General features: G+C 42.8%; 3 protein-coding genes across 3 annotated transcripts in view; 1 reads left to right on the top strand and 2 right to left on the bottom strand.

The window, feature by feature from the left end:
• LOC132894886 (lipoxygenase homology domain-containing protein 1-like) overlaps positions 1 to 13,364 on the bottom strand; it is a 157,856-nt gene extending 144,492 nt beyond the window's left edge. Inside the window, exons 1-7 of the mRNA XM_060935019.1 lie at positions 12,596 to 13,364; positions 8,802 to 8,916; positions 8,234 to 8,245; positions 5,321 to 5,401; positions 5,053 to 5,237; positions 2,832 to 2,930; positions 2,489 to 2,640 (exon numbers count right to left, since the gene is read on the bottom strand). Coding sequence (XP_060791002.1) covers positions 2,489 to 2,640; positions 2,832 to 2,930; positions 5,053 to 5,237; positions 5,321 to 5,401; positions 8,234 to 8,245; positions 8,802 to 8,916; positions 12,596 to 13,364 — 1,413 coding nt within the window. The remainder of the gene's footprint in view (positions 1 to 2,488; positions 2,641 to 2,831; positions 2,931 to 5,052; positions 5,238 to 5,320; positions 5,402 to 8,233; positions 8,246 to 8,801; positions 8,917 to 12,595) is intronic.
• Positions 13,365 to 25,347: 11,983 nt separating this feature from the next.
• On the bottom strand, positions 25,348 to 78,363 carry st8sia5 (ST8 alpha-N-acetyl-neuraminide alpha-2,8-sialyltransferase 5). The gene is made up of 8 exons (XM_060935686.1): positions 77,929 to 78,363; positions 49,964 to 50,074; positions 47,223 to 47,315; positions 46,832 to 46,918; positions 46,586 to 46,730; positions 46,163 to 46,275; positions 29,902 to 29,994; positions 25,348 to 28,144 (listed from the first exon to the last, which is right to left on the bottom strand). The coding sequence occupies exons 1-8, from the start codon at positions 78,057 to 78,059 to the stop codon at positions 27,676 to 27,678; spliced, it is 1,242 nt and encodes a 413-aa protein (XP_060791669.1). The 5' UTR covers positions 78,060 to 78,363; the 3' UTR covers positions 25,348 to 27,675.
• Positions 78,364 to 93,345: 14,982 nt separating this feature from the next.
• LOC132895796 (E3 SUMO-protein ligase ZBED1-like) lies at positions 93,346 to 98,725 on the top strand. Its single transcript, XM_060936626.1, has 3 exons — positions 93,346 to 94,195; positions 97,525 to 98,144; positions 98,315 to 98,725. Exons 1-3 carry the CDS (start codon positions 93,346 to 93,348, stop codon positions 98,723 to 98,725), a joined length of 1,881 nt encoding a protein of 626 aa, XP_060792609.1.
• The last annotated feature ends 45,454 nt before the right edge of the window (positions 98,726 to 144,179 follow it).

Genomic DNA, 144,179 nt, shown 5'->3' with positions numbered 1-144,179 from the left:
AAACTGCTCATACTTCACACGCAAATCACTCATTGGGCTTCTGACATGTTACCCAATTTCTGTGATATTTCGCCACTGGGGGCGCTATTTTTGGGCAAAAATTCCAATCTTTCCTCAAATTTGGTCAAACTTCACGGCCACCCTCTTACTACCTCCCATGTCATGTATACCACGTTTTGGAAATTTTCGTCCATGGGGGGCGCTGTTTTCGGCCGACGCTATTGCTCCAAAACGGGTTTTTGGTAAATAATTCCATAATGCTTTTCCTTCACACCACTACCTTGTGATAGTACGTTGCTGTTGTAGACACCTATTTTTCCAACTCATAATCGCTCATGTACAGCATAGCGCCACCTACTGACATGGGAAAAACCAAAAAATTTATTCTTCAAAAATCTATACCTCATCTTCTATTTACTCAATTGTCATCAAACTGCATACGCAAACTCTTCATAGCTCCCCTGACGTCTACGCCAAATTTTGTGCACTTTCGCCCCTGGGGGTGCTGGTTATGGCAAAAATGATATTGCAGCTTCTGATTTGTCAAACTTGCCAAGCAAACTCTTTACAAGACCCTTTTTGGGGCGCTTGCCATGGTCGACAACGCACGAACTTTGGCTCCTTTTTCTTAGACTGTCACCGCTACTGAGAACCAGAAGCCCAGATCCAGGCGGGCCTCAGGGCCTCTATAGCGCCCCCTAACTCGTTGTGATTTTGGCCTCCCGCGTTAAGGTGCCTGGTTGCCATGTTGTTTGTAGTACTGGCATGCCATTTGGTACGCATATGTATCTCACTAAGCCGGACAAAAATGTAATGCCAATGCATTAGCCACGCCCAACAGGAAGTGAGGTAATTTCACTTTTGTGCGAAGTGCATGGCCACGAATACGGCGCAACTCCTCCTAGACCGTTCATAGGCATGTCACCAAAATTGATACACATCATCTACAGAGATGGCTGACAAAAGTTACTATATAGGTTTCACGTAGCATAAACCGTTCCGAAGTTATACGTCAATCAATTTTCAATGCAACATTTTACATGCTTAAAAATTCATAACAAATCTTCTACTTGCTCAAAACTGCTCATACTTCACACGCAGATCACTCATTGGGCTTCTGACATGTTACCCACTTTCTGTGATATTTCGCCACTGGGGGCGCTATTTTTGGGCAAAAACTCCAATCTTTCCTCAAATTTGGTCACACTTCCCGGCCACCCTCTTACTACCTCCCATGTCATGTATACCACCTTTTGGGAATTTTTGTCCATGGGGGGCGCTGTTTTTGGCCGACGCAATTGCTCCATAACGGGCTTTTGGTAAATAATTCCATAATGCTTTTCCTTCACACCACTACCTTGTGATAGTGCGTTGCTTTTGTAGACACTTATTTCTCCAACTCATAATCGCTCATGTACAGCATAGCGCCACCTACTGACATGGGAAAAACCAAAACATTTATTCTTCAAAAATCAATATCTCATCTTCTATTTACTCAATTGTCATCAAACTTCATACGCAAACTCTTCATAGCTCACCTGACATGTACGCCAAATTTTGTGCACTTTCGCCCCTGGGGGTGCTGGTTATTGCAGAAATGATATTGCAGCTTCCGATTTGTCAACCTTGGCAAGCAAACTCTTTACAGGACCCTTATTGGGGCGCTATTATTATTAGGGCCCGAGCACCGTTCAGTGCGAGACCCTATCGTTGCCATGTGTCCAATTCTGTGCTTTGTCGCCCTTGCGGGAGTAATGTCTCTTGCCGAAGAAGCTGTGGAAGGTATTTCGCGGGGACGCATGCCCCCGCCCCCCTTGGCCGCTGGCGCGAGGGCCCGTCGAGGCCGCTTGCGGCTTTAATTCTTCTTCTTCTTCTTTTGTTTGTTCCCATTAGGAGTCGCCACAGCAGATAATGTCCCTCCATCTCCTCCTGTCCAATGTATCTTTTTCTGTAGCACCAACTGTCATCATGTCCTCCTTCACCACATCCATAAAGCTCATCTTTGGTTTTCCTCTTTTCCTTCTACCTGGCAACTCCATCTCCAGCATTCTTTTCCCAATATACCCTGGATCTCTCCTCTGTACATGTCCAAACCACCTCACTCTCACCACTCTCACTTTGTCTCCAAGAGGTCCTACACGTACTGTCCCTATAATATTCTCATTTCTAATCCTGTCCAACTTTGTCACTCCCAGTGAAACTCTCAACATCTTCAGCTCTGCTACCTCTAGTTCAGCCTCCTGTATTTTGTTAGTGCTACTGTCTCCAAACCATACAACATGGCTGATATTTGATCGTTTAAAAAGAAATTGATGTTGATCTTGAACTCAAGTCTATGAATGCAGACATAGGTTAACTGCATTATATGTATACGTGTATTTGGATCTGCATGAAGTATGTAAGAATAATCATATGAACACGTGTGTGTGTGTGTGTGTGTGTGTGTGTGTGTGTGTGTGTGTGTGTGTGTGTGTGTGTGTGTGTGTACCTTATCACAGCCCCAGCCTGCTGAGGAGCCCTTGTTGTTGTGCCCAATGGTGATTTTTGTCAGTCTACCCAGGTTTGGGTTCTCAATGGTAAATTTATCCTCATTCCCCCTCTCAAAAGTATCCTTCCCTTCGCTCACAAGCTTCCTCTCCCCTGCACATGTACACACGTGAAAAGACATCATTCAGAAAAATACTTTGTCACAAAAAAATCTGGAAGCAAAAAAACAAGTGCATTATGTAGCTACCCATACCTAAAAGCATAAATAGGCAAATAATTGCGCATCATGTGTTTGTATACACACACACACACACACACACACACACACACACACACACACATACCAGTATCTCCATGCTCTCCGAAGATTGTCAGATAAACGTCTGCATCCGTTCCACTACCTTTGACATCCATTGTAAATACACTGACAATGTACTTGTTCTCTACAAGTTAGGAACACAAATGCACGCGCACACACACACGCATGCACACAGTCAGTGCTGTGTATTGAAGATGTTCAGGTTTCCCCCTCCCCCATACCTGACATAAAATGTTCAAGAGATGTTCAAGGGATAATTTTATCAATTATCAATGGTTGATAAGATAGTTGATAAAATTATCCCTTGAACATCTCTACATCTTGATTCCCATTAAATACAAGGATCTAGCATTCATACTTTCATATTTCCAGAACAACCACTTATCCTGTCTCCTCTCTCTGATGAGGGGTGATGGAGAGCACACAAAGCATTTCTGTAAGTTTATGTGAGTCTTTGCCATTACATTAAAGGCATTTAGCAGACACTCTTATCCAGAACAACATCCCCAGCAGACATACCTGAGCTGCCCAGGGAGCAGTTAGGGGTTAGGTGCCTTGCTCAAGGGCACTTCAGTTCATTCCTGCTAGTCCAGGGAATTGAACCAGTGACCTTTTTGGTTCCAAAGCTGCTTCTCTAACCACGAGGCCATGGCTTCCCCAAATGCTGTAAATGGATCTATGTATGTGTAATATATCCAATCTGGGATTACATAGATCTTAATTTGCCAACCTTCTAACCTCGTCATCTGAAGGCATTTCCCTCTGTAGTAGTCATTAAAGGCAGACTGTCTTTCAGATTTTTCAAGTTTAGGTCATAAAAAGAATTTTCCCTGACACCCAATTATTTTTGTTTAGTGGACCCAAAGCTACTGAATTTGAATCATAGACTTCCAATTTTATTACGTTTTTTGTTTTTTTAAATAGAACAATTAATGAATTTAGGGCCACGTGGCCCTTAATTCTCCGCTACTTTTTCTTGCTTCACTGTGACCCAATTCAAGATACTACATCATGCATCACATGGTGGGCATTCCCTATTCGCACAAGGCATTATGGGGTACAAATTTGATACAGGAGAGAAAAATGAAGGACGCGAATGAAATGTGAAAGACCGACTACAGTAACAGAAAGCAAGAAGAAAAGATGTTATATTGTGAAGAAAAGGAAACACAGGGCCAAACTAATAAATATCGGCGGTCAGTGAGCACCTCCGTGTGATCAGCTGTTCATTTAGTGACAGAATGATGTAACTGTCAGTGCACGGTCAAGGTGAGCCTGTAGATGGCAGTAAAGCAACACTGGATGCCAGCTGCTGTAAAACGAAGAAGAAGAAGAAGGTAAACCTGCGCATGCACACACCGGACTTCCTCTGTCTGCTTGACTGTGCGAAGCGAGCGATTTCATGCACATTATTTTCTCGGGGAATCCCCTCAATTTAATAACTTCCCAGCCATAGAATGGCCTGGTTTTTTGTTTGTTTTGTTTTTTGTTTGTTTGGGGGGGTTGGGGGGAGGGGGGTTGAGATATTGCAGAAATAAACATATATCACAATGACCAAATTTCAGAGGGAACTAAATTTCACCAATTTTAAGAAACCAAAAGGCCATATAGCTTTAATTGTATAGTACTGTGTGGCAGCGGGGGCGTGGCCAAGCATCGGTCTGAGGGCAGAGTCAGGGAAGGTAAGTGGCACCTGATGGGGATTAACCTGTGTTTGTGTGTCTTCCCCAGTGACCGCGCCCTTTAAAAGGAGAGGAGAGCAGAGAAAGGGAGCTCTCCCCAACCAGAACACTTGTGTGTGTGTGTGTGTGTGTGTGCGCGCGCGCGCGCGCGTGGCTGGGAAGTGATAAAAGGTTGAAAAGCTAGCAATAAATAGTTCATTGAGAACTCAGTTCTGGCCTGCCGTGCTTCTGTGCTCCACCCACCTGGTCCAATACTACATACTGCTTTGCCTTTTTTCTTAGTTTCTTTATGCCTTGTTTCTTGTTCTGTCACGGCTAGGTTCTGCCTTCACTAATGCCTTTCCAGTGCCTGATTCATGTCTAGAAAGTCTTTGTATGCTGTAGCATTCAGATTTCTCTTCACTGGAACTAAAGGATCTTGGCAAGGTTGGGCTCTTGTAGGAGAACTATGTATAATTTCAGAAAATTATATTAGTTTATGATAGGAATTAAATCAAAACAGTGAATGCTAGTGCCCTCAGTCTTTAGGACCTGAATGGTACTATACCACTGAATGTATCTTACGTTTAGGGATGTTCATAGGATTAAGGCTACCCAGGAGGTATCTCACTGTAAGTCCATCCCCCATATCCCGGGCCAACCAACGGTTGCAGGCAAAGAACAGGCGAAGGTGCGGCCTGTTCATGTCCAACAATGTGACTCGATCCAGATACCACCTAGCACTCATTCCTGTGTTGTCATGCTCAATTCTGAAAGATAGGAAATGCATCATAGAACACGATGTGCTATACAGTGTGTGTGTGTGTGTGTGTGTGTGTGTGTATATATATACCTGAGTTTTTTTATGGGCCCGACATTGTGTGTTTTAATCCGGAACACATCCGATTTGTTCTTTTCGAAAGCCACCCTGCTCCTGTGATGTAAATTGAGCAATGAATTAGGTAGATGAAAAAAGAGAGAGGGAGAGAGAGAGCACTTTGTGGTGTCTTGCATTTGGTTCTTGCAAAATCATCTCTCTTATTTAAAAAATCAAGTTCATGAATAATTACAAACATATCTTAATTTTTTAACAAATTAAAAGAATATTGTAGTGTCCTTCAACCTAAAGTTTATTTACCACATCTGTAGCATATTGGTGATTATCATGTACAAGAAATCCCTTTGGCTCAAAACTCACTTGTAACTGAGATCTAAAGCAGTTGCTGAAAATTACCATGTAACTAACACAAACACAAAATAAATAAATAAATAAATAAATATTTAAAAATCTAATCTTGAGCCTGTCCGGTTTTGGTGAGTCTGAGCCCATGATAGCCTCAGATCCCGGTTCTTGGCTGACAGGAGTATTATCCAATGTGGTCTTCTGCTATTGTAGCTCATCCACCTCAAGGTTTGATATTTTGTGAATGCTGAGATGCTTTTCTGCTCACCATGGTTATAAAGAGTGATTATGTGAGTTGCTATATCCTTCTTGGTAGCTCAGAACAATTTGGTCATTTTCCTCTGACTTATTTTACCAACAAGGCATTTCCACCCACAGAACTGTCACTCACTCAATGAAAAATTTAAAACTAATATTAAAACTACAACTATCCAATAAAGCCATTACTAGGAAAGGGGAAAGTGTTAAATGAATGAACTAGAAGGGCACTCAGTAGAGTGCATACCTCCGCTAAGCCACATATTTGGATTTGCATCAAAATCTAATAAACTGTTCCTTGGCCCACCTTTCCTCACAATTTTATCAAAATCAGTTCGCTACATTTTGAGTTATGTTGAAAGCAGACAAACAAACTAACGGAGGTGAAAACATAACCTCTTCCAACAAAGTTGGTAGAGGTAATGAATGAATGAGGGGAGGAAGGAATCTATTATGATGAGGCAGATATGGGAGAGTGTGTTAGCAAAGGTAAGAAGTTTTTATGAACTTTTCTGCAACCAAGACTGAAGCAGTACAGTTAAAAGTAAAGGCGTTTTGTGTTGGTATTACATAATTTCTTCTCCTGAAAAAGTTCATAAAGGGAGTCTACAAAAGATATATTTCACATAAACATTTATGTTTTGAGTAAACAGGTTATTTTCTATGCTATTCTCAGTACAGGGAAATCTGTTAACATGTTTGTCTGTGGTAATCACCTATACACTTCAGATGTAGGATATTAGGTTGCAAAACACTTTAATCAAGTCACACACATTGCAGCTCCCAAAAGAATGATCGGTTAAATTGCTCACAGCTCTCCTCACGCGCACATACTAAAATTCACATTCATTATGATAATCACACTCAACATCCAACACTGGCAAACCTCATGAGCAAACTTTGGAAATGATGCAATTTAGGCAGTTGGAGAAGTTCTGCTAAATTTCATCTTCATTCCAAAATGTTGCATTTTGACCATCAGATTCAGGCCAATCAAAGTCCAGGAAAAAAGCCAAGCTGATATACACCATCCTTTTTACCCACAGTCTAATTTAATCTAAAGTATTTTATTAGTCATTATGCAACATAAGTGAAATTGTCATCTTAGCAAAGAAACACTCTCAGATTAATCAATATTTGCTTAATTTCCTGATTTATTGATTAATGCATGGAGAGTTTTATGAGTCTGGTTATAGCATGCACATAAATTCTACACACATAAAAAAAGTACATGTAGAAAATGTATCACACATGCAGACTGAGTTAGCGTTTCTTTTTCCTTTTCTTTTTTTTTGAGATTGGAAGTAGATTCATATAACCGTCCTATCCCATTGGCTAAGAATAAGATTAGGATGTCATTTGATCTACTTCTCCTTCTTATTACTGATAAGTATACACCGATCAGCCATAACATTAAAACCACTGACGGGTGAAATGAACAATATTATCTCATTACAGTGGCACCTGTCAGTGGGTGCGATATATTAGGCAGCAAGTGAACAGTCAGTTCTTGAAGTTTATGTGTTGGAAGCAGGAAAAATGGGCAAGCACAAGGATCTGAGCGACTTTGGTAAGAGTTGAATTGTGATGGTTAGACGACTGGGTCTGAGCATCTCCAAAATGATACATCTTGTGAGGTGTTCCTGGTATGCAGTGGTTAGTACCTCCCAAAAGTGATCCAAGGAAGTACAACCGGTGAACCGGCAACAAAGTCATGGGTGCCTAAGCCTCACTGACATCCATGGGGCAGCCATGGCCTAAAGGTTAGGGAAGCAGCCTTGGGCCCAAAGGCCACTAGTTTGATTCCATAGACCAGCAAGAAAATCCACAGCTGAAGTGCCCTTGAGCAAGGCACCTAATCCCCAACTGCTCCCCAGGCACTGTGTGTATGTGCTCATTGTATGTTGCTCTGGATAAGATGTAATGTAATGGGGGAGCAAAGGGTAGCCAGTCTTATGGAGTCCATGTCTCCAAGGGCTAAAGTTGCTTTGGTGACACAAGGGGGACTTGTGCAATATTAGGCAGGTGGTTTTAATATTAAGCAGGTAGTTTTGGCTGATCAGGGTATATTGTAATGCTGTATAGAAGAGAGTCAATTTGTTAGTTTATTATGACAGAATAGTTAACTTGGTTTTAATACTGTACTCTATGATGCCGTTTGTATTTTGTGTGAAAGGGTATGAAGTGTGTCTGTCTGTGTGTATGTATGAATGGGATGGGAAGTCATGGAAAAAGCACCCAGAATGCTCTTATATACAAATACATAATCAAAGAACAATGCACCGCCACACAAGTAATTGAGTGGCCTTTTTAATAAGGCAATACCTCCTTTCAGTGCTGAGAAAACAGAAAGAAAGGCAGAATTAAACAATTAATCATCATTCCCACTCTAATTTTTTTAGCAAAACTAAATTCTAGTGGAATTTATACATTTGTCTGGATTGGAAACACAGGGCTTTCTAGTCCAGCCCTTGCTGATGCCTAAAACACGAAAGCAGTGATTACCTGTGTACAAAAATACGTAAACTGGTTGGGTTTACACATATTTATCATTTTAACATACTTTGTTAAGGTAATTAACAATAAAAAAAAATGACCATAGCCATTAAACTCCATTCATCTAGGTAGCATTCACCTCAGTTTTTAAATACAAAATCTTTTCATTTTAATGTTTCAAGTCACCCTATTTCACATAGAAAATACAATCTTCTGTATAACTAACTGGATTTTAAATTGTCTGATGCTTTCTGAGTTTCTAAATGTGAAAAATCAGGCTTACTCTGGCTTATTCAATATTAAAATAGAAAATACATGTCATGTATAATACCTTAAAACATAAACAGTTAATTCATGAACGATGAACTCCAAATCGTCAACAGGTTAGTGAACTCACTTGCTGGCAAGGAGAACCTTTGGTGTAACACCATATTCTCCGTACAAGGTGACAAAAACATTAGCGTCGGTGCCTGCTGCTTTCACATCACCTGTTACTGTCACCACTTCATACACTATAAAAAGGAGAGAGAAAACCATCAAGAGTGAAAGTCAGTTTAGTTTGCCTTTGACTAAATACTGAATGTTTTCCAACACTGAATGATCATGAACACTGTCAGCTCTTCATTTTTCCTTGCCTGACCTGCTATAACTACCTAGTTTTAGCATTTTGTCTCTGCCCCATTACGAAGTAGTTTTACATGGGATGGAAACCTGACTGCTCCAAAGATGACTGATAACCACCTTTCTACTAGAAGCCACACGTATTAGCTATAATACAGCTTTCACATCGTTGGCTGGTATTATTTAAATCAGACTTTATCTAACAATTTCTGATCAAAGTGACTGAGTATTAAAATATGACATATATTGTTTTCTTACTTTGTAATAATTCCTCAACAATTTCAGTATTTACCCGAGAAATTCCACCTCCACAGCTAAACCCATGTCAACATAAATTGTTCATTCAATTTCTTTCAGGCAGATTCTGCACAGGGCGGCACGGTGGTGTAGTGGTTAGCGCTGTCGCCTCACAGCAAGAAGGTCCTGGGTTCGAGCCCCGGGTCCGGCGAGGGCCTTTCTGTGTGGAGTTTGCATGTTCTCCCCGTGTCCGCGTGGGTTTCCTCCGGGTGCTCCGGTTTCCCCCACAGTCCAAAGACATGCAGGTTAGGTTAACTGGTGACTCTAAATTGACCGTAGGTGTGAATGTGGGTGTGAATCGTTGTCTGTGTGTGAATCGCCTGTGATGACCTGGCGACTTGTCCAGGGTGTACCCCGCCTTTCGCCCGTAGTCAGCTGGGATAGGCTCCAGCTTGCCTGCGACCCTGTAGAAGGATAAAGTGGCTAGAGATAATGAGATGAGAGAGATTCTGCACAGAAAGTGCTACGTACATTTCAGCATCACATTGAAAAGTGATCTTGTAACACAGTTACCCTGACCAATGTGTGCGCCCTGCTGGATGTAATCCAGAATGGAGCAAGAACATAATCCCTTGAGCCCTTCAGTGTTAATCTGTAAGGGCAAAATAGGTGAAAGTAAAAGGCCATAACTTAACTGAGCCAACCAGGCATACGAAAGATCAGTCACCTTTGTGTTATGGTTCTCTCTTAAATACCCCTAAGAGTTGTGGCTTTTCCAAGTAAAAAATGTTTAGAATCAGATCTTTGAGGCTTAAAACCAAAAGGAGTTTATCTCAGACTAGAACTCTTACTATCTTACAAATATTGGCTAAGTATAATACAAGGACAGGTGGTGCAGTGGTTAGCACTGTTGCCTCACAGCAAGAAGGTTATGGGTTTGAGTCCAGTGGCCAACAGGGGCCTTTCTGTGTGGAGTTTGCATGTTCCCCCCACGTCTTCATGGGTTTCCTCCAAAGACATGCAGTTAGGTTAACTGGCTACTCTAAATTGCCCATAGGTGTGAATGTGCAGAAAGGAACTGGCCACCCTACTGCTGCAATTCTGGCCAAGTCAACCAAACATGGTTCACCTCAAGCCCGAATCATGTTTGGCAATGACGACAATGATAATACTAGGATAGGAATGAACAAAAGAAGATGTCTTCATCAACTGCCTCAAGCAACCAGATTTGGACCATATAAACAAATAAATTACAGAAGACCAATTTCTTTCTCCACCCCTTACTTTAACTACTGTTTTTTGTAGGTCATTACCAAAATTTCAACACTTACAATCATAAAAGCTTATGTAAACTTGTTGCACCATTTAACTCTATGATAGTAATGATCACTGTGAGTTTGGTTATCTGTTTTTCATTTATTTAAAATTAAGCAACAGTCGTTTATGTTATTACCAATAGAGACTTGTATTATACTGTGAAAACCAATTTGAGTCATGCAGAAATTATGTCAAGACCACACACCATCAATTACTTTAAAAAGACATTCTACAATCTCAGACAGAAAAGCCACAAATTATTAATCTTATTTTTTGTTCCTCAGGAAATCATATGACCATTCTAATATTCTCACAAGATCATATTTCACCCCGGAATATTCTCATACTCTAGTTCTACACAGATGGTACTTGAAAAGCTCTGGAGGGATGATAAATGGACAGAAATAGCCAGAAGTGTGGGAAATGGAAAAGAAAAAAATGAAAGAATTGTTGATTTGACAGTTGAACAGGATATCTGTTTGAGTCCGAGGGTCTGAATTTCATTCTGGTCTTGTTTCATGTAAGATGTATTTTGCTGGCTAAGTTAGAAAATTTACTGGGTGAGCAATAAACAACAGTTTGGTACAATTTGACTGTTGATTTGAGGTGAGAAAGAACAATTGAGTGAAAAATTTGTGATCAAAAGTATGCAGTAAATTTGGCTTATTTCTTAAGTTGTTTGACTTAGGAGAAATGATGGTCACTATAAATCATCACCACAAGTCATCACCATATAAGTAATCACCACCATAAGTCATCACCACAAGTCATCAAATACAAGACCAACTAGCTTGTATTTGAAACATTCATTCTCCAAAATGGCAAAATAATATGGCTTTAAACTAAGGATCTGCTTTTTTTATTGGTGATATTGTCTCCTAGAAGGTGTCCTTAATTGCCATGCCTGACCAATTTCCTCCTAGAAATGTATGAACATAAGGAGGCTGCATGAATAGACCGACAAGGCATTGTGTTTCAGTCAATAGAGAGGTGGCAGGCTGTTCAAATCCAATAATGGCCATTTGCCAGCTTGCCCCTGTGCCAGTGTGCTTCTACCGTGAAGCAAATAAGGAAATATTAGAGTTTGCCAATCAGAGCAGGCTCCTGGGCACTAACTGGCAGAGGTAGTTTGTGGATAAAGTTTGTTACACCTAAGCATCACACCTCTATGATGGCTTTCCCAAAACTACTGTCACAAATTTGGAGGTTGTCTTTGTATGCTGTAACATTACAATTTCCCTACACTGTAACTAAGAGACCCAAACATGTTCCAGCATGACAATGCCCCTTAAGTGGTCTGCACAGAGCCCTGACTTCAACCCCACTAGACACCTTTGGGATGAACTGGAATAATGCCTGAGCCCCAAGCCTTCTCGTTCTACATCAGTGCCTCACCTGATTAATGTTCTTGTAGTTGAATGAGCAAATGCTCCCCAAAGCAATGCTCCAAAATCTAGTGGAAAGTCTTCCCAGAAGAGTGGAGATTATTATAACAGGAAAAGGGGGACTAAATCTGGAATGGGTTGTTCAACAAGCATATAGGTATGATGGCCATGTGTCTACAAGTCTATAAGTTCTACATGGATATATAGTGTATAAAAATTAATTACAAGTCATCTTATTTCAAGTTTCTTCTCATTATTATCTTAATAATGCACAGCAATAAAATTAGACGCTAATCAAAGATGGCTTATGGGAGCCATGCTTCATCAGGATAGCCCCCATGGAAAATGACAGCCAATCACATAGGGGTTTCCCAGGAAAATGAAAGTTTCAGAAGTCTACAGAAAGTGAGCGACACTTGGAAATATAACTCTAAAACAAAAATGTGAATACTTTGTTCAAATACCTTTTATAAAATTTCATTTCCTTTGTTTTTGCTTTATATTCAAGCAGATGAATTACACCAGAAAAATGCCCTGGGTGATACCAAATGGAATAGTGTGTATTAATAACATTTCTCTACATTTGTAGAGGAAACAAGAAAGATAAATAAAGAACAAAATGTGTTCGTACCTTTTTTCTTATAGTATTCATCTTCATACCCATCTGAGTCTTCAGTGTGATAATTCATAATCTCCTGCTGGTAGAGCTCAGAGTAGTCTAGCTGCTTGTTCTTTTTCTTAGATTTCTTCCCTTTCTTTTCATCATCACTCTCTGAACCCTTCTTCTTCTTTTTATCCTTTTTCTTCTTGTTTTTGTTCTCCTCTTCCTCTTCCGTCTCTTCCTCCTGGACTTCCTCATCCTCCTCAGCCTCCTCCACAGACTTCTTCTTCTTTTTTCCGTCTTTACTCTTCTTTTCCATGTCGTTCTCTTCTTCTTGTTGTTGTTCTTCTCCTTCAGCGCCTGCTATCACCTCACTTTCTACCTCTTTCTTCTTTTTCTTATTCTTCTTCTTTTTCTCTTTTTTCACCTCCTCACCATCTTCCACTGCTGGAGGTTTCTCTTTTTTCTGCTTTTCCTTTTTGACTGGTTCATTATTGTTTTGTTCATCACCATCCTCTTCTCCATCTATTGCTTCAGCATCCTCCTTCACGTTTTCCTCTCCTTTCTTTTTCTTTTTCTTCTTTACCTTCTCATCTGTCCCGCCCTTCTTTTTCTGCACTTTCTCACTCTTGTCCTCCCCCTTGTCTGCTGTGATCTTGGGTCTTTTCCTTCTCTTCTCACTGTCTGGTGCATCTTGGCTGGCAGAGGTCCCACTCTTTCCTTTCACCTTTGGCTCCTTCTCCTCTGTTCTGTCATCACTTTCTTCAGTTTCAGAGCTTTTTTTCACTCTTGCCGGCATCTTTTATTCATCCAGCAGCATGAAGAGTGTTTCCTCGTCTGTTTCAGTGGTGTTGGGTGACGCCGCCTGGCCCCAGGTGCAAAGGTGCAGCTGGAACTGGGCCTCAGTGCGGAGCTTGTTACAGGTCTTGCAGTGTAGTGTGGAGCTCCTGAATAATTACTGGATGGGGAATGGGTCACATGACCTCGTAGCCATCAAATTATTTGCTGTACCTTTAAGACACTCCTCCAACATATCCATATTCATACATTATATGTGGCATTATTCTGTTTTGTCAGCACGGGGACAATAGATTCTTTTTCTCTTCTCCAAATCTCACATACACAGCTTAAGTCTATATTTTCATTATATCTCTATATAAAATGAATAAAATTAGATAATAAGCCTGGCTTTGCATGGCTGATGTAGAGAGCAAAACAAATGCTGAATATCATAATCAGTGTCTGCCTGGTTTTCTGCATCATTTCACCTTTCTATTCTGTGTTTATACTATTCATCTTGTTCATAATTGCAGCCAAAAGCACCTGATATTTCTACATAAACCTGTTACAATTTGGGGGTGAGCTAGTGAAAACTGAGAGGCACAGAGAGAGAGAGAGAAAGAGAGAGAGAGAGAGTGTGTAAGGGGAGGAGAGGGGATGGGCTTCAAAACTTTCATTATTCATTAGGCAAGGATAGCTTTACTCAAACACAAACATACACACACATGTGCACGCACATGCATGTACACACACACACACACACACACACACACACACACACACACACAAATTAGGTAATATGATGACATTAAACATCCTGGCGGCACGGTGGTGCAGTGGTTAGCACTGGCTTGTCTCATAGCAAGAAGGTTCTGGGTTCGAGCCCAGTGGCTGATGGGGACCTTTCTGTGTGGAGTTTGCATGTTGTCTGGGTGGGTTTCCTCTGGGTGCTCTGGTTTCCCCCACAGTCCAAAGACATGCAGGTTAGGTTAATTGGTGGCTCTAAATTGACTGTAGATGTGAATGTGAGTGTGAATGTTTGTTTGTCTCTATGTGTCAGCCCTGTAATGACCTAATGACTTGTCTAGGGTGTACCCCACCTCTCACCCATAGTCAGCTGGGATAGGCTCCAGCTTGCCTGCGACCCTGCACAGGATAAGAGCCATTCCACCGAATCGGTGCCATTTCCGTCCCTAGAAAATGATATGTATAAATGCACATAAAAATGTACTTTAAAATACATTTCCTTATTATGCAGAATGTCCTGCACATTGATCTGATTTCAAATTTAAGATATATAATTGTAAGGATTAATAAAAACTACCTAAAACACTGAAAAATAGCATGTGTTACCTGTCCCCGCACTCTAACTTTATACTTAACTATGAAATATTATGATTAAAATCCTTCAGAAACAGTATTTCTTTTGCACTGTTGTGTGACTCCATATCCTATCCATGGTTTAAATATATTTTTTTTCCATAAGAAATCCACAATATCTTAGGTAAAATACACATTTTAGTCGTGTCCCTGGGTTTTCACTCAGTCCTGTTACCCAAACATATTACCCCATCTGACAAATTTGGAACATTTCATGCTCAACAGGAAGTTACATCAGTTGTGTCTTCTGAAGGCCATGGGAAGACCAAAAGTTAGTTCTCTCATTTACTTTTCTGTATATTTGATGATTTTTTTTTAACTTTGACTGATAAGGTCAATGTCAACATACTGTCCTGTTACTTAAATTATTTCTTAGATGATATTTGTTTCTTTTAAAAATACAGATTTTTGGTAAATCACTAGAATGTGCTAAGTGTGGTCATGCTATTAGCGATGACACCATGTGGCTTAATTCCATGTATTAGCTAATCCTAGGCTAAAAACTCAGTCCTGTTACTTTCAGAGTTTTGGTAACAGGACTGAAAAAAATGCAGCCATCTTTGACTTCCAAAGCTTGTAACGTAGCCTGAGGTTGACCAATACACATTTTGAATAGTTAAATATGTGTGCTATTATAATCAGTGTTGAAAAGATAGTGTGATTTTATTCATTTGCCATATTTTATCTGCTGCTTTTTTATTTATAATTTTTTTAAACTTTGTTACTGGCAACAGGCCTGCCATTGTATATTGTACATAATACGCTGTTTGTTTGTTTTTTGCCCACCCATTTTTGTGATTTTATTCTTTTTGTGATTTTATTTTCTTGCTCTTTTAATGTACCGCTCTTTGCCCTTCTAATTGCCCTTCAGGGATAAATAAAGTTTTGTCTAAGATAAGTCTAAGAAATTAAGTTTAATTTGGGAGTGGTACAACAAGCAAATGGCACCCATTCGGTGGAATGTCCCATAAGTGGCTACAGATAATGGATGGATGTGGCTCGATAGGGCCTACGTGGCAGTGACCCCACACACATAAGTGGGACAAGCTGGAAGAAGTGAGAGTGAGTGAGATTACATTAAATGGCTCAACTCACCCTTCCCAGAATCCAATTCACTGTTTTTGTTGACATATTGGTCACTGCGTTTTGAAAACGTGACTGCTACGCTGCTAGCTCTCTTCGTGTACGTTCACCTAGCCTTTACAAGAAAATTTTCACTCATAAAAAGAACAAAATTTCGAACACAATATGCCTGATATTTTCTTTCCTTCATGGCCACCCATGAGATAGCTGATGCCAGTTTTGGTCCATTACAGTGTAATAACTGTACAAAAATGGACTTGATTGGTTGAATGAATCTAAAATATAACTAATTTGACAAAATATTTTTGTATCACATTAAAATGTATGACCATGGCCAAGGATGTCGCTGTATTATTGTAGATTGTTTTTCAAAAGTAACACAGGAGAATATTGATGGCATTAAAAATGGTGACTCACTACTAAGAGGCTTCTGGGAAGTGTGAGCTGGACCCTTTAAAATGGTAAAACTGTTTGAGACCCCTCACAATTAATGCAAAGGACCTAATGATAGCTAGTTGGCGACTGGAAATGTCTGTCCATTAAAAATAAACAGAAAAAAATAACCTCATGATAATACAAAGAAACACATAGCATCATTGTAATGATGAACTACCTGAGAAGATACATGAAGAAGAATGAGATATACATCTGGGCATGACACACGTGCATATAATCACATAGTCATGCTGCCAACTATTTCACTTCCTGTTGATGTTTATTCTTTCCATGTATCCTTGCAACATCTTACCGGTATATCTTTCCACAATTATTCTCTGTAATTTAAAATTGAGCTGCACATTAAAATTGAGCTAAACACATTATTATTATTATTATTATTATTATTATTATTATTATTATTACCTGAAAGATGTACACCAATGATGTCATGAGGGACCCATCAAGGTCTACCCTGAGATGATAGCCATACTCACACCACTGGCAGCCATGATGTTTACCTTGTAGAACATGAAGAAGATCTATGACGTCACAACTGGAGTGACATAATTTTGGGGAGATTTACATGGAATTGGATGAGGTTTTTTTGTGAGAAAGGACTTCTGTCTAGTTGCCCTACCCCATAGCCCAGACAGATAATTACCTATTCTTGCAGGTCCCTTTATGTTGCCAAAGGTCTCTTGGCAATCTTCCTGATGAGGTTTTGTCTTTCGTTGTCAATTTTGGAGGGTGAATGTTTTGGAAATTCTTTTGTTTCCCTCTCCTGATTGATACCTTTCAGCAATGATATATGTACAACCCCAATTCCAAAAAAAATTGGGCCACTGTGTAAAACATAAATAAAAACAGAATGCAAATATTTGTAAATAATGGAAACCCTATATTTCATTGAAAATAGTACAAAGACAACATATCAAATGTTGAAACTGAAAATTTTTTGTTTTTTGAAAAATATATGCTCATTTTGAATTTGATGTCAGCAACATGTTTCAGAAAAGTTGGGACGGGGCAACAAAAAGCTGAAAAAGTTGTGTAATGCTAAAAAAAATAATTTGGTGAATTGGCAAACGGTCAGTAATATGATTGGATATAAAAAAAAAAGCATCCCAGACAGGCGGAGTCTCTCAGAAGTAAAGACAGGGAGGGGTTCACCGCTCTGTGAAAGACTGCGTGGACAAACAGTGCAAAAATTTAAGAGTAACATTCCTCAATGTAAAATTGCAAAGAAATTGAGGATCACATAATCTATGGTACATAATATCATTAAAAGATTCAGAGAATCTGGAGAAATCTCTGTATGCTAGAGACAAGGCTGAAAACTGACATTGGATGCCTGTGATCTTCAGGCCCTCAAGTGACACTGCATTAAAAGCAGACATGTGTCTGTAGTGGAAATCAGTGTATGGGCTCAGGAACACTTCAGAAAACCATCGTCTGTGAAAACAGTTCATTACTGCATCCACAAATGCAAGTTAAAACCAGATATAAACAATATCCAGAAACACCACCACCTTCTCTAGGCCTGAGCTCTTTTACGATGGACTGAGGTGAAGTGGAAAATTGTCCCGAGGTCTGACGAATCAAAAGTAGAAATTCTTTTTAGAAATCATGGACACCATGTCCTCCAGGCTAAAGAGGAGAGGGACCATCCGGCTTGTTATCAGTGCACAGTTCAAAAGCCAGCATCTGTGATGGTACAAGGATGCATTAGTGCACATGACATGGGTTGCTTGTACATCTGGGAAGGCACCATTAACACTGAATGGTATATACACATTTCAGAGCAATATGCTGCCATCCAGACAAAATCTTTTTCAGGGAAGGTCTTCCTTCTTTCAGCAAGACAATGCCAAACCACTTTCTGCACATATTAAAACTATATGGGTCCATAGTAAAAGAGTCCAGGTGCTAAAGTGGCCTGCCTGCAGTCCAGACCTGTCTCCTATTTAAAACATTTGGCACATTATGAAGTACAAAATATGACAAAGGAGGTCCCGAACTGTTGAGCAACTGAAATTGTATATCAGGCAAGAATAGGACAACATTTCTCTTTCAAAACTACAGCAATTGGTCTCCTCAGTTCCCAAACATTTACAGTGTTGTTAAAAGTAAAGGTGATGCAACACAGTGGTAAACATGCCCCTGTCCCGACTTTTTTGAAATGTGTTGCTGACATCAAATTCAAAATGAACATACATTTTTCAAAAAACAATTACATTTCTGGGCAGCGCAGTGGTGTAGTGGTTAGCGCTGTTGCCTCACAGCAAGAAGGTCCGGGTTCTCCCCATGTCCGCGTGGGTTTCCTCCAGGTGCTCCGGTTTCCCCCACAGTCCAAAGACATGCAGGTTAGGTTAACTGGTGACTCTAAATTGACCGTAGGTGTGAATGTGAGTGTGAATGGTTGTCTGTGTCTATGTGTCAGCCCTGTGATGACCTGGCAACTTGTCTAGAGTGTATCCCGCCTTTCGCCCGTAGTCAGCTGGGATAGGCTCCAGCTTGCCTGCGACCCTGTAGAACAGGATAAAGCGGCTAGAGATAATGAGATGAGATGAATTACATTTCTCAGTTTCAAGATTTGATATGTTGTCTTTGTACTATTTTCAATGAAATACAGGGTTTCCATGATTTGCAAATTATCACAATCTGTTTTTTATTTACAGTTTGCACAGCATCCCAACTTTTTTGGAATTGGGGTTGTATATGTTTTTTAAACTCTTTTCAGGCCATGGCTCCTGGTCCTACAGAAACATATGAGCTTTATTTGTGGTTAAGTGGAATAACTTCATTTGTGACAGGTGCATGATAATTACTTTGGAACTCACTGTGATTGGTTAATTCTAAGCATAGTCACATGCCCCATTATAAAAGCTTGTGTACACTTGAGGTTAATTAGGTTATTCTGAGTTGTCTTTTTTTTTTTTTACAACATTTCTATTTTAATTCACTTGAATTTGTTTGTATGTTATATCACATTAAAGATGGCAAAAAATCAGACATGATTTATCTTTAATTTTTTAACCCCCCCCCCCCCCCCCCCCCCCAAAAAAAACTCCAGTTTTAACAGGGGTGTATTGACTTTTTATATCCACTGTCATTATTAATATAGTTGCTAATGGCATACACATTTGTCAGTCAGAGGAAATTAAGGGTAGCATTGTACAGGTGTATAAATTGGGTAATATTGTGGTGCAGTGGTGAGCACTGTTGCCTCACAGCAAGAAGGTTCTTGGTTCAAGTCCAGCGGCCGGCAGGGAACTTTCTGTGTGGAGTTTGCATGTTGTCTATGTGGCTTTCCTCCAGGAAAGTCAAAGACATGCAGTTAGGTTAACTGGCTACTCTAAATTGTGTATGTGAATGATTGTTTCCCAAGCCCATCTGGCATAAAACTATGCTCCAATAAATATGGCATGTGGATCAATAGGGTCCACATGGCAGTAACCCCACATACATAAGTAGAACAAGCTGGAAAAAGTGAGTGATTGTACAGATGTGTGAATTAGTGAAAGTGATGTGCAGTGCAACATGGTGATGTAGTTTTGTGGCAGCGGGGTGTGGCCAAGCGTCGGGTTGTGAATGAAGGGCGGGGCCAGGGAAGGTGAGTGGCAAAGTTAGTACACCTGTTGTTGATTAATGTTGTGTCTGTGTGTGCTTTGCAGTGAGGATGGAATGTAGAAAAGGAGGGAGAGAGCAATGAGAAGGGATCTCTCCCGACCAGAACATGTGTGTGTGTGTGTGTGTGTGTGAGAGAGAGAGACCACACACATGAGATTAGTAAAGCTGAAAAGCAAAGCACAAAAGTAAAAATAAAGGCTGTGTTAGCATCATTTCCGGCCTGTCGCACTTCAGTATCCCACCCACATCCAGGATTTGCTACAAGCTTACAGTAGGTTGTGGTCACTGAAGTGTTGTAAGTGGTGCTCTGAAAACAGTATGGGTGTTATTTACAATTGGACAACTTTTGACAGCAACCCTGGTCTTGTGAGGCAGTGGAGTATCCATCCCACTCAGGTAGGTGTTGCTCTCATTTCTTGCAGCACAGCTCAAAGGATTGAAATTGTCTGTGTGATTCAGAGATGGGGCTAGGCAGCAGACAAAAAGTCTGTCTCTTCCCTGAGTGTGATGTGACAATGCTAACCACTGCACCACTGTGCCAGCCCTGAGAAAAACATAAGCATACAAAATGTAGAAAAATGTTGTTTGTTCTAGTAATCTGATTAACATAAAATTAGAACATATCAGTTACACAGCCAGCACCTTTGATCTGAAGTTAGGACTACTAAATATTAGATCTCTTCCAAGTGCTTAGTGTAATTGAAATTATATGATAAGGGATTTAATGTACCGTATTTTGTTTAACAGAAACCTTAGACTAGATTAGATGAATGAATGTGTAGCTTTAAATAACACTAGCCCTACCAGATAGAGCTCTGTACTCTATTTACACCTGCCTAGGCTAATTGGCCGAAGAGAAGGCCTCATAATTTCTATAAGGATATTTTAATCTTTTGAGGTACTTTTTAATTAACATAACAGATGCAATGACAAAAATAAAAGTCTACTCAATAATTTCCCCTGATTAGTATTTACAGGCTACCAGGGTGAGTTATGAATTTATACACGGATCTGTAGCTTTTGTAGGGCCACAAAAATATTTTTAACATTCATCAAGGCGACTGTCTCTTTAAAAAAGTCTGGGAGAATCTAGAAATTGATTTAATGGCTTCCGATTAGCCAATTGTCATAATTAGTTCATTTGAAGCACACCTGTTGCTGTAAAAGGCCCTACATTTGGAGACAGTGCCTTTTTTCAAGTTTGGTTGTATAGCGTTTTTAACAATAGATATTTTGCCTTTGATACCATGGGAAAATCCAAGCAACACAGCCAAGACCTCAGAAAACAATTGTGGACTTCCACAAGTCTGGTTCCCCTTTGGAGTAATTTCCAAACAAGTGAAGTTACCACAAACATCTGTACAACCATCCATCTATACATTATCTATACCGCTTATCCATCAGGGTCACAAGGCAAGTTAGAGACAATCCCAGCTGACTTCTGTTGAGAGGTAGGGTGCACCCTGGGCAGGTCACCAGCAGCCCCAAATAGTTGACTGTGGGAGGAAACCTATGCAGGCAACAAACTACACACAGAAAGTCCCCTGTCAGCCATATATAGAGTGTATCCGCCTCTCGACCAGGAGATCGTGAGTTCTACTCGAGGTCGGGCCATACCAAAGACCATCATAAAAATGGTACCTACTACCGTCTGGTAAGGCACACTACAATACAGATGTGAGTGAGGAAGTCAAACTCTCGTGGTTACCAGAGGACTAGCCCCCCAGTGTAACCCTAACTGTATAGGTGAGAGGCCCAGGGCTATCGAAACGGAGATCAGTGCCGCACCCATACACAACTGCTCATATCCAGTGAGTGTGGATAGATAGATAGATAGATAGATAGATAGATAGATAGATAGATAGATAGATAGATAGATAGATAGATAGATAGATAGATAGATAGATAGAATTTCTATCCACACTCACTGGATATGAGCAGTTGTGTGCTCTGATTGGCTACTCTACTACTAGGCTATCAGCTCATATACCATGAGTAGAGAAAAACAAAATGGTGGAACATGTTGTTGAACCAACTGAGGATGAAGTAAAAACTCTACTCTAAAAACAAGACCCTAAAATATTATCATCAAGTATGTAAAGGAAACAGAAACAGCTAAAAGAATATAGTTCCCCCCCCCAATATCTCCTGTTCCACACTCCAGCCCACTCAGTGTCAGTAACGCACCTTTAAGTTGGTTTGCCAACTGCCAAAAAATCCTGAAGAAGAAGAAAACCCCCAAAAATACAAAAAAGCAACAAAATATGGAATAAACATATTTGATGTTAAGAACTATCTTTTTTTTATTTTCAAGAATTAGTTTTATAGCAGGCGGCACGGTGGTGTAGTGGTTAGCACTGTCGCCTCACAGCAAGAAGGTCCTGGGTTTCCAGCCCAGTGGCTAACAAGGGCCTTTCTGTGCGGAGTTTGCATGTTCTCCCCATGTCTGCATGGGTTTGCTCCGGATTCCCCCATAGTCTAAAGACATGTGGCTCTAAATTGACCGTAGGTGTGAATGTGAGTGTGAATGGTTGTTTGTCTCTATTGCCGCTTTTCCACTACAAACGCGGCTGAGTCGGGCTGAGCCGTGCCGTGCTGAGTCGAGCTGAGTGGGGCTGTTGGAGTTGCATTTCAACTACAACCGCACTGAACCGTGCTGGCTGGAAGTGGGTGGACACATTGGGTGGAGTTAGCGAAAGTGGGTGGACGTCACGTGTCGTTAAGCAGCGCAAACAGTGACATCAGTGATCTTTTAAGCGGTAGTCTCACAACCTGGATAGTAAACAATAAACATGGAGGACATGGAGTCGTTAGCGTTGCTGGTCTTGGTGCTGTGGCTTGTTGTCACCGACAACGCCAACAGATACTGGCAAGAGCGTATAGATGAGGCGAGGCGCATAAGGCTTCATAAATTCTCGTAATTCGTAATTATTCTCCTTCCGGGTTTGCGGTGTTTACAGATCCCAGCGCGCTCGCGGGGCGTGTGTGGGCATGTGAGGACACTCCTCCTCACCAATCAGTGCACAGGGGAGTGTCTGCTCACGCCCCCAGCCTCACTCGGCACGGCTTGGCTCGCTTCAGCCCCACTCCAAAACGGTGCGAGTTTTAGGGGCTAAGCGGGGCTGAAACGAGCTGAGTCGTGCTGGTTTTTGGTAGTCGAAACGCGAGCCGTGTCGGGCTGAAGTGAGCTGAAGCGAGCTGAAGTGAGCTGAAAAAGGGTAGTGGAAAAGGGCCATATGTTTCAGCCCTGCGATGACCTGGCGACTTGTCCAGGGTGTACCCCGCCTTTCACTCATAGTCAGCTGAGATAGGCTCCAGCTTGCCTGCGACCCTGTACTGGATAAGCGGCTATAGATAATGGATGGATGGATCATCTGTATTATAGCATTTTTCATCAATTGCTACTGTCATTTTGCTGGTTTGTTTACATTCTAAATGGAAATTATTTTGTTGGACATTTTGTATAAAGTTTTTATTTATCAAATTTGCAAAAAATAAAAATGCTCTGTTTCTCAAAATCCACTGAATGTGGATAGAATAAAACAGTTATTTCACTCAATCTCGTCATGCATGGCATATAGCTATTAGCTCATGTACAACTCGATTTCGTGGAATAACTGTTATATACATATATGTACCGCCTAAAATTGGAGCTGCCAATGAGTGTAAAATGTGTTTGTAAGTAGCATTTATGTTATGGGCAGAGCTGTCAGCCCAGTTAGCTGTATTTGTTATCCTACAGACGCTCGCTGCTGTGTTTATATTCACCATGCGCCTGCATCAGACGTTTAGCACAGTATGTTATAAAGCTTCGCTGTGTGTCATCCTGATATGTCCTTCATGAACAATAATGTAAAGTTTTTGGACACTGTTTACTGAGTGTGTTGTGTTTGTGTTCGGTGCATTGGTTGAACAGTGGTTTAGCATGAGGCTTTGAGTAATGGTGCATGTTTGGCTTACTTGTAGACATCTGCATTATTGGTTGAGCAGAACAAGGTGTGTAACATTCAGAGCATGGTCTGTAAACTTTACTTTGCAAAATTGTGTCTTTGTTTACAACCATATTACATTAATTATTTTTGTTTTGTTTTCTTTAGTTTTTACGGTGCTCGGTGTATGGCGTTTGATGTCTGGTGTTCAATGTTATACTTGTGTTCGAGAGGAATAAAATGCAGATGCACCCATTAGAGACTCTGTTGTTGTTCTTAATGCCAAGGGCTGCTACAGTGTTAGGAAATAATTCCATGTTGTTTTTTAAGAAGCAAACTGAAAATAAGCACTGGATAAAAACCTGTCTATTTTTTGTAAATAAAGATATAAATTTCGTTGTCTGGTGGTCAAGTGTTTATGAGATGTTGCCTTGCACTTACAATTGGGTTTCCTATGGTCGCAAAAGCCAAAAAATAAAAAATTTGACAATGCAAATACTCTCTTAAGTATGGAGCTTCATGCCACATACTTTGCGTGCAGGAGCGCTGCTATAAAGGAAACATTTGAATCCATGGCGAAAGTCACTTTGGAACAAAAAGGTCGCTGGTTTGATTTCTTGGACCAGCAGGAATGGCTGAAGTGCCCTTTCGCAAGACACCTAACTCCCAACTGCCCCCCAAGCTGCTCTGGGAATGTTGTATGTCGCTCTGGATAAGAGCATCTGCTAAATACCATTAATGTAATGTAATGAATCTGTATTATGTGTGAGTGAGTCAGTCTAGCCTGTGCTGATTTACAGCACTAAGAGTCAGAATAAGTGCATAAGCATGCATTATAAAACAATATCTTCCATAAATGAAACATTATAGAATATTTAGAAGCTTGGAATTTACTTCATGAACTTTCAGGATTGGAGCAGTTGGAGTAAGCTGTATTTGTGTGGGTGTTTTATCTACTCCACTCCCTGTACATTGCTGTATAGGCTACATGATAGGCTATACACACCTGTGTAGTGTGTTAAATAATTCATATTTTCTTAAGCAGCATGATACACAAACAATTCAGAGGCCAGATCACCAAATAAAACGCTTGACCTTCTAATCTTTCAATGGGCACATTCCTCCATTTCCACTGAATTGCTCCTGAAGTATCGTGTTTCGTATCGTCAAGATCCATTAACTGTGATAACACCTCTTTATACTTTGGCCAATGTTTTGTTTTTTCCAACTGGGTGGATGGAACTTTGTCACTGTTAGTAATAGTTTTGCTGTATAACTATATAACTAGAACTATATATTTTCCAGTATAACTCAGAGAAATCTGAGCTGTCCGAGGTACTGAAAACAGTCAGAAAACAGTCACATTTGACCTTGGACCTAAAGTAGATTTAGGCTCAAAAACAGAGTGCTAATAATGCACTGGGTTGGGTGGTCAGGCTGGTTCCTAGTCTGGATGGATGGATGGATGGATGGATGGACAGAGACAAAGAACAGAATCGGGAATTCCAAATGAATTTATTTACACATCTGATCGTCAGATCATTACACATCTGAATATTGCACATAATACAGTAAAACCATGTTCAAAAGCTTTCTTCATTTGTATCAGATGTCCCATTCGTCATTTTATTTAATTATTCAAATTCATAAGTGAATGACTTGTAATTCTAGTATGGGGTTAATAATATGTAGAACATGCTAAATAAGATGCTGTGTTTGTGTCTGGTGCTGGAAAGGGACTTCCATGGAGAAATCAGACAATGTTAATCAGATTAACACTGATCAACCTCAGAACATGATCAATTATTCACCATTTCAGTGGAACCTGACACTTGAACCTCTATGTGAGAATAATGAATCAATTATCTTCGTTCTGCATCACAGTGTACATATTTGCCAATGACAAGTGAGCAGAAACACAAAGAAGGTTGCTGTTGCTCTTCACAAAAGGTTCACACCTTCCAGAAAAGATAAACATAAGATGGACAATTTACAAGTAAGCCCATCTCACACAGAGAGACTCATTAAATATTTGTCAAACAGTGCCAGTTCTGAATAATGTGAATTAAATATTTTGAAAGATTTTAAAATGTACAACATTAACCAAAAGAATGCCATTCAGATTGATTGCTCCAAGGACGGAATATGGTGTGACACATAAAGGCACCAAGAACAAACGAGAAAGACAGACAGGCACAAAAAACCCTGCAGAAAAAAGTTGAATTTTTCCCAAAAAGACTAAGAATGGCTGTGATTTATAGGCTTTTTTTTTTTTTACAACTTATAGTTGATTGGTCACGTCTGCCTTATCCATGCATTATCTGTAGCCACTTATCCTGTGCAGGGTTGCAGGCAAGCTGGAGCCTATCCCAGCTGACTATAGGCAAGAGGCGGGGTACACCCTGGACAAGTCACCAGGTCATTGCAGGGCTGACACATAGACAAACAACCATTCACACCTACAGTCAATTTAGAGCCACCAATTAGCCCAACCTGCATGTCTTTGGATTGTGGGGGAAACCGGAGCAAACCCACACAGACAACATGCAAACTCCACACAGAAAGGCCCTCGTCAGCCACCGGGCTCGAACCCAGGACCTTCTTGCTGTGAGGCGGCAGCACTAACCACTACACCACTGTGCTGCCCCGTCTGCCTTATCATTTTTTAATATAATAACTAATCTCTAGTATATTTTAAGACATCACTTGTGTAGTACACTGAAAAATGTCTCTTAAAAAACAATTTTTTTTCCTAAGAGTCCTCACTGCACTGTTTTCATGTATAAGTAACCACAAAAGAACACAGACAAAACACTTGTGTATACAAATCATTCGTCTGGTAGAAATATCGGTTTCTGAAAACCTCAGTTCGTCGTGAGGCTTAAGGTGGTCAAAACAATCTCATAACAGAGTCAAAACATTCTCGTATGACAAATTGTCCATAATTGAGAAAGGGTCATAAAAATGAACAGCTTCATAAATTCTGCATAACAGTTTTAATTAAATGTTTAAAAATACTCAAAATATTTAAGCCAAAATCTATAAAGTGAGATTATATTCCCACAGACTTATACTTGTCTATAAATTATACAGCAGGAATCATGACATTTTTATGTTATTATTCCCATATATAAATGCATTTATAGATATGTGTCTACTCCAAACATTCTGACAGGGCCTTCACTTCAGGACTCTTTTACCTCTGTGTACATACCCCGTTATTTTCAATGTCACTTTGAATGCAGTGGTGCTTGGACAGTTGTTTTTGTTTGTTCTTTTTTTTGGCTTGTTTTGTCTAGATAAGAAAAGTTTTGTCCTGTCTCTATGCAAATCTCTTTGCTGTGTTTAAAACCACGAACTTTATTACAACCAGTCTTTAGAGTTGCAACAATATCTTATGAAAAGAAAAGCGCTTCCATGATTATCAATCATTTGTTCATGACATTAATAAGTAATTTATATTTAAATGATAAATAGTTCTATGGTGTGCATAAGACATATGTAGGCTAATTGAGGTTCCATGGCCCTTTCACAGGATAAAACCACACAAAAAACAACTGCACAAAATACCTTGCACAAAACAAGCACCATGTAGCGACGGCACAGATAAAAGTATATCTTATCTATATCAAAAACATTGCGTGAAAAAAAAATTGTGTTTCAGACAATAAATCTGGCCTGAATTCAATCAACTGGATCAGAAGTCATGTCAATGGACACCACATTAGTACATCTCAAGAATATTGTCTTTCACATGCAAACACACTCAGAAGCTCATTTTGAGTTTCACACCACTGGATTTCAACTGGAAGCTTCTCACTTGAAAAAAAAACGTGGCTGACCAAACGGCAGCTTCAGTGATGAAGCCCATCACCTGCACACCCCTGTATGCACATGCAGGATTCCACGTGCATGCATGTGCAGGAAGTTGAAGATCTCGTGAGGCATGGCATGGAATCCCGGACGTGGTTTGACATTATCATAGTAGTGGTGCGTAATGAATATACCTGCTGGGTTCATAGGGAACGCCCAGAAGCCGTAGAGGTGCACCTCCTGGCACAGTTCAAGTGCCGCTGTGGCCAGCATGAGGCCACTGCTTAAGCGTTTGGCACGGACACCCTGTGCCGCCCAGAAGCGTTGTGCACCCAGGAGGTACTGTGGGTGGAAGAAAAAAACACCACGTGCAGTGGTGCCACCAAAGTCATCAAGCACATACTTGACACGGAAGGACACGTCAGTATTGCGTGTATTATAAAACGCAGGCAGCACCACAGATGCATTCTCATAGCTTGCCAGGACATCATAGAATGGCCGCCGCCACTTCTCCAGTTTCTGGAACCTGTATGTGTATATAGTTTTTTGTGTGAATTGGTTTGTGAACAAAAGAGAAAGCGCAAGAGAGGCAGTATACATGAACAAGTGCATTTGTGTACATACTTTTTGCAAAGCAACACACCTGTTCTTCTGTTAAAGGATTTAAGTGTGCACGAATTAGGGATTCTCCAAGCTTTACCTAAAATCAGTATATATAATTTGTGCATAGTTGGCTTTTATAAGAACTGGAGAATGTAAAAATACCAAATATCTCTGATGAAATAAACTAGTTTGTATTATGAAATATGGTTATATGTTATTTATTTTCAAATATGTTCAAATGTTAAATATCATTAAAATTTGATTAAATAAGTATGACATGATCTTTCCACTGTTCTGTAAATTAAAAAAAAAGATTGTTAGCCAAGTCACATAAAGACACAGTCAGCAATAAAGTCTGATATTTTATGAAAGCTGCTAGTTATGGACTTGTTCAATATGAATTGGAATGTTTCAGGAAGCAGCTACTGTATTTAAGACTGCAGTGTTTTCATTTTTTTTAATGAGAATACAGTACTGTTATTTCACTCAGTACAAAGAAAAGATTTTCAATAGTTTTACTGGCCAACTTAATTGTATTTGGAAATATGAACAAGGTTAAAATTTGATGCCTGCAACATACTCAAAAGTTGGGACAGAGGAATTATTACCATTGTGTTACATCACCTTTCCTTTTATTTACAATTTTTAATCATATGGGTAATGAGGATACTAATTATTGCAGTTTTGCATTTGGAATTTTTGTCCATTCTTGCTTGATACAAGACTTCAGCTGCTCAGCAGTCCATGCTTGCCGTTGTCTGATTCTCCTCTTCATGCTGCATGATACATTCTTAATAGGAGACATTGCTGGACTGGCAGCAGGCCAGTCAAGCATATGCACTCTGTATCTACAAGGCCATGCTGTTGTAGCCCATGCAGAATGAGGCCTGGCATTGTCCTGCTGAAATAAGCATGGACTTCCTGGGAAGAGACATTGCCTTGATAGCAACATATGTCTCTCTAAAATCCAAATATATTCCCCAATATATCGATGCTACCTTCACATGCATGCAACTCACCCATGCCGTGGGCACTGATGCACCCCCATACCATCATGGATGCTGGCTTTTGCACCTTTCTCTGATAACAAACTGGATGGTCGTGTTCACCTTTGGCACTGAGAACTCAACGTCTGGTTTCCTGAAAACAAGATGAAATGTGGACGCATCTGACCACAGCACACATATCCACTGTCTTTCGGTCCATCTGAGATGAGTTCAGGCCCAGAGAAATCGGTGGCATTTCTGCATAGAATTGATGAATAGCTTTCTCCTTGCATAATAGAGTTTCAGGTTGCATTTCTGGATGCAGCATTTAAAACTGGACTGTTTTAAGTGACAACAGTTTTCCGTAGTGCTCCCGAGTCCATGTGGCTATATTTGTCATATTAGCATGACGGTTTCTCAGGCAAAGCCACCACAAACTACAATTAAGTTGGACCATAAAATTATTAAAAATATTTTCTTTGTACTTTTGTCAGTTAAATAAAGGTTCACGTGAATTAACAAATCAGAGGTTTTTGTTTTTATTGCATTTTGGAAAATATTGCAACTTTTCTGGAAATGGGGTTTGTACTATATATGGTTAAAAATCCCCCGTGCATGCACGGATGCATGTGCCCGCACGTGCACACACACGATGCTGTTACAAGGCCTTTGAGACTCCCAACTCCCTACTCACTTCTCTGTGATGATGCTTGGGTTTATGGTCACCAGATCAGTCTTAGTTCCCACATCTGTTGCATACTTCTCAGAAATAGGTGGAATGTTACACCTGAGATGAGAGAAACAGAGAAATAAGAGAAAAATAAGTGGTTACTCCAAGGGAAATGTTCAGTGCTAGCCAGGATTGAGGGCAGTTTATTTTATTGGTAAAGGCAGACACTTTGACAGACAGTAATAGACACTTATTATAAAAAAATACTTGACAATGTGATTTGAAAAGGAAGACACTGACCATTCTTTTGATATTAGTGATAACCAACCTTGATCAATTAAAAAACAATATGATGAAGAGTACAACGATGAAGAGAGGCACTCTAAAATGGTCAAGTAAAACTGTTAACAAAAATGAAAGTCTCTTTAGCTCATAGAGAAGCTCAGACCCATTAGAAGATATAATTAGGCTGATAAAGAGACAATGCCACAATCCACCAAGTCGGGTAATAAACACAGAGAAGGCTGCTTCAATGTGGGAAGTGGTGATACTGAGAGGTGTAGTGCCCCCTGTTTTTAGCACTATTTAACTGCAACTCATTTATGTTGGAGTTTGTGTGGTTGATTTTTAGGGTTTTTAAGGCTACATCCACACGACAACAGCAACGAGATTTTTTTTTTAAATATCGCATCCACATGGGCAACGGATCAGTAAAATATCAGGTACATATGGCAACGCAACGCTTGCTGACAACGATGCAATACACATGCCACACCTCTACATGCGCTGTAAGACGGTCCCATCGGAGACACCAGAATAGAAGAAGTAGACGCATGCGCATAAACCCCTTCTTCTGTAGCATCAGCCACATAAAGTTTTGATTATTAATCAGTAGCGTAAAACGAAAGACGCGGAAAGAGGAATGAATGGGGGTAGATGGAAGCCGGTACGCCAACATTCTGATATCCTCCAGAATTCTTTAATGGTCTGGAATAAATTAAACGCTACACGCTGATGGATTACTTTGTTCTTCTACGCCCTTTTTGAGGAATGTATTGTCGGACTTAAACCAACATCTGAAGAGGTGAGATTGCTCCTTTTTTTTCCCTATTTTTGCTGGCGGGATTGTTTTTGTTTTTAGAAAGCGCACGGGCGGTGCGCGGTTTGGTACTGCTTCCGCAGTGTTTGGACTAAAGACTCTGCCCTAAGGGCTACTCTCTCTCTCTCTCTCTCTCTCTCTCACACACACTTTGCACCATTAAACAATAAATATTCACAGTGAAAATATTTTGTAAGCGCGTTTCATGAACCAAGTTATAGGATTTGTTGACAACTCACATCGAGTTTGTTACACTTCTACCCGGCATGAAGCACTGACAGTCATGTGGTTGTGACGTCATCATAAACAAATCCGTTCTACTCACCCAGACGACTTCGCAACGGCGCCGTTGGCAGATTTTTCCACTCTGGAACCCGTTCTCAAAATATTTCGTTTTGGGGCACCCAAAACGCCGGTGCCGTGTGGACACCAGGTGGAAACGATAAACAATTTTATCAGATTCACCTGAATCCGTTGCCGTGTGGACAGGGCCTAAATCTGTATGAGCCTCCTCAACCCACATCAGTGCCTGACCTCACTGATGCTTTTGTGGCTGAACGGACTAACTAATATATCAGTCCACAGCCATGCTCCAAAATCTAGTGAAAAGCCTTCCCAGAAGAATGGAGGTTATTACAATAGCAAATGGGGGACTAACTCTGGAATGGGATATTCAGAAGGTACATGAGTGCTATGTTCAGGTGTCCACAAACGTATGACCATATCATGCATTTTTTGTCATGATATGACCTGTGTATTGTTTATACAGTAGTTCACTTCATCAGTGGTTTTTATGACATTTACACACCAGGGCTTTACATTAACTTTTTTGCTCACCAGCCACTGTGGCTAGTGGTTTTCCCGAGTCACTAGCCATTCAGCCTTTTCACTAGCCACAATTTTGCTGCCAGGAAATCGCAGTTTTTTCTTCACCATGATATGTTAAAGTTCGGAAGCTCGAGATTTAATTATGAATGGCAGCATATAATGTATCTCTACAGTATCACTCAAGTATTCAGTGCTGTTAAGGTAGCTCCCTATATGAAAACATGCAACCAATTCAGACAAAAATATAAACAGAGTATTCTGTTTATTGAACTCAAATTCAAGCCCCTTACAATATGAAATATCGTATAATATGAAAAATAACATTCAGTACAAATTAACTGATTCTAATATTAAAAGTCCAATTCAAAACATTTATCATTGAAAAACATTTGATGTTTTGATATGCAAGTATTATGTGTATTATCAAGTATTATTATGTATATTATGTATTATCTATTGTGTGTGTGTGTGTGTGTGTGAACATGTGTAGAGAGAGACATTAAATGTCCTCATTACATTCATCATCAGATGAGTCTGAATGGTCCATGAAAAATAGTCTTCGTGACCTGAGGCTTCCAGCAGGCCATAAGTTGATAGCTGGGGCGAGATCAACCTCTTTACAATCGCGTGAACGTTTCTAAACAGCAGCTCCATCCTCTCCAGCTCAGCCGACTTCATGACAGCCAGGGACTGAAAGCAATGCTGTCCTGTAGTGACCAGCCGTCTTCGCCTGTTTTGATGTTATAGTACCGATGTGTGCATTTGACTTTTCGTAGTCCTTTATAGTTTCGAGTTTAAAATTACTGGTGCCTGTCTTTGCCAGACTTTCTACAGTCTTCGCAGTACAGGGTATTTTTGGTTTTGCTATGAACTAGCCAATCTCGCCCGAACTTCCATTTGTCATTGAACTGTCTTATCTTCCTATTAGTGTCTTGTTCATCTCCATGGCCGTAGCCAGCTCTGAGGTCCCCGCGGTCCGGACCTCGGTCATTTTTAAGAGCTAAAAATACATTTGTACGCTAAATATTCAACTGGATAAAAAAAATAAAGAATAACATTAAAACATCTCCGTAAAAAGTGCATTGTTAATTATGTTAAACGCTGATTCTGTCTTCTGTGTCTGTTTCACGCACGCGGCTCTGAGGCCAAGAAAACAAAAGTAAATGAGCGCACGACTCGGCGGAGGAACGCAGTGCAGGAGACACGGGGTTTCCATAGTAACCATCAGCGCACTTTCATGAAGCTATTAAACTGACATTTTCAAAGCAGCGCAGTTGTAGCCTATCTTGTTTGTGATTTTAAAAATAAATCATTCGATAAGCCAAAGCAATAGAGTGGAAAGTTTCAACTTCGTAGTCCTTTATAGTTTCGAGTTTAAAATTACTGGTGCCTGTCTTTGCCAGACTTTCTACAGTCTTCGCAGTACAGGGTATTTTGCCTAAAACATGGTGGTGTATACTGATTTTTTTCCCAGAATTTTTTTTTTTGTGTGTAGGTGTAACAGATGCCAGATTGTTAATGTATCTTAGTTCCATAGGCTACATGGTTAGGGTATCTTTTGTCCTCATTGCTTGGGCCAGATCAAACCATTAAACAAGCTTAAATTATTCTTACTCTTGCCACATACATGATTTTTTTTTTTCAAAACTGATGATATTCAGTTCAAACACCATTAAAAGTAATTTCAGGAATAGATCTCTTGTGTGATGTGTAATTCACCCCTCTCATTTAAATATGTCGAACATTTTTCGTCGCGCGCTTTGCGCATCACTGACTTCGATGATTTTAAAATGCTGCCTCCGGCCCTGTTCATCTCTGCCCCTTTTTTCCTGAGCAGCAGGGTTTGAAACTCCAGCTATAGGCCACCACATAGTGCGCTTGTCAGTCGTCAGCAATTTTGTTGCTCCGTTCATTAACCGCAGGTTACCGTATCACTGATTTTATCTGAGACGTTAAAGTATGTTCTCAACAATTAACAGAATTCAACAGAATAAACCACCCGCCAAAGTGGCTAGTGATACTAAAGTCATTACCCGCCAAAGCCGAATTTTACCTGCATTTGGTGGGTGGGCGGGTGCTAATGTAAAGCCCTGTTACACACGTAGTGCTAATACATACTGTATTGTCATCTCTATTATTGCCTCTTCTGACATTATAACAACTGACATTTAAATGGGGACCAGTCAAAAGTCTGGACACACCTGCTCTTTCAGACGTTTTTTTGTATTCTGACTATTTTCTACATTGAAGATCAATATTTGAAGACATTGAAAGTGTGAAATAAAATATGGAACATGTATGGACTTATGTGGTAAACTAATATATCCATCCATCATCTGTAGCTGCTTATCCTGTTCTGCAGGGTTGCAGGCAAGCTGGAGCCTATCCCAGCTGACAATGGGCAAGAGGCAGGGTACACCCTGTACAAGTTGCCAGGTTATCACAGGGCTGACACAGAGACAAACAACCATTCACACTCACGGTCAATTTAGAGCCACCAATTAGCCTAACTTGCATGTCTTTGGACTGTGGGGGAAACCAGAGCACCTGGAGGAAACCCATGCAGACACAGGGAGAACATGCAAACTCCACGCAGAAAAGCCCTTGCCGGCCGCTGGGCTCGAACCCAGGACCTTCTTGTTGTGAGGCGACAGTGCTAACCACTACACCACGACATCATCAGAGTGAAATATCAGAAAATATGTCGCTTAGATTCCTGATGTATTTTATATGAAAAATGCAAGTATTTCAACATGGGAAGATAAACTTCATATGCTCAAGCTAACTTGTGATGTTCTTTTTATTATATAGACACATTCACAAACAAAATGTATTTAAATTTATCAAAAGAATTCATCGATTTCCTCACGAGTGACATATAAAGGTTTATGTCATGGTTTTGAATCTCCATGTCCCACATGTAGCTTGTATAAAAAATATGAGTGTCAGGGTGCAGGCACTTACAGATGCAAATGCAGGGGAGAGCGGGTGCGTCACAAACTTATAACCAAATCCAAAACAGCAATCTGAAGATGTAGTTAGGGATGGACAAGGGTAGGTCAATTTACAAACAATGTCAAAGGGCAGGTGAGTAATCGTAGTCAGAAATAAATGTAAACGAAGTCAAAAGCACGAAAAGTCAGGCAGAAAGTAAGAAGGCTCAATATGACCAGGCACGGGGACACAAAATGATACTTCATGGTGAGCGTTCGTGAGTGCTGGGCTTATATAGGGAAGTAATTACAGGGAAATGAGAAACAGGTGTACTTCCTAGAATTCCGTAGCTGAGGGGCGCTGTGGTGCTTGGGAAGTGAAGTCTGGAGCAGCCATGTTTGGAGGCTGCTCCAAACTCAGATTTTCAGTGCTATTACTGACAGAGCACCCCACCTCCCCACCCCTCAAGACGCTCACTCTGAGAATGATCTCCTGTCTGGGACGGCCTTTTTTTCTTGGTGCTGACTTGTCTGGGTGTTCAGTGTGGAATTCCTAGGTGAGGAGTGGGTCTAAGATTTCTCGAGCGTTTACCCAGCTGCGTTCCTCTGGGCTGTACCCTTCCCAGTCCACTAAGTACTCTAATTGCCCCTGTCTGCGCCAAGGATTGAGGATTTTGTGTACTTGGTACATTGGGTTTCCTTCTCATTCCAGGGAGGGGGGAAGTTGTCTGATGAATGTGTTAGTGGCTAAAGGGGCCTTCAATGGCAGGTTTCAGGCATGACACATGGAATGTGGGAGCCATTCTGCAGTGAGGTGGGAGTTCCAACTGGTAGAAGACTTCATTAATTTTATGGATTACTTTATACAGACCAATGTATCAGGCTTGGAGCTGATGGCAAGTGTTGGGTTCTCATAGACCCCTAGTGGACACCCACACTCGGTTGCCTGGGGCATACTCAGGAGTCTCCCTTCAATGTTTGTCTGCATATTGTTTGTACTTGCTGTTGACCTGTTCCAGCCTCTGATGGACTTCCTCCCACACCTGCTCACTCCTCTTAAACCAGGAGTCCACTGCCAGGATTTGTATTGGGGGATCGTCCTAGGGGAAGAGGGGTGATTGATACCCTAGGATGCACTGAAACGGTGTCAGCTGTGTGGCAGAGTGTTTTAACCTCCTAAGGCCCAAGCTGTTTTTTTACATGCATTTTTTATTTCTCTTTGCTATTTGGGCTTATTAGAACCTGATTAGAATAAAAACTAAGCATCATCTTTTGATAAGATGTACTTTTAGAGAAAAAGTATGTCCACATATGTGGATTCTTGTTCAGAATTTCCATAAAGTGCTGTCCACGCATGTGACCGCTAAGCCCTAGGAGGTTAAGGAGTTCTGAGCATACTCGGCCCAAGGAAGGAACTGCGCCCAATCCTTCTGATTCCTCATACAGAATATTCTGAGGAAGCACCCGACCTCCTGGTTGGCGCACTCCGCCTGGCCATTGGATTGTGGGTGGTACCCTGAGGTTAAGTTCACGGATACCCCTAATCTGTTCATAAACTTGGCCCATAACTTGGAGATGAACTGAGGATCCCGGTCACTGACAATGTCTTCGGGGATACCATAGTATCGGAAAATATGATTGAACATGAATTCTGCATTTTCAAATGCTGTGGGTAGGCTGGACAGAGGAATGAGCTTGATGGCCTTGGAAAAGCGATCAATGACAACTAGGATGACTGTGTTACCTTGGGATTGGGGTAGGTCAGTGATGAAATCAATGGCTATATGTGACCAGGGCCACTGAGGCACTGGGAGTGGACAGAGCTTCCCGGCAGGTGGGGCCTGTGGCACTTTTCCTTGGGCACAAGTGGAGCAGGATGAAACAAAGTGGTTCATTTCTGAAACCATGTTCTCCCACCAATACTTATTCCGGAGGAGTTGATAGGTTCTGTGACTGCTGGGGTGTCCCGTGGCCAGAGAAGTGTGGGCCTAGGTGATGAGTTGACCTTGAAATCAGGGTAGCATATACCTGAGTCCAGGAGGACAGTTCTCAGGCAGATTAGGCAGTTGTGACTGCAATTTCTCTATCTATGTCCCATGAAATGGCATGCAAGAAGCATTTGGTGATAGGATAGACTTGGGCTCTGAAGTATGTTTGGATGTGGTGTGGATTCTGGAGAGGGCGTCTGCTTTAGTGTCTGGGACCTGGGCAGTAGGAAATTGTGAATCTAAACCTGGTGAAGAAAAGTGTCCATCTGACTTGGCGTGGGTTTAGGTGTTTAGCAGTCTTCAGATATTCGAGATTTTCATGATCAGTGAGAATGACGAATGGATGTATGGCGCCCTCCAGCTAATATCTCCACTCTTCAAGAGCCAGTTTAATTGCTAGGAGTTCTCGATTGCCAGTGTCATAATTCTGCTCAGTTGGGGTGAGTTTCTTTAAATAGAAAGCCACAAGATGTAGCTTGGGCTTATCCCTGAAATGCTGAGACAGCACCCCTCCCACTCCTGTTTCAGAGGCGTCTACCTCTACAGTGAAAAGTTTAATAGGGTTTGGGTGCTGAAGAATGGGAGCTGATGTGAAAGCAGCCTTGAGCTGGTTGAAGGCTTCTTTGGTGGCTGGGTTCCACAGGAGATGTTGTGGCCCCTTCTTAAGCAGGGTAGTGGCGTGGCAATTGTGCTGAACCCATCAATGAAGCAATGATAAAAATTTGCAAACCCCAGGAAGCATTGTAGTTCCTTTACGGTAGTGGGCATGAACCAGGAGATGACCGCAGAGACTTTGCTATGGTCCACGCTTACTCCTTCTGAACTGGTGATGTACCCAAGGAATTAGATCTGGCGAATGTGAAACTCACACTTCTTAGCTTTTACATAGAGATGATTCTCTAATAACTGGGTGAGTACTGACCTGACATGTTCCTGGTGTGAGCCGTCATCAGGGAGTAGATGAGAATATTATCTCTGTAGGCAATGACAAAGCATCCTAGCATGTCTCTGAGGATGTCATTGATCAAACACTGGAAGATGCTGGGAGTGCAAGAAAGTCCATAATTCATAACCAAATATTTGAAGTGCCTGGACATTGTGCTCAAGGCAGTTTTCCATTCATCACCTTCCCAAATTCTGACCAGGTTGTAAGTGCTTTGAAGGTCCAGCCTGGTGAATATTCTAGCTGACCTTAGCCGTTCCAAGGCTGATGGCACCAGTGGAAGTGGATAAGGATATTTGACTGTGATCTGGTTTAAACCTCGGTAGTCAATGCATGGGCAAAGGCCCCCTCCTTTCTTTTCCACAAAGAAAAAGCTGGCTGAAGCTGGAGACATGGATGGTCTAATGTACCCTTGTTGTGGTGCCTTTTGTACATACTCCTACATGGCAGCTTGTTTGGTGATAGACAGAGGATATATGCAGTTGTGAGGTGGAGTCATACCTGGGAGAAGGTCTATGGCACAGTCATAGGTTCGGTGAGGAGGTAGGCCACTAGCCTTACCCTTGCTGAAAACTTCCTTGAGGTCACAATAACAGGGAGGAATGGTGTCAATGTTACCTGGCAGCGGGCTCTCCACAGAGGTGGACAAAAGTTTCAAGCAGTTCTGGAAGCAGGATGGGGACCATTACAGAATTTCTCTGTGTTGCCAGGAGATTAGGGGATCGTGAAGCAGGAGCAACGGGAACCCCAAGATGAGAGCATGCTGAGCTGCATGAGTGACCAAAAAGGTGATGTGTTCTATATGAAGAGCCCCAACCTGGATTTCAAGAGGTGACATTCATGTTGTAATGAGCCTGTAACCCATGGGGCCCCCATCAATGGCCTTAAAGGCGTCACGCAGTGGCAATAAAAGTTGCATTATTCTGCACCAGAATGCTTTCGAGATTCGAAATAAATTGACCGTCGATTTTTCAAAAGCTTCCCACGGTTGTAATCGGTCCTTATTTGATCATGCCCATCACTTGAAATTTTCCGCGTTTGCAGCGCCCCCTCTCGGTCAATGGAACAGCTGCGTGACGTCATACCAGTAACCACTCGGTGCAGTTGCAATGACGGACACACCAGAAAATAGGAGTGATGCTGAGGAAATTAGCTTTGATTTTACCGATACAGAAGAAGAAAATGGCCCACAAGTAGATATTTTGACAGCTGAATGTCCTGGTGGTATCCAGCCTTACAGATTTGAACCTGAGCGCTCATCTTCAGAAGAAAATGAGGACAGTTCTGACGACGACAGAAACGAAGACGAGAATGAAAACCGGCGACTTGAAGACTTGTTTTGGTTGGTTTCTCTGACTAAATCACTACTTGTGTGTATTTTTAAAGACCATTTTCACTTGAATTAGAATGCTGTGTGATTAATCTATGATTTATGTGTAATACTGATAGCTGTAGGGGGTGAAAGTATAGCTAGAAAGATTGAATTCTAGCAACTTGACAGCTTGCGATCTCGCGAAATGCAGTGGGCCTTCTGATACAGTAGACCCCTTGATATTCCAGTTTTCATCATTTTCCTTTTATTGCGGTTGATTTTAACTTGATATTCAGTATGTTATAGGCTGGGAGTATTGAGCTTTGTATTGTATAGTAAACGTACAATCGTCAGTAATAAGTGATAATTATTAGTTAAAGGCAGCTCTGTGGCATAAATCTTTCAATTAATCTTCTGTCATCCATTTGCTAAAATTATGTGCCACATATGTTATCAAGACAACACTTCATGTGACAAAGAAAGATATGACAAATACATAAATGTATGAAAATCATTTTGTACAATTAATGATTGATACATAGAAACACTTAAAACATGTGTGTGGCAGCGGGGGCGTGGTCAAGCGCCGGTCTGTGACAGGAGGGCGGAGCCAGGGAAGGCGAGTGGCAGAAATCACTACACCTGATGGTAATTAACCTGTGTTTTGTGTGTTTTCCCAGTAACCGCGCCCTATTTAAGGAGGCAGAGCTCATCCCGGGACAAAAACACAGTGTTTCGCTGTCAGATTAAAACTGGCGATTATACTGAAAAGTCTGGCAATAAAAAGCCTATTTGCATCTGAAGCGTTGTCCTGCCGTCCTCTGTGCTCCACCCACACTTCAGAGAGCTCTACAGTGGTGCCAAAACCCGGGACAAGGTGGAGCACCAACCTCGCAGCCCCATGGAATCCTCCCCGTTCGCGGACCTGGTCCACGCCCTCGCCACGGCTCAGCAAAGCCAGCACCAGGCGCTCGTCACGCTCCGAAAGGAGCAAGAGCGGCGCTTCGAAGCCCTGGCGCTGGCCCAGCAGGAAGATCGCGAGGCGCTCCGGCATCTCCTCGCGTCGGCGGGGTCCACCAGCGCCCCGGCCGCGGGCCCGTCTCCCCTCACCGTGACCAAGATGGGCCCGCAGGACGACCCCGAGGCGTTTCTCACATTGTTCGAGCAGGTCGCCGAAGCCTCGGGGTGGCCGATGGAGCAGCGCGCGGCGCGCCTCCTCCCCCTCCTGACGGGAGAGGCGCAGCTGGCCGCGCTATAACTCGTAGGCCAGCCGGCGGTCGGCGGGGAGTTATAGCGCGGCCAGCTGCGCCTCTCCCGTCAGGAGGGGGAGGAGGCGCGCCGCGCGCTGCTCCATCGGCCACCCCGAGGCTTCGGCGACCTGCTCGAACAATGTGAGAAACGCCTCGGGGTCGTCCTGCGGGCCCATCTTGGTCACGGTGAGGGGAGACGGGCCCGCGGCCGGGGCGCTGGTGGACCCCGCCGACGCGAGGAGATGCCGGAGCGCCTCGCGATCTTCCTGCTGGGCCAGCGCCAGGGCTTCGAAGCGCCGCTCTTGCTCCTTTCGGAGCGTGACGAGCGCCTGGTGCTGGCTTTGCTGAGCCGTGGCGAGGGCGTGGACCAGGTCCGCGAACGGGGAGGATTCCATGGGGCTGCGAGGTTGGTGCTCCACCTTGTCCCGGGTTTTGGCACCACTGTAGAGCTCTCTGAAGTGTGGGTGGAGCACAGAGGACGGCAGGACAACGCTTCAGATGCAAATAGGCTTTTTATTGCCAGACTTTTCAGTATAACCGCCAGTTTTAATCTGACAGCGAAACACAGTGTTCTTGTCCCGGGATGAGCTCTGCCTCCTTAAATAGGGCGCGGTTACTGGGAAAACACACAAAACACAGGTTAATTACCGTCAGGTGTAGTGATTTCTGCCACTCGCCTTCCCTGGCTCCGCCCTCCTGTCACAGACCGGCGCTTGACCACGCCCCCGCTGCCACAATGTGTTTTTAAAAAAAAAAATTTTTTTTCTATCAATACCTAGCCATGACCTTGAAATCAGATCCATTGATAACAAAAGTCACAAATAGTGTTCAGTGTTCGTTGTTACAGCCAAACACAATACACCGATTAGGCATTTTGTATCACAGAATATTAATACATCATTTCATAGTGTTTTGAGTGTTCAAAACTATCCACAAACTGAATAAATCCACAAAATCCGCAATGTAAACAACTCTGGTAAACGCACGCTATAGAGAAAACACGGTGACAGGCCAGCATCACCCAAGGGAGGTTACTGGTATGACGTCACACACAAGTTGACCTAGTTAACGGCTGGCTGCCTAAATTTGGCTGTGCGCGTCAACTTTAAATGCTTGTAGCGGGCGCATCGTGACACTGAGATCGCGGGAAACAGAGGGGCTTGAATAACCCACCAAACCCGACATTTTGACACATGATATAGCCTGATTGCTGAAATTACCGCACGACGCCTTTAAGGTTCACTGGTCGCTGGAGTTCTTCCATGGGCAGGTTGTACTTCTGAACAATCTCGAGACTCATGAAGTTACCTTCTGCCCCTGAGTCTATGAAGGCAGAGAGAACATGGGTTGAGTCTGGGAGCTTTAAAGTACTGGCATCTTGAGAAAATGCGGAGTGTGGATGAATCTATGACTCACCGGGTTGGGCGGACAGGTTTCCTGGCAGGTGAGATGCACCCTCCTAGGGTTAGATGGGCAAACAGGACACTTGGCTATCAGATGGCTGGATTCACTGCAGTAAGAACACAGCCCTTCACAATGCCTCCTGTCCCTCTCAGAGCGCTGCAAGCGAGCATGGGAGACCACCAATGGAGTCGGTGATGGCAGAGTAGGAGGAAGGGCTGGAGGTGGTTGTAACAATGGTCGATTTTGAAGAAGGTGGTCTAAGCAGATGGCCAGGTCAATGAGGGACTCGAGAGTGAGTTGTTCATCACGGCATGCCAGTTCAGTGAGCACTTTGGGGCACAGACCCTGGAGAAAGGTGGCCTTGAGGGCGAGTTCATTCCAGCCACTTCCGTCTGTCAGCGTGCGAAATTCCAGAGCATATTCAGCTACTCTCCTATCTCCCTGTCTAACGGTGAGCAGTTTCTCACCTACTTTGACACCCTCCGGCTGATGATCAAAAACATGTTTAAACAGTTCAATGAATCAGTCATAGGAGGAGGTGTGTTCACCTCCATGCTCCCAAACAGCACTAGCCCACTGCATTGCCTTGCCTGTGAGGAGACCGAGGAATTGAGCAATCTTCTGCTCCTCTGTAGCTCCAATGAGGGTCATGAAATATAATGAGCATTGAAGAAGAAATCCCTTACAGTCTGAAACTTCCCCAGAGTACTTTTCGGGTTGAGGAACCATCAGGGCTGCACTGGCAGAGGATGAGGGGCATGTCAGGATGGCCTGCGAGACAACAGCCATTAACTGCAACGTTCGGGTGTTAAGTTTGCTTAACATTTGCTGACGTTCTCCTAACAGTCGCCCCTGAGCATTCAGAGCAGTTTGCTTGGCTTCCTCTGCATCCATTGTCGGCGAAGTATCCTGTCAGGGGGCAGGCACTTACAGATGCAAACACAGGGGAGAGCAGGTGCATCACAAACCGATAACCAAATCCAAAACCGCAATCTGAAGATGTAGTCGGGGACAGACAAGGGTTGGTCGATTCACAAACAGAATGTCAAAGGGCAGGCGAGTAATCATCATCAGAAATGAACATAAACGAAGTCAAAAGCACTAGAAGTCAGGCAGAAAGTAAGAAGGCTCGGTATGATCAGGCACGGGGACACAGAACAATACTTCACGGTGAGCGTTTGTGAATGCTGGGCTAATATAGGGAAGTAATTATGGGGAAATGGGAAGCAGGTGTACTTCCTAGGATTTCGGAGATGAGAGGTGCTGTGGTGCTTGAGAACTATAGTCTGGAGTTTGGAGGCTGTGCCGAACTCAGGTTATTCAGTGCTGTTACTGACAACAAATGGTATATTTCCCAGTAAAACAATTGTTTTATTTATATACTGTATATATGCTGCTGGGGCTGTATATATGCAGCTGGGGCTGCAACTGAAAAAGTTGCACTTGTAAACATTTACTAACTGACATACGGTACCAGGCACAGGCAAAGATTTAGGGGGAAAGAGGATGATATGCTTGGAGGCAAGTGAACTGCCTACCCACCAATTACTGAAGCATAGTGTATAATGGTTTCACTTTTACATATACTGATGGTTGCTTTTTTACATTATGTTTTAACGATTGCAGGTTAAATTCATAGGCAAATATAACATCCATCACATCTTTTTTTTACTCTCTGGTATAGAAGATGAGTGTGAAACAGTCTGTTCATGACAGAAAATGCTAAACCTGAGGTAAGCTAAGCACAATGAAAATGTTAAACCAATGTCAGACATGAGCTACTGCAAACTGCAGGTTTAGTTTGGTTTTAAACAGGAAATACTAATACTGTAATGTTAGTGGAACTGAGCACTGTATCACTGTACTTTCATTCATGCACACTTGAGGACTTGCATAAGAGACATTAAAGTGTCATAAGTACAGACCTGGAGGAGGCCCACAGGATTTAGGGCACCATTTGAGATCAGGCCTAGAGCAGAGAACACCATATGAAGGCTAGCCCATATGGTCCAATCCCACAGAAGAGCTACTGTAGCACAAACTGCTGAAAAAGTTAATGCTGGCTAAAACAGAAAGGTGTCAGCATTAACTTTTTCAGCAGTTTGTGCTACAGTAGCTCTTCTGTGGGACTGGACCATACGGGCTAGCCTTCTTGCCCCATGTGAATCAATGAGCCTTCAACATCCATAACCCTGTCGCTGGTTCACTGGTTGTTCTTCCTTGGGCCACTTTTGGTAGGTACTAACCGCTGCATACCACGAACACCCCATAAGATGTGCTATTTTGGAGATGCTCAGACCCAGTCATCTAGCCATCACAATTTGGCCCTTGTCAAAGTCGCTCAGATCTTTACGCTTGCCTATTTTAACTGCTTCCAATAAATCAACTTCAAGAACTGTTCTCTGGCTGCCTAATATATCCCACCCCTTGAAAGGCACCACTGTAACAACATAATCAATGTAATTCACTTTACAAGTCAGTGTTTTTAATTTTATAGTTGGTCGGTATATACACCCATCAGTAATAACATTAAAACCACCTGCCTAATATTGTCTTGGGTTGCATCTGAATATGCATATTTTCATACTATTAGTACACAAAAAACAGTATGTAGGATGCTTGAATACTCAGTAGGCATTTAATAGTAGTCAAATAGTACCCAACTTATCTACTATATTCACTATATGCAAATGTGCCACACTACACTACGATATCCCATAGTATCCATAATTCATAATTCAAAAGAAGTAGAATTCCCCCTGGAAAAATAGAAAGAAGACAGCTGTTTGAAGCAAATCAGCTGTGTTTTTGCAGTGGTGTAATAATAATCGTTTTTTTCTGGGACAGAGACCAAGTAAGGTGGTGGCGGAGTACATCCGAATTGTGTCCTTACTACTCTCTCGTATATTCACAGAACATACTACAGTTCTGGTCGGGTAGTAGGCAATTAATCATCGTTAGTACATACTGAGTATCCGGATGCAGCCTAGGTCCAAAGCAGCTCTGGTCCGTTGAGGCATGGACTCCACAAGACCTTTTTTTTTGTCCAGGACATCCCACAGATGTTCTATCAGCTTGAGATTTGGAAAATTTGGCAGCCTTGTCAAAACCTTGAACTCTTTGTTATGGTCCTCAAACCATTCCTGAACACTTTTTGCAGTGTGTCAGGGCACATTATCCTGCTGAAGAGGCAAATGCCATTTGGGAATACTGTTGCCATGAAGAGGTGTACTTGGTCTGCAACAATGTTTAGGTAATATCCACATGAATGGCAGAGCCCAAGGTTTCCTAGCAGAAATTTGGACAGAGCATCACACCGCAGACTTGCCTTCTTCCCATAGTGCATCCTGCCATGTCTTCCCCAGGTAAGCGACGCACAAACACCCGGCCATCCACATGATCCAAAAGGAAATGTGATTCATCAGACCAGGCCACCTTCTTCCATTGCTCCATGGTCCAGTTCTGAAGCTCACGTGTCCATTGTAGGCACTTGTGGTGGTGGACAAGGGTCAACATAGTCACTCTGACCGGTCTGTCATCTACACAGCTCCATATGCAGCAAGCTGTGATGCACTGCATGTTCTGACACCTTTCTGTCATAGCCAGCATTAACTTTTTGTGCAATTTGTGCTACAGTAGTTCTTCTGTGGGATCAGACCAGAGGGGCTAGCCTTCGTTCTCCATGCAGCAGTGAGCCTTGCATCAGTGCATCAGTGAGCCTTGGGCATCCATGACCCTGTTGCTGTTTCACTGATTGCCCTTTCTTGGACCACATGATAGGTACTAACCACTTCATACCAAGCCCTGCCATTTTGGACATGCTGTGACCCAGTCATCTAAGCATCACAATCTGGCCCTTGTCAAAGTCACTCAGATGCTTATTCTTGCCCATTTTAACTGCTTCCAACACATCAACTATGACAATTGACTATTCTCTTGCTGCCTAATATATCCCAACCCTTGACATGTACAATTGTAATCAATGTTATTCACTTCATCTGTCAGTGGTTTTAATGTTATAGATGATCGGTAGAATGGCCAAAAGGTATTCTGCAATGCATTAGCTTTATGTTTAGCAAGGCAACAAAGCAAAGCAAAAAAAAAAAATATATATATATATATATAAAAGAAGACATGACTTGCTTGAGAAAATGTCAGTCCTCCAGATATTAAAATGACTAAAAGAAATAGAGATCTGGTTTAGAGGGAAAGCCAGTAGGAGTAATATTATTTGTGCCCTTTTTTTTCACCACAATACATGCTAACTATTTTAAACATTCTTTCCAGACATATACAGCTTACCAGCACAATATGACTGATAAAACCAGATAATGACTATAAAGAGAGTGGCTCTAGCTGAAAAAGAGGCACCCTGTACATTCTGTGAGACAGTAATTAATAATGAAAAACACTCTGACAGCTGTAATAAGACACTTGTCATAAAGATGGACACTGACTGCATAGAGACATTTTGGCTGCAGACACCGGAAAAACAGCAAAGAAATAAAGAGGAAAAAAAAAGTCCTACCGGAAGACAAAGTCAGCAGAGTCAATCTCTTTTCCACATTTGCTGTTTTTTATTATTCCTCCATTTCCAATCACGGCGCACTTCTTAAACTGTGATTTGGAGTAAGGCATGTCCTATAAGACAAAAGAGAAAAAAATAGACAGATGCAACTTTTCTGCAAAGTCGTAATCAAGGCATTAGGTCAGTGTGGTGCTGTTGCTAGGTGATGGTTCCCAGGTTGTTGTTAGGTGTGAATAGATGAAGTAGATGCTACGCAACCGGTGCTAGTTTTTCTTCTGTCTGTCTGTCTCTGTTTGTGAGTGAGTGTGTAAGAGTAAGTGCTTATGCACGTGTGTGTGTGTGAGTGACAGAGAGAGAGAGAGAGAGAGAGAGAGAGAGAGAGAGAGAGAGAGAGAGAGAGAGAGAAAGAGAGCATACACCAACCTCCGGAAACATTTTAAATATCTCAGGGCTGATGTGCAAGATGCCACTGGTGTCAACTTCGTAGCGCAGTTTTGTACCAGATGGTGTGTTCCTCTGTGTCGTAAACAAGAAGGAGGGAGCATTACAGCACCGCGACAAAGACATCCTATTGCACAGAGAGCGGAGGGTGGGTTTAGACTAACTGCCAACATATGATACAAATATACACTTCTATAGGAATGAAAGAATGTGTTTGTGTGTACATACTTGAAATTGCTGGTCTCTTCTTTGTTCTGCTCCCATGAACAAGCCTGTAGATTTCTCCATCTTTCAAACAACTCTGATGTCTTCACCCTAACACACACACACACACACACACACACACACACACACACACACACACAGAGTGCTAACGCATCTCACAACAGTTCACCATACATCAGTACACATCAGGCTTTTTTTATATATTTAATATTAGGAAAAGAGAATCATGAGAAGACAAAAAGGATAAGTGAGCACGCTAGTACGGATATAGCAAGTCTATAAATAAACGTCCTTCGCTGACTTCCTCATTCTAATCGAAACATTCTAGAAACACGATTCCCTCCAGAGAGCCCAGGCTGTAGATATCCGGGAATCTGAGTTGTGTGGGACTCACATGGACAGAACTTTGACGTCTGTGATTTCTTGGCGCAGTTCTCTGCAGGTGGTGGTGTTATACAGGAGGGGTCCATTAGAAGTCGCCAGAAACCTGCCAGGATACACACAGTCATACAGCAGCTATACTACACTAAAGCCTGGTCTCAAACACACATACAGTACAAACACACGTACACCTAAAGAGTGTGTGACTCACATGTTGTCAGAGGTCTTACTGTCTGCTGGAGTTCATACCTCAAATGCACACACATGCATTCACACAAACTGCATTCTTTGGTCGGGTGTTGAGGACAGACAAAGTTCAGAGAGGTTCCATTACATCAATGATAAGCAAAGAAACACTGCAGAGACATTAAGGGGTGTGTGTGTGTGTGTATATGTGTGTGTGTGTGTGTGTGTCCACCTTGATTATGAAACAAAAATACAAGAACATCCATAAAACATAAAAGGATTTAAAATGTGGAGAAAAACAGAGCAGCACTTCATGTAAACTGGGCAACTGTCATGATCGAAACCTTTCTCTCTCTCCCTCTATATTTCATGTATACATATAAATCAGCTTACGTATTGGCTGCTTTAGAAGTAATTAACTTGAAATGGACTTCAGCAACACCATACACCACTTACTGTGCTTTAGTCCAGAGCCAAAATGGCAGCAATTTTTATGTCTTTTTGGAGCCAAACTAATGCTGTAAATCTGAGATTTATTTGACGATCTTTAAATAATGGTGCACTTAAAATTCACTTAGAAGAAGAACTCTGGCTATAAGGGGACTCAAACTACTACAGTTGGATTTATCAATATTTTTGTACAATGTTAGCTTTAGGAAATTGAAACTGATTTATGCTTTAGCATCTAAAGCTGTTTTAAATGTCAAGCGATGATCCCAAATCTGCTTATGTTCTAATAAATACTCAGTTAGATTTATTATCCCACTCATGGACCTTGTGAAAAGGTTATCATTAATAGCCTGATCCAAAAATAGCCACTGAATTTGAGCCAAGATGGTGTTCAATCTCAGATGACAGACAAGAGCAATGTAAAATTCATCACACTAGTGTAGGGTTGAAAAAAAAAAAAGTCAATAAAATGCAACACAAAAGAAATGACTTAAACAAAAGGACAATGCTGTAGACTTAAAACAGACTCAAAAACACACAAGAACACAAAAGAACCATTCCATACATCTCTGACTAGAGTGACATTATGAACATCTGACTGTGCTGTAGCCTAGAGAGGTGCACACTAGATAGTTACAAGCATTCTGGATGTGTATACCGAGAACCTTTGAGCAAATGCATGACAGATGTGTGTGCATAGTACAGAATCAAAAGAGACAAAAGAAATATTAAAGCGCGAGCCCAGTCAAAGACAAGATGGCAATGTGGGAAAATTGAGTTTGTGACAATAGCACACATATACACACTCAACACGAGGGTGCGCTGTGTTTGTGACCCACACACTGGTGCAGGCTTGGAGATGAGCAGCCAAGGGCTTATGGGAAACAGAAAAAAACAGGAAGTCAGTACACCAAGGGAACAGAGTGAGCACTCCCAGCTTCAGGGTGGGGGTGATGCAGGCGATGGAGTCAGAAGTCAAAGGTCAAGGGGGGTTCAGACAGCATGCACAAGCAGACCACGGAGTGGAGGGGCGATGAACAAAAGCACCCTCTGAGACCAGATGGACAGGGGACAGACATCATTCCCAAAGAGGGAGAGGAGGGAAGGGGGGAGGACGTTTGGCAAGAAAGAGAGAAACTGATCAGAGATGCCATCATCATCAATGGCCTACCTTCTCTTTTCTTTTTTTTTCTTCTTAATACCAGCTAGGCAGGGCGCGATAACTATGGAGCTCTCTGAGTGCTGAAAATTCTGACGGACGCATCTGTCAACATGCAGACAGGTAGGGGTTAGCCTCATTATTTAGCAAGCGGATTTAACCCTTGTGTCCTTTTCAGGTCAGAATGGCCCGTTTTAATTTATGTTTACTTTTAAATAACATTGAAGTGAAAATATTCAAGATTTTGCAATATCAGAACTGGTGAATTTGTTCAGCTCATTATTTTTAATGGAAAATCATCATCGTATTAGAGAGATCGTGTTCCATTCATTCTGACCTGAGAGTAACGGGTATGAAAAAAAAATCTTCTTTTTAACTCACAATTATTTTATAGAGATTGTTGTTTAGTTCATTCTAACTTCAGAGTAAACAAAAAAGTCCTATTTATATTCCCAACTGCCCTGAGGAAGTGAAAAAAACTACACAGTTTTTGTGTCTATTTCCAATATCGTTGTTTAGTTAAGTGTAGCTAAAAAAAATTTTTTTTAAATAAAGTATTGGATGGTTTAAAATAAATTCAGAGCAGATGGTCGAAATTAATGAATGACCTCTATTGCTAAATAGTGAAAAGAACAGGAGGCTCAAATCTATTATCAGACTTCTGACTTCTCTGTTTCTCTTCCCTCTCACTCTCTCACTCCCTCTCTTTCATCCTTCTGCCTCCACCTTTACCTGGACCATTCCTCGGCAAATTCACACAAATGGAAAATAATTGGTCCCCGGCTTCTGATTGGCTGTGGCATTAGCAAAGTCTGTTAATTGCCTTTGTACGGTTAATGTTAATTCAGTCCAAAACATGCACGGAGCAGCATTCGTGTTCGTTCACTTTCACATGTTTTCTCTCTCTCTCTCTGTCTCTCTCTCTCTGTGGGTTGGGTGATTTCAGTGCTGCATTGTACCTTTTCCTCCCAATTCTGGCAGGTTGCTTCATCCCTCCATCATCAGGGTAACTAACGAGGCCGCTCCAGTTGCCCACCTCCTCTCCTTTGAGGCGGGTAAACTGTTGCGTGCTAGTGAGAGAACGAGGCAGTGCATTTAAGGTTTAAAGGTGCATTTCAAATGAGTGAAACACATTTCAAATTACATCTAGTTACATATGAGGAGATCACAAGTGAACCGACGAACCGGGCAGGGGTGGGCTTCCCGAAAGCCTCTTAAGTCCAAGAGAGTCTTAAATTACCGCTTAAGATCCATCGTCAAGCTAATGTGGTTTTCCCGAACAACATCGTAGCCCAAGTAGTCCTTTAGTTTGCTCGGAATTTACGAGAGACCCGGACAACTCATTCAAAACAAAGAGTGACTCGCTTGCTGCCGAATACACAGAATGCGCATGCGCCTCCGAGGGACTCTCACAGTCAAGGGGGGAAACTGGTGTTGAATCTGCTGCCGGTGTTCAATTATTTTTCTTCTATATTGTAAGTACATCGAGTTAATTATTAAATAAATATACGCAAAACATTATGAATATACTTCAATATGTTATGGAATTATGTATGGTTATCGTAATGTCACACTGATATCGCCACATTTTAATAAAATTTAAATCCATTAGGTGAGTGATTCTCATTTAGTGTCATAAATGAGACACATTTCTGCACCTCTAACATTGTGTGTGTGTGTGTGTGCGTGAGAGAGAGACAGAAAGAGAGAGGTTTTGATCTGTGTATAGTGTGTACCTAAGGAGGTTGAATTGACCTCCTCATATATATCTCATATGAGGTCAATTTATATATAAAGAGGTCAATTCAACCTCCTTAGGTACACACTATACACAGATCAAAACCTCTCTCTTTCTCTCTCTCTCTCGCACACGCACTTATAAGGGAGAACATTGCCCACTTGGCATTGTGAATAACAATTGAAATAATCCTGACTGCATGTTTGGTTAACAGTGAAATGAGTGAACACGGGGAACACATTTACGTAATTATTTAGTTTATTATTTGCTCATTCTTTTGTGTCAACATTTGTACATTTAACTAAAAACACGCTTGGAATACAAAAAATGCCCAAAAACATAAAATAGTTTCATTAATTAATTACCAGGGGCGGCACAGTGGTGTAGTGGTTAGCACTGTCACCTCACAGCAAGAAGGTCCTGGGTTCAAGCCCAGCGGCCGGCGAGGGCCTTTCTGTGTGGAGTTTGCATGTTCTCCCCGTGTCTGTCTGGGTTTCCTCCGGGTGCTCTGGTTTCCCCCACAGTCCAAGGACATGCAGGTTAGGCTAATTGGTGGCTCTAAATTGACCGTAGGTGTGAGTGTGAATGGTTGTTGACATGTGACATTATCGACTGGATTTAGCAACTACTAATGCCTTCAGCAACAACAGTACGATTGCCTTTTGCAACTACTAATTAATGCCTATATCGGGGACACGCATTGCAAAGATGCTCTTCGTCCTGTTGCTCTTTTAGACTCCTTCTTATGAGTGAGTTCGGGAAAACCACGTACAGAGACAACGTTCGTTGCTTAAGAGAGTCTCTCAACTTGCTCTTTAGCTCTAAAGGGGAATGTTATCGGGAAACCTACCCCCGTGTGTTAACCAGAAATCACACCAGTTTTTAAGATTTTTCCTCTTGGTGCCTTTCATTTGTGAAATTGAATAGTGGAAAATAAATCTCAGTAAAGATACCTTCATCAGTGAATCATCAGTGAACTATCAAATTAACTGACAATAAACATGAGTTAACCATTGTAATACTGTAGCTTTCTCACACTGAGAAAAATGTATGTACAAAAACTGTCTCAGAAAAAAGGTACCGTAATTGGTCAAATAACATAAAATAGTTTCATTAATTAATTACCAGGGGGCGGCACGGTGGTGTAGTGGTTAGCACTGTAATTCTGAAACAAATATCTGGCATAATATCAAACAATTTAGGGTTGGTTTTTTTTAATAATTAGTACATAAGCAATAAAACAACTGGCATACAAAGAACACATTAATCTTGATATATCACTGTTTAACAGCGTTCAGCCAATACATCTGACACCTTGGCAAGAACTTCACACATCACTGTCTCAGAATAAATTGCCCTAAATTAATCCTTTTATCTAAAAGTAAAAATTATTTTTGGCATGTGTGAGCAAAAGTAGGACGCCTGAAATCAAATTATGGTGTCAAATGAAGATATACATATGTAAGGCTAATGAAACCGCACTCAATATTGAAAAATAATCTCCGCACGAGGATGGAATTATCAAACTCAACTGTTTAAAAATATTTGCTTCAAAAGATCCTTCGAAATATTGTAAGGAGTACTGACAGGACCAATAGAGATCTTGCAGTCACGTGACCGGAAAGTACACAACCCCCATCTTGTCGGTCAAAAACACCGCTGAATACTGCTGCACTCGTGTACAGAATGGATCAATTTCAACCGACGGACTACACGGCTCATTTTTCTAATGAACAGATAACTAGATATATGTCTAAAATAAACGATCTACAGATTTGTGACCCTTATGGCTTACCGGACGGAGTTTTCACGACCGGATTTTGAACTGCCAGCGGAATACCCGGACGTGTATGATTACCTCATTAACTTTCCCTCGCTGTTCAGTGGTGAAGCACTGCGTGCTTATAAATCTCTGGACAGTTTTCTTTACAGAAATTCAGGATTTGTCAGCGACTCAGATGTGGCATCTTGTAAACAAGAAAATAATCCTCATTGGATGGGTAAGTCACTTAAGTATTGAGTATAGCACTGACCAGCCGATTATAGAATAGAATAAGGTAATTCCAAATCGTCCGTCTTGTTTACATGGATCTGGCGTTGGAGAGGTAGAGGCTTGGCAGTGGAGGTTTGAGTGGCTGTTTTCTGAGCTTAGTCAACAGGCCGGCTCTGCCTGTAGCCTCGCTTTTGCTTCCAATCACGCCTCCTTCACTTTGCTTCCGATAACAATCCACGGAGACCCCGCTGGTCTCGCCATCTTGTCCGGAATGTTTTTTTTTTTCTAGTCCGGAATGTTGTGCATGCGATGGAAATCGCTACAAACCGTCATTTTCTGCTGGAAACCAATGTCCAGTAAATCCATACGGTTGTAGTGGATATTGAAGTCCGGTACAGACGAACAACACACAAAAATACACACAAAAAACATAAAAAACGTGCACAGGTAGGGAGAGCTTGTAGCCGCAGCCGTTGTAGTAGAATTGTATATAGTAGGGTTTTCCAGAAGAAAAGGTAGAAGTAAAAGCAGAAGTAGAACCAGAAGTAGAAGTAGAAGGCGGAATATGGCGTTTGACCGACACGATGGCGTCTGTCACAATCTGGATCGGCTGTGACGTCACATGCAAGTGCTCCATTGATGGACACTTTCCTGTGTTTTCACTCGAAATGGAAAAGCAGCTAATTTAAATTTATCGAGTGTTGGCCAGGTTCAAGCATGAACCATATTAACAATGCATTTAGTAACAGTTACTTTTTACATAGTAAGCAAACAATACAAGTTCATGTTTTGTTTTGAATTTCAAAACAGTTTGATTCCTCCTACTTCAGAATAAACTTACAAATTAATTGATAATTCAATTATTTGAGTTACTTATTATTGATTACTAATACTCACTGACTTTGACTGTCGTTCAAACCCAACAAAGGGGGACTTTTCAGATTTCTCATCATGTAGCCTTCTCATGGAGTACGACGGGGTATTCAAGCTTATCCACAAAAGGGCTTCAGGTTCTCATGGTATGGTATGGAATCAATTTTGTGTCAAAATGTTCATGCAATACTTTTGAAATATCAAACAAAAACGACAAATCAAAATACAAAAAAAGATAAAAAAGTCAATTTTTTTAGACTGGCAAACAAATTATTCATGTAATCGTGCAAAATATCAGTCTATTACTCTTCAGAAACCTTTTATTTTTGTTCCGCGTCTTTCTCAGTTTTGTTTGACGTTATTTATTTTGGTTGTGATTCCAGCTTTCTCGTTTGTGCTCCCTGACTTTTTGCTTGCAGTTTTGGCACAAACTTGACATGTGGGTGGGCTGTCCAGGAATGCATTCCCATTGGCTAGCTTGTGTTTGACTGACAGCTATGCTCAGCCATTCCCTACTCGGATTCTGGCGGACTGTTTGCTGAATGACCGATCCATTGACGGTAAACAAGGATCGAGTGGACTTCAGTGGCGACTATGATATTGAATTTACACTTTGTTGAATTAATTCAATATCATAGTCGCCACTGAAGTCCACTCGATCCTTGTTTACCGTCAATGGATCGGTCACTCGTCAAACAGTCCGCCAGAATCTGAGTAGGGAATGGCTGAGCATAGCTGTCAGTCAAACACAAGCTAGCCAATGGGAATGCATTCCTGGACAGCCCACCCACACGTGAAGTTTGTGCCAAAACTGCAAGCAAAAAGTCAGGGAGCGCAAATGAGAGCTGGAATCGCAACCAAAATAAATTACATCAGGTAAAACTGAGAAAGACGCGGAACAAAAATAAAAGGTTTCTGAAGAATAATAGACTGATATTTTGCACGATTAAACAAATAATTTGTTTGCCAGTCTAAAAAAATTGACTTTTTTTTTCTTTTTTTGTATTTTGATTTGTCGTTTTTGTTTGATATTTCAAAAGTATTGCATGAACATTTTGGCACAAAATTGATTCCATACTCATGCCAACCAAATAAGAAAGATACCAGATTTTGCTTGTTTATCAGATGATTTTTGTCTTCAAATTAGGATTATACATGGCAACTATTTTGCTGAAAATGAAAACCTACAGCTGAAAACCCAGACTGGTTTCACATTGCTCCTGTGGAGGACGGCTCCATATGGACAGTCGAAAGTCGCACTTGGAAGATGGAGCTGGACCCTTACAGTAATACATTTATGCCTGAGGACTACAGTTGACTTGCTAACTTTAGGATTGCAGCTGTCATGAACAGTTTTGCATTTAAGTTTCCATCAATGAACAGTTTATAACTTAAAAAAAAATAGATTTAATGCTCAAACTATAATGATTTTCCTGGTTTCACAGTTGCACTTTGTGACTGTATAGGACACAGTTATAAAAGCAAGTTATTTATAATCACGCTATCTGTTATCACCCAAATGAGGATGGGTTCCCTTTTGAGTCTGGTTCCACTTGAGGTTTCTTCCTCATGTCATCTGAGGGAGTTTTTCCTTGCCACCATCACCACAGGCTTGCTCATTGGGGATAAATTAGGGATAAAATTAGCTCATGCTTAAAGTCTTTAATTTTCTGTAAAGCTGCTTTGCGACAATGTCTGTTGTTAAAAGCGCTATACAAATAAACTTGACTTGACTGGCCCTTTGTGTTTAAGGATGAAGACCCCTGAAGAAGTGCACTGTAATGACCACATAATGGACTCTTACAGTCTTGCAATTCCAGGTCATGTTTCATAGTTTGTATGCTTCTCATTTGCTCATTGCAATTGTTCAAGCATTCTTTGTGCTTTTCCACCTCCAATCACTGAAGAGAATCCATAATTACTGGTGTCTCTCAGTGCATGGTATATTTGATTTATATTCCTCATCAAAAAATTCCAAAATAAAAGTGTTAAGATTGAATCTCGGCATAAACTCACTGAAGGCAGCCATGTTTGTTGTTGACCGACTTGCATATGTGCAATGTACCATGCTATCGCCTGTCTCGCTAGGCATGATCACAATACATAGATCTACACACAGAAATACTCGCAGAGTGACTCGAGTCAGCCGTATAGCTTGAAATTGTGACGTCAGTTCATGGTATATCCAGGATATACCATGATTAACTCACACCATATCCTTTTTTTTTTGGACATCACAAGACACATTGCTTCATTAATGGTAGAACTATTTTACGTCACGTGAGCCATCCTTGGCCAATCACTGCATGGGAATTTGTTGATGAGGGATATAAAAATATATATACAGTGGAGTGTCGTTATAATATGGTAGTTGGGATTGAAAGACTCCTAACGTGTTATGAGTGAATCCCAGTGTTGCAGTCAAGTCACTAAACCATGAGTCCGAGTCCAGTCTCGAGTCCCCAGTGTTCAAATGCAAGTCAAGTCCAAGTCATTAAAAAAAATTTTGAATCGAGTCCGAGTCATGTCCACTATTGATCTGAGTCGAGTCCGAGAACAAGACTCCAACCACACCATTTGACAGTGGCTGTTTCAGTGACATTAACATTAGTTTGTTCCTGAACATGACGTATGAACAGGTGAATGTGCTTCTCTTTGTCAGGGAGTGTGAAGTATTCTGTCAGAGATGGTTGGGAGACGGATGTAAGCGCAGAAGGTGTGTTTATTAATACAAGTGAAGACAGGTAAACAATCCAGAATGGCAGGCAAAATCATAAAACAGTGAAACAGGCCATAGGTCGAGCAAGGCACAAACAGGCTACCGTAGACTCGGCAGAATCAAAGACGAGAAACAGGAAATCAGGGATCAGGAAACCAAATAAGAAAATAAGGCTCAGTAACGTGTCAGCAATGTAACTCAATACTTCGCAAAGTAAGTGCATTTTCACAGTTTTTATATAGGCATGCTGATTGCGCCTTAATCCTGTGCAGGTGCGAGTCACTTACGTGTGAGAGTCTGTTTGCCGTGTGTGCACTGTCCAGAACGCGCCTGAGAGTCGATCTGATGCACGCGCCAAGGTGTGCAGGTGTGATACTCTTGCACAATATTAGTACAAAATTAATGTAGATATAAATATCTTACGCCAAATTATTATGGCATGTTACAAAAAATAAAGAAAAATCTGAGTCCTTGTCTCCAATTTACGAGTCCAAATGCAGTTAATGCACGAGTCTGAGTCATCAGTGCTCAAGTCCAAGTCAAGTCATGAGTCCTTAAAATTAGGGCACGAGTCCTGGACTCGAGTACTACAAGCCTGGTGAATCCGTGTTATAACGATGGCTCAAGTAGAGAACATTGTATTAGCTTTATTTTCAGAAAAACCAGTCCCCTGAAGATATACGGTGAGGAAATGGCAAGAACTATGATCGTTTTTAACATGCTGATGACTCTTTTTTCAAACAAAAAAAAAATTGTTGACTGTCAATGTAACAAATAATATGTAATAAAATACTTTGCTGCCAATGTCTCAAGTATTTTAATATTACACTGCTACTGATACAAACGATCGTTATCAACAAAAAACAATGGATGCTTATGTATGTTATTTAAATAAATATTATTTACATACATATGGCGACATCCTATGCTTGCACTGTATGGTATTAAAAATAAAAGTTTCGGCCTGCTCTAAAGCATAGTTTTATACAGCATAGTAGCACCGCTGAGTTAATTAAAAGTCATTATAAAATTACAATAGCAGTGAGAAGAGTATGGACAGTCATGTAATTCATTAACTGCATGTAATAAGTAAATGTGAAGTGTTCAAAGAATAGAACAATGATTATCATGCAACAGGCCCAGTTCAGGCATAGTGCAGAACACAGCACATTTCAGTCCTTGGTTTTACTGAAAAAGTCTGTCACTTTTGTTTGTTGAAATCTCCTGCGGGCCTGTAGTCAGACACAATGAAGTATGTTTTGTAGATGCGTGAACTTTGCCGCAGAAGTATCATTGCATTCAAACCATCTGAACACATTTTCAAGTGACTTGACGACCTCGGAAGTGGCAAGTTGTGGATCTGCGATATCGTCTTCATCCTCATCAACTTCTTCACCAATCAGTTCAGGTTGCTGCTGGTTCTCGGTGACGTTACAAATGATTTCTTTATCTGATATTGTTTTTTAAGTAGAGTCATCATCGTCGATGGTGAGCCATGTTTTAATGAGTTCATTGCGAATTTCATCACCCAAAGCAGACCACATCCATTCCATTTCATTTGTTGTGAAGCACAGCTCGCCAGTTTCAGTCACTTTGTGGACTGCAGTGGCTATTTCCTCTGTAAAGCCGCCGAACTCTTCTTTTGAGTCTAAGACTGTTGAGTTCTCAAATGCAACTGCATAAAGTTAAATTTAAATTTTGTAAGCCATGAGCTGACCGTGTTACAACAGTTTTCGTGTAATGGCGAGCCGGATTATATCGGCACTCCACTGTGTATATTTTCTATTATATATAACATGGTTGCGTGAAGATATTAAGTTTGTCTTCGAGTGGTTAATGTACATATCATGAGTGAGTGAAGTGAATGAGTGAAAATATTTTCAACATGAGAAGATAAACTTCATATCTTCAAGCCAACGTGTGATTATCTTTTTTATTATATAGACACATTCAGAAACAAAAAGTACCCAAATTTATCAAAACAATTCATCAATTTCATCACGACTGACATATAGAGATTACTGTATGTCACGGTTTTGAATCTCATCAAATGTAGCTCATATGAAAAATATGAGTGGTGTATTTCCCAGTAAAACATTTGTGTTAATATATTTATATATTCATATTCTATCCACATTCACTGGATATGAGCAGTTGTGCACTCTGATTGGCTACTTTACTACTAGGCTATCAGTTAATGCACTATGAGTAGAGAAAAACTCCTCAGTTGCTGAACCAACCGAGGACAAAATAAAAACTCTACTCGAAAACAAAACCCCAAAAAATACAAATAAAGCAACAAAATAGGGAATAAAAGTATTTGATGGTAAGACCATATCTTTTTTTATTTTTCAAGAATTATTATTATCATTGTATTTTTCACAAATTGTTACTGTCATTTCACCAGTTTGTTTACATGCGAAGCAGAAATGATTTTGTCTGACGTTTTGTATAAAGTTTTTATTTATCAAATTTGCAAAAAATAAAAAATAAAACTGCTCTTTTTCTCAAAATCCATTGAATGTGGATAGAATAAAACAGTTATTCCACTCAATCTCGTCATACATGGCTTCTAGCCAACTCAGCGCTACGCACCTCATTGGCTATCAACTCATGTACGACTTGATTTTGTGGCATAGCTGTTAAATATATGTTTCAGTATGTCTTATCTTTAGAGATATAGGTTGCTTGTGTTGTCCTGCAATGACCTGGTGACTTGTCCAGGGTGTACCCCGCCTCTCGCCCATAGTCAGCTGGGATAGGCTCCAGCTTGCCTGTGATCCTGTACAGGATAAGTGGCTACAGATAATGGATGGATGGATGAATGTATGGATGGATAGGTTGCTTGTGTTTCTAATTCAAATATGTAAATGTATTTCGGCCCAGTTTCCCAGACAGAGATTGAATATAATCAGACACTAAAAGCCTCTCTGAAATTGCATGAACTCTAAATCACTCAGTCTATGTAGAATGAAAGAAATGGTCTTAGATTTAGAATAATCTAAATATAAATGATCTCCCAATTCAAAAATTAATGTTACTCTTGGAGTAAATTCAAGTTTCAATTAAACCACTGATGAGGCAAATTTAACTTAGGTTTATTTTTTGTTCATCAAATGAGAGGTCCCTTTGGGCTAAATCAGTGTAGACCAACAAACACCACAACCCAGACAGATACTCAGATATTAGTGATCTTTTACAAGATTTAGATGGTGTTAGTTTTGGGATTAGCTTTTGAATGCATAAAGCAAATGCAGTGAAGGTCATTTTACTTTTGAAGCACATCTTTCATCTTTCATGTCTGCAAGTGCTCATAACATAATGTTGGATGTGGTGCCTTTCAAAACTGGAGATAAATATAGAATCAATAAACCAGCAGTATGTCCAGTCATGCAGACAGTCTGCAGTGCAATCGGTAAAATCAAATACAATTATATCTGGTTACTTGATACTTCCATACTGCCTACAAAGTACAGTTCTATAAATAAGCCAAGCTTTAAAGACACCGTATTTCCACCAAATGTCCAGATTTGTACTTACATGAATTGCAAGGACTAATATTCCATTCATTTCCAAGGTTTATGCACTCCAGAATTACAGGTTTCAAACACATTCAGACCTGTGATTTCCTCATCTAATCTCTGCATGTTTAGAAGATGCAGTATAAGTGCCTTTGGAAAGCTGCATTTTAAACCAAGAAGTATATTCATGCACTGCCCTGCCAAAAAAAAAAGTCACGCACTCTAATATTTGGTTGGACCGCCTTTAGCTTTGATTACAGCATGCATTCACTGTGGCATTGTTTCGGTAAACTTATGCAATGTCCCAGCATTTATTTCAGTCCAGAGTTGTATTAATTTTTCACTGAGATCTTGTGTTGAGGATGGGACAGTCAAACCACTGCTCTCCAGCACATCCCAAAGATTCTCAATGGGGTCAAAGATCATAGGCAACGGTTTTCAATTTATGCACATTTGAAACTTTATATGTTAAAAAACCCTCTGTAATTTTCTTCTGGTCCCAAGAAGTATTGTTAATAAGTAATAATTAAAATAAGTTAGTGTGGATCGTGGCAAATTTCTGTTGGGCGATTTTCGTGACCACTCGACGCGTGACGTCATTCAAGACAAACAAACTGCTTGAGTTAAGTCCACTTCTGTTTACTTACATTGCCGTTCGGCTTGAGTGCAGACGTGCATTCAGGAATTTCCAAAGAAAAACCATGCCTTATTGTTGTGCAGTGAACTGTAACAACGGGACCAGTTCAGGAAGAAGTTTTACCTTTTTCCGAGAGAGGAGAAGAGGCGGAGAGAGTGGATTGGCTTTTTCCGGAAGAGGAGAAGAGGTGGAGCGAGAGGATTGGCTTTTTCCGAAAAAGGAGAAGAGGTGGAGCGAGTGGGTTGGCTTTTTCCGAAAGAGGAGAAGAAGCGGAGCGAGAGGGTTGGATTTTTCCAAAAAAGGAGAAGAGGCGGAGCGAGAGGGTTGGCTTTTTCTGAAAGAGGAGACGAGGCGGAGAGAGTGGATTGTGCGCGTGAAGCCAGAGGGTTGGCTTTTTCCGAAAGAGGAGATGTGGCGGAGAGAGTGGATTGTGCGCGTGAAGCCAAAGGGTTGGCTTTTTCCAAAAGAGGAGACAAGGCAGAGAGAGTGCATTGTGCGCGTGAAGCCAGAGGGTTGGCTTTTTCCGAAAGAGGAGACGAGGCGGAGAGAGTGGATTGTGCGCATGAAGCCAGAGGGTTGGCTTTTTCTGAAAGAGCAGACAAGGTGGAGAGAGCGGATTGTGCGCGTGAAGCCAGAGGGTTGGCTTTTTCCGAAAGAAGAGATGAGGCGGAGAGAGTGGATTGTGCGCATGAAGCCAGAGGGTTGGCTTTTTCCGGAAGAGGAGATGAGGCGGAGAGAGTGGATTGTGAGCGTGAAACAAAATCATACAGTCAAAGAAAAAACGGACCAGCAACACTCAAGCAAAAAGGAGAAGATTGGAGGTAAACATTTTTACTTTTGCTCGGAATTGATAAGTCAAGAGTCCTGAGGGATCCTGTACAATCATTGTGGAAATGAGACAAAGGGATATTTCCTCACTTAGAGTAGGCTATAAATAGTATAATGCTACGGATGGCAGGCTAATGTGGCTCACTGGTGCACTGTCAAGTAATCATTACCTATATCCACTAGGGAGGGCAGTTTAATTATTCTTCAAAAGGGCTCTTATTTAGTATTACGACGAAAGTAAGAATTTATCATAACTACCAGGATAAATCGTTTGGGTGTGAGTCTTGTTGAGGTCCGGGGTCACCGCGATCAGAGTCGGCCGAGTCGCTGTCTGATTCCGAGGCCGCACGGTCAAACCAGTGAGACACATTCACCAATTGCTTCGCAACGACCATAGGTTCATATATATATATGGTTTCACCTCTCGATATTCAATTTGGAGAGTTCCTACTTCAAAATCGCTATAGCTTTCAGACATTTTACACAACCTCTCACGACCAAAGTCCGTACACGTGTGCTCGGTTCGCAAATAAACACAGAACTGCTCCCAGTCTGTTTGCCTTAAATGACGTCACGACGACGGTCCTCTGGCAGTGAAAGTGTGCATAAGTGAGATGGAAACAAACCTTCGGAAATTGGGCAAAACAGTATATTTTAACCGTTTTATTCAATTTTAGGGTGCAAATTAGACACTAGGAAGATTGAATTTGCTTTTTGGGTCGTTCTTCTAGACAATAAAGTTGATATTCTACATTTCACCTCTGACCATTGCCTATGACCTTTAAAGTCAGGACTCTGTGGTGGCCAATTCATGTGTGAAAATGATTCCTTGTGCTTCCTGAACCACTCTTTCACAATCTGAGGCTCAATTTTATGCCCGTGCCATCAGGGATGAAAAAAAAAATCCATTGATTTGATAACCTGGGGCGGCACGGTGGTGTAGTGGTTAGCGCTGTCGCCTCACAGCAAGAAGGTCCTGGGTTCGAGCCCCGGGGCCGGCGAGGGCCTTTCTGTGTGGAGTTTGCATGTTCTCCCCGTGTCCGCGTGGGTTTCCTCTGGGTGCTCCGGTTTCCCCCACAGTCCAAAGACATGCAGGTTAGGTTAACTGGTGACTCTAAATTGACCGTAGGTGTGAATGTGAGTGTGAATGGTTGTCTGTGTCTATGTGTCAGCCCTGTGATGACCTGGCGACTTGTCCAGGGTGTACCCCACCTTTCGCCCGTAGTCAGCTGGGATAGGCTCCAGCTTGCCTGCGACCCTGTAGAACAGGATAAAGCGGCTAGAGATAATGAATGAATGAATGATGATAACCTGGTCATTCAGTACATTCAAGGTTGTCAGTTGACTTCATTTTATTGCCCCATAAGGCCACACCAATTCAATTAGTTGGTTCTCAGAATCGCCACTTGAAGAAAATGCAAAATGAAAAAAAAAATCGAAATCAAACTCCTGCCAACAGAAAAGGTCACGTGACGTCGAAAACCAATCAAATTGCCCCTTTCACTTTCAATAAAAACTTGTGGATTGTTAGGATATTCAGCGAACAGAAGCGTAAAATCTTTGACAGGTGTGTTGAAATTCTGTTTACTGGTTTGCCTGTATTGTTTGGTCTATTTCCACCGCTAATTTTACCATCAGAGCATTTTTTTTATTTTATTTTTATTTCGCCTGCTCGCTTCATATTTTTCCTGAAAAAATCCGAGAACCAACTAATGAAATTGGTGTGGCCTAACATTGCTGAGCCTCAAACTGACAAACTGAAGCAACCACAGATCGTAACACTGCCTCTAGAGGCTTTTACAGTGGCTACTATCGCTTCATATCGCTTCATGTACTTCCCTTCTTAGCCTGACACACCCATCACTCTGGAATAGGGTAAATCTGGACTTATCAAACCACATGACCTTTTTCCATCGCTCCAGAGTCCAATCTTTATGCTCCCTAGCAAATTGAAGCCTTTTCTCCTGATTAGTCTCACTAACAAGTGGTTTTCTTCTAGCCACACAGCTGTTTCATCCCAATCCTGTGAGTTCTTATCACATTGTGAGTGTGGAAAGGCTCTTAATCTCACTAATAAACATAACCGTGAGTTCTACTGTCAATTTTTTTTTCACGATTCGACTTCACCAAGTATTTAAGTGATCTCTGATTATGGTCAGTCAGGATCGTTTTCCAACCACATTTTTTCCACAAAGTTGATGGTTCACCACTATCCTTCCAGATTTTAATAATGCGTCAGACAGTTCTTAACCCAATTCAAGTCATTTCAGCAATCTGCTTAGTGGTTTTCTTTGCTTGATGCAGGACAGTAATTTGACCCTTCTGAAACACAGTAACATCTTTTCTATGAGCATGGAGATACGTCTTCCGATACATTTGTTTCAGAAATGAGAAGCTACTCACTGCATCAGTTAGGGTTAAAAAAATTGTTGCCAGTTGCAACACATTAATCATTGCAGTAATTAGCCAATCAAAGGCTCTTAAGTATTTGCTTATTTAAATCCAAATGGCGACTTTTTTTTTTGGACGGGCAGTGTATATACAGTGTAGGTGTCCTTAATATGAACTGTCTAGATCAGAGGCCATCAGCTGGTGGACTGTGGTCCAGAAACCAATCCAGGAAAGAATTTCTGAAGGCTGAACTGAAAGACATTTGGACAAAGAACTTTGTGTTTATTCTCTCTAAATCAAAATGTATAGCACTAGTTAAAAGTAGTAACATGAAGCACCACTATGAAACAAAACATAAAACTTCAACTTGTCTTATTTATAGCCATGAACTTATCACTGATTAGCATTACAATGTCAATGTTCATGTCACTATTCATTCATGTTAGTTGCTTATATGGCTAACAGTGGTGCGTGAAAGTTTGTGAACCTTTTAGAATTTTCTATATTTCTGCATAAATATGACCTAAAACATCATCAGATTTTCACACAAGTCCTTAAAGTAGATAAAGAGAACCCAGTTAAACAAATGAGACAAAAATATTATACTTGGTCATTTATTTATTGACGAAAATCATCCAATATTACATATCTGTGAGTGGCAAAGTATGTGAACCTTTGCTTTCAGTATTTGGCATGACCCCTTTGTGCAACAATAACTGCAACTAAACATTTCCGGTAACTGTTGATCAGTCCTGCACACCAGCTTGGAGGAATTTTAGCTCATTCCTCCGTACAGAACAGCTTCAACTCTGTGATGTTGGTGGGTTTCCTCACATGAACTGCTCACTTCAGGTCCTTCCACAACATTTCGATTAGATTAAGATCAGGACTTTGACTTGGCCATTCCAAAATGTTAACTTTATTCTTCTTTAACCATTCTTTGGTAGAACGACTTGTGTGCTTAGAGTCATTGTCTTGCTGCATGACCCACCTTCTCTTGAGATTCAGTTCATGGACAGATGTCCTGACATTTTCCTTTAGAATTCGCTGGTATAATTCAGAATTCATTGTTCCATCAATGATGGCAAGCCGTCCTGGCCCAGATGCAGCAAAACAGGCTCAAACCATGATACTACCACAACCATGTTTCACAGATGGGATAAGGTTCTTATGCTGGAATGCAGTGTTTTCCTTTCTCCAAACAGAACGCTTCTCATTTAAACCAAAAAGTTCTATTTTGGCCTCATCCGTCCACAAAACATTTTTCCAATAGCCTTCTGGCTTGTCCATGTGATCTTTAGCAAACTGCAGATGAGCAGCAATATTCTTTTTGGAGAGCAGTGGCTTTCTCCTTGCAACCCTGCCATGCACATCATTGTTGTTCAGTGTTCTCCTGATGGTGGACTCATGAACATTAACATTAGCCAATGTGAGACAGGCCTTCAGTTGCTTAGACATTACCTTGGGGTCCTTTGTGACCTCACCGACTATTACATGCCTTGCTCTTAGAGTGATCTTTGTTGGTCGACCACTCCTGGGGAGGGTAACAATGGTCTTGAATTTCCTCCATTTGTACACAATCTGTCTGACTGTGGATTGGTGGACTCCAAACTCTTTAGAGATGGTTTTGTAACTTCTTCCAGCCTGATGAGCATCAACAACGCTTTTTCTGAGGTCCTCAGAAATCTCCTTTGTTCGTGCCATGATACACTTCCACAAACATGTGTTGTGAAGATCAGACTTTGATAGATCCCTGTTCTTTAAATAAAACAGGGTGCCCACTCACACCTGATTGTCATCCCATTGATTGAAAACACCTGACTCTAATTTCACCTTCAAATTAACTGCTAATCCTAGAGGTTCACATACTTTTGCCACTCACAGATATGTAATATTGGATCATTTTCCTCAATAAATAAATGACCAAGTATAATATTTTTGTCTCATTTGTTTAACTGGGTTCTCTGTATCTACTTTTAGGACTTGTGTGAAAATCTGATGTTTTAGGTCATATTTATGCAGAAATATAGAAAATTCTAAAGGGTTCACAAACTTTCAAGTACCACTGTATATGAATACTCCTGATCGAGATGCTCATGAGCTGCTGTCTGCTGCAAAGGTTGCATCATTCTTGTCAGGCAGTCATCTAACTGCTTGATGACTTTATTTGCAGGTTTGAAGCCAGCCCTAAATTTCTCCCTTTAGGGACACATCTCTTATTCTAGATTCATATATTCTTCCACAAAGAAGCCTGCACTGAATAATGTCAGTGTTTATGTCAGTCGTGTACCTTCATGAAAGTTTGAAGGAAAAATGATGAAGGTTCTTATGTTGTTCTTTTACATGTTTGCTTGCTGATAGTAGATTCATCACAAACAGAGGTACAGGCATCTGCAGCTGACGTGTACTGTTTATCCATAATGATGTGATACCTTGAAATTATTTGTTTAATAGCCTTTTTGTTTAGGTTTTGGTCCACTGTCTTTTTCTGCCACTGTTGTAGCTGAATTTGAATCTCCAGTTGCAGAAAAATTCATGCTTTTCTGGATCCAGATGTTAGGATTTGAGAAGTGATCTTAGGCCAACAGAATATCATTAATCTTCATTTGAACAGACGGTTCAAATTTTATCTCCTTTAATTTAATTCAGGACTATATAATCTGGAACTAATCGTGTTTCAGAAAGCCAGTGGAATTAAGGCCTTGATTAACTATGGATTAAAGCCTACTTCTAAACCCTCTCCAGGATACTGCTCTTTGGAATAATTTACAAGGAAATGCAAATTGTTTTACACTGCATTGCACTTAATTGTAGTAACTGCATTGCATTTAATTGTAGTAACTGTCTGAGCTAATTATTGTATTTTTAACATTAGTTACTGTCCTCCATGATGAATGACTATGAATAGCTATTAATAGATCTGTTACCCTACGCTGACACCAAACGCAGCAACAGCGTCAAAACGACCACAAGTCATTCATTTTCTATGTGAGCCAGCATCTCTCGGCAGCGAGATCAGAGGCAGCGCTTACAGGACGATGGGGGCATCAGGATAAAGCTGAAGTCCAGCCAACTTTATGGTACTGAGCTATAATGCAAGTTGGCAGCAACCAATCAGAACTTAGAAATGCTTCACTCTAAAGAATCCTGAGAACACAGTTGTGTAAATTTTGGTTCCATTCAAACCATTTCCAAGTAGCCTACCGTGGAGGAGAAATTGATAATTGCAGTGGCAGGTTCCCCCTTATTTATGATGTGAAAATAAATAATTTTTTGAAAAAAACGACGCATGGACCAAACTGTAGGAAACCATTGGTGTTTCAATTGAGTTGGTGAAGTGCATAATACAACCCCGATTCCAAAAAAGCTGGGACAAAGTACAAATTGTAAATAAAAACGGAATGCAATGATGTGGAAGTTTCAAAATTCCATATTTTATTCAGAATAGAACACAGATGACATATCAAATGTTTAAACTGAGAAAATGTATCATTTAAAGAGAAAAATTAGGTGATTTTAAATTTCATGACAACACATCTCAAAAAAGGGGACAAGGCCATGTTTACCACTGTGAGACATCCCCTTTTCTCTTTACAACAGTCTGTAAACGTCTGGGGACTGAGGAGACAAGTTGCTCAAGTTTAGAGATAGGAATGTTAACCCATTCTTGTCTAATGTAGGATTCTAGTTGCTCAACTGTCTTAGGTCTTTTTTGTCGTATCTTCCATTTTATGATGCGGCAAATGTTTTCTATGGGTGAAAGATCTGGACTGCAGGCTGGCCAGTTCAGTACCCGGACCCTTCTTCTACGCAGCCATGATGCTGTAATTGATGCAGTATGTGGTTTGGCATTGTCATGTTGGAAAATGCAAGGTCTTCCCTGAAAGAGACGTCGTCTGGATGGGCGCATATGTTGCTCTAGAACCTGGATATACCTTTCAGCATTGATGGTGTCTTTCCAGATGTGTAAGCTGCCCATGCCACACGGACTAATGCAACCCCATACCATCAGAGATGCAGGCTTCTGAACTGAGCGCTGATAACAACTTGGGTCGTCCTTCTCCTCTTTAGTCCGAATGACACGGCGGCCCTGATTTCCATAAAGAACTTCAAATTTTGATTCGTCTGACCACAGAACAGTTTTCCACTTTGCCTCAGTCCATTTTAAATGAGCCTTGGCCCAGAGAAGACGTCTGCGCTTCTGGATCATATTTAGATACGGCTTCTTCTTTGAACTATAGAGTTTTAGCTGGCAACGGCAGATGGCACAGTGAATCGTGTTCACAGATAATGTTCTCTGGAAATATTCCTGAGCCCATTTTGTGATTTCCAATACAGAAGCATGCCTGTATGTGATGCAGTGCCGTCTGAGGACCCGAAGATCACGGGCACCCAGTATGGTTTTCCGGCCTTGACCCTTACGCACAAAGATTCTTCCAGATTCTCTGAATCTTTTGATGATATTATGCACTGTAGACGATATGTTCAAACTCTTTGCAATTTTACACTGTCGAACTCCTTTCTGATATTGCTCCACTATTTGTCGGCGCAGAATTAGGGGGATTGGTGATCCTCTTCCCATCTTCACTTCTGAGAGCCGCTGCCACTCCAAGATGCTCTTTTTATACCCAGTCATGTTAATGACCTATTGCCAATTGACCTAATGAGTTGCAATTTGGTCCTCCAGCTGTTCCTTTTTTGTACCTTTAACTTTTCCAGCCTCTTATGGCCCTTTTCCACTACCCTTTTTCAGCTCACTTCAGCTCGCTTCAGCTCACTTCAGCCCAACACGGCTCGCGTTTCGACTATCTCAGAACAGCACGACTCAGCTCGCTTCAGCCCCGCTTAGCACCCAAAACTCGCACCGTTTTGGAGTAGGGCTGAAGCGAGCCAAACCGCGCTGAGTGAGGCTGGGGGCATGAGCAGACACTCCCCTGTGCACTGATTGGTGGGGAGGAGTGTCCTCACATGCCCACACACGCCCCGCGAGCACGCTGGGATCTGTAAACACCGCAAACCCGGAGAAGAAGAATTACGAATTACGAGAATTTCTGAAGCCTTATGCGCCTCGCCTCATCTATACGCTCTTGCCAGTATCTGTTAGCGTTGTCGGTGACAACAAGCCACAGCACCAAGACCAGCAACACTAACGACTCCATGTTTATTGTTTACTATTCGGGTCATGAGACTACCGCTTAAAAGATCACTGATGTCACTGTTTGCGCCGCTTAACGACATCGCGTGACGTCCACCCACTTTCGCTAACTCCACCCAATGTGTCCACCCACTTCCAGCCAGCACGGTTCAGCGCGGTTGTAGTCGAAATGCAACTCCAACAGCCCCGCTCAGCTCGACTCAGCCCAACTCAGCACGGCACGGCTCAGCCCGACTCAGCCCAACTCAGCCGCGTTGGTAGTGGAAAAGCGGCATTATTGCCCCGTCCCAACTTTTTTGAGATGTGTTGGTGTCATGAAATTTCAAATGAGCCAATATTTGGCATGAAATTTCAAAATGTCTCACTTTCGACATTTGATATGTTGTCTATGTTCTATTGTGAATACAATATCAGTTTTTGAGATTTGTAAATTATTGCATTCCGTTTTTATTTACAATTTGTACTTTGTCCCAACTTTTTTGGAATCGGGGTTGTATATTTTGCGCAAATAGGATGTTATTTAGGGCGATCCAAGATGGCGCCACGGACGGTTGCCTCGGTACTTCGCTCTCTAGTACTTTCTATGTTTTTGTGTATTTGTTGTGTTTTTTGCACTCCTTCGCTGATCACATACTCCAGAGAAGAACTTATAAATATTGGAATAACCACCAGTAAAGTTTTTTCATCGGTTTTCATTGATCCGGAAAGTTTTCCAGAGCTACTTGTTGGAGGAGCAGCAGCTGTCTATGGATTACGCCGAGGATGCCGGAAACACCAGGGGAAGTGAGCCGGCGCGCTCATCAGGCTGAGGCAGCGGGGTTTTCGCACTGCGCTCCCGTCTATTCACCTGGCTAACGTCCGCTCTCTGGCCAATAAGATGGATGAACTGCTGCTCCTCAACTCAATTAACACGGATTTTAACAGATCTGCTGCCTTGTGCTTCACCGAAACCTGGCTCGGTGAGCACATCCCGGACACTTCTCTCCACCTGCCTAGATTTCACCTGCACCGAGTGGACCGCGAAACGGAGCTCATGGGGAAAATGAGGGGAGGCGGACTCTGCTTTTACATTAACGAAGGTTGGTGTACTGATGTCACAGTTCTAAACAAATCGTGCAGTCCTCATCTGGAGTCATTATTCATAAACTGCAAACCGTTTTATGCTCCGCGAGAGTTTTCCTCGTTTATTCTGGTTGGAGTTTACATCCCCCCTCAGGCGTGTGTTAATGAGGCGTTACAACACCTGGCTGACCAGATAAACAATGTGGAGAAAAAACACCTGGACTCTTTGCTCATTGTTTTGGGGGACTTTAACAGAGCAAACCTCAGCCATGAACTGCCAAAATATAAACAGCACATTAAGTGTCCCACCAGGGACTCTAACACTCTGGACCATTGTAACACTGTTTTAAAGGACTCATACCACTCTGTCCCCCATGCAGCCTTGGGACTATCTGATCACTGTATGGTTCATCTTATCCCGTCCTACAGGCAGAAGCTGAAATCTGCTAAGCCTGTAGTTAAGACGGTGAGGGGATGGTCCGATGAGGCCAAAGTGGAACTACAAGCCTGCTTTGACTGCACTGATTGGAGTGTTTTTGAGGCTGCAGCCTCAGACCTGCATGAACTGATTGATACTGTGACATCTTACATCAGTTTTTGTGAGGATATGTGTGTGCCTACCAAAACCTTCCGCATATACAACAACAATAAACCCTGGTTCACTGCAAAACTCAGGCAACTTTGTCAGAACAAAGAAGAGGCCTACAAAAGTGGAGACAGAGTTCTGTATAATCAGACCAGAAACACACTGACAATGGAGGTGAAAGCAGCTAAGAGGAGCTATGCTGATAAGATTAAAAACAGCCTTTCAGCAAACGATCTGACGTCAGTGTGGATAGGCCTGCAGAACATTACTAACTATAGACCCTTTTCACGTGACGTCACGACAAACGCGGCCGCCATTTTGGACATGTACTACCAGTAGTTTACCACAGCCAACATTGAGGAACGGCAGCAAAGAAAGTTTTTACTTTCAGCAAGACTTCCATCATGCCACTATATTGTTGTGCACCTGGATGTAGTAACCATCAACAAACAAGGCAAGGTTTATCATTTAATTGGATCCCGACAGATGCTGACCAACGGAGAAGATGGATAGCGGCATACCAACGCTTGTGTAGTGACCACTTTGTTGGAGGTAAAACGAATAAAATTAGCCAGAAAAGGCATTACATTGCTGTTAACATTCTGTGGCAGCGAGTGTGTAACCAAATAGGATAAATTACCCATTGTAACCTCTTTGTTCTTCTGTAGTAGCTATTGTTGACTAGCTAATGTCAACAACATAGTAGCTAGTATGTTACTGTAGCAATGTTTACGTTCAGTAATTTGGATGACTGTTAAAACCTTTTAGTCTCAAGTTTTTCCTTTACTGTATTTACTAGTTTACTGTAATTATGATCCGGCAGCAATTTACACCGGATCCAGTGTAAATAGCTGCCGGAGCCAACGTCCGAGCTTGCCGGAGCGTGCTCCGGCTTGCTCCCAGCTCCCAGCCGGAGCGCGCTCCGGCAAGCTCAGACGTTGGCTCCGGCAGCTATTTACACTGGATCCGGTGTAAATAGCTGCCGGAGCCAACGTCCGAGCTTGCCGGAGCGCGCTCCGGCTGGGAGCTGGGAGCAAGCCGGAGCACGCTCCGGCAAGCTCGGACGTTGGCTCCGGCAGCTATTTACACTGGATCCGGTGTAAATAGCTGCCGGATCATAATTATAGTAAACTAGTAAATACAGTAAAGGAAAAACTTGAGACTGAAAGGTTTTAACAGTCATCCAAACGACTGAACGTAAACATTGCTACAGTAACATACTAGCTACTATGTTGTTGATATTAGCTAGTGCTAACAGCTAGCTGCTAGTACACTGCTACAACACAGACACCGACCCTAATGATACAGTTCTTGGTCATTGCCTGGTAACAGAAAATTTATAACGGGCCATGTCTCAACAGACTAAGAAGTTATTTCAATGACATTTAATAACATTTTGTTTATCCTGAGGACCGAAAGTAAATGAAAATGTGAACAAACCTTAGCTGTAACAAGATGGCGACCACCGGCTCCAGGGACGACCCACTGATGTAAGCATGTTACCCAGCCTGACACAAAATATTTGTAGGCATCCAAACTCTTATACGCTTTCAGATCAATACCTGTGTATGGCGATGGGTTTTTAACGACATAGGTATACAGATCATGTGGGCCGAAGTCAGGTAAAGACGAGGGCTTGGTGTACTTCCGTACGTCAGTGAACAATCCTGGTGGAAGCAGGTAAACGTCGTTCTCTAAGCCTGCTAACCTCAATTTTTGCAAATACCTCTCCCTCTGCTCGCCCTGTAAATGCCCTACGTCGCTGGATAGTAAAGGTGTTTTCTGCATCTCGCTCCTTTTTCTTTTATGTTTTTCATTTGTCGCCTTCCTCACATTCAAACCGATTCGAGCCGAAGTCCACTACATGTCCAAAATGGCGGTCGCGTTTACGAAGGTCACGTGACTGAAAAGGGTCTATAGGAGACCATCCACCAACACTGCAGTGAACCATCAACTGGTTGATGAGTTGAATGTGTTTTACTGCAGATTCGACACATTCACACCTCTCCCCCCTTCAGTCATTAAAGACCCATTTACGCCCCCTGTCATTCGGCCACCCCCCGCCTCTGACCCCCTCCAGCACTCAAGATCTGTGAAGGGGATGTCTGTCAGCTTTTCCACAGACAGAAGATCAGGAAGGCACCTGGCCCAGATGGTGTGTCACCCTCTTGTCTGAAGATCTGTGCTGACCAGCTGGCTCCCATCTTCACCCAGATCGTCAATAGATCCCTGGAGCTGTGTGAAGTCCCCTCATGCTTCAAACGCTCCACAATAATCCCGGTTCCTAAGAAAACCAATATCACAGGACTGAATGACTACAGGCCTGTTGCCCTCACATCTGTAGTCATGAAGTCCTTCGAGAGACTGGTGTTGTCATACCTGAAGGACATCACAGACCCCCTGCTGGACCCCCTGCAGTTTGCCTACTGGGCAAACAGGTCAGTGGATGATGCAATAAATATGGGTCTACACTACATCCTGCAACACCTTGACACTGCAGGGACGTATGCCAGGATCCTGTTCGTGGACTTCAGTTTGGCATTCAACACCATTGTTCCAGACATCCTCCACACCAAGTTCACCCAGCTCACTGTGCCCTCCTCCACCTGTCAGTGGATTACAAACTTCCTGACTGACAGGAAGCAGCAGGTGAGGATGGGGAGCATTATATCCAGCACTTGGACTATCAGTACTGGCGCCCCCCAAGGGTGTGTGCTCTCCTCACTGCTCTTCTCCCTTTATACCAACGACTGCACCTCAAGAGACCCGTCTGTTAAACTCCTGAAATTTGCAAACGATACAACGGTCATCGGCTTCATCCGAGACGGTGATGAGTCTGCATACAGACGGGAGGTTGAACGGCTGGTCTGGTGGTGCGGTCAGAACAATCTGGAACTGAACACGCTCAAAACTGTGGAGATGACAGTGGACTTTAGGAGGACCCCCCCCCCACTCTGCTGCCCATCACCATCACCAACAACACTGTGACTGCTGTTGAAAGCTTCAGGTTTCTGGGTTCCACAATCTCTCGGGACTTGAAGTGGGAGACCAACACAGTCACTATCATCAAAAAGGCTCAGCAGAGGTTGTACTTTCTGCGCCAGCTCAGGAAGCTCAACCTGCCTAAGGAGCTGCTGACACAATTCTACTCTGCCATCATTCAGTCTGTTCTTTGCTCTTCCATCACTGTTTGGTTTGGCTCGGTCACCAAACAGGAGAAGAACAGACTGCAACGGACAATAAGGTCTGCAGAGAAAATTACTGGTGTCAACCTGCCCTCCATCCAAGACCTATACTTGTCCAGAGTCAGGAAACGGGCAGGTAACATCTCTGCGGACCCATCACACCCTGGTCACAATCTGTTTAATCTTCTCTCCTCAGGGAGGCGATATAGATCACTGTATGCAAAAACAACCAGACACAAGAATAGTTTTTTTTTTCCCCTCAGGCTGACTCTGTGATGAACAGCTAAAATCCAGATTCATCAGTAATATCACTTGCAAAATATCTGCACACTCATACTGTCATTCTGTGCTCACTGTTACTTATATTTATACGTATTTACATTTACTATTTCATCTTTGCACTATGCACCATATTGCACCAAAAGAGAAAATCCTTTCTGTGTTGAACAGCTAAAATCCAGATTCATATATCAGTAATATCACTTGTGAAATATCTGCACACTCATACCGTCATTCTGTGCACACTGTATACTTTATAGTTATCTATTTCATACTTGACTTACTTGGATTACTTTGCACTATACACCCTTTGCACCATTTTTTGTTTGTTTGTTTTGTGTATATGCTTTTTATCTGTTTTGTACTATGAGAACTATTGCCGCTTTTCCACTACAAACGCGGCTGAGTTGGGCTGAGCCGTGCTGTGCTGAGTTGGGCTGAGTCAAGCTGAGCGGGGCTGTTGGAGTTGCATTTCGACTACAACCGCGCTGAACCGTGCTGGCTGGAAGTGGGTGGACACATTGGGTGGAGTTAGCGAAAGTGGGTGGACGTCACGTGATGTCATTAGGCGGCGCAAACAGTGACATCAGTGGCCTTTTAAGCGGTAGTCTCATGACCCGGATAGTAAACAATAAACATGGAGGACATGGAGTCGTTAGTGTTGCTGGTCTTGGTGCTGTGGCTTGTTGTCACCGACAACGCCAACAGATACTGGCAAGAGCGTATAGATGAGGCGAGGCGCATAAGGCTTCAGAAATTCTCGTAATTCGTAATTCTTCTTCCGGGTTTACGGTGTTTACAGATCCCAGCGTGCTCGCGGGGCGTGTGTGGGCATGTGAGGACACTCCTCCTCACCAATCAGTGCACAGGGGAGTGTCTCCTCACGCCCCTAGCCCCACTCGGCTCGGTTTGGCTCGCTTCAGCCCTACTCCAAAACCGTGCGAGTTTTGGGTGCTAAGCAGGGCTGAAGCGAGCTGAGTCGTGCTGCTCTAAGGTAGTCGAAATGCGAGCTGTGTCGGGCTGAAGTGAGCTGAAGCGAGCTGAAGTGAGCTGAAAAAGGGTAGTGGAAAAGGGCCATAAGTGAAACCGGAGTCAAATTCCTCGTGTGTGTCCACATACCTGGCAATAAAAGTGATTCTGATTTAGCGCCATAGAATGAAAAGCGGCTATTTATTTATATGTGACTTAAATTATGCTGACAAACAGGAGCTATTACGAGACAAGAGGTGTATGTTGGATATGTTAAAATGAAAGCAGTCACTTTTGATGCTCTCGCCACATTTGGTGTGAACGTAGGGTAACACATCACATGGAGAAGGTTTTTCTCTTTAAAAATGGATTCCTGCAGGATTCATTCTTTTTTTTTTTGCCATTTTGCATTTTACTGTGGAAAAATACGTCAGCACTAATGTGACAAAGATACATCTCACTGAGAAAGAACAACAAATTTGTTTCTCGTCACTCAAGGTGATTTCCGCCCTGCTATATATATATTTGGGGCAGCATGACACACTCAGAGAAAAGCACTATTCGCCCATTTCTGTATGCATGAGCTCACAGACACCCACAATTGACTAGTGTTGCTGTATTTCACAGGAAAGAGAGTGAATGAGTATTCCACCCATCCCTGAGAGCACAGGCCAATTTTGCTCTGTTGAGCTCCCAGCTACAGATTGCTGTGGCATCTTCAGGATTCGAACTAGCAATCTCCAGATGATAGGGCAAATGCTTTTCTGTTTTGCTGCATGGGAACCTTTCCCGTGCATTTCTGAGTGAATTAATCGTTAATCGACAGCTCAAAGGTAAAGCAGTCTTAAGTGCTTATACTAGGCAGGAAATGCAGCCCTACCTCAGCAACTAATGGTAAGAGCTTTGGAAAGAAATGGTTGACCAGGAGTGAATAATACACAATTCCAGACCCCCGGGAATGGCATGTTAGTACTGTCATCAAGGAAATCATCAAGACTATTCTGGACAGGTAATGCACTCCCAGGCATTTTACTCATCAGTAAAACCTTGAATGAAGATCCTGATGGCTGGATTAGGATTTGGCTGGTGCAACACTATTTGAATCAATGATTCCAATTGTTTCTGCAAAGTGATAATAACAGATTTTTGGAAAACAAGTGCTCTTGTGTACCACTCTCTCCTGATGCTCTTGTTTGATTGATAAATTGCAGGGTCATTTTGTTTGAAGATGGTTAGTGAATTCCATTTATTACCAAGCATTTAAAGTGTTTCAGCAGTGTAAATGTTGGCAGACTCTCCCTGCTGCCAAAAACAACCCCAAACCACATCACTTTCACCTGAACACTGAAGTGAGAAATATGTCTTGCACACAGGGAATGATTTCTTCCCACAAACATCTCAAGAATAGACACTCACACTCCATCCATAGCCACTTATCCTGTCCTACAGGGTCGCAGGCAAGCTGGAGCCTATCCCAGCTGACTATGGGCAAGAGGCAGGGTACACCCTGGACAAGTCGCCAGGTCATCGCAGGGCTGACACATAGACACAGACAACCATTCACACTCATGGTCAATTTAGAGGCACCAATTAGCCTAATCTGCAAGCCTTTGGAGGAAACCGGAGCACCCAGAGGAAACCCACGTGGACACAGGGAGAACAGGCAAACTCCACACAGAAAGGCCCTTGCCGACCACTAGGCTCGAACCCAGGCCCTTCTTGCTGTGAGGCGACAGTGCTAACCACTACACCACCGTGCCGCCCACACTCACACTCATAGGTCCAGTTATCTGACTGTTTAGAGTGTGAAATGTTCCCGAACACCTTTTTTTTTGGTCATTGTGAGAACTAAAGAGGCCTGGTGCACACACTACCTGGTGAAGAATGTGTAGGTTTGTCATAGGATTCAAGTAACCAAAATGGAGCCATTCATATGAAACAATGAATTAATTAAGATTTTAGACGGGGTCAATACTTACCAATGGCATTTCGTATCATTTCATTTTTATGAATTCTGATGAACTCAATCTAGTTCCATAAAATACAATTTTGTGCATGTGATTAGGTTGGACCTCCGTGTTTGCTTTACACACCTACACACTCCTCTTTCATCGCCGGCCGAGTGCAGACAGAGAGGAAAGATGTAGACAGGATTCATGCTATCAGAGGCAACGTACACCTGATATCATGAACGCATTGTGTGCATGAGGCAGTAGAAGGGACGGTGGGAGTGGGTGTGGCTTTAAATGTAGCATATGGAAATCTGCAGGCTCGCAGAGACCATAATGCGCTTGAGGGCCCTCCATCTACGAGGCGCCATTTTGCACTGACACACAAAGACACACTGGCGATGATGTGCTGTCTCAATCAAGGAGATCTCTTGGACCAGGAAGCCAACCATTCTGTCTTTCCAAAATTGAAAGAAAGAAAAAAAAACCCTTCCAATCTGTTTCATGGAGCTCTGTTATGATGCAGAAATCAGGCTACACCACAGTCCTTTCCTCTCCTGTCTGTTTTTCTTCTATGACATCATAGATCATATTTCGTTTTCACGTGATTGCTTTCAAATCCTAAAGATTTCACAATGCAGTTTCATGTAAAGATGTATGACTGAAGGGAGAGAGAAAAGAAAAGGAAAGGAAAGGAAAGAAAAGAAAAACCAAGAAGGGAAAATCAAACAGAAGGACCCAAAGCGTCGCGCGCGCCAATGGGGACTGTAGATGGCGTTTGAGGAGGTGGTGTTATGGAGCTCGCGCCTCGAAATCGGGGCTTATTTCTTTTTCCCTCCAGACAGAAAACCGCGCGTGCTGCTGCTGTTGTTGTTGTTGTTGTTTTCGCCATATCACAGCAAAGCATGCCTGACATGATTTAAAAGACCTATTCCTCTTTGTTGCAGATCTAATCACACATTATAGCGCATGCATTATAATACTGCGATATAATAATAATAATAATAAATAATAATAATAATAATAATGTTCATTTTACCTCCGGATATAGTTCTTGCCGTAGAGGATTTGCTGCAGCAGCGTGACCACACCGAAAGCGCAGATGAAAATGAAGCACAGGGATCGATTCCCCAGTAAATCGCGCCCGGCCGTCGGGTCCGAGTATCCCATCCTTCTGCGCGCCACGACTAACGGGGAATAATAACCGGAAAGGCGCGTTCATCCACTTCTCGAGCGCATTATTCATTCATATATATCATGTCAAGTCCTCGCACGCACTTTGTTTTGTTTGGCCTCTATGGCGATGTGTTAGGAGAGGCAAAGTCGGGAATGAAAAATATAAATAATTGTTTGTCTGTAGAGAAAGACGGCCGACACGCCGTCAGCATCATGCGCGCGCCTGTTGCCCAGATTCAGTGCACGCGCGTGACTGGAACAGACGCTCCCTTCGAGGAGGAGAAGTCACAAGCAGAGGTTATAACACGCTCGAGCCCACGACCCTGTCAGCTCGGGTTCAGTAGCAGGGATCAGTCGCAGTGGAGTGAAGAATAAAAACAGCGTGCTGCAAGATCTCGGGACAAATGAAGGTCTTTCGAGAGCCAGAGCCAGTCTCCATGCCTGCAGCTCGTGACTGCATGTAACGCTTGTGATGTCATGTATACACATTTAACACTAGTGTCGGTCTCAGACCAAACCTGAACCAACATAACCAAACACGTGCCACCTCGCTCCTTAAATCAGTTACTAACAGAACAAAATGTAAATCTCATCTCATCTCATTATCTCTAGCCGCTTTATCCTTCTACAGGGTCGCAGGCAAGCTGGAGCCTATCCCAGCTGACTACGGGCGAAAGGCGGGGTACACCCTGGACAAGTCGCCAGGTCATCACAGGGCCGACACAGACAACCATTCACACTCACATTCACACCTACGGTCAATTTAGAGTCACCAGTTAACCTAACCTGCATGTCTTTGGACTGTGGGGGAAACCGGAGCACCCGGAGGAAACCCACGCGGACACGGGGAGAACATGCAAACTCCGCACAGAAAGGCCCTCGCCGGCCCCGTGGCTCGAACCCAGGACCTTCTTGCTGTGAGGCGACAGCGCTAACCACTACACCACCGTGCCGCCCCACAAAATGTAAATAAGTAACATATTTTAAAATAATAATAATAATTAAAATAATAATAATAATGATCATGGGGATGCCTCCGCCCGGTAGACTACACGCCTTGTTAAGTTGTGATTTGGGGATGGACATTTGACCTCACAGTAATCTTGACCTGGTGAAATTACTTGTATTAGCCTTGGAGATATTGTGTTCACAAGGTTCTTTGACCTTAGACCTTTTGATCTCAAAATCTAATCAGTTCATGGTTGTCCCAAAGCGCACAAATGGTGAAAGTTTGGTGAAATTCTTTTCATTAGCCTTTGAGATATCGCGTTCACAAGGTTTCGGGACGGACGCACACACGGACGTTAGACCTTTTGATCTCAAAATCTAATCAGTTTATCTTTGTCCCCCAAATGCACAAATGGTGAAAGTGTGGTGAAATTCCTTTCATCTGCCTTGGAGATATTGTGTTCACAAGGTTTTCGGACAGACATTTGACCTCACAGTGACCTTGACCTTAGACCTTTTGATCTCAAAATCTAATCAGTTTATCTTTGTCCCCAAATGCACAAATGGTGAAAGTTTGGTGAAATTCCTTTCATCTGCCTTGGAGATATTGTGTTCACAAGGTTCTCGGACAGACATTTGACCTCACAGTGACCTTGACCTTAGACCTTTTGATCTCAAAATCTAATCAGTTCATGTTTGTCCCAAAGCGCACAAATGGTGAAAGTTTGGTGAAATTCCTTTCATCAGCCTTTGAGATATCGTGTTCACAAGGTTTCGGGACGGACGCATGCACGGAGGCACGCACGCACGGATGCACGCACGCACAGAGGTTAGACCTTTTGATCTCAAAATCTAATCAGTTTATCCTTGTCCCCAAATGCACAAATGGTGAAAGTTTGGTGAAATTCCTTTCATCTGCCTTGGAGATACTGTGTTCACAAGGTTTTCGGACAGACATTTGACCTCACAGTGACCTTGACCTTAGACCTTTTGATCTCAAAATCTAATCAATTTATCTTTGTCCCCAAATGCACAAATGGTGAAAGTTTGGTGAAATTCCTTTGATTTGCCTTGGAGATATTGTGTTCACAAGGTTTTCGGACAGACATTTGACCTCACAGTGACCTTGACCTTAGACCTTTTGATCTCAAAATCTAATCAGTTCATGTTTGTCCCAAAGCACACAAATGGTGAAAGTTTGGTGAAGTTCCTTTCATCTGCCTTGGAGAAATTGTGTTCACAAGGTTCTCAGACAGACATTTGACCTCACAGTGACCTTGACCTTAGACCTTTTGATCTCAAAATCTAATCAGTTCATGTTTGTCCCAAAGCACACAAATGGTGAAAGTTTGGTGAAATTCCTTTCATCAGCCTTTGAGATATCGCGTTCACAAGGTTTCGGGACGGACGCACGCACGGAGGCACGCACGCACGGACGTTAGACCTTTTGATCTCAAAATCTAATCAGTTTATCCTTGTCCCCCAAATGCACAAATGGTGAAAGTTTGGTGAAATTCCTTTCATCTGCCTTGGAGATATTGTGTTCACAAGGTTTTCGGACAGACATTTGACCTCACAGTGACCTTGACCTTAGACCTTTTGATCTCAAAATCTAATCAATTTATCTTTGTCCCCAAATGCACAAATGGTGAAAGTTTGGTGAAATTCCTTTGATTTGCCTTGGAGATATTGTGTTCACAAGGTTTTCGGACAGACATTTGACCTCACAGTGACCTTGACCTTAGACCTTTTGATCTCAAAATCTAATCAGTTCATGTTTGTCCCAAAGCACACAAATGGTGAAAGTTTGGTGAAGTTCCTTTCATCTGCCTTGGAGAAATTGTGTTCACAAGGTTCTCAGACAGACATTTGACCTCACAGTGACCTTGACCTTAGACCTTTTGATCTCAAAATCTAATCAGTTCATGTTTGTCCCAAAGCACACAAATGGTGAAAGTTTGGTGAAATTCCTTTCATCAGCCTTTGAGATATCGCGTTCACAAGGTTTCGGGACGGACGCACGCACGGAGGCACGCACGCACGGACGTTAGACCTTTTGATCTCAAAATCTAATCAGTTTATCCTTGTCCCCCAAATGCACAAATGGTGAAAGTTTGGTGAAATTCCTTTCATCTGCCTTGGAGATATTGTGTTCACAAGGTTTTCAGACAGACATTTAACCTCACAGTGACCTTGACCTTAGATCTTTTGATCTCAAAATCTAATTAGTTCATGTTTGTCCCAAAGCGCACAAATGGTGAAAGTTTGGTGGAATTCCTTTTATTAGCCTTTGAGATATTGCGTTCACAAGGTTTCGGGACGGACGCACGCACAGACGCACACACACACGGATGGACGCACGCACAGACAGATGGACAACCCGAAAACATAATGCCTCCTGCACCTTACGGTGGTGGAGGCATAAAAACAGCTGTATTATGCACCACCTACAGGACAGGACCACTGCAATGTCCTGCCTCATTTAACCCACCTGATTCATCCTATCATCTGATGATTGCATCTTTTCATTTGATTTGAGGCTCTTAATTCGAAATATCAAGCAGGACACTTTTTCCATGGGATAAAAACACGTGTTCTATTCCCTTCGAGCAGTTTGGTTTGATAGCATGCAATATCATTAGCATATCGCTTATCCTACGTGTATTACATCATGGAGAATGAGCATTGAATATGGTTTACGATATTGCATGGTTGACAAGACAACATGACGTCGCACGTCGGAGCTGAAGCGATTATCCAATGAGAACGTTTTCTGCTCATGCGCAGAAGCATTTCTTTGTTCGCCGGTGGCGCCCGCAGTAAACTGTCAAAGTGAATTGAAAATGCTGTAAGATATGTATTACAGGTAAAACTTCAGTGCTAGCAAGCGAGCAAATCTATAATTGTTCCATCAAATGTGTATGTATAATAATAATATTGGCTGGCTTTTTTTTCATGGTATATCAGATATATTCCATTCAGCTAGCATGATATTGAACTTATCTTCCATCCATCCATTATCTGTAGCCGCTTATCCTGTTCTACAGGGTCGCTGGAGCCTACCCCAGCTGACTATGACCGAGAGGCGGGGTACACCCTGGACAAGTCGCCAGGTTATCGCAGGGCTGGCACATAGCCAAACAACCATTCACAGTCAATTTAGAGCCACCAATTAACCTAAACTGTATGTATTTGGGGGAAACCAGAGCACCCGGAGGAAACCCATGCAGAGAATTATCGGAGGAAACCGGAGCACCTGGAGGAAACCCACACAGGCACGAGGAAAACACCCAAACGCCACACAGAAAGGCCCTTGTCGGCTGCTGGGCTCAAACCCAGGACCTTCTTGCTGCAAGGCGACAGTGCCTCCCCCAACACCAGCCAATATTATTGAAATATATTCAACAGACTTCATGAGAACATAGGCTATTCGCCATAAAATAGCCTATTGCATGTTGAATTGAGGTGAATTAAACATTTTAACTTAATCAACCCCATGCTCTGGTGGTACAATCTTGCTGTCGCCTCATAGCAAGAAGGTTCTAGGTTCGAACCTATTGGTCGACTGAGGACTTTCTGTGTGGCATTTGGGTGTTTTCCTCGTGCCTGTGTGGGTTTCCTCCCGGTGCTCCGGTTTCCTCCCATAGTCCAAAAACATGCAGATTAGGTCAGCTGACTACTCTAAATTGCCTGTTTGTTTTTTTTAATAGAGCAATTAATTAATTTAGGGCCACGTGGTCCTAAATTCTCCGTTATTTTTTCTTGCTTCACCATGACCCAATTCATGATACTACATCATGCATCACGTGGTGGGTCTTCCCCATTTGTGCAAGGCATTGTGGGATACAAATTTGAAACAGAAGCGGAAAATGGAAGACGCAAATGAAACGTGAAAGACCAACTACAGTAACAGAAAGCGAGAAGAAATGATGTTATGTTGCAAAGGAAAGGAAACACAGGAACAAACTAATAAATATCAGCGGTCAGCAAGCACCTCGGTGTGATCAGCTGTTCGTTTAGTGACAGAATGATGGAACTGTCAGTGCATGGTCAAAAATAAACCTGTAGATGGCAGCAATGCAACACTGGATGCCAGCTGCCGTAAAACCCAAAAGAAGAAGGAAAACAAGAAGAAACAGGTAAACCTGCGCATGCGCACACGGACTTCCTCTGTCTGCTTGACTGCACAAAGCGAGCAATTTCAAATGCACATTATTTGCTAGGTAATCCCCTCAAATTAAATAACTTCCCAGCCACAGAATGGCCTGGGTTTTTTTTAGATATTACAGAAATAAACATGTATCACAATGACCAAATTTCAGAGGGATCTAAATTTTATGAAATCGAAAGGCCATATAGCTTTAACATGCCAATATACAAAAACCCACCGGTGTTTTAGATAGATCTATATTTAGCTTGTACCTTCATTCAATCACCCTTTTGTCAGGTAACCTACACTTCACTTTTGTTGACAGGTGCACATTGTAGGTATACAATTCAATTCAATATGCTTAACTGGCATACCACTTATAACAGTTTTAGTATTGCAAAAGCATTGAAATTCATTCATGTTAAGTAACTGCTTGAAAGTTTAGTTACTGCTTTAAATCCTGATCAGGGTTGAGGGGAATATGGAGCATATCCTGGGAACTCTGGATGCAAAGAGGGAACGTGTCTTCGATGGATGCCAGTCCATCACAGGGCGCCATGGGTACATTCAAACAAATCCACTGACTGGAATGTTTTTAGGAGGTGGAGGGAGCAAGATGGAGAACAAACTCTGTATAGAAAGTAACAGAGTTCAGAGTTCAGGAGCCAGGGTTCCTGGAACCAGAGCTGGCAACACTACCCTCTGCGCCACTGCACTGCCCAACTATTGAAATGGCAAATCATTATTTTGTATTAAAAAAAGAAATGTGTGTGTTTGTGTGTATGTGTGCATACAGCATTCATTGTGCATTATGCATGAAGCAATGCTGGTGAGAGTGCAGAATTGAGGATGAACATTTCACAGTTATTCCACAAAATCGAGTCGTACATGAGCTGATAGCTGACGATGTGCGTTGCACTGAGTCGGCTATAAGCCATGTACGATGAGATTGAGTGGAATAACTGTTTTATTTTATCCACATTCACTGGATTTTGAGAAACAGAGCATTTTTATTTTTTGCAAATTTGATAAATATAAACTTTATATGAAACATCTGACAAAATCATTTCTGCTTAGAATGTAAACAAACCGGCAAAATGACAGTAGCAATTTGTGAAAAATGCTATAATAATCATTCTTGAAAAAATAAAAAAGATATGTTCTTACCATCAAATAGTTTTATTCCATATTTTGTTGTGCCTTTTTTTTTTTGGGGGGGGGGGGGGGGGGGGGTCTTCTTCTTTAGGGTTTTTTGGTGGTTGGCAAGCCAACTTAAAGGTACATTACCACCACCGACTGGGCTGGAATGTGGAACAGGACTACTGGGGGGAAAATACAAAAAAAAAAAACTATATTCTTTTAGCTATTTCAGTTTCTTTTAAATACTTGATAATTTTGGGGGTTTTGTTTTCGAGTAGTTTTTATTTCATCCTTGTTTGGTTCAGCAACACACTCTGCTATTTTGTTTTTCTCTACTCACAGTATATGAGCTGATAACCTAGTAGTAGAGTAGCCAATCAGAGTGCGCGATTGCTCATATCCAGTGAAGGTGAATAGAATAAGATAAAATATTCTAAAGTTAATTTCCCGTAAATGTCCATATTTATTTTATGGCTATATATTTATTGCCACTCAGTTATCAACAGCATCACTGTCACATTGTGTGCACTCTTTCTGCTCTGTAGGGTGCCATGATTTCTTATATGAGCTCATCTTGATGTGCACCAAGTTTATACTTTGTCACTGCACTCCTATATTTGATTTATGTCACTGTCTTCAAGCAATCTGACACAGCGTCCTGTTGCTTAGGTTAAGATAGCACTGCATTATACTCTGCGTTTAGGTTTGGAAACTCGAGGGCTGATATAATTTTGTTTTGGAGTGTCACATTGCTATGGTTGGTTGTCATACTCAAATTGTTCTGAAATGCTAATGCAGTGCAGTGTGTTAATGTTGTGTTGATAGCGCGCTGAGGTTCAGGACTAGCATCACGTCGGCTCCAACTACAGTATAAACACATACTCCATTTCCCAAAATCCTTCAAAACATGTTACCTTGTTCCCACTCCTTCTAATCACACGTGCTCACAACAAATAGACACCACAAACCTCATTTGACGTTTACTAAAGACCAATTTATGCTGACAACCCAGTCCTCGCAGACAATGTCTGCGTAGCCCCCCCACCTTCGCAGACGCTCTGCGCGCACCTCCCAAAAATTGTGACCACCGCAGAAGCCTCGCAGACAGCGTCGCAGACAAGAGGGCTCCGATTGGTCCACTCTACATCCGCTGTACACGCACTTCCGCTTCCCTACTTTCCCGGTTTGTTTTGTTTTCACGACCGGCATTTTTAAAAACACGAGCGAAGATGGAGCAGCACGAAGAGCGGTTGATTGAGGAAGTACGTACCATCTATACGACTCCAGTTCTAGTCATTATAAAAAAAAAAAAGTTCTAGTCATTATAAGTAACCGGAGGATAAACACTCCACTAACCACACCCACCAACTACTCCTAGCGACTTCGCGCCCCCTTGTGTTGTGCCGGTGAATAACATCGCGCACGCCTATAACTCCCGCTCAACAATAAATTACAACTGTCTGCGAAAAGCTATCTGCGAAAGCCTTGTCGCAAGAGCATGCAGAGGCCTTAAGACTTCACTACTGAGTGCACTCTATTCCGATTTTGATTCTGTTTTTTTTTTATCAGTTTTGTCTTGCTTATTCCAGGCTGTCTGTTGATCGACTGAACCATTGCCAGTTTATGACTTTGAGTTTGCCCTTTGCATTTTGTCTGCTTGCATCCTAACCCCTAACTGACACCCACCTCAATGAGGGTACTCAGCACTGTGCTCAGCTCTTGGAATTGCAGGGCTTTGCAGTGGTACATGTACAGGTCACTGATCCTTAAATGAAAACTTTTTATGGATCTTCCATCTATCCAGAACCACTTATCCTGTGCAGGGTCACGGTCAAACTGGAGTCTATCCCAGCTGACTATGGGCGAGAGGCAGGGTACACCCTGGACAAGTCACCAGGTCATCACAAGGCCAACACATAGAGACAAACAACCATTCACACCTACGGTCAATCTAGAGCCACCAATTAGCCTAACCTGCATGTCTTTGGACTGTGGGGGAAAGCAGAGCGCCTGGAGGAAACCCACATAGACATGGAGAGAACATACAAACTCTACACAGAAAGGCCCCCGTCAGCCACTGGGCTTGAACCCAGAACCTTCTTGCTGTAAGGCAACAGTGCTAACCACTACACCGCCATGATGCCCTTTAACGGCTCTTTTAAAAAGCAAATTGAGGAATAGTGGAAATCAGCTTAATTGAGCTCTATAGCCATGATGTGTTGTGTTTCTGTGTGATTGAAGAATGCATTTACAAAATGTATTATATATAATTTGGCTGGGTGTTTGTCCCATTGATTGAAGTTTGAGCCAATTTCAAATTATTGACAGAAACGTTCCTGCTGGGTTTTAATTGCAGAGAATGCCTTAAGTGCTTTCTCTGTAAGTTAATCGACTAGAATAAAGGTCTTTTTTTTTTCCTGGCTCTTTTCTGGAATATGAGAGTTTTGGTTATTTTGGAGTTGAGTGTCAGGGGCCAGATCTGACATGACTGCTGTAGCAACTTCAGGTTTTGTTTTGTTGTTGTGGGATTTTCCCCCCTTTTTTTTTTGTAGCCCTTGTGTGCAAGGGGCAGAAGGACTAGTTCATCTGCATTCAGCAGAAATTTGGCTTCTGAGGAATAGAGGCTTTGCACCGTCAAGTGATCCCCATAGCATTGGTAACTACTTCGCCATGACAAGTGGCAGCTTGTAGTGCTTCATTCAGACGAGTTAGTTGTTACTGATCAGTATGGGAAGGTTTTGCTGCATTTTTGGATGTGCAAATCGTTTTGAATGAAACAAAGACATAAGATTTTTTTTAATTTACCAAAAGTAATTCATCATCAGGGGAAAAAAATTAGCGAGATTTCTAAACGTAGAAGGGAAAATAGTTCTCAAACATTCGGCGGGACTCTGTGTCGAATGGAGAGATCCTATGGCATGCTCACTTAATTTCCATGAAGGTAAGTGTAGCAAGTGTTGAGGTGGGTGGAGCACAGAAGCACAGCAGGCCAGTACTGAGTTCTCACTAACTCTTTTATTATTAGCTTTTCAGCTTCTACACGTTTATTTATACATAGACATACACACACGCCACACACACGTGTTCTGGTCGGGAGAGAGCCCACTCTGCTCTCGCTCTCCTCCTTAAATAGGGCGCGGTCACTGGGGAAGACACACAAACACATTAATCAACCTCAGGTGCAGTGATTCTGCCACTTACCTTCCCTAACTCCGCCCTCCGGTCACAGACCGACACTTGACCACGCCCCCACTGCCACATACCCCCACCACCCGACTCAGGCCGGGGAGCCGTCCAGCCTGCAGCCGACTCCCCCCCCCCCCCCCTTGACGGGAGAGGAAGTCCGCCATGACCATCTGCGCCCCCGGCCTGTGGACCACCTTGAAGTTAAAGGGTTGGAGTGCCAGATACCAACGGGTGATCTGCGCGTTGGCATCCTTCATGCGGTGGAGCCACTGGAGGGGCACGTGGTCCAAACAGAGGGTGAAAGGGCGTCCCAGCAGGTAGTAACGGAGGGCAAGGACCGCCCACTTGATGGCCAGGCACTCCTTCTCTATGGTGCTGTAGCGCCCCTCACGCACTGACAGCTTACGACTTATGTACAGCACTGGGCGATCCTCCCCCTCCACCTCCTGGGACAAAACAGCCCCCAGCCCTCTGTCCGACACGTCCGTCTGCAATATAAAAGGGAGAGAAAAGTCAGGGGAGTGTAACAGTGGCCCCCCACACAGTGCAGCCTTTACCTCAGAAAAAGCCCACTGGCATTGCTCCGTCCACTGGACCGGATCTGGTGCCACCTTTTTAGTGAGATCAGTCAGCGGGCTGGTGATGTCCGAATAATTAGGTATAAATCTACGATAATAGCCAGCCAGCCCCAGGAACTGTCTCACCCCCTTTTTGGTCTTGGGCCTCGGGCAGGCTGCAATCGCTGCAGTCTTGTTAATTTGGGGACGCACCTGCCCATTGCCCAAGTGGAAGCCCAGATACTGTACTTCCACCCGCCCAATCGCACACTTCTTCGGGTTGGCTGTGAGACCCGCCCGCCTCAGCGACCTAAGGACGACCCTCAGGTGTTGTAGGTGCCGCGGCCAGTCATTACTATAAATAATGATGTCGTCAAGGTACGCGGCAGCATAGGTGGCGTGGGGGCGGAGGACCCTATCCATCAGCCGCTGAAACATAGCGGGCGCCCCAAACAGCCCACAAGGAAGTGTGACAAACTGGTGTAAGCTGAACGGTGTGGAAAAGGCCATTTTTTCTCTGGATAATGGAGTCAAGGGGATCTGCCAATAACCCTTTGTCAAATCCAGTGTCGAGTAAAAGCGAGCCATGCCTACTCGATCAAGCAACTCATCAATACGAGGCATTGGGTACGCGTCAAATTTAGACACCGCGTTGACTTTTCTATAGTTGACACAGAACCGGACCGACCCGTCGGCCTTGGGTACCAAGACCACCGGGCTGCTCCAGTCGCTGTGGGACTCCTCGACGATGCCCATTTCGAGCATGGCCTCGAGTTCTTCCCGAACCACTTTTTTCTTGTGTTTGGGTAGCCTGTAAGGGCGGCTACACACTACCACCCCCGGGGGCGTCTCAATGTGGTGCTCTGTGAGGTGGGTGCAGCCGGGCAGGGGCGAGAACACGTCAGAAAATTCTGTTTGCAACCGGGCGACCTCCACGAGCTGGGTCGGTGAGAGGTGGGCTCCACAGGGGAACGGAGCGGTGGGTGATGCCAATTTTCCCTTTTGAACCTCCAGCCCCAGCTCCACCTTCTCAGGAACCACCGACACCAGCGCCACGGGGACCTCCTCGCTCCAACGTTTTAACAGATTGAGGTAGTATACCTGTAACGCCCCACCCCTGTCCGTTCGCCTCACCTCATAGTCGACGTCCCCGACTCGCCGTGTGACCTCAAAGGGTCCTTGCCACCTGGCGATTAATTTAGAGCTCGATGTGGGCAACAGTACAAGTACTTTATCTCCCAGTGCGAACTCCCTGAGGCGCTTACCCTTGTTGTACAGGCGGGTTTGTCGTTCTTGGGCCTGCCGCAAATTCTCCTGAGTTAGGTGGGCGAGTGTGTGGAGTTTTGCGCGCAGGTCAATAACGTATTGGATTTCATTTTTACTTTGTGAAGGTCCCTCCTCCCAATTTTCCCGCAGCACATCTAGAATGCCACACGGCTTACGCCCATATAACAATTCAAACGGGGAGAACCCCGTGGAGGCTTGTGGGACCTCTCGCACTGAAAACAACAAGGGTTCGAGCCACTTATCCCAATTACGTGCGTCCTCACTTACGAATTTTTTAATTATATTTTTGAGGGTGCAATTGAACCGTTCAACTAAACCATCCGTTTGTGGGTGATAAACGCTTGTGCGGATCGGCTTAATCCCCAACAACCTATACAGTTCCTTTAGTGTACGTGACATAAACACTGTGCCTTGGTCAGTCAGAATCTCTTTCGGGATTCCAACTCGGGAGATGACGCAGAAGAGTGCCTCCGCAATACTGCGTGCTGAGATATTGCGAAGCGGCACTGCTTCCGGGTATCGCGTTGCATAGTCCACCAGAACTAATATAAAGCGGTACCCTCGTGTTGACCGATCTAATGGCCCGACGAGATCCATCCCAATTCTTTCGAACGGGGTCTCGATTAATGGTAGAGGGCGCAAAGGCGCTTTTGGAATGGCCGCTGGATTTACTAACTGGCATTCGTGGCACGCCGTACACCACCTACGAACATCGCCGCGAATCCCTGGCCAATAGAATCGGGCCATTATTCGGGCTAGTGTTTTATCCTGCCCTAAGTGTCCAGCCATGGGATTAAAGTGAGCCATCTGGAATACCAATTCCCGGCGACTCTTCGGAATCAAAAGCTGCGTGACTCGCTCTTTAGTCTGAGTGTCCTGTGTCACTCGGTATAATCTATCCTTCATAATTGCGAAGTAGGGGAAGGACAGGGTGGCGTTTGGCTGGAGCATTTGACCATCGATTACTCTCACTTGGTCAAATGCATGCCACAGAGTCTTATCTCGCGACTGCTCTAACGGGAAATCCGCAAGGGATTCCCCAAGAGAGAGAGGAGGGGCCGGCGGCTCCTCACTCTGACGCGGAGCTGACGTAGACGGCTCTGTGACAGCTGCTCCCGCCAATGCCACACCGGGACCTCACCTTATTATACTACTGCAGGACCCACTCTTTACTAGATGGCTCATTAAATCCCAAAATCCCGGCCAATCAGTCCCCAAAATTATAGAGTGGGTGAGGCGAGGATTAACCGCCGCCTTTACTATAAATTTCTCCATTCGAAACAGAATGTGAACTGACACTAAAGGGTAGCTGTGAACATCCCCGTGCACACACAACACCTTCACCAATTGTGCTCCCCCCAATGCCTCATCTTGCACCAGGCTTTGATGGGTTGAGGTCTGATTACAGCCGGAATCCACCAAAGCCTGATACGTATCCCCTTGGATACTCACCGGTATGCGATACGCTCCGGCCCGATCGAGGGCGGCTCCTGGCGCATCGGGGATCCGGACCACCGCGCCCACCTCCATCGCCGAGCACTGATGCTGGAGGTGCCCCAGCTCCCCGCAGCGCCAGGACACCAGCCCGGGCTCTCTCTCTGCACCGGTTTTCCGGATATCACTCACCTGAGGGGGGGAAACACAGACACGGAAGTAGGAGAAGATAGGACACTGCGGGTGCGGCGGGCCAGCTGGGGTGGAGCCGGCCCCCGCTTCCACGGTGGGGGAATGGGGCGAGGGAGAGGAACAGAAGGAGAGAGAGAGGGGAGGGGAGAAGGGGAGACACGCTGTCCTCCCGTTGGAACGGCCGCTATATGGTCCTCTGCCAGCTCAATGGCCTGATCCAGCGACGCCGGGCGATGGCACTGGACCCACTCCGCGGTTCCCTCTGGAAGTCGAGCGACGAACTGCTCCAGCGCCACCAGACCGATGATCTCCTCGGCGTCGCGGTTGTCGGCCCTCAGCCACCGGCGGCAAGCGTCCCGGAGTTGCTGGTCAAACATGAACGGCCGGCCGACCTCCTCCAGGCGCAGCGCGCGGAAGCACTGCCGCTGCTGCTCCGGAGTGCGACCCACACACTGGAGGACGGCCCTGCGGAGGTCCACGTAGACCAGCCGGCTGTCGGCAGGGAGTTGTAGCACGGCCAGCTGCGCCTCGCCCGTGAGGAGGGGGAGGAGGCGCGCCACGCGCTGTTCCACCGGCCAACCCCACGCCTCTGCTGCCTGCTCAAAGAGAACGAGGAAGGCCTCGGGGTCGTCATGCGGGCCCATCTTCATCAGGGTGAGGTGGGAAGGGTCCGCAGCGGTGGAGGTGGTGGACCCCGCCGACGCGAGTAGGTGCCGGAATGCCCAGCGATCATCCTGCTGCGCCAGCACCGGGGCCTTGAATCTTCGCTCCTGTTCTTCCCGGAGGGCGACCAGTGCCTGGTGCTGGCTCTGTTGGGCCCTGGCGAGGGCATGGACCAGGTCCTTGAAGGGGGAGGACTCCATGGGGCTGTTCTCTCCTGCGCTCGGTTCCGGGTTTCAGCACCACTGTAGCAAGTGTTGAGGTGGGTGGAGCACAGAAGCACGGCAGGCCAGTACTGAGTTCTCACTAACTCTTTTATTATTAGCTTTTCAGCTTCTACACGTTTATTTATACACAGACATACACACACGCCACACACACGTGTTCTGGTCGGGAGAGAGCCCGCTCTGCTCTCGCTCTCCTCCTTAAATAGGGCGCGGTCACTGGGGAAGACACACAAACACATTAATCAACCTCAGGTGCAGTGATTCTGCCACTTACCTTCCCTGACTCCGCCCTCCGGTCACAGACCGCCGCTTGACCACGCCCCCACTGCCACAGTAAGAATTAAAAAAATAATAATTTCAGATCTGCAGCGAGGTGCTCGTTTTTATACAGAGAAGGGAACATGAGCATAAGAGACAAAGTGCAGCAAGCTGCTCAAGCTCATGTTCACCTCTTTGTATGAGAATGAGTACCTTGCTGCACTTTGTATGTTTGCGAGCCATTTTTCCCTTCTACGTTTAGAAATCTCTCTAGTATTTCCCCCAATGATAAATTTCCGGTTGAGTGAACGCTGTGCGCGTCTGGCTGCTGCTACTCTCCAGTGTTTTTCGCAACTGTTTTTTGTTTTAGGACAGCCTAAACCCTCTGTTGTTGCGCTTTTCATTTCCGCTTCCAAAGCACAGTCCTGGGACCAGAGTTTTTCTCGGAGAGGATTCAGGACACAGCAGTGTGGAAGAATCAGATGTTACTGTGAGAGTAATAAAGTAGCCTGCGGTTCCTCTCACTCCTGATTACCTTCACCGGGAAATGCGGACAAACCGAAAGTTCACAAATTGTGTGAAACTGTAAACCTGGACTTTACCAATATGTTTGGATTGTTTCTCCTCACTGTATGATTGCATTACATGTATCCTTGGGACCTGCCATCTTTCTCGTGGGTGTGCTAGCGTCTTTCCAGCCTAACTCAAGCCCTCTCTGCCATGGATGCTGTTGACCCCCGGCGTGCGAGTGTTTGGCTTATCGGGGTTGTCAATCTGGCTGTGAGTTTCTGCTGGCTTTTACGGTGTTCTATGGGGAGTTAGAATGCATCCCGTCATATGGATTATTTACAGCTTCTGCAGCCTTTCCAGCACACCACATTTGGCTATGGATCTGTGCTATTCTCCAACGGACTTGTTAAAAATGAACTCGTCGTCACTTCATCTGTCCCCTGGAGTTTACAAACTTTGCATAGGGCTGAACGATCTATCGTTTTCGATCGAAAATCACGATCTCAGACAACACGATTTTGGGATCGTCAAAGCCACAGTTTTTCTCAGTGCTCCTAAACTGACCCATGTTTTGTTTCGTCAATAATTTCACACATGTATGCTCTGCATATTGCCCCAGCATGGTGTAAAAACACTCTGTGTCAGCTACCAATCAAGAAGCTGCATGCTGCGCGTGGACAGGTCACGTGTTATCCACTCCAATCAGTGTAGCTGGTCATTCAATTTCAGACATGGCTGAAGCAGGAGCTGAAGCGGAGTCAGGGGATTTGATCCCAAAGAAAAACAGCACGTCGGCCATTTGGCAGTATTTTGGATTTGAAGCCTCAGACGAACATCAGAAACAGGTGCTGTGCAAAACATGTCGTGCAAAAGTGGCTACATCCGGTGGAAACACTACTAATTTATACCGCCACTTGAAAGTTCACCACGCGAATTTGCATGAAGAGTGCATGGCGAAAAAGACCCATGAGACATCTAATAGTAGTGAAAGTACTTCAGCCAAACAGACAACAATTACAACTTCTTTTGCTAGTGTAACTCCGTATGACAGAAGTAGCCGAAGACACAAGGAGATAACTGCTGCAGTAACAAACTACATTACAAAGGACATGGTGCCTGTAAACACGGTCACCAAAGACTCGTTTAAAAGTTTACTCCGCACAATGGATAAGAGGTATGTTCTGCCCTCCCACACATACTTCAATCAGGTTGCCATCCCACAGCTCTATGCAGAATGTAAGGCCAAGGTGGCGAAAGAGCTGGAAGATATTGAGTTTTATGCGTCAACTACTGATATGTGGTCAAGCAGAACGACCGAGCCATATATGAGTCTGACGGTGCATTTCGTCAATGCCAACTTCGAGTTGAGAAGTCGCTGCCTGCAGACCGCATACTTCCCCACTGACCACACCAGAGAGAATATTGCCATGGGGCTGAAAGAGTGTTTGTCAAGCTGGGGTCTAAAAGAAGAGGCCCAGACGTGCATAACAACAGACAACGCTACAAATATGATAAAAGCAATGGAACTTAACCAATGGACCAGACTGCAGTGTTTCGGACACAGACTGCATCTTGCAATTGGTAAGTACAGGAACCTGTGTTTGTGCGAGTGTGTATGTTTGTATTATCTTCGCAGAGTCCCTCTAGTCTCTGCTATATTACTCTGCCCTCTCTGTCCCTTAAAGTCAGTTTACCGGTAACAATCATAATTCGTTTGCCTGAAGTAGGTCTTGACTTTGTTTCGGAATACTGAAATACAGTTTGGGAGGGGAAAAAACGAAACGCTGACAAGTTTGCTGTCAAGCTGTCGTTAGCTGACAAACTGTTAGCGCAAGGTTACTTTAACAATACAAACGCCATAGAAAGGCTGTCTATCACCATTAGCAGCTTTATATTCAATATTTTTGCATTAATTTCACACAAGTTTATTGCAAAATGCTTCAAGAACACAGGTTTTCAATATACAAATGTGTAACTCGTTGATCATCTGCATTTTAAGACGGGTTGTGAGAAGACTAGGGTTGCAAAGGGGTGGAAAATTCCCGGAAAATTTCCAGAAAGTTTCCATGGAAACTTTGGTACGGGAATTTTGGGAATTTTCAAAAAAAAAAAGCACTGGAATTACGGTAATTTAGGGGAATTATTTTATTAAATAAATAAATATATATATTTATTTTATTAAATAAATATATTTGTTTATAAACATTTATCATTTAATTGGCATTATATGGGGGTATGTTTCCTCGACGTGTGCCCAGGCCGCCTTCATATTTGCTGCATTGTCAGTAACCAGTGCAAACACCTTCTCTGCTCCAAGGTCATTAATGACTGCTTTCAGCTCATCCGCAATGTAGGCACCTGTGTGTCGGTTGTCCTTTGTGTCTGTGCTCTTGTAGAACACGGGTTGAGGGGTGGTGACAATGTAGTTTATAATTCCTTGTCCCCGAATATTTGACCATCCATCAGAGATGATGGAAATGCAGTCTGCATTGTCGACATTGTCTGCATTTAACCTTTGTTTGCACTCTGTTGTACTCTTCATCCAGCAAATGAGTGGATAGTGCATGTCTGGTTGGGGGAGTGAATGCTGGTCGGATTACATTAAAAAATCTCTTCCAGTAGACATTGGCAGACAACATCAGAGGTGAGGATGTTGCATAGATCGCTCGAGCTAAACATTCATCAGCATTTCTCTGACTTTGCTCATCCATGGAGTCAAAGTACCTTCTGAGGCCTGAGGGTCCAGGAACCGATGAAACGGTATCAGAAGAATCTGATGCAATAGATGAATTTTCACCTGCTGCATTTGTTGTTGCCTTTGGACATTTGGAGCATTGCAAAATATGATTCTGCATTTTCGTAGCATTCTTAACATATTTCTTGGCACAATATTTGCACATGAACAAAGATTTCCTGTCTACCATCACAGGTGTGAAATGCCTCCACACATTGGATAGCACGCGTGGCATTTTTCTGTGAAATAAGATGACAAAACATTTACACAGTTAACATTTTAGCACATCTGATGTCCCATTAAACTAGCACTAACACATTTTGCTGTAGCTAGCTAGCATGAGAATTTATTCAATGAAATGTTCTAATTATCTTACATTTACATTTATTTTTACCAGTAAGCTAGCATTAAATTTAGTTTTCTTACATGAAATGTTCATAGGAAGCTTTCATTTAGCTTATCTGGTTTCCCATTAAGCTAGCACAATTTGCTGTAACTAGCATCACAAGCTAACTACTTTAATGAAATGGCACAATTCTAATTTACAAGTAAATTAGCACTAGATTTATTCTACTATACCTTTTCATTTTTACTTAAATACCATAATAGATTTAAAAAAATCATCCTCAAACATCCTCAAAACTTACTTGATGGCATGTAGTCCTTTGTCTGTAATGTGTGATCTCGGCAGTTTGTATTTAAAACAGTTCTAGCTCTTCAGAATTCTAGAAATTATTGTGCATGTGATAGAGCAGACCTGGGCATTTTCCGGCCCGCGGGCCGCATTCGGCCCTTTAGTTCATTCTGACCGACCCGCGTAAGGTTAATTAGAAATTACAAAATAAACGTATTTCCTAATTTTACCTCATGCATGGACTGAATGTGCATTGCTTTATTTTGAAGTTGTGTTAAACAAAAACGCAATGCGCGCGACATGAACATGACATGAAATCCCACGAAACCTAATCCCGCGATAACTACTTCCGTAATTTGTCCAGACCAACCACAAACTTGTACGTCATCCTTCAAACGGTCCAGCCAATCACATAGTGTGACGTCACCAGCAGGCGCCGGAGCCCGAGCCAATCTGTAGATCTGATACCTACACCGAATGGACTGATGATCATCTGTCAGCTGTGCTTCGCATCTCCACCTCAGACATTCAACCTGACTCTGATGCACTCGTTAAAGACCAACAGAGACTAGATTTCTCTCACTGAACAAATAAAAAACACCAAATGAGGTGATTAGACTACAAATGTGGACATCATTATTATAATATGATGTATCTTGCTTGATATTTGGAGTAGAAAGATAATATTTTGATGTCTTTATTGTGTTTTGGGGTGAATGTGACTGAAAAAAAAAATGGTACAAACGTTCACATTTTGTTAACCATTGTTTTGGGAAATTTGATTGAATAAATGACATTTTTTGTAAGGCAACCTCGTTTTTTCCATACTCTTACCAGTCTTAACAGCTTGTAAAAACAATTATATTTATTGCTTTATATAAAGAAATACAATTAATATTATGCAGAATTTAGTTCAGCCTTATGGTCCGGCCCTCCACAAAATTTTCTGTTTCTCATGTGGCCCTATGGAAAAAATAATTGCCCACCCCTGTGATAGAGGGATGCAAAATGCATGTAAAGGGTGTGGCTTCAATGGCTCCTGAGAAAATAACGTTTTGTCCATGTGAGTGAGTAACAGCGTGCTATGCACAACTTTATTCCCATAAATCTGCCTCTTTTAACCAAGATTATGCTACAATATTTTTTTCTACTTACTTAATTAATGTCCACTTTCAAAATTCCCAGTCTTTTCCCGAAAATTCCCGTTAATTCCTGAAAATTCCCATGGAAAGTTTCCACCTTTGAAAATTCCCGGAATTTTGCAACTCTAGAGAAGACTAGAAAAATTAACCCTTTCATGGGTAAACTTTGAAGTCTCCCAATACTGCTTGTGTTTAACTGTGGAATGCCTAGGGGCAGAGAGATGCAGTGGCATTTTTTTTTTTCCTCTGAATGTTTTTTCTTACAAGATGACAACAGATGTAATCAATGGTATATATTATTAATGACTGTATACAGTCATTGTATATTATGGATACTGTGTTATAAGCTATCCTTATGGCTTTTCAGACTGTAATACTCATGTAATGTTTTTTTCCCCAGAAAATGCTGTCAAAGATGACCAAAGAGTCAAAAGGGCCACAGGACTTTGCAAGCAGCTGGTTGGGGTCTTCACTCACAGCTGGAAGAAGAAGTCGGCGCTAAAACAGGCACAGCAGGAATTGAACTTACCTGAACACTCACTGATTACTGAATGTCCGACACGATGGGGCTCACGGCAGAAAATGATTGAGAGGGTGTTGGAGCAGAGCAAGGCACTGTGCCAGGTTCTGTCTGAAGACAGAAAGACACGGCACCTGGTCCCCACTTGGCAAGACACAGATGTCCTTGAATCCATAAACAGTGCCCTTGGTCCTCTTCAGGAGTTCACAGACGCCCTCTCAGGTGAGGACTACGTAAGCGTGTCATACCTGAAGCCAGTGCTTCATCTCCTAAGAACATCAACGCTTGCTGAAAGTGACCAGGACACGGATCTGACCAAGGAGATAAAATCAAGAGCTCTCCACTACATTGAAGACAAATACAATGACCCAGTGACACAGGACCTCCTGGACATCACATCATTCCTTGATCCGAGATTCAAGACGGCCTACATCAGTGAAGAGAATGTCCCATACATCAAAGACAGAGTGAAGATGGAAATGGAACAGGTGGCACAAAAGGTAAGCTGTCCTGTTTCTTTGTTTCGTAATATAAAATGTTACACAAATACAATTGATATTTTTACTATACTACTGGCATTTTTAAACTTTCACACACAAAATGCCTGGTGGTTGGTCTTAATCACAACTGACAGCAAAACATTGACGGCTCTTATTCCTGTGTGTTGCAGGAGCAGAGGGCTTGTGTCACAACCCATCCCATGCCCCCAAGTGCAGCAGAAGAACCACCATCCACCTCTACAGGAAAGCAAAAGCGGTCATTGGCCAGTTTTTTCAAGAGCAAGGCTGTCCCTGCTTCCTCCTCTACTGTGCAGTTGGAGGATACCATTAAAGCAGAACTGGACAACTACCTCATAACTCCTACTATTGATGGAGAGCAAGATCCACTGGCCTGGTGGAGAGTGCACCATGTCAACTTTCCATGGCTGAGCAAATTGGCTTGGAAGTACCTTTGCATACCAGCTACAAGCTCACCATCAGAGAAACTGTTCAGTGCCAGTGGCAATATTGTCACATGTCAGCGTGCAAGTCTAAAACCAGCAAAGGTCGACATGTTGGTTTTCTTGGCCAAAAATCTCTGAAGTGGTGTAGAGATGAAAGGGAAGAATTATTGATTTTTGTTGTTGTTCTGCACCCTACCCTGACATGGTGTCTTTGTTCATTTAAAAAAAGGTGTCCTCTCTTTTTGCTATTACTTATCTTTTGTTTACAGAATAGATGTAAAATAATTTAACCAATTTTAATGTTTGACATCTTTGGTAGATGGGGAAAATGCAGGGTCATTTGTACGTTTTTTTATTATTATGTTTTATTTTTACTACCATTACATTTCATTTCCTCTTGCCACTTTGTGTGAAAAATTGAAATCGCAATATCTGCCAGAAAAATCGCAATTCAAATTATATTGTATAATTGTATAATTCAAATTTTTCTTAAAATCGTTCAGCTTGAACTTTGCGCCAGCGTTGGGATTGCTCGTCAGCCCCGGTACCTGCACCGAGGCTGTCGCCGTCAATTCCAAATTCAGCCTACACTCGACGGCGCTATCCCCACTGTGGTGTCGACGTTCCCCACTCAATTGTCGGCTCGCAATCGCAGGGTTGGGGGCATAGACTCGCGAAATCTTTGGTGCCTGGCTCCTTCACCACTATGCATGGATCTTATCCCGGTGCGCTGGACTCCTTGCTCCCCCGTCAAAACCACACGCAGTGGCAGAGTAAATGCAGCAAATCTTCGTTCACTATCAGCTCATATGAACTTAACATTATCCCTGACACCAGCAGCCCAGCCATTGCCGATCAGCATCACCCTAATAAATGTCCGATCCCTGACAAATAAGACTTTTATTTTAAATGACATTATAACATCTCGTCAACTGGATTTTCTATTTGTAACCGAAACTTGGCTTACTGTTGGTGATCACCTTTCACTCGGCGAACTCTGTCCCCCTCATTTTCATTTTTTAAGCTCACCAAGGTCTTCTGGTCGTGGAGGCAGTTTAGTCATCGTTTTCAACAACTCATTTAAATGCAGATTTCTTCCCACCAGCACTTATTCCACTTTTGAGGTGCAACTCTTATCGATTAATGGCCCTGCCCCTGTCCTTTGTGCTCTGGTGTACAGGCCTCCCAAAGCCTCCAGCACTTTCATTCAAGAATTTTCTGACCTTTTGTCTGTCATGGCCTCTCGTTCTGATAAGTTGTTAATTTTAGGTGACTTTAACGTTCATGTGTGCTGTCCAAATAAGCCCATAGTGAGCGAATTTTTAAACCTGGTTGACTCTTTTAATTTAACCCAATTAGTATCTGGCCCTACACATCAGAAAGGCCATACACTTGATCTTGTCCTGTCATCTGGTTTTCCTGTCTCACACTTCGTCATTTCTGACATCACTGTGTCAGATCACTTCATGATATAGTTTAAATCTCTCTGGTCCTCCTCCTATCCCTCCTCTCCCATCATCCCCTGCTCTTTTACCCGATCTATAAACTCAGCCACTCCACAGCTTTTCTCCAATTCGTTTTCTGACTGCCACCTACCCCACATCACTGAAGCCCTAGCCACCTGCAGCGACACCTCCGAGCTTGTCAATCTTTTTAACTCTACTTGCGCCAACATTTTAAATGATGTGGCCCCTCTCAAGTCTCAGAAAGTTAGGTCCTATACTACACCCTGGCTTAATGATTCCACCTATGCTGCACGATGTGCCTGTAGACGGGCTGAATGTAAATGGAAAAAAGACAAACTACAAGTATCATATGAAATCTTGCAAGACCACCTAAAACGCTACCAACTCTCTGTACAGATGGCACGAAAGGACTATTTTAGTAATCTCATAAACAAAGACGCAAATAGACCCAGAGTGCTGTTCAAGACAATCAACTCTCTTTTAAACCCAACTGCTCCAGTTACCTCTGCTTCCAATAATGAAACGTGAGGAATTTTTAAAATTCTTTCCTGAAATAATTGACACAATAAGGGCAAACATCCCACAGTCACAGTTTGATTTCACAGATAGCCCCCATCCTGTTAATATTCTCCAGTATTTTACACCAGTGATATCCTCCCAACTGTCTGAGGTGATCTCACAGATGAAGCCCACTGTCTGTCCCTCAGACATCATTCCTTCGCGCCTTTTTAAAGATGTTTTCCCTTCCATTTGCCCCCTGATTTTAGCCATAGTTAACAGCTCGCTAAATAATGGTGTTGTCCCTTCTTGTTTTAAACATGCCACTGTACAACCACTTTTAAAAAAGCCAAGCTTAGATCCTTGTATCCTAAAGAATTACCAGCCCATATCCAAGCTACCTTTTTTGTCTAAGATCTTGGAAAAGGTGGTTGCTTCTCAGCTTTTATCCTAATGAGTTGCAATTTGGTCCTCCAGCTGTTCCTTTTTTGTACCTTTAACTTTTCCAGCCTGTTTGATATCTTTGACAAATTTCAATCTGGTTTTAGAGCTCTACACAGCATCGAGTCTGCCTTGCTGAAGGTACTCAATGATATCTAGTAGAGTAGTAGAGTAACTTTATTGATCCCCAGAGGGAAATTAAAGTGTCAAGTAGCTTACACAAATGTACAAAAAACACATATTAAGATACAGAGAGGGAAGAAATTACACTAGATCAACATTACACTAAATTACACTAAATCAACACTAAATTACACTAATTCAACAAAGAGCAAAAACTTTTGGTATGGTGCAAAGAAAGTTATTAAAGGGAAACATTAAGTGAACAAATAACAAGTGAACAAATAGCAAGTGTCAGCCATGATAGGGGGGATGCTTCTCAATTGTCACAATAAAAAGTCCAGTGAAGAAAGTATTGCACAGTCAAAAAAAAAAAAAACACACACACACAGCACACACACACACGCACACACTCACTCACGCCCACATACATACACACCACACATGCACACACACACGCGCACACACACACATACACACAGGGATTACAGTGAACAAGAACAGACATCAATTTTCACAGTGAGAAATCCAGTGAAAAATGTATTGCACAGTACACACACACACACACACGCCAGCTTAGGCACACAAGCGCACACACACACACACACACAAGCATAGAAGCCTGGAATAAATGGAGGACATGGGTGTTAGGCAGTCCAGTCCCCAATGATGATGTCTTTGTTATCCTTCTGTGTACTATTGAACAGTTGAATGGCCCGTGGGACAAAGGACCTCCGTAGCCTGTCTGTCCTGCATGAGGGGGCACGGAATCTGTGGCTAAAAAGACTCATTTGGTTGGTGAAAATGGTGTGAAGGGGGTGGTTTGGATTGTCCATTACAGAATCCAGTCTGTTCAGAGTTCTGTTCTCTGCTGTTGAGGTGAGGGTCTCTAGCTCCATGCCCACCACTGAACCTGCCTTCCTCACCAATCTGTCCAGGCATCCAGCGTCCCTTCTCCTAATGCTACCACCCCAGCATGCCACAGCGTAGAAGAGCACGCTGGCCATGACAGACTGGTAAAACATCAGCAGAAGTCGGTTGCAGACATTGAAGGACCTCAGCCTCCTGAGGAAGTAGAGTCTGCTTTGGCCCTTCTTGTAGAGTGCCTCGGAGTTTGTAGACCAGTCCAGCTTATTGTCTAGGTGCACCCCCAAGTACTTGTAAGTGGAGACAATCTCCACATTCTCTCCCTCAATAGAGACCGGCACCACAGGCAGAGTGGATCTCCTGAAATCCACCACCATTTCCTTGGTTTTGGTGGTGTTCAGGTGCAGCTGATTGGTCCGGCACCATCCCACAAAGTCCTCCACCAGACCCCTGTACTCCTCTTCCTGACCCTCCTTGATACAACCAACAATTGCAGTGTCATCTGAAAACTTCTGCATGTGGCATATCGCAGAGTTGTAGCTGAAATCAGTTGTGTACAGAGTGAAGAGCACTGGGGAGAGCACCATTCCTTGTGGCGCTCCTATGCTGCTGACCACCGTCTCAGATGTAATGCCTCCCAGTCTAACAAACTGGGGCTGCTCGGTGAGGTAGTCTGTGATCCAGGTTACCAGGCCAGGCTCCACTCCCATCTGCACCAGTTTATCTCTCAGCAGCAGTGGTTGGATGGTGTTGAAAGCACTGGAGAAGTCAAAAAACATGATTCTCACAGCACATCCACCCTTGTCCAAGTGAGAGTGCACCCTGTGAAGAAGATACAGAATAGCATCCTCCACTCCTATGTTCTCTTGGTAGGCAAACTGCAGAGGATCCAGTGCATGTTGTACCTGGGGTTTGAGATGGTTGCGCAGCAGCACACGTTCTAATGTTTTCATTAGGTGAGAGGTGAGGGCAACCGGTCTGTAATCATTGAGTTCTTTGGGATGTACTTTCTTTGGGATCGGTATAAGACACGAAGTTTTCCACAATGTAGGTACCTTGCCTTCCTGCAGACTCCTATTGAACAGGTGATGGAGTGGTTCGGCTAGTGACTCTGCACATGACTTTAGCAGTCTTGCACAGATGCCATCAGGCCCAGCCGCCTTGGACTTCAGTCCTTTCAGTGCCCCCCTCACTTGGCCTCTGGTGACTGTAGGTGGTGGGTGTGCTGGGTTTGGGTGTGGGGAGGTGGGTGGTGGGTAGGTTGTTTCTGATAGCAGAGATGAGAGGGCAGGGTGGAAAATGGAGGCAGTGGGAGTTGGTGAGCCAGTTGTGTGAGCTTGGGGACGGGGGGATGTAATATCCATGTCCACACTGGGAGTGGGGGGTAGTGAGTGAGGGGGATGGGAGCTGGCTGAGCAGCCGATGTCCGGGTCATTGTCTGAGTCGTTATCACATGGGGGTAGCGGGGGTGGGGGGGCTATAGGGGTGACAATAGCATTGGCTGCCCCCATCACAGAGTTGCCAAACCGGTTGTAGAAGTGGTTTAGGTCGTTGGCCATAGACAGGTCGCCATCAGCCATGCCTCTCTTCTTCCCACAACCAGTGATGTTTTTGATCCCCTGCCATGCCTCTTTAGTGCTGTTTTTCATTTTCAATTCCACCTTCCTCCCATATGCCACCCTGGCCTCCCTCAGGCTGCTTTTGAGATCCCGCTGTACATCCCTCAGCTCTGTCAGGTTGCCCTCCTTGAAGAATTTCTTTTTCTTGTTGAGGAGTTGTTTGACATCCCTGGTTATCCAGGGTTTATTATTGGGGTAGCAGCGCACAGTCTTAGTTGGTGCAACAATGTCCATGCAGAAGTTTATGTAATCCGTTGTACATGCTGTGGCCTCCTCCAGGTCATCACTGCTCTGTAGTAAACTCCAGTCAGTGGTGTCGAAGCAGTCTCTCAGCGCCTCCTCTGCTTCTGGTGTCCATACCCTGAAGGTGCGTGTGGTAGCTGGTAGCCTTTGTACTTTTGGAACATACACTGGCCGAAGGTGGATCAGATTGTGGTCAGATAAACCCAGTGGGGGAAGGGGAGTTGCACTGTATGCTTCCCTCACATTTACATAAAGGAGGTCAATTGTTCTATTTTTCCTTGTAGCACAGTTGACAACCTGATGGAAATTTGTTAGGGTGGAGTCGAGGGTAACATGGTTGAAATCTCCAGTTATTGCGAAGAAAGCATCTGTGTGTTGTGTTTGTAGCCTCGCACCAGTCGTATGAATGACATCACAGGCATTGTCGGGTACGACTCGCGGTGGTATGTAAACACAGATAATGACGGCATGTGAGAACTCTCTTGGGATGTAGTAAGGACGCAAACTCACTGCCAGTAGCTCCACATCTTTGCTGCACACTGTCTCCTTCACCGTAACATGTCCCGGATGGCACCACTTGTTATTAATGTACATGATCAGTCCACCGCCTTTCTTTTTCCCCGAGAGTAAAATATCTCTGTCCAGTCTAGCCACACTGAAGCCCGGCAAGTCAACATTAGCAGTAGGCGTGAGGCTAGTTAGCCACGTTTCCATCAGGCAAATCAGACTCGACTCTCTAAACAACTTTTGATTTCTTACCAGGGCAGACAACTCATCGGTTTTGTTGGTCAGTGAATTCACATTTCCCATCACGATTGCTGGAACAGAGGGCTTAAATCTCCACTTCTTCTCACGTCGCCTAGCTTTGACTGTGACTCCAGCTCTGCATCCACGAAAACAAAACAGTTCCTTAGGGATATCCCCGTGTGCTGCTCTGCTGGCAAACTTGCGTAGCGCAAACAGCTGATTCCTTGTGTAAACAAGTTTGCTGTTGCCGGAATGTTGCATAGTATTATCCGTATCCATGGGATAGAAATAAAAAACACTTCTTGCAGCAAGCAGAAGTTAAAAAGAAAAGAGATGGAATTATAAAATTATTTTTTTTAAAAAACGGCACAAAGACGAACTAAAAAGACAAACAAAACACGGAGCTACTGAGACCTGCTGCCACTCTCGTCGGCGCCGGAAGAGGAAAGAAAAAAAAAATCTTGCTGTGTACTGACTCTGGGTCCAGTGCTGTTCTAGTCTTACTTGACCTTAGTGCCGCTTTTGATACAATTGATCATGACATCCTTTTACCTCGCCTGAAGAACTATGTTGGTCTACAGGGCCCAGTTTTAAATTGGTTTACTTCATATCTGAAGGATCGAATGTTTTCTGTTCAACTGGGAAACTGCACATCATCCTCTACCCCCATCAAATGTGGTGTCCCCCAAGGTTCAATTCTAGGCCCTCTTCTCTTCTCACTGTACATGCTACCACATGGCTCAATTCTACAAAAACACAACATTCAATACCATTGCTATGCAGATGACACACAGTTGTACCTGCCTGTGACAACAGACAATACCTCACTAACCAATCCGTTTGACTGCCTGGATGATATTAAAATCTGGATGGCTACGACAACCCCAATTCCAAAAAAGTTGTGACAAAGTACAAATTGTAAATAAAAACGGAATGCAATAATTTACAAATCTCAAAAACTGATATTGTATTCACAATAGAACATAGACAACATATCAAATATCGAAAGTGAGACATTTTGAAATTTCATGCCAAATATTGGCTCATTTGAAATTTCATGACAGCAACACATCTCAAAAAAGTTGGGACAGGGGCAATAAGAGGCTGGAAAAGTTAAAGGTACAAAAAAGGAACAGCTGGAGGACCAAATTGCAACTCATTAGGTCAATTGGCAATAGGTCATTAACATGACTGGGTATAAAAAGAGCATCTTGGAGTGGCAGCGGCTCTCAGAAGTACAGATGGGAAGAGGATCACCAATCCCCCTAATTCTGCGCCGACAAATAGTGGAGCAATATCAGAAAGGAGTTCGACAGTGTAAAATTGCAAAGAGTTTGAACATATCATCATCTACAGTGCATAATATCATCAAAAGATTCAGAGAATCTGGAAGAATCTCTGTGCGTAAGGGTCAAGGCCGGAAAACCATAGTGGGTGCCCGTGATCTTCGGGCCCTTAGACGGCACTGCATCACATACAGGCATGCTTCTGTATTGGAAATCACAAAATGGGCTCAGGAATATTTCCAGAGAACATTATCTGTGAACACAATTCACCGTGCCATCCGCCGTTGCCAGCTAAAACTCTATAGTTCAAAGAAGAAGCCGCATCTAAACATGATCCAGAAGCACAGACATCTTCTCTGGGCCAAGGCTCATTTAAAATGGACTGTGGCAAAGTGGAAAACTGTTCTGTGGTCAGACAAATCAAAATTTGAAGTTCTTTATGGAAATCAGGGACGCCGTGTCATTCGGACTAAAGAGGAGAAGGACGACCCAAGTTGTTATCAGCACTCAGTTCAGAAGCCTGCATCTCTGATGGTATGGGGTTGCATTAGTACGTGTGGCATGGGCAGCTTACACATCTGGAAAGACACCATCAATGCTGAAAGGTATATCCAGATTCTAGAGCAACATATGCTCCCATCCAGACGACGTCTCTTTCAGGGAAGGCCTTGCATTTTCCAACATGACAATGCCAAAACACATACTGCATCAATTACAGCATCATGGCTGCGTAGAAGAAGGGTCCGGGTACTGAACTGGCCAGCCTGCAGTCCAGATCTTTCACCCATAGAAAACATTTGGCGCATCATAAAACGGAAGATACAACAAAAAAGATCTAAGACAGTTGAGCAACTAGAATCCTACGTTAGACAAGAATGGGTTAACATTCCTATCCCTAAACTTGAGCAACTTGTCTCCTCAGTCCCCAGACGTTTACAGACTGTTGTAAAGAGAAAAGGGGATGTCTCACAGTGGGAAACATGGCCTTGTCCCAACTTTTTTGAGATGTGTTGTTGTCATGAAATTTAAAATCACCTAATTTTTCTCTTTAAATGATACATTTTCTCAGTTTAAACATTTGATATGTCATCTATGTTCTATTCTGAATAAAATATGGAATTTTGAAACTTCTACATCATTGCATTCCGTTTTTATTTACAATTTGTACTTTGTCCCAACTTTTTTGGAATCAGGGTTGTATATAACAGAGCTTTTAATCCCCTAAGGTCACTCAGGTCATCCTCCCAGCAACTCCTCCCAGTCCCCCACTCGCGCCTCAAAAGCAGAGGTGACTGGGCCTTTTCTGTTTTTGCCCCAAAGCTTTGGAATAGTCTCCCACCCCACATCAAATCCTGCCTAACCATTGCCAGTTTTAAATCTAATTTGAAAACCTATCTTTTTACCCTTGCTTTTAGTTCAGTTTGACATAGTTTTTATTTTTATTTTTTATCCTGTTCTTATTTTAATCTTATTGCTTCTATTTATTTAAGTCATATTTGTTGTTTTTTTCTTTTTATTTACTTATTTTAATTTGTGTATTTATTGATCATCTTTATCCTTGACTCTTAATATCTTTTTTTTAACTTGTCTTATATTCCTTGCCCTTCTTATGCTGTAGCCTGTGTACTGCTCTGATTTCTAAATGTCTTTTTACTGCCTTTATCTGTGAAGCGCTTTGGGTCAACTGCTGTTGTTTTTAAATGTGCTATATAAATAAACTGACTTGACAAAGTGCAGCAAGCTGCTCAAGCTCATGTTCACCTCTTTGTATGAGAATGAACACCTTGCTGCACTTTGTATGTTTGCGAGCCATTTTTCCCTTCTACGTTATTTCCCCCGATGATAAATTACTTTTGGTAAATTAAAAAATCTGATGTCTTTGTTTCATTCAAAACGATTTGCACATCCAAAAACGCAGCAAAACCTTCCCATACTGATCGATAATAACTAACTCATCTGAATGAAACATTACAAGTATACCCCCTGTCATGGCGGGTTAGTTACCATTGCTGTGGGGTCACGTGATGGTGCAAAGCCACTATAGAGCAAGAAGATTTAGCCTGAAATGCCTCCAGCAACTTGACAAGTCTTGAACTGCTTTTGATCGAAACTATAAATCTCTGAACATTTTTTGATGTTTTGCCCAGTGATAGCCAGTCATTCACGGGGCTAACACAGAGAGATGAACAGCCATTCACAATCATATTCATACCTATGGGCTGTGGGAGGAAACTGGAGCACCCCAGAGGAATCCCATACAGGCACAAGGAGAACATGCAAACTCCACACAAAAAAGCCCCAGTCAACCGGCAGATTACACTCACCAGCCACTTTATTAGGAACACCCATCCACCTGCTGTTTTATGCAGTTATCTAATCAGCCAATCCCTTGACAGCGGCACAATGCATAAAATCATACAGATACAAATCAAGAGCTTCAGTTAATGTTCACTTCAAACATCAGAATGGGAAATACTGTGATCTCAGTGTGACTTTCACTGTGGCATGGGTATTGGTTTGAGCCAGATGGACTGGTCTGAGTATTTCAGAACCTGCTGATCTCTTGAGGTTTTCACACACAACAGTCTTTAGAGTTTACACAGAATGGTGCCAAAGCAAAAAAACATTGAGTGAGCGACAGTTCTGTGGGTGGAAACGTCTTGTTAATAAGAGAGGTCAGAGGAAAATGGCCAGATTGGTTCGAGCTGCCAGGAAGGATATCGCAACTCATAGCAACTCTTTACAACCGTGGTGAGCAGAAAAGCATCTCAGCATGCAACAGCAAAAGACCACATTGGGTTCCAGTCCTGCAGCCAAGAACAGGAATCTTAGAATCAAGAGCAAGTTCTATTCAAGTGGCCGGTGAGTGTATACAATCAAGATCCTCAAACAATAGGCCCAAAATTAGTAATTAGTAATGTAGTAATTCAACAAAATTACTACATTCTGCTTACACAGTTTGAGCTTGTGCTGAAAATGAGGTTTCGTTGTGAATTTGTGGTAAAAAGGAACTGCAATAGCAAAATCAGGTCAAAAATCATACAGTGTAATGATGGCTTTAGATACCTGGATGTTAGCAGCATAACTATCGATGTCCTCTTAACATTTAAAAAAAAAAATAATAGTTTTATTACTATGATGCCTGGTTTGTTGCATAACAGTAGAATTGTAAAACCATAATCGTACACAGAGAATAACATTAGGTTGTACTGTAAGACTTGTTTTATACGTAAAGCTTTTATGACTACAAAAAATTATAACATTCTACTCAAAATTAAAGCTATCCGTATTTAACAAATGACTTGTTGCAACTGGGTTATGACTAAGTGTAAGTGTATAAGTGCATGTTAACAAGCTGATATTCTTTTAAAGGGATCCTCCAGCGGATTTACTCTTAAACTTATGTTAAGTAAAAGTATTTGTAGAGTTCAACAGTCAAACACTCATTTTCGGAGACCAAATAGTGTTCTAGAAAATTTAATTTTTATTAAAATTCCAGATGGGCCTCCTGTGGAAGTGACGTATGTGATGACGTGGCTTCGTGGAAGCTTGGAGTAACTCGGCTGTTTATATCCTCTGCTTACATTGTGGTTTTGCTAGTAGAGTCGGAACGAATCATCTAATGAGACGCTTTCATCTCCCAACAAAGAACACTGGATAATCTTGTCTTGGAAGACAACTGTCTCTGTCTGGATTTCAACACTGACTGGTTCATCTGTTTGCACAGCAATATCCCTCTTTCCAGTCATTCACGTTCCTTGCACATAAATGAAAATGAAACTCAAACTACCATGAAAGGAAACTTCGGAAATTTCAAATGATTGAGTTTCATGCAAAATGTTCTAATTCTCTTATCTGGAGTATAGTCAACCATAATGGAAGCTCAATCAAATGCTTCATCTCATGATTGTTCTCTAACATCGGTGTTTTCTTTGTTACCCGTATTTTCTTGCAGTATATGCTTTAGAGCCTATAACACATAAGGAATACCGATTACAATTCACCAGGTAAGACATTGATAATATACCAGGGACGGATCCAGACTGATGCAACCAATGCATGTACATCGGTCAGAAATATATGTGCACCACTTGGCATCAGTCACGGTACATTTGTTTACTTTGCAGCTAGCTGGCTACATGGGCTATAGCTACATTCAATCAATAAACCAGTGGTTCAAGATCCGACCACCTGTGGCAAGCGGTGATGCTTACCTGACCTAATTACCTGTATTTTCATGATGCTTTGTACCTGTATAGTGTGACCTGAGACAGAGAATCTAGGTCAAACCAATAAAATGCTCCAGAAAGAGGTTGAAATTTGAAATTCACCGTAAATAATGGGCCGAGCCACAGCCGTAGGGGCCGTGCCTGGGCTGTTTCGAAAGGTCTCGGGGAGAGGGAGGTGTCTGTAAAGTTTGGTGGGGCTAGGACTTTCAGTGGCCAAGTTATAAATTTTTAAATCCCTACATGCAGATGTGGCTGGAGTCAGGGCTCATATTAAAGTTTTCGGCGAGTCGCACTCATTCAGGGACAAATAACAGGCCGAGCCACGGTTATAGCGGGCCATGACTGCCCTCTTCGGAAAGGGCTCAGTGTGCTCTACGCCCCTGTGAAAATCCATAGCGATCTGGTAAAATTAGTGAAAATAGTTCTGCAAATGTGCATCTGTCAGATTCTTGGCCTGGATCCGTCCCTGTTATACTACAAAGAATCATGGTAGAACAAAGTGGAAACTAACCTCCTGGTGTTGTTGTCTCTGTTGCCGCTCAACACTGCATCAGTGGACTTTTGGAGCTGAACGATGGGCAAATATTGTTGGCACGGCATCATCTTTTATGTTTCTTTTTATTTTGGAAGCCCACATTAATCTTGCTTTTAATTCTGTTGATTCATCGAAACAGGATGATTCAAAATGTTCGGAGTATACATAGGGCACTGGAGGCAGATTGTTTAGAGGTCTTCCGATGGCATGAATCCATTTCTTGTAAATAGTCGGAAGATTCTTGCCAGGGAAACAGTAAAAAGATATCTTCTCATCCTTATTTTTAGCATCATTTTGGCATTTACTCTATATGCTGCACAATGAGGCATACTTTACTTATTTAAACCTATAAATTCAGTAAAAATTCTTGTAAAATTAGCAAAACCACAATGTAAGTAGAGGATATAAACAGCCAAGTTGCTCCAATCTTCCACTACGCCATGTCATTGCATACGTCACTTCTGCGGGAGGCCCATCTGGTATTTTAATAAAAATTCATTTTTCTAGAACACTATTTGGTCTCCAAAAATGAATGTTTGACTGTTGAAATCTACAAATACTTTTACTTAACAAAAGTTTAAGAGTAAATCCACTAGAGGATCCCTTTAAATATCTATAATATTATTTTGACTAGTTAAAACATAATTATACACATCTAACACAAGATTTAGATGTAACCCAAAATATCTTGAATGTATGTTATAGAGAGAGCTCAAGCATATTTAAATTATAATTGTACAATTATAGCTATCTGGATTTGTCAAAGTTACAGGATAGATGCCTGGAGGGAACATTTCATCCATCCATCCATCCATCCATCCACTTTCTGTAGCCGCTTATCCTGTTCTACAGGGTCGCAGGTAAGCTGGAGCCTATCCCAGCTGACTATGGGCGAGAGGCAGGGTACACCCTGAACAAGTCACCAGGTCACTGCAGTGCTGAAACATCGAGACAAACAACCATTCACACTCATATTCATACCTACGGTCAATTTAGAGCCACCAATTAGCCTAACCTGCATGTCTTTGGACTGTGGGGGAAACCGGAGCACCCAGAGGAAACCCACGCAGACACAGGGAGAGTATGCAAACTCCACACAGAAAGGCCCTCGCCGGCCACTGGGCTCGAACCCAGGACCTTCTTGCTATGAGGCAACAGTACTAACCACTACACCACCATGCCGCCCCGGTAACATTTCAATTAGTGCAAATGTAATTATTGATATTTTTACACAAGATGACACAGCAGGCCTTTCCGATTCTTGTTGTCTGCATGTCAGAGTTGTGGTGGGGAGTGTTTTTAATGTTCCTTTAATACAGCTTGTAACTGTTCCACTGAGGTCAAGTAGAGAGCGTGTGTTCAAATTCACATCTTTTCTGGAAGCTGCAGATCTCAGTCTGAAAACAGGGAGTCACTAAGAGGACTGTATAGGCTATAGCACATAGGGTTAAAATGATCATCATTCATTTTAAAACAAATATGCGATGATGTGTTTTATACCAGCTCTGATTTATACCAGATTATACAGTGCCTTGCAAAAATATTCATCCCCCTTGGTGTTTGTCCTGTTTTGTTGCACTACAAGCTGTAATTAAAATGGATTTTTAGGGGATTAGCACCATTTGATTTACACAACATGCCTACAACTTTAAAGGTGCACATTGTTTTTTTTATTGTGACACAAACGATAATTAAGATGAAAAAACAGAAATCTGGAGTGTGCATAAGTATTCCCCCCCTTCGTATGAAACCCCTAAATAAGAGCTGGTCCAATCAATTCACTTCATAAGTCACATAATTAGTTGATTAAGATCCACCTGTGTGCAATCAAAGTGTCACATGATCTGTCACATGATGTCTGGATCAATCAACCTGTTCTGGAAGGACCCTGACTCTGCTACACTACTAAGCAAGCAACATGAAAACCAAGGAGCACTCCAAACAGGTCAGAGACAAAGTTGTGAAGAAGTATAGATCAGGGTTGGGTCATAAAAAATATCCCAAACTTTGAATATCCTACAGAGCACCATTAAATCCATTATAGGAAAATGGAAAGATTATGGCACCACGACAAACCTGACAAGAGAAGGCCGCCCACCAAAACTCGCAGACCGGGCAAGGAGAGCATTAATCAGAGCTGCAACAAAGACACCAACGATAACGCTGAGGGAGCTGCAAAGATCCACAATGGAGATGGGAGTATCTGTCCATAGGACCATTTTAAGCCATACACTCCACAGAGCGGGGCTTTATGGAAGAGTGGCCAGATTACATTTGGAATTTACCCAACAGCATGTGGCAGACTCCCCAAACACATGGAAGAAGATTCTCTGGTCAAATGAGACAAAAATGTAACTTTTTGGCCATCACGGGAAATGCCATGTGTGGCGCAAACCCAACACCCTGAGAACACCATCGCTACAATGAAGCATGGTGGTGGCGGTGTCATGCTGTGGAGATGTTTTTCATCTGCAGGGACAGGAAAGCTAGTCAGGACTGAAGGAAAGATGGATGGCACTAAATACAGTACAGGGCAATTCTGGAGGAAAACCTGTTTGAGTTGGCCAGAGGTTTGATACCAGAACGAAGGTTCACGGTCTAGCAGGACAATGACCCTAAAAATACTGCTAAAGCTACACTGGAGTAGTTTAAAGGGAAACATTTAAATGTCTTGGAATGGCCTAGTCAAAGCCCAGACCTCAATCCAGCTGAAAAGCTGTGGCATAACTTGAAGATTGCTGTACACCAACGCAACCCATCTAACTTGAAGGAGTTGGAGCAGTTTTGCCTTGAGGAATGGGCAAAAATCCCAGTGGATAGATGTGTAAGCTAATAGAGACATACCCCAAGAGACTTGCAGCTGTAATTGTAGCAAAAAGTGGCTCTATAAAGTATTGACTTTGAGGGGGAATACTTATGCACACTCCAGAGTTCTGTTTTTTCATCTTAATTATTGTTTGTGTCACAATGAAAAAAAAAGAACAATGTGCACCTTTAAAGTGGTAGGCATGTTGTATAAATCAAATTATGCTAACCCCCCCAAAATCCATTTTAATTCCAGCTTGTAATGCAACACAACAAAACAAACACCAAGGGGGATGAATACTTTTGCAAGGCACTGTAATTACACTAGTATCGCTGCCTTTCTTAATTGTAAACTGTTTCGTGGTAGGGATGATCATTTCTCTGTAGTAGATTGGGACAGTGAGTGTTGAATCTACAGTGGTGCTTGAAAGTTTGTGAACCCTTTAGAATTTTCTATATTTCTGCATAAATATGACCTAAAACAGGGCTTTTCAAAGTGTGGGGCACGCCTCCCCTGGGGGGCGCCAGAGTTCTTCAGGGGGGGCACAACGTGAGGAAACATAAACCAGAATAAGTTACTATTGCGGACATTTAGCGAACTTCAGCTAACCTTTGCCAGAGACAAAATGGATTGATTTTTAGTACCGAAAGCTACAGTGAGTGAGGAGACAGAGTCTGGGCCAAGCAAAAAACCAGACCCTCCAGGATTTCGCGATGTTGCGATTTGCAGTTTCAACGCAAATTCAACCAATCCCTGTGAATTCACAGCAGTGTTGCAATTATATCCAATCACCGCAACTTTCCCGCAAATTTGACCAATCGTTGGCGTCGTCTTGAGGTGACGTCGACAAACTACCTTCCACCTTACTTCCGTGTATACGTTCAAGAGAAGCAGCATGTGCGCAGTGTTGCCAGATTGGGCGGTTTTAAGTGCATTTTGGCGGATTTTGAACATATTTTGGACTGGAAAACGTCAGCAGTATCTGGCAATACTGCATGTGCGAGTCAGTGTTTATGTAGGCTTAAATTCTGTTACTGAAAGTGTGTTATGTTTACAGTGAAGGACTGTATGCACTTTACATTATTTTTTTACTTAATACAAGAAATTAATGGATGCCAACATTTTTGCCAAAATGGTATTTTATTTTCCATTGTTTAGGCAGCTTCAGCATCATACTGTGAGATTCTGTTCAAATTGTTTTTTTTTTCTTCTATGAAGCCTGAGCCATTTCTTTTATTAGTTTATAATTATTGTTTAATTTAGTCTTCAGGAGAGACTGCCTGCACACAGTACTAGTATTAATAGTTTTTTTTCTTACATGAAAGCTGAGGCATTTATATTATATTTTAAGTTAACTTCATGTTGTGCTGTGAGGTTCTCTACACTTTAACTTTTGAACCAACAGGTGCATTTGGGTAAGTAAAGCCTATTTTTCTGCATTTTTGTAGTCCTGGTAATCTTTTATATTGGTAAAGTTGTTTATAGGACCATTTCTCAGTGTCTTTGTTTTTTTAATCAATAGTTTTTCGGTAATAACTTAATATTTAACATATCACTCAATTTTAATCACAAAAAGAGAAAATCGCAACAATTTCTCGCAACTTTCACTTCCTCCCGCAATGTAATTGCAACAAAAACCTAAAAAACACCGCAACTTTCATCGCAATTTTTTGGAAAACCCCCTGCAACATCAGACATTTTAGCCCGCAACAATCACAAAAAAGGCCCGTGGAATCCTGGGGGGACTGAAAAAAGAAGGAAATATGACCATGATTATTTAAAGTTTGGATTTTCATGGACTGGATCTGAAGATGCTCCACTGCCACAGTGTGTTGTCTGCCAAGAGGTGCTAGCTAACGATGCTATGAGATGTTTAAAATGTGTAAAACAAGTTGTTTTAAAAAGAAAAGCACAGATGTTTAAAATGTGTAAAAAAAAAAAAAGATGTTTTAAAAAGCACAGATGTTTAAAATGTGTAAAAGAAAAAAATTAAAATGTGTACAACAACCTTTTTTTTTTAAATACGAATGGAACATTAAGTATAGCAACAACAAAAATTGTGAGGGGGGGCTGACTCTCCCACACTTTGAAAACCCCTGACCTAAAACATCATCAGATTTTCACACAAGTCCTAAAAGTAGATAAAGAGAACCCAGTTAAACAAATGAGACAAAAATATTATACTTGGCCATTTATTAATTGAGGAAAATGATCCAATATTACATATCTGTGAGTGGCAAAAGTATGTGAACCTCTAGGATTAGCAGTTAATTGGAAGGTGAAATTAAAGTCAGGTGTTTTCAATCAGTGGGATGACAATCAGGTGTGAGTGGGCACCCTGTTTTATTTAAAGAACAGGGATCTAGCAAAGTCTGATCTTCACAACACATGTTTGTGGAAGTGCATCATGGCACTGTTAGGACTGGGACTGTTTTGGCCTCTAGAGGCCGCTGTTATATTTATCTTGTTATGTTTGTTTTGGCCTCTAGAGGCCGCCACTGTGTTTTGTGTTTGTCTTGATTGCCTGTTTCCTGCCCCGCCCTGTTCCTTAATTAGTTTGTGTATAAATACCCCTCTCCTTGTTCCCTTGTCACGGAGTCTTTATGCTATGTTGTCTAGTGCTAGTTTCCGCTGTCCCACGTATCTTGCCTGTGCCCTTGTGTTTTTGATGTTTTTGCTTTCTTTGGACTTTGTATTTTTGATCTTCTGAGTGTTCTGCATTTTTGCCTTTCCTTTTGTTTTTTGGGACTTTGAACCTTTGGATATTTTTATTTTTGGTCATCTTCTGAGCTTTTGGATTTTCTTTTGTTTTTTCCATCGGATTGTATATATTGTAAATAAACTGTTTTTTGATACTCTACTCACGCCTCTGCACTTGAGTCATCCCCCTAGTGGGGATTTGCTGGATTATCACACCAGCGACCCGGGTTCGTATCCCAGCAAAACCCTAACAGGCACAAACAAATGAGATTTTTGAGGACCTCAGAAAAAGCATTGCTGATGCTCATCAGGCTGGAAAAGGTTACAAAACCATCTTTAAAGAGTTTGGACTCCACCAATCCACAGTCAGACAGATTGTGTACAAATGGAGGAAATTTAAGACCATTGTTACCCTCCCCAGGAGTGGTCGACCAACAAAGATCACTCCAAGAGCAAGGCGTGTAATAGTCGGCAAGGTCACAAAGGACCCCAGGGTAACTTCTAAGCAACTGAAGGCCTCTCTAACATTGGCTAATGTTAATGTTCATGAGTCCACCATCAGGAGAACACTGAACAACAATGGTGTGCAGATTTTCACACAAGTACTAAAAGTAGAAAAAGAGAACCCAGTTAAAGAAATGAGACAAAATATTATACTTGGTCATTTATTTATTGAGGAAAATGATCCAATATTACATATCTGTGAGTGGCAAAAGTATGTGAACCTCTAGGATTAACAGTTAATTTGAAGGTGAAATTAGAGTCAGGTGTTTTCAATCAATGGGATGACAATCAGGTGTGAGTGGGCACCGTGTTTTATTTAAAGAACAGGGATCTATCAAAGTCTGATCTTCACAACACATATTTGTGGAAGTGTATCATGGCATTAACAAAGGAGATTTCTGAGGACCTCAGAAAAAGCATTGTTGATGCTCATCAGGCTGGAAAAGGTTGCAAAACAATCTCTAAAGAGTTTGGACTCCACCAATCCACAGTCAGACAGATTGTGTACAAATGGAGGAAATTCATGACCATTGTTATCCTCCCCAGGAATGGTTGACCAACAAAGATCACTCCAAAAGCAAAGCATGCAATAGTCGGTGAGGTCATAAAGGACCCCAGGGTAACTTCTAAGCAACTGAAGGCCTCTCTCACATTGGCTAATGTTAATGTTCATGAGTCCACCATCAGGAGAACGCTGAACAACAATGGTGTGCATGGCATGGTTGCAAGGAGAAAGCCACTGCTCTCCAAAAAGAACATTGATGCTCATCTGCAGTTTGCTAAAGATCATGTGGACAAGCCAGAAGGCTATTGGAAAAATGTTTTGTGGACGGATGAGACCAAAATAGAACTTTTTGGTTTAAATGAGAAGCGTTATATTTGGAGAAAGGAAAACACTGCATTCCAGCATAAAAACCTTATCCCATCTATAAAACATGGTGGTGGTAGTATCATGGTTTGGGCCTGTTTTGCTGCATCTGGGCCAGGACAGCTTGCCATCATTGATGGAACAATTAATTCTGAATTATACCAGCAAATTCTAAAGGAAAATGTCAGGACATCTGTCTATGAACTGAATCTCAAGAGAAGGTGGGTCACGCAGCAAGACAATGACCCTAAGCACACAAGTTGTTCTACCAAAGAATGGATAAAGAAGAATAAAGTTAATGTTTTGGAATGGCCAAGTCAAAGTCCTGACCTTAATCCAATCAAAATGTTGTGGAAGGACCTGAAGCGAGCAGTTCATGTGAGGAAGCCCACCAACATCCCAGAGTTGAAGCTGTTCTGTACAGAGGAATGGGCTAAAATTCCTCCAAGCTGGTGTGCAGGACTGATCAACAGTTACCGGAAACGTTTAGTTGCAGTTATTGCTGCACAAGAGGGTCACACCAGATACTGAAAATGTTCATATACTTTTGCCACTCACAGATATGCAATATTGGATCATTTTCCTCAATAAATAAATGACCAAGCATAATATTTTTGTCTCATTTGTTTAACTGGGTTCTCTTTATCTACTTTTAGGACTTTGTGTGAAAATCTGATGTTGTTTTAGGTCATATTTATGCAGAAATATAGAAAATTCTAAAGGGTTCACAAACTTTCAAGCACCACTGTATACCACATTTCCTGGAGAATTATAATGTTGATGTATTTTCTCTTTTGTCTGAAGTCCTTTCCTTTTACAGCCAAGCAGTGAGAATTTCATGCCTTGAATGTTCCACATTGAAACAGATTGAAATAGTTGTTTCATTCTTTTAAGGTGCTGACTGCAAAGTCATCTGAATTTTTTTTTATTGTGTATGGCATTTTCCTATCCCTCATAAGAATAAAATCGTGTGGATGAGACGTGATCATTTTGATGTGCCAAGCATCGCTTTTCTCCATTTTGGGACTGAATATCCTACCTCTTGAGGTAAACAGTATGGACCTACAGAAACAGCCAAATGCAAGGAGCTTGAACTAATTAGCATAACTATGGAACTGCATCACACCAAGATGGCAATGTCAGAAAACATCGTGACTCTGCATCGACCTTGGGTAGTTTTGAGTCGCAGGGATGTAATTTGTGGCTGACATTAGCAAATAGATCCATGAAACAAAAGATGAACATATCTTTTCTCTGTTACTGCTTTTGTGTTATCGTTTCTTTCTCTGTAAGATCAAAACATTAGGTGTGTAAGTCCATACTCGCTACCGTGGAATCGAGCTCATGCATTCTAAGGCTAAATACTAGCTAGAATGATTTAGTTATCTGTCCAAAAAAATGACGTCATGTAACCTTGCTCTATCTTGCACTTGCACTCACTAGTCAGGCTTTCCTTTTCTTTTCCGCTGGCTTTTAGCAGGCGGGAAAGCGGAGTCAGTGGCGCCACCAGGGGGTGGCCGGGGGGGCTGTGGCCACCCCTACAAATTTACTGGCCACCCCACTGGCCAGTATAGATTGTAGTAGCCTCAGTTATGCAGTTCATCCCAAATGCACAGCCAGCCAGGCAAGACGCTCTTGATCTTCGGTGAGTGAGGGAAGATCATCTTCCCTCACTCACAGCAGCCTCTCCCCTCCCCCCCGCCGCTTTTGCGCGCTCCTACAGCAACAGCTCAGCGTGTGCGCATGACCACCGCTTGTACCTACACAGGTAAATAATGACCTCAAAAGGAGTTAAGAGAGAAGACGGAGAAGACTACCAGTAAGTAAATAAGTCAAAATATTCTTTAGTAAAAGAAGAGGGGGAAGTATGCGTCGTAACGTGTGCTTTTAAAGTGCTAAATAGTGCTGTTACAGCAGCTTTTTGACGGATTTTTGACATGTATAACTGTTACGTAGCTAACGTTAGCTGCTGATTGTATGTTATGTCAGTCATTTTCAGACAATGAAGAGAAAGTCCACAGACATCTCTTCTTATTTTAAGAAGAATATTAGAACAGGAGAGAAAGAGACGGCAGGGGAGCAACAGAGGCTTAGTGAGAAGGAGAAGGAGGAGGAGGACGGAGTAGAGGAAAAGACAGAGCAGGATACACAGCCAGCATCAATAACAGAGCCAGAAGCCAGGCAGGACTCAACAAAAGCAGCTGTTAGACCTGTTCCTGGACCAACAGGTGAAATTATGACTGTGTGGCCTTAATAATGAAATTGATGGCTAACCTAGATAACCTAGCAAATATATGATTGTTTCTGTCTCCAGTAGTTGTTTTGTTTACAATAAATGTACACCTTATGCCTTATATATTCATTACACAATGAAACATAATTATTGTGGAACTCAAAATGTTAACTGTACTGTTATTAGTCTGTGCACATTAGATCATTAGTAACATTAAATATAACACAATAAACCAAAGTATAGTACAGTACAGTAGGCATTTCCTTAAGTCTTTCTGATAGTTTTCTACTGGCCGGTTTACTACAACAGTATAATGATATCCTGAAATTATGGCTTTTAGTTTTGGTGTGCCACCCCAAGATTTTAAGTGTCCCCATCTGGCCACCCCTATGAAATATTTCTGGAGGCGCCACTGAGCGGAGTCCGCCATGTTTGCCAACACCGACTTGTTTTGGTTAAAAGTAGGTCAAACATGCCCCACGGTGGTCATGTGATACTGTTGCTCACTTACTTCGGCAGTCTCCAGAATCGTAAAATGTGGGACGCATTTTATCTCAGCAAAACATTTACACCTAGGATACACGGTGTGTGCAGCAGTGAAACATCTCGAAACTCCAAGAGCAATAGAAATAGAACATTTTGCCCAGAATTCAGCTTTGCAGTCAGAATAAAATGAAATCAACAATTTAAAAAAGAGAGCTAAAACTAGGAAAAGGTTTCTATTTATGTACATTTGAGGAATGTGCTCATACTCAACATTATTCTTGGCTCAACAGTCTGATGCTGGTGAGTGAGCTGCATGTTCTCACCCAAGTCTGTGGAGCTGCTGTTGATTGGGTTCTTCCCGCCCATGGTGGAGCTGCCTGACAGCTTGAGTGTGAGGAGGTGCTGATCCAATGCAGTGAGGATGCTCTGGCAGATATAATTACTGACTGTTGTCTATCTGTTGCAACCAAACATTATTTGGGTGGCGCTGATGGATCTCAGTATCACAGCAGTGACACTGACGTGGCATGTAAGTGGCTGTAGCACTTATTAAAGCACAGCAGTGTTGCTGGGATTTTCAAACACCTCAGTATCACTGCCAAGCTGAGAATACTCAGCCATCCAAAAATATCAAACCAACAGTGTCCTGAGGTTGTAAACTGTGTACTGACAAAGTGCTAGAGGAATATTATTACACACAGGGTATAGAAAGGTGCATGCTAATTTTCTCTACTAGAAAATAGACCTATAAGGGCCTCAAAGTGTAGTTTTTTGAAACTCCATGATTACTGAATTATACCTATTCCATGTCAGATGTTAAGTGGTGATGGACAGGATTACTCCTTGTCTTGACATAGCTCTGTGTACATATGCAAGGCAACTGGAAATCCATTAATTCCTATGGGAATCTCCATCCCTGGGTCCAAAATCACTCACCAATTCACTACTCCCTTTTCACTATCCGTCCGTCCGTCCGCCCGCTTACAAAAAAAGAAGTTTATTCAAGTGTGTTTCTAGTATACTTCTCTTAAACTAAAAATAAGAGCGGATGCTTTCAGCTTACTTTTTCTTTACTTATCAGAGATATACTTAATAAAGTTATACACGTATACTTGGCTTATACTGAAAAGTATACAGAAAAGTCTCAGTATATTAAGCTTATACTTAAACTTTTGATTAAGATATACTTAACAAAAGTGTAATAAAGTATTAAAATATTTGTGCCTTATGTTTAAGTGTACTTGCCCTGTAGTTGTGTTTATCCTTTTGATAGTAGCCTATAAAATACTTCTTTTTCACGCATATTGGCTTCTTTGTGATATACAGCAGCATGTTTCAAATCCCATCTTTTAAACCTACATGTACAATACTGTGGCAGCGGGGGCGTGGTCAAGCGCCGGTTGGTGACAGGAGGGCGGAGTCAGGGAAGGTAAGTGGCAGAATCACTACACCTGACGGCAATTAACCTGTGTCTGTGTGTCTTCCCAGTGACCGCGCCCTACTTAAGGAGGGAGAGCGAGAGCAGAGGAGCTCATCTCCGGACTAGACGCTGACTGTGTGTGTGTCTAGCCCATATAGAATTGTACACTGAAAAGTGTGGCAATAAAGCCTTTTGAAAACCTGATCTCTGTCCTGCCGTCCTCTGTGCTCCACCCACACCTCGTGAACCATTACAGTGGTGCTGAAACCCGGGACCAGAGTGGAGCACCAGCAGATCAGCCCCATGGAGTCCTCCCCGTTCGCCGACCTGGTCCACGCCCTCGCCACGGCCCAGCAAAGCCAGCACCAGGCGCTTGTCACCCACTGGAAGGAACAGGAGCGACGCTTCGAAGCCCTGGTGCTAGCCCAGCAGGAAGACCGCGAGGCGTTCCGGCACCTCCTCGCGTCGGCGGGGTCCACCAGCGCTCCGGCCGCGGGCCCGTCTCCCCTCACCGTTACCAAGATGGGTCTGCAGGACGACCCCGAGACTTTCATCACGTTATTCGAACAAGTCGCAGAAGCCTCGGGGTGGCCGATGGAGCAGCAAGTGGCGCGCCTTCTCCCCCTCCTAACGGGAGAGGCACAGCTGGCCGCGCTACAGCTCCCCGCCGACCGCCAGCTGGCCTACGCGGACCTCCGCCGAGCCATCCTCCAGCGCGTGGGGCGCACTCCTGAGCAACAGCGCCAGCGCTTCCGCGCTTTGCGCTTGGAGGAAGTTGACCGGCCGTTCGCGTTTGGCCAGCAGCTCCGGGACGCCTGCTGGCGGTGGTTGAGGGCCGACAACCGCGACGCCGAGGGGATCATCGACCAGGTGGTGCTGGAACAGTTCATCGCTCGCCTACCAGCAGGAACCGTGGAGTGGGTCCAGTGCCACCGCCCGGTGTCGCTGGATCAGGCAGTCGAGCTGGCGAAGGATCATTTGGTGACTGTTCCGGCGGCAGGACAGCAGACGGCGTCTTCTCTTCTCTCCTCTTCTCTCTCTCTCTCTCTCCCCCTCCTTCTGTGTCCCGTCCTCGCCCCATTCCCCCACCGCAGAGACGGGGGCCGGTGCCACCCCAGTCAGCCCGCCGCACCCGCGGTGCCCTCCCGTTTCTTCCTTCTGTGTCTGTCTCTCCCCCACCTCAGGTGAGTGAGCCCCAGAACACCGGTGCAGAGGGAAAGCCCGGGCCGGTTTGCTGGCGCTGCGGGGAGCCAGGCCGTCTTCAACAGCAGTGCACGGCAATGGAAGTGGGCGCGGTGGTTCAGATCCCCGATGCACCAGAGGCCGCCCTCGATCGGGCCGGAGCGTATCGCATACCGGTGAGTATCCAAGGGGCTACATATCAGGCATTGGTGGATTCTGGTTGTAATCAGACCTCAATTCGCCAAAGCCTGGTTCAAAACGAGGCATTGAGGGGAGCACAGGGGGTGAAGGTGTTGTGTTTGCACAGGGATGTTCACCACTACCCTTTGGTGTCAGTCCACATTTTTTTCAGAGGGGAAAAAGCCATAGTGAAGGCGGCGGTTAATCCTCGCCTTACCCACTCTTTAATTTTGGGGACTGATTGGCCGGGATTTCGGGATTTAATGACACATTTAGTGAGGAGTGGGTCCTGCCATTTAACAGGGGGAGGTCCCGGTGTCGCTTTGGCGGGAGCAGCTGTCACAGAACCGCCTACGTCATCTCCGCCTCAGAGTGAGGAGCCGCCGGCTCCTCCTCTCTCTATTGGGGAATCCCTCGCAGATTTCCCATTAGAACAGTCGTGAGACGAGACTCTGAGGCATGCGTTTGACCAAGTGAGAGTAATTGATGGTCAAACGCTCCCCCCGAATGCCACCCCATCCTTCCCTTACTTCGCGATTATGAAGGATAGGTTATACCGAGTGACGCAGGACACTCAAACTAAAGAGCGAGTCATGCAGCTTTTAATTCCGAAGAGCCGCCGGGAATTGGTATTCCAGGCGGCTCACTTTAATCCCATGGCTGGACACTTAGGGCAGGATAAAACACTAGCCCGAATAATGGCCCGATTCTATTGGCTGGGGATTCGCGGCGATGTCCGTAGGTGGTGTACGGCGTGCCGCGAATGCCAGTTAGTAAATCCAGTGGCCATTCCAAAAGCACCTTTGCGCCCCCTACCGTTAATCGAGACCCCGTTCAAAAGAATTGGGAGGGATCTCGTCGGGCCATTAGATCGGTCAGCACGAGGGTACCGCTTTATATTAGTTCTAGTGGGCTATGCAACGCGATACCCGGAAGCAGTGCCTCTTCGCAATATCTCAGCATGCAGTATTGTGGAGGCACTCTTCCGCGTTATCTCCCGAGTTGGAATCCCGAAAGAGATTCTGACTGACCAAGGCACCTCGTTTATGTCACGTACACTGAACGAACTGTATGAGTTATTGGGTATTAAGCCGATCCGCACCAGCGTGTATCACCCACAAATGGACGGTTTAGTTGAACGGTTCAACCGCACCCTCAAGAACATAATTTAAAAATTCGTAAGTGAGGACGCACGTAATTGGGATAGATGGCTCGAACCCTTGCTCTTTGCAGTGCGAGAGGTCCCCCAAGCCTCCACGGGGTTCTCCCCGTTCGAATTGTTATACGGGCATAAGCCGCGCGGCATCCTAGATGTGCTGCGGGAAAATTGGGAGGAGGGACCTTCACCAAGTAAAAACGAAATCCAATACGTTATTGACCTGCGCGCAAAACTCCACACGCTCACGCACCTAATTCAGGAGAATTTGCGGCAGGTCCAAGAGCGACAAGCCCGCCTGTACGACAAGGGTACGCGCCTTAGGGAGTTCGCACCGGGAGAGAAAGTACTCGTACTGTTGCCCACATCGAGCTCCAAATTAGTCACCAAGTGGCAAGGACCCTTTGAGGTTACACGGAGAGTCGGGGGCGTTGACTATGAGGTGAGGCGGACGAATAGGGGCGGGGCGCTACAGATTTACCACCTCAACCTACTCAAACTCTGGAACGAGGAGGTCCCCGTGGCGTTGGTGTCGGTGGTTCCGGAGAAGGCGGAGCTGGGACCGGAGGTGGAAAAGGGAACATTGGCATCGCGTACCTCTCCGGTCCCCTGTGGAGACCACCTCTCTCCGACCCAACTCGCGGAGGTTGCCCAGTTGCAGACCGAGTTTTCAGACGTGTTCTCGCCCCTGCCCGGCCGCACCAACCTCATAGAGCACCACATTGAGACGCCCCCAGGGGTGGTAGTGCGTAGCCGCCCTTACAGGTTACCTGGGCACAAGAAAAAAGTGGTTCGGGAAGAACTCGAGGCCATGCTCGAAATGGGCATCGTCAAGGAGTCCCACAGTGACTGGAGCAACCCGGTGGTCTTGGTACCCAAGGCCGATGGGTCGGTCCGTTTCTGTGTGGACTATAGAAAAGTCAACGCAGTGTCTAAATTTGATGCGTACCCAATGCCTTGTATTGATGAGTTGCTCGATCGGCTAGGCACGGCTCGTTTTTACTCGACGCTGGATTTAACAAAGGGTTATTGGCAGATCTGCTTGACTCCATTATCCCGGGAAAAAACAGCCTTTTCCACACCGTTCAGCTTGCACCAATTCGTCACACTTCCGTTTGGGCTGTTTGGGGTGTCTGCTACGTTCAGCGGCTGATGGACAGGGTCCTCCGCCCCCACGCCACCTATGCGGCCGCATACCTCGATGATATCATCATTTATAGTAATGACTGGCAGTGGCACTTACAACACCTGAGGGCCGTCCTTAAGTCGCTGAGGCGAGCGGGTCTCACAGCCAACCCAAAGAAGTGTGCGATTGGGCGGGTGGAAGTACGGTATCTGGGCTTCCACTTGGGCAACGGGCAGGTGCGTCCCCAAATTAACAAGACAACAGCAATTGCGGCCTGCCTGAGACCCAAGACCAAAAAGGGGGTGAGACAGTTCCTGGGGCTGGCTGGCTACTATCGTAGGTTTATACCTAATTATTCGGACATCACCAGCCCGCTGACTGATCTCACTAAAAAGGGGGCACCAGATCCGGTCCAGTGGACGGAGCAATGCCAGCGGGCTTTCTCTGAGGTAAAGGCTGCACTGTGTGGGGGGCCACTATTACACTCCCCTGACTTTTCTCTCCCTTTTATGTTGCAGACCGATGCGTCGGACAGAGGGCTGGGGGCGGTTTTGTCCCAGGAGGTGGAGGGCGAGGACCGCCCCGTCCTGTACATTAGCAGGAAGCTGTCAGTGCGTGAGGGGCGCTACAGCACTATCGAGAAGGAGTGTCTGGCAATCAAGTGGGCGGTCCTCGTCCTCCGCTACTACCTGCTGGGCCGCCCTTTCACCCTTTGTTCGGACCACGCGCCCCTCCAGTGGCTCCACCGCATGAAGGATGCCAACGCGCGGATCACCCGTTGGTATCTGGCACTCCAACCCTTCAATTTTAAGGTGGTCCACAGGCCGGGGGCGCAGATGGTCGTGGCGGACTTCCTCTCCCGTCAAGGGGGGGGGGAGTCGGCTACAGGCCGGATGGCCGCCCGGCCTGAGTCAGGCGGTGGGGGTATGTGGCAGCGGGGGCGTGGTCAAGCGCCGGTCGGTGACAGGAGGGCGGAGTCAAGGAAGGTAAGTGGCAGAATCACTACACCTGACGGCAATTAACCTGTGTTTGTGTGTCTTCCCAGTGACCGCGCCCTACTTAAGGAGGGAGAGCGAGAGCAGAGGAGCTCATCTCCGGACTAGATGCTGACTGTGTGTGTGTCTAGCCCATATAGAATTGTACACTGAAAAGTGTGGCAATAAAGCCTTTTGAAAACCTGATCTCTGTCCTGCCATCCTCTGTGCTCCACCCACACCTCGTGAACCGTTACACATACGTTTGTGGTCAACTCAAAATTCTTAAGTTGTCTACTGGTAGTGTGTATGAGGTAAGGGTTAGGGCTAGAAAACTAATAGTATGCCTAGAAGGGTAATTGCAGTATACTTCAAAAGTGGACTAGATGTATATAACCAGTAAATATGCTATAAAGTATACTTTTATAAACTAAAAAGTGGACTAGAAGTGTGTAACGAGTAAACCAATAGTATATTTCCAGTATACTACAAAGTATACTTCAGTAAACTACATAGTGGACTAGAAGTATAAAACAAGTAAACTCTTAGTATATTTCCAGTACTATGAAGTATGCTTTTGTAAACTAAAGAGTGGACTACAAGTAGAGAACTAGTAAACTCTTAGTATATAAGTTTACTTGTGGTATACTTGCAGTACAAAATAAAAAATACTAGTTATATACTCAGAGTTTACTTCTCTTAGACTTAATGTATACTTTTTATAAACTAAAAGTGGGCCAATTTAGTCCCAAGAAGTATTAGATTAGTTTACTCACAAGTATACTGTAAGTACATTGATATCGGTATATTTGGTACACAAAAGTATACTTAAGGAAATATACTTTACTTAATAAAATGAAGTATACTTCTTTTTGATAAGGGTGGGTGAGCGGTGGGGGTACACCCTGGACAAGACACCAGATCATCGCAGGGCTGACACATAGGCTACGTTTACATTAGACCGTATCTGTCTCGTTTTCTTCGCGGATGCACTGTCCGTTTACATTAAACCGCCTGGAAATGCCTGGAAACGGGAATCCGCCAGCGTCCACGTATTCAATCCAGATCGTGTCAGCTCCGGTGCTGTGTAAACATTCAAAATACGCGGATACGCTGTGCTGAGCTCTAGCTGGCGTCTCATTGGACAACGTCACTGTGACATCCACCTTCCTGATTCACTGGCGTTGGTCATGTGACGCGACTGCTGAAAAACGGCGCGGACTTCCGCCTTGTATCACCTTTCATTAAAGAGTATAAAAGTATGAAAATACTGCAAATACTGATGCAAATACTGCCCATTGTGTAATTATAATTGTCTTTAGGCTTGCCATCCTTCCACTTGCAAGTAGTAAGTGATATGCGCTGGGATCACACACACAGCGGCTCAGTCCCGAATCACTGCTTGTGCACTTCACTCGCGCGCTCTGTGAGCTGCGCAGGGCCGGAGTGCGCACCCTCCAGAGAGCACTCGCTGTTCAGGGTGGAGTGATTTGGAGCGCAGGATGCCTGCGGAGCCGAGCGTATCCGTGTATTGGTGTTGCTGTGTGCACGGCTAACGGTTTTAGTGTAAACGCGAATCGTTTTAAGAACATTAATCTGATGATCCGCTGATTCGACATAATGTAAACGTAGCCATAGAGACAAACAGCCATTCACACTCACACCTACAGTTAATTTGGAGCCACCAGTTAACCTAATTTGCATGTCTTTGGACTGTGGGGGAAACCGGAGCACCCAGAGAAAACCCACACAGACATGGGGAGAACATGCAAACTTCACACAGAAAGGCCCCCGTCAGCCACTGAGCTCGAACCCAGAACCTTCTTGCTGTGAGGCGACAGTGCTAATCACTACACCACCATGCCTCCCTTACTCGCTATCTAGGGAATTCTGTATAGAGGACTACAGTGGTGCTTGAAAGTTTGTGAACCCTTTAGAATTTTCTATATTTCTGCATAAATATGACCTAAAACAACATCAGATTTTCACACAAGTCCTAAAAGTAGATAAAAAGAACCCAGTTAAACAAATGAGACAAAAATATTATGCTTGGTCATTTATTTATTGAGGAAAATGATCCAATATTTCATATCTGTGAGTGGCAAAAGTATGTGAATGTTTGCTTTCAGTATCTGGTGTGACCCTCTTGTGCAGCAATAACTGCAACTAAACGTTTCCGGTAACTGTTGATCAGTCCTGCACACAAGCTTGGAGGAATTTTAGGCCATTCTTCCATACAGAACAGCTTCAACTCTGGGATGTTGGTGGGTTTCCTCACATGAACTGCTCGCTTCAGGTCCTTCCACAACATTTCAATTGGATTAAGGTCAGGACTTTGACTTGGCCATTCCAAAACATTAACTTTATTCTTCTTTAACCATTCTTTGGTAGAACGACTTGTGTGCTTAGGGTCGTTGTCTTGCTGCATGACCCACCTTCTCTTGAGATTCAGTTGATGGACAGATGTCCTGACATTTTCCTTTAGAATTCACTGGTATAATTCAGAATTCATTGTTCCATCAATGATGGCAAGCCGTCCTGGCCCAGATGCAGCAAAACAGGCCCAAACCATGATACTACCACCATCATGTTTCACAGATGGGATAAGGTTCTTATGCTGGAATGCAGTTTTTTCCTTTCTCCAAATATAACACTTCTCATTTAAACCAAAAAGTTCTATTTTGGTCTCATCCGTCCATAAAATATTTTTCCAATAGCCTTCTGGCTTGTCCACTTGATCTTTAGCAAACTGCAGATTAGCATCAATGTTCTTTTTGGAGAGCAGTGGCTTTCTCCTTGCAACCATGCCATGCACACCATTGTTGTTCAGTGTTCTCCTGATGGTGGACTCATGAACATTAATGTTAGCCAATGTGAGAGAGGCCTTCAGTTGCTTAGAAGTTACCCTGGGGTCCTTTATGACCTCGCCGACTATTACATGCCTTGCTCTTGGAGTGATCTTTGTTAGTCAACCACTCCTGGGGAGGGTAACAATGGTCTTAAATTTCCTTCATTTGTACACAATCTGTCTGACTGTGGATTGGTGGAGTCCAAACTCCTTAAAAATGGTTTTGTAACCTTTTCCAGCCTGATGAGCATCAGCAATGTTTTTTCTGAGGTTCTCAAAAATCTCATTTGTTTGTGCCATGATACACTTCCACAAACATGTGTTGTGAAGATCAGACTTTGATAGATCCCTGTTCTTTAAATAAAACGGTGCCCACTCACACCTGATTGTCATCCCATTGATTGAAAACACCTGACTCTAATTTCACCTTCCAATTAACTGCTAATCCTAGAGGTTCACATACTTTTGCCACTCACAGATATGTAATATTGGATCATTTTCCTCAATTAATAAATGGCCAAGTATAATATTTTTTGTCTCATTTGTTTAACTGGGTTCTCTTTATCTACTTTTAGGACTTGTGTGAAAATCTGATGATGTTTTAGGTCATATTTATGCAGAAATATAGAAAATTCGAAAGGGTTCACAAACTTTCAAGCACTACTGTATATAGTGAGCTCGTTGGTAAAATGAAAAAAACACTTTCGGTCACTACTCTGCTGTGCCATTATTTATGTCACTACTGTCGCACAATTAAAACGTGCCAGATCAGTCGGCTGGTGGGTTTTCAAAATAATAAATACATGTATGTATTTCTGTGATAAATACATAGTATACTGAGCGTATTTCCCACATTAAAAAATACAAAGTACTTTTCTGTCTGCTACATCTTTCAGTTCTTTTAAATCAAGGCTGAATACTTTCTTCTTTGCCGCTGCCTTTTATTAAATCAAATTTGAGGCTTTTGATTAATTCCTCGGTCTGCACTGAAACTTTTATTCTTTTTTTTTACTGTCTTATTCTATTTTAGCTTATTTTCAATTGTACTTGAATATCTGTTGATAATGTTTCTTCCTCCGTCCATTCACCCCAACACACTACAATATTATTGCCATTTTCGCACCACAACTTGTAAATTTATCTCGTGCCCACTGTCATAAGGAAAAACCAACCTACTGCTAAACTCAATCTAAAACACTTAACGCTCCTTATGAAATAGCTTTTACAGCTCTCTGAAAACGCATAGTTAGAAAATGAGAGCTCTTTTCTTTCAGCGCGGCCGCAATGCATGATGGTATATATTGCTTGGTTTGTGACCATCGGTTGTACACTACTTTTCACAGTGCATTGTGGGATATTACGAGTCCACTATATAGAGTGTAAAAATTCTCACTATACATTCGGACAGCACTACAAAATGGCAAACTCACTATATAGTCCACTATATAGTGAGTACCCAGAGGAAAATTTTGTTTCTCATTTGTATCCCTTCTGTTGCTCAGGAGACAAAATGGTGATTCTCTTTTAAGGATCATTTAAGTATTACTTTTGTCACAGTTCTTTCTCCTAATTTTGCCTTAGGAGAAATAAAAGAAGCAAAAGATGAGACATAGCAATGAGACAAGTAGGAGTCACAAAAGAGATATTAGGTTTTTTTTTACCTTTATTGGATAGGACAGTGTAGAGACAGGAAATGAGCTGGAGAGAGAGACGGGATCAGGAAATGACCTCGGGTCAGAATCGAACCCAGGTCCCCAGATTTATGGTATAGCGCCTTAGTCGACTGAGCCACGACTAAGACTATTTTATTAATTGACTAATTTCAACTTTTGTGAGAAATAACACGAACGTCTGCATCATGTGGGATTTGTGGGCAGGAGTGGGACAAAATATGGCAGGCACGGGCAGGAGCGGGACTGAAAATCATAATTCTTTGCGGGAGCGGGACTGCACAATGCGGGAGCGTGCGGGAGCAGGACTGAAAATTCTGTCCCGCGCAGACCTCTAATCTGAGTATTGTTTAAGCCTTTGTTGAGATCTCTTTTGTAAATCAAAAAAGGACTAAACTGAGATGACTAGAATAAGAATGGTTCAAGATTGTGTCTTTTACAAAACTGACGGAGCCTAATCTGAGACTCACCAAATAGATCTGAAATGAGAATTGTGTGAGTTTACAGAGAGAGCTCTCTGGTGGATCAGCCTGAGTAAAGTATGAGATGTATAAATTGGTCAACACTGAGCATTATTTAAAACATTGTTGAGAACTCATTTGTAGATTAAAGGGAGTCTACAATGAGATAACTTAACTCTTTTGCTCCAGAGACAAACCTGAGAAGCAGGAGACAAAAGCAATAATCTCATTTTAATATCACTATGATCTCATTATTGTCGAGGAGAAACAATTGAGAAAGAGAAGAGATCTCATTTTAAAATTTCCTTTCCTCTGGGTAGTGGGTGATTTCCGACACAGGGCATGATCTCCGATGTGTTTGCGAAACTCCTCCTTCTGTTGGAATTTTTAGGTCTGGAATCTGCTTTGAGTATGTTGAAAAATTTCAACTTTTGCAACAGATTTTGGAGACACCATATGACTGTGTGCCAGGAAGACAGCACTGGAAGAACGAATTCGCCATCAGGCTACTACATTCAGTTCAGTTGCATGACTGTTGATAGTTGAGTAATTGTATAATTAAAAAGAAAATAATTTAACTCGTTTTATACCTTGTGAATGAGTAATATTATTGCTAAAAATATGGTTCGCCTATAGGCTACACGACCTAGATCGAAGTTAAAAGTGGGAGAGTTCAAAAAATATATTTTGAAGAGAGAGTTTGCGTAATCAGGCAACCTTTTGATGGTATAACTATTTTTACTAGATGGTTTAATTAGCTTGGATTATGGATGATCTTTTCTAGATTAAAACACACAGGTATGGCATGCTGATGAAACTGAATGCTTATCGAACTGTCCAGCCAGCACAACATGCAGCCATCTTGCAGCTAAACTTTCATTCATTCATTCATTTTCTATCTCACTTATTCATTGTGGTTCACAGATGGGCTGGAGCCAATCCCAGCTGACAATGGGTGAAAGGTGGGGTACATCCTGGACAAGTCACTTACACAGAGAGAGAGAGAGAGAGACTGTGAATGTGAGATTCATATTTACATTCACACTTCTGGGCAATTTACAATAGTCAGCTGACCTAATCCACATGTCTCTGGACTGTAGACAACATGCAAACTCCATACAGAAAGATCCCGGTCAGCTGACAGGTTCGAATCCAGAACCTGCTTGTTGTGAGGCGAGAGTGCTAATCACTGCGCCACCATGCCATCCACAGTTAAACACATCCAGAGAAAAGTAGGAGTAATATCTTTCATGAGATGTAAGAACATAACACCACATCTCATAGTTGAAACACTGACAAACAAGTGTTGCCAGGCAAAACAAACGTCGCCCAGCAGCACTTATTTTATACCTATATGTTGATAATGGTAATATTTCTCAATCATCAGCTGTCAGGTTATAGTCCTCTGAAAATCCATGACCTTGAGTTTGACATTTCAAAGTCATTCAAGGTCAAAGGTCATGGCAACAACTGAAAGCCCATATTGGACTTCTTATATGTTGATCATGCTAATCATCTGATCACTCAAGGTCAAAGGTCATGGTGCGAAATGAAAGCCTATATGGCACTTCCTATAAGTTGATAAGGGTAAATATCTGTCTACCATCAACCGTTTTCAAGTTACAGGCCTCTGAAAATCCGTGACCTTGAGTTTGACCTTTCAAGGTCACTCAAGGTCAAAGATCGTGGTGCCAAATGAAAGGCCATATGGGAGTTCCAAAATGCTCAAAATAGTAAACCTCTGTCTATCATCAACCGTTTTTGAGTTATAATGGAAAATGTTATTTTGACCGAAAGGTTGACCTTTCCGGTGACCTTGACCTTGACCCGATTACCCCCAAAATTTAATCAGGTAATCTACAGACCATTGCCCACCTACCCTGAAAATTTGAAGTCAGTCGTCTAGACGCTAGATTGTTAACAGACAGACACATAAACAAACAAACCACACTTATTACAATACCTCGCCCCACTTAGTCCATCACAGACGAGGTAATAATGACATGCTGACTTTATTTTCAACGGCACAATGTGCTACGTTCGAATCTTCTTTAGGAGAAGATAAATACTATGGCTACACGGAGTTGTTTTGTTCCCTGGGAATTCATAAAGTGTATTGCTTTCCTTTGTCCATATTAATCCACTGACAATGTTCGCTACAACTTTTTAGGCTAGTCAAATGACCCTAAATGGACATTATGAATATTCTGTGATCCCAAGCATCACCCACTCATATATATATATATATATCATCTCATTATCTCTAGCCACTTTATCCTTCTACAGGGTCGCAGGCAAGCTGGAGCCTATCCCAGCTGACTACGGGCGAAAGGCGGGGTACACCCTGGACAAGTCGCCAGGTCATCACAGGGCTGACACATAGACACAGACAACCATTCACACCTACGGTCAATTTAGAGTCACCAGTTAACCTAACCTGCATGTCTTTGGACTGTGGGGGAAACCGGAGCACCCGGAGGAAACCCACATGGACACGGGGAGAACATGCAAACTCCACACAGAAAGGCCCTCGCCGGCCCCGGGGCTCGAACCCAGGACCTTCTTGTTGTGAGGCAACAGCGCTAACCACTACACCACCGTGCCGCGCTCTCTCTCTCTCTCTCTCTCTATATATATATATATATATATATGTTTTATAACATAAAAAGTAATTCCCGATGATCCATATATTAATTCACGAAGGCGCCTATTTTACAAGTTATGATAAAAAACGCGGCTATTTGGGAAAATTTGACGGGGCTGCAGCACCCAGGAGACGAATGAGGAGGAGGGGCTATATGACGTCAGAGAAAGAATCTTCCTCCTCACTTACCAGTTTGTCATTATTAGTATTATTATTATACATTATTATACATTATTATTTTATATATATATATATATATATATATATATATATATATATATATATATATATTTATTATGCCTTCGCGTTGTGTTGCCGGCTTTTGCTCCAAAACCCACAAGGATGGGGTAAGTTTATTCAAGTTTCCCAGAGATCCCGAGCTGCATGCGAAGTGGGTGAAGCAAGTCAGGCGCACTCGTGACAAGTGGGAGCCCTCACCAACATCCGTCCTGTGCTCTGAACACTTCGATTTGGATTGTTTTGACACCCTTCCCAGCTTAAAAGAATCTCTTGGGTGTGCAGTTCAGCACAAACGTGTGTTACTACCATCAGCAGTGCCTACAGTATTCTGGAGGGGGTCTACTAGTAGCTATGCCGGATCCAGCAGTCGCCTGGGACAGGCGACTCCTCCAAAGACAGTCTTCCTGTCAGAACATGTGTTGTGAAACGACATAAGATAAAGGTACATAGAGCCAGGCCTGCCGACAGGGGGGGACAAACGGGTATGTTGTCCCGGGCCCAGGAATGGGGGGGGCCCAGAACTGGGCTCTCATGAAGTTGCGATTATTTTATTTCATTTCAAAATGTGTTGATTTGGGGGAGAAATGTGCTATATTTGCATTCAATAAATGATTTCTAGATCTTTTGCCTTTATTGTCTTTGAAAAAGTCGTCAAGAACCCCCTACCACCCCTAATGCAAAAATGGTTTGGTCTGACTCTTTGATTAAGGGGAAAAAAACGACATCGTTCGATCATAGCGCTTCGACAATCAGCGTGCGTGCTATTTGCCAACATGCACAAGTCAGGAGCACAGAAAAGAAAAGAGAAAACGAGAGGAAGAAACCAAGAGACTCAGGGGCTCACTGCATAAATATTTTAAAAAAGATTCGGATGATGCAGCAGGTACTAGCAAAGGCAGTGGGGCAGCTGAGCCAGGTAAGACCAGTGTTGGGCACGTTACTTTCAAAAAGTAATTAGTTATAGTTACTAGTTACTTTTCCCAAAAAGTAACTGAGTTAGTAACGGAGTTACTTTGTCATAAAAGTAACTAATTACCAGGGAAAGTAATTATTCCGTTACATTTTGTTCCCCCTCAAAAAAAAATCAAATTCAATTAGTGTAATCATAATAAAAGTGAATGTTAAATGTGTTTAATGACTGAAATGGACACTTAACAGAACCAATTAGTAACGTTATCTACACTATATTAATATTTTTGTGGGACAATGTGAGATAAGACATCTATCAAATGTAATATATTTTTGTAGTTATTAAAATTATGTTACTAATTACTGGCCACTGACGAGGACAAACGCTTTGTTCCTCGACATAATGTGCATTGCACGTAAACACTCTTGCCTTTTATTTCAAGTAATGAAAAGTACTGGCTGTATTTCCAATGTGAAAGCGCAGTGCTGGGCTGACCGCTCGCCATCGCTGTGTCTTCCGATTGAAAGAGCGCGCAGTAGTGCAGTAGGCGTGGCCTACCTCTCTCATGTCTCCCCGCCCCACACGAAAGCAGAGTAAAGAAAGGCTGAACGAGCAGCGTGACAGATGAAAACAGCTTTAATAAAGTAACGCATAGTATTTTATTGTAAGTAACGGGAACGGCGTTATAACGATGTAAAAAGTAATTAGTTAGGTTACTCGTTACTAAAAAAAGTAACGCCGTTAGTAACGCTGTTTATTTCTAACGCAGTTATTCCCATCACTGGGTAAGACACAGCCAACTTTTTCCAGCCCCGTAAAGTAACCCCAACCAAGGCACGCGCGGCACGCAATTCATGTTACAAACGAGGGGAGAGCAAGTCACACTGAACACCATATCAAACGCACAGGGCATTGAATCATTTCATAACCACAACGGCTTAATAACATTGTGTTTCATATATCTGATTGAAGCTAAGAATATTCACATTAGCCCGCAATCATATCCCGCCGTTTCTCGAGCGGTGTGTTCTTCTCTGCTTTTCACACTGGACAGTACGCACGCACAACAAAAGTCCGGCGCATTGCATTTCGCACCTGAATAGTTGCAGACTAAGGAAATGTTAAAACTGTAAAAATGTTGAAATGCTAAAATGAAATGGTTGTTGACCGGTTGAATGGTTTTTGAATACCTGTCATTTAAAGGTCTGATGACACGAACATGACTCTATGCAATTTCTTAAATAAACTATGCAACATGGCAAACATGTTAGATTTCTGTTATAATTACGTGAAAAGAAGCTGTTGTTACGCAAATATCCAACTTTTAATTGCACAGCGCAAGAAAACTGAGTCCGTGGCTCGCGGCCATGCTGTGACGTCAGCGGACGAACACGCTGCGGTTCACTGGCTGTTCTACTCTGGTTCTACTCAATGGAAATGGCGCATGAAAACGCCGGTGAACTCTCTAGTGCTAGCTCTTCCTCTTCTGGGAGTCTAGAATTGTGTTGATCTCTTCCGAATAGAATCTATGATAGCCTACCCTCTTTACCCTTTGCCTCTCGTTGCTAGGCGGCAGTTACATGAAAGCCGCAAGCTTTCACAAGCAAATACATGAGTGATATCACGCCGACTTTATGATTACATTTATGATTATCATGTAGAATCTATAGCTCTACGTACCTTTATCTTATGTCGTTTCACAACACATGTTCTGACAGGAGGACTGTCTTTGGATCCGGCATAGCTACTAGTAGACCCCCTCCGGAATACTGGCAGTGTTGCCAGATTGGGAGGTTTCCCGCCGAGTTGGGCGGTTTCAAGTGCATTTTGGTGGGTTTTGAACATATTGTGGGCTGGAAAACTTCGTTTTCCAGCCCACAATATGTTCAAAACCCACCAAAATGCACTTGAAACCGCCCAACTCGGTGGGAAACCTCCCAATCTGGCAACATTGTGTAGGCACTGCTGATGGTAGTAACACACGTTCGTGCTGAACACCCAAGAGATTCTTTTAAGCTGGGAAGGGTGTCAAAACAATCCAAATCGAAGTGTTCAGAGCACAGGACGGATGTTGGTGAGGGCTCCCACTTGTCACGAGTGCGCCTGACTTGCTTCACCCACTTCGCATGCAGCTCGGGATCTCTGGGAAACTTGAATAAACTTACCCCATCCTTGTGGGTTTTGGAGCAAAAGCCGGCAACAGAAAGCGAAGGCATAATAACTATATATATATATATATATATATATATATATATATATATATATATATATATATTATAATAATAATGTATAATAATGTATAATAAAAATACTAATAATGATAAACTGAACACCTGTCGCATCAACAACAAACTGGTAAGTTAGGAGGAAGGTTCTTTCACTGACGTCATATAGCTCCTCCTCCTCCTCCTTCATCTCCTGGGTGCTGCAGCCCCGTCAAATTTGCCCAAATAGCCGCGTTTATCATCATAACTTGTAAAATAGGCGCCTTCGTGAATTAATATATGGATCATCGGGAATTACTTTTTATGATATAAAACATCGCCAAAGATGTCAAAAACTTGTCATCAGCACTTTAAGGATTGGAGTGAGTAGAGACTGGGATAAGGGGGGGGTTGTTAGGGGGGGCCCATTCAGAGCATTTTGTCCTGGGCCCAGCCAAAGCTGTCAGCGGCCCTGCGTAGAGCTATAGAGTGCTCCGAGATGATGCTAAAAATAGTAACACTGCGGTCTGCGCGGCCATCTTGGAAGTGACTCGCTCCAGAGCGCTCATAGAGTACACATCATAGAGTACACATTCATGATAATCATAAATGTAATCATAAAGTCGGCGTGATATCAGTCATGTATTTGCTTGTGAAAGCTTGCGGCTTTCATGTAACTGCCGCCTAGCAACGAGAGGCAAAGGGTAAAGAGGGTAGGCTATCATAGATTCTATTTGGAAGAGATCAACACATGATTGCTTAAAAATTAGGTATTTTAACAATTTGCATCTGTTTTGTGATTATCGTGACACTTGTGTGTTATATAGAACTGTATGTTTTATCAGCACATCGAGGATCTTCCACCGGAGGCTTTAGCAAGTACTCGTAGCAACACTACACTTTACCCTTTGCCATGAGTTGATAGGGAACGGTAGCAAGTACCCCGATGACCGACTTCAAGAATATGTAGAAAAAAAATTTAGAAATTATACTTTCCAAAAGTCATTTGAGCATAGTGTATTGCATTTCCATTTATATTGTAGGTTCTTGCTGATGTTTTTGCGGAGTATGACGCAGCTGCTGAATCAGAAGCTGCAGAGTTTGTATGTACTAGTTGTGAACATTCACATTATTATCAATCTCATTTATTTAAAATCAGATAAAATCATGCCATCATGATCACTGCTTAAAGTACCAGTATTTGGTTGTTCTTTTGTTCAGAGGAAGAGCTAGCATGAGAGAGTTCACCGGCGTTTTCATGTGTCATTTCCATTGAGTAGAACAGCCAGTGAACCGCAGCGTGTTCTTCCGCTGACGTCACAGCATGGCCGCGAGCCACGGACCCAGTTTTCTTGCGCTGTGCAATTAAAAGTTGGATATTCATGTAACAACAGCTTCTTTTCACGTAATTATAACAGAAATCTAACATGTTTGCCATGTTGTATAGTTTATTTAAGAAATTGCATTGAGTCATGTTCGTGTCATCAGACCTTTAAGTGAGCAGAAGATGAACTGATCACCAAAAGGCATAAGGGTAAAAACGACACATTTCTTTTCAGCGTTTTCTGCAAGATTTGTGTATTATTTTTGTTTTGTACAATTGGAGAGTGAAAAAAGAAAAGGAACACCATGCGAAAGTTTAGGCACCCCAATACATTTGAGTTCTCAGGTAACTTTTACCAAGGTTAATTAGCTTATTGAGCTGTGGCTTGTTCAAATTCTTCATTAGGAAAGGTCAGACGATGCCAATTTCAAAGCTGTAGAAATTCTCTGACTCCTTAAACTTGTCCCTAAAATCAACAGCCATGGTAGCCTAGTAAACTAGACCCACCCGCCTAGCGGCCAAAAATATTTTTGCCTAGCCTCGCACCATATAAACAAAAACACCCCGGGCATCAAATCGTGCCCACTAATCACAACGCAAGGTTTTTGTTTGGATTCTTTGGGCGGGCTTTTGCAAGAGTGACGATAAAGCTGCGCGACGCTGGAGAAAGCATAGCAGGAAAGATGGCTACGGCTAGTGAACAGTGCGCGTTTGACTCCGCTTTGGAATCAGTTTTAGAAGAATTAGACTTGGAGTTTTCGTTGAAACATGAGCAGGAAGAGGCTCTCCACTCATTCCTTTTCAAGAAGGACATTTTCGCTGTTTTGCTGACTGTCTATGGCAAAAGTCTGATCTACCAGTTGGCTCCGCTCGTAGCCAAAAGGATGGGGCTAGTTTGTGCAGTACGAAGAATTAATAAACAGCTTTGAAACATTACGTTTTGATTGTTTCTTATTTTCCCGTTATTTTAAATTTAAGGGAAATTATTTCACCAAACACCACTAAATAAAAACTCTCAAAAACAGTTTAAGCAAACCCTTGAAAAACACTTGGAAAAAATAAGAGTGTATGTTAAGTATGTGGTACAGACTCCAAACTTGTGGTCATTATCTCCAAACTTCTTAATATCTAGAACCTGTTTATTAATTAATACGCATTTTGAAAAATTATTTATTTCAAGGTCTCCCCCACTGCGCGCTCTGACTACGTCACAGTCACTGTTGCGCTGATTGGTCAGAGCGTTGGCCTATACGCACAGAGACAGTTTGAAAGACAACGGGTTGTCCCTACCCACCCCCGTCGGAAATGTCTACGGATCGAGGCCAGACTAAATATTCATATTTAGTCTGGCTTGCCAGGCTACAGCCATGGGCTCCTCTAAGCAACTCCCTTGTATTCTGAATAATAAAATAATTGATGCTCACAAAGCAGGAGAAGGCTACAAGAACGTAGCAAAGTGTTTTCAGGCAGCTGTTTCCTCAGATTGTCATGTTATAAAGAAATGGCAGTTAACAGAAACAGTGGAGATCAAGGTGAGGTCTAGAAGATGAAGAAAACTTTCTGAAAGAACTGCTCGCTGGATTGCGAGAAAGGCAAATAAAAAAAACCCTGTTTGACTGCAAAAGACCTTCAGAAAGATTTAGCAGACCCTGGAGTGGTGGTGCACTATTCTACTACGCAGCGACACCTGAACAAATACAGTGGGGCTTGAAAGTTTGTGAACCCTTTAGAATTTTCAATATTTCTACATAAATATTACCTAAGGGGCGGCACGGTGGTGTAGTGGTTAGCGCTGTCGCCTCACAGCAAGAAGGTCCTGGGTTCGAGCCCCGGGGCCGGCGAGGGCCTTTCTGTGTGGAGTTTGCATGTTCTCCCCGTGTCCGCGTGGGTTTTCTCCGGGTGCTCCGGTTTCCCCCACAGTCCAAAGACATGCAGGTTAGGTTAACTGGTGACTCTAAATTGACCGTAGGTGTGAATGTGAGTGTGAATGGTTGTCTGTGTCTATGTGTCAGCCCTGTGATGACCTGGCGACTTGTCCAGGGTGTACCCCGCCTTTCGCCCGTAGTCAGCTGGGATAGGCTCCAGCTTGCCTGCGACCCTGTAGAAGGATAAAGCGGCTAGAGATAATGAGATGAGATGAGAAATATTACCTAAAACAACATCAGATTTTCACACAAAGTCCTCAGAGTAGATAAAGAGAACCCAGTTAAACAAATGAGACAAAAATATTATACATGGTCATTTATTTATTGAGGAAAATGATCCAATATTACATATGTGAGTGGCAAAAGTATGTGAACCTTTGCTTTCAGTATCTGGTGTGACCCTCTTGTGCAGCAATAACTGCAACTAAATGTTTCCGGTAACTGTTGATCAGTCCTGCACACCAGCTTGGAGGAATTTTAGCCCATTCCTCCATACAGAACAACTTCAACTCTGGGATGTTGGTGGGTTTCCTCACATGAACTGCTTGCTTCAGGTCCTTCCACAACATTTCGATTGGATTAAGGTCAGGACTTTGACTTGGCCATTCCAAAATATTAACTTTATTCTTCTTTAACCATTCTTTGGTAGAATGACTTGTGTGCTTAGGGTCGTTGTCTTGCTGCGTGACCCACCTTCTGTTGAGATTCAGTTCATGGACAGATGTCCTGACATTTTCCTTTAGAATTTACTGGTATAATTCAGAATTCATTGTTCCATCAATGATGGCAAGCCGTCCTGGCCCAGATGCAGCAAAACAGGCCCAAATCATGATACTACCACCAACATGTTTCACAGATGGGATAAGGTTCTTATGCTGGAATGCAGTGTTTTCCTTTCTCCAAACATAATGCTTCTCATTTAAACCAAAAAGTTCTATTTCGGTCTCATCCATTCACAAAACATTTTTCCAATAGCCTTCTGGCTTGTCCACGTGATCTTTAGCAAACTGCAGATGAGCATCAATGTTCTTTTTGGAGAGCAGTGGCTTTCTCCTTGCAACCATGCCATGCACACCATTGTTGTTTACTGTTCTCCTGATGGTGGACTCATGAACATTAATGTTAGCCAATGTGAGAGAGGCCTTCAGTTTCTTAGAAGTTACCCTGGGGTCCTTTATGACCTCGCCGACTATTACATGCCTTGCTCTTGGAGTGATCTTTGTTGGTCAACCACTCCTGGGGAGGGTAACAATGGTCATGAATTTCCTCCATTTGTACACAATCTGTCTGACTGTGGATTGGTGGAGTCCAAACTCTTTAGAGATTGTTTTGCAACCTTTTCCAGCTTGATGAGCATCAGCAACACTTTTTTCTGAGGTCCTCAAAAATGTCATTTGTTCGTGCCATGATACACTTCCACAAACGTGTTGTGAAGATCAGACTTTGATAGATCCCTGTTTTTTAAATAAAACAGGGTTCCCACTCACACCTGATTGTCATCCCATTGATTGAAAACACCTGACTCTAATTTCACCTTCCAATTAACTGCTAATCCTAGAGGTTCACATACTTTTGCCACTCACAGATATGTAATATTGGATCATTTTCCTCAATTAATAAATGGCCAAGTATAATATTTTTGTCTCATTTGTTTAAATGGGTTCTCTTTATCTACTTTTAGACTTCTGTGAAAATCTGATGATGTTTCAGGTCATATTTATGCAGAAATATAGAAAATTCGAAAGGGTTCACAAACTTTCAAGCACCACTGTATGACCTTCATGGAAGAGTCATCAGAAGAAAACCTTTCCTGCGTCCTAGCAGGAACACCTCTCCAACTCTGAAGCGTGGGTGTGGATCGATCATGCTTTGGGGTTGTGTTGCAGCCAGTGGCACAGGGCACATTTCATTGGTCGAGGGAAGCATGGATTCAAATAAATACCAGCAAATTCTGGAAACAAACATCACACCATTTGCAAAAAAATTGAAGTTAAAAAGAGGATGGGTCCTACGATAAGACGATGATCCAAAACACACCTCAAAATCTATAATGGAATACCTCAAGAGGCACAAGCTGAAGGTTTTGCCATGGCCCTCACAGTCCCCTGACCTAAACATCATTGAAAATCTATGGATAGATCTCAAAAGAGCAGTGCATGCAAGACAGCCCAAGAAACTTGTAGAACTGGAAGCCTTTTGCAAGGACGATTGTGTGAAAATCCCCCAGGTAAGAACTGAAAGATTATTAGCTGGCTACAAAAAGTGTTTACAAGCTGTGATACTTGCCAAAGGGGGTGTTCCTAGGTACTGGCCATGCAGGGTGCCCAAACTTTTGCTTCGCTTCGGGCCCTTTTCCTTTGTCATTTTGAAAATGTAAAAGATGAAAATAAAAAATAGTTTTTGCTAAAAATATAAAGGGAATGAGTCATCTTTAACTTTATGCCTTTTGGAGATCATTTCATCTTCAACTTGCTTCACTGTTCACAGTAACAGCAATTTTGACCAGGGATGCCCAAACTTTTGCATACCACTGTGTGTGTGTGTGTGTATATATATATATATATATATATATATATATATATATAATTTTTTCTTTTAATAAAGGACTGCTGTAACGTGAACATTTTACAACCCCAAATCAGAAAAATGTTAGGATGGTTTGTTGAAATTGAAATTAAAACTGAAAACAATGATTTGTAAATAACCTTTGACCTGTATTACACACAAAACAATACAACACATTTTGTTCTACCTCATGAATTTTGTTTGGGGTTTTTTTGTTTTTCAAAATAAACACATTTGAATTTTGATTCTTGCAACACATTTAAAAAAAACATTTACCACTTCATAATGTTGCCATTTCTTCTCACAACACTTAAAAGATGTTTAGGAACTGAAGACAATAAGTGATGAAGCGTTTTAGGTGTTTTGTCCCATTCTTCCTGCTGCAACAGTATGGGGTCGTCGTTGTGATATTTTTCATTTCAGAATTCGCCACACATTCCATTGGGGACAGAGAGTACAGGAACCCTCTTCTTCTGCAACCATGCCTTTGTAATGGTTTTGCAGTGTATTGTTGAAATATCTCTGTTGCCTTGAAGGTAGCATATGTTGCTCCAAAATCTCAAATGTACTTTTCTGCATTAATGCTGCCGTCACAGAAGTGAAAGTTACTGTTGCCAAGGGCACCGACAACCCCATACCACAACTGACCCTGGCTTTTGGACTTGTTGCTGGTAACAGTCTGCATGGTCCTTTTCACCTTTGATCCGAAGCACACGGCATCCATTTCTTCCACAAAAAAAAAAAAAAGACCTGGATCTGTCTGAGCACGTTTCCACTGTATGATGGTCCATCCCAGATGCCTCCAAGCCCAGGGAAGTTGACAGCACTTCTGGACAGATAATATCAGGCTTCCTTCAAGTCAAGTTTTAACCGATATTTGTAGATGCAACTCCATATTGTAGAGCTTGACAAAGGTTTGTCGATGTAATCCTGAGCCCATGTGGTTACATCAGCTCTTGATGAATGACTATTCTTGACACAGTGCAGTCTGAGGGATCAGAGATCACAGGTGTTCAGCTTTGGCTTGTGCCCTTGTACCAAAATTCCTTCTGATTCCTTGAATAGTTTAATATTATACAGTGGATAGGGTGAAACATCCAAATCCTCTTTCTTTG

Source organism: Neoarius graeffei, chromosome 12, assembly GCF_027579695.1.
Source record: "Neoarius graeffei isolate fNeoGra1 chromosome 12, fNeoGra1.pri, whole genome shotgun sequence".
NCBI lineage: Eukaryota > Metazoa > Chordata > Actinopteri > Siluriformes > Ariidae > Neoarius > Neoarius graeffei.
Note: the sequence above shows the minus strand (reverse complement) of the source record. Positions and strands in the feature narration are given on the sequence as shown.

Excerpts from the sequence above, each read along its gene's own strand:
- st8sia5 (XM_060935686.1), bottom strand. The coding sequence starts at position 78,059 with ATGGGATACTCGGACCCGACGGCCGGGCGCGATTTACTGGGGAATCGA. Across the intron at positions 46,276-46,585 it reads TATTTAAAATGTTTCCGGAG|GACATGCCTTACTCCAAATC; the intron begins GTTGGTGTATGC and ends TTTGTCTTATAG. Across the intron at positions 29,995-46,162 it reads TCTGCTGACTTTGTCTTCCG|GTGTAACATTCCACCTATTT; the intron begins GTAGGACTTTTT and ends CTCTCATCTCAG.
- LOC132895796 (XM_060936626.1), top strand. The coding sequence starts at position 93,346 with ATGGCTGAAGCAGGAGCTGAAGCGGAGTCAGGGGATTTGATCCCAAAG. Across the intron at positions 94,196-97,524 it reads CAGACTGCATCTTGCAATTG|AAAATGCTGTCAAAGATGAC; the intron begins GTAAGTACAGGA and ends TTTTTTCCCCAG. Across the intron at positions 98,145-98,314 it reads TGGAACAGGTGGCACAAAAG|GAGCAGAGGGCTTGTGTCAC; the intron begins GTAAGCTGTCCT and ends TGTGTGTTGCAG.